The 128,937-nt window shown below is 41.9% G+C and overlaps 3 protein-coding genes across 3 annotated transcripts; all 3 read left to right on the top strand.

Moving 5' to 3' along the window:
- Positions 1 to 31,220: 31,220 nt before the first annotated feature.
- On the top strand, positions 31,221 to 65,406 carry mtx1b (metaxin 1b). The gene is made up of 8 exons (XM_029663292.2): positions 31,221 to 31,328; positions 41,503 to 41,572; positions 43,051 to 43,136; positions 52,344 to 52,436; positions 59,051 to 59,233; positions 59,958 to 60,034; positions 60,145 to 60,302; positions 64,733 to 65,406. The coding sequence occupies exons 1-8, from the start codon at positions 31,248 to 31,250 to the stop codon at positions 64,954 to 64,956; spliced, it is 972 nt and encodes a 323-aa protein (XP_029519152.1). The 5' UTR covers positions 31,221 to 31,247; the 3' UTR covers positions 64,957 to 65,406.
- Positions 65,407 to 67,272: 1,866 nt separating this feature from the next.
- LOC115131512 (thrombospondin-3b-like) lies at positions 67,273 to 101,132 on the top strand. The gene is made up of 23 exons (XM_029663291.2): positions 67,273 to 67,610; positions 71,056 to 71,262; positions 72,290 to 72,543; positions 76,779 to 76,881; positions 84,227 to 84,253; positions 84,398 to 84,480; positions 86,958 to 87,009; positions 87,657 to 87,805; positions 88,070 to 88,210; positions 88,514 to 88,588; positions 88,747 to 88,899; positions 89,577 to 89,687; positions 89,794 to 89,901; positions 90,451 to 90,610; positions 91,002 to 91,120; positions 91,208 to 91,260; positions 91,498 to 91,691; positions 94,616 to 94,794; positions 94,885 to 94,933; positions 95,110 to 95,306; positions 95,531 to 95,703; positions 99,054 to 99,193; positions 99,294 to 101,132. Exons 1-23 carry the CDS (start codon positions 67,526 to 67,528, stop codon positions 99,347 to 99,349), a joined length of 2,868 nt encoding a protein of 955 aa, XP_029519151.2. The 5' UTR covers positions 67,273 to 67,525; the 3' UTR covers positions 99,350 to 101,132.
- Positions 101,133 to 111,648: 10,516 nt separating this feature from the next.
- On the top strand, positions 111,649 to 116,741 carry LOC115131511 (thioredoxin-interacting protein-like). The gene is made up of 6 exons (XM_029663290.2): positions 111,649 to 112,118; positions 112,688 to 112,763; positions 112,867 to 113,014; positions 114,793 to 115,152; positions 115,445 to 115,747; positions 115,864 to 116,741. Exons 1-6 carry the CDS (start codon positions 111,863 to 111,865, stop codon positions 115,909 to 115,911), a joined length of 1,191 nt encoding a protein of 396 aa, XP_029519150.2. The 5' UTR covers positions 111,649 to 111,862; the 3' UTR covers positions 115,912 to 116,741.
- The last annotated feature ends 12,196 nt before the right edge of the window (positions 116,742 to 128,937 follow it).

The following is a 128,937-nucleotide window of genomic DNA, read 5'->3' as shown; positions in this document are numbered from 1 at the left end:
CTCTGTTTGTCTGTTGTCAGTAAGTTTTGTTTGTCAAGTGTACCAGCGTTTCCCCCCTTGCTCCTGTCTGTTTTTTTTTCTCCCATTTCTCTCCCCAATTTCGTGGTGTCCAATTGTTGTAGTAGCTACTATCTTGTCTCATCGCTACAACTCCTGTACGGGCTCGGGAGAGACAAAGGTTGAAAGTCATGCGTCCTCCGATATACAACCCAACCTAGCCGCACTGCTTCTTAACACAGCGCGCATCCAACCCGGAAGCCAGCCGCACCAATGTGTCGGAGGAAACACCGTGCACCTGGCAACCTTGGTTAGCGCGCACTGCGCCCGGCCCGCCACAGGAGTCGCTGGTGAGACAAGGACATCCCTACCGACCAAGCCCTCCCTATCCCGGACTAGGCCAATTGTGCGTCGCCCCATGGACCTCCCGGTCGCGGCCGGTTACGACAGAGCCTGGGCGCGAACTCCAGGGACGGCATGAGAGAGCCCCAGTAAGCCAGTGACTCAGCCCCTGTAATAGGGTTAGAGGCAGAGAATCCCAGTGGAAAGAGGGGAACCGGCCAGGCAGAGACAGCAAGGGTGGTTCGTTGCTCCAGAGCCTTTCCGTTCACTTTCCCACTCCTGGGCCAGACTACACTCAATCATATGACCCACTGAAGAGATGAGTCTTCAGTAAAGACTTAAAGGTTGAGACCGAGTTTGCGTCTCTGACATGGGTAGGCAGACCGTTCCATAAAAATGGAGCTCTATAGGAGAAAGCCCTGCCTCCAGCTGTTTGCTTAGAAATTCTAGGGACAATTAGGAGGCCTGCGTCTTGTGACCGTAACGTACGTGTAGGTATGTACGGCAGGACCAAATCAGAGAGATAGGTAGGAGCAAGCCCATGTAATGCTTTGTAGGTTAGCAGTAAAACCTTGAAATCAGCCCTTGCTTTGAAAGGAAGCCAGTGTAGAGAGGCTAGCACTGGAGTAATATGATCAAATTTTTTGGTTCTAGTCAGGATTCTAGCAGCCGTATTTAGCACTAACCGAAGTTTATTTAGTGCTTTATCCGGGTAGCCGGAAAATAGAGCATTGCAGTAGTCTAACCTAGAAGTGACAAAAGCATGGATTAATTTTTCTGCGTCATTTTTGGACAGAAAGTTTCTGATTTTTGCAATGTTACGTAGATGGAAAAAAGCTGTCCTCGAAATGGTCTTGATATGTTCTTCAAAAGAGAGATCAGGGTCCAGAGTAACGCTGAGGTCCTTCACAGTTTTATTTGAGACGATTGTACAACCATTAAGATTAATTGTCAGATTCAACAGAAGATCTCTTTGTTTCTTGGGACCTAGAACAAGCATCTCTGTTTTGTCCGAGTTTAATAGTAGAAAGTTTGCAGCCATCCACTTCCTTATGTCTGAAACACATGCTTCTAGCGAGGGCAATTTTGGGGCTTCACCATGTTTCATTGAAATGTACAGCTGTGTGTCATCCGCATAGCAGTGAAAGTTTACATTATGTTTTCGAATAACATCCCCAAGAGGTAAAATATATAGTGAAAACAATAGTGGTCCTAAAACGGAACCTTGAGGAACACCGAAATTTACAGTTGATTTGTCAGAGGACAAACCATTCACAGAGACAAACTGATATCTTTCCGACAGATAAGATCTAAACCAGGCCAGAACATGTCCGTGTAGACCAATTTGGGTTTCCAATCTCTCCAAAAGAATGTGGTGATCGATGGTATCAAAAGCAGCACTAAGGTCTAGGAGCACGAGGACAGATGCAGAGCCTCGGTCCGATGCCATTAAAATGTCATTTACCACCTTCACAAGTGCCGTCTCAGTGCTATGATGGGGTCTAAAACCAGACTGAAGCATTTCGTATGTTTGTCTTCAGGAAGGCAGTGAGTTGCTGCGCAACAGCCCTCTCTAAAACTTTTGAGAGGAATGGAAGATTCGATATATATTTAAACTGATATAATCACATTTGACAATTGATGTTATACAAGCGATGTTACACAAGCCTCGAAAGTTATAATGATGTTTAGGGTATGGGGAGGAGTAAAAAATTGTTGAAGGCTGTGAGCTCTAAAACAACAGAAACCCGTGATTGTGGGTGGCCTGTGTGATCCATAGAAGGGTTTCATTCCATTTCTAGTTCCACATGTTCCTAACAACACAGTCACGAATAAGGAATGCACATAAAAGTTAAATATTGAAGAATCCTGAATGATTGGGCCAAAATAGGCATATCAAGTTTTGTATGTGCGTTCGTAGTTGGTAACTTTGCTGTTTGTAACGTGTATGGAACAAAAAATGGAATAGAAATATATTAGATGGATTATACGGTTCTGGTTGAGGGTTTTTATAAGGTTTCCTCAAAACCATCTGATTTCAATCACACTGGGAGCATGTACAACAGGAAGAGCTCAGCTTAACACACCTGATTATTTGTGTAAAGCTTAGAAGGATTATGGCCTGAAAGACTGTTTTATTCTGTAGACTGTACTTTCCCAATCGTGTATTGACTCTGTACTTTACAACTCATAATGCACCAGCACAATGTGGATTTGGTGTTCATGGTTGTAAAGGAGGATTTTAACAGGTTTATTATATTTATGTACAGTATATATATATATCCTTCAAATTCCGGATATATACAGTATATACACCTATAATACCAACTGGGTTTGAACCTCGTTTTGAATGTCTGCAATCCAACAGACGGTTAGCCTGCTGAGCTAAAGCATTAAGTACATATTTGGTTTTCATATATTTTATTTGAGTAAAAATAAATACATTGCAAGACAAAACAAAACATGCCACAATGTTTAATAAAGCATTTATCTTAATTTAATATTTAATAATGATTAAAAATAAATACTAAGCACAGGTTTTCAGATCTCAGCCAGGTTCATCATGCAAAGATAGTTCATGTTTCAAAGTACTTCATCAAACCACCTCCACGACACTTGCATCTTTCAGTGAGATGGATGGAGAGATATATAATTTTCTTGGAGCATCGTGTCATTCCCACATTACTCATATACCACACATGCTAAACAACCTGTCTGCTTACATAATGTTAATGGTATTTGCATTGGGTTCAAATAAATATGAAATTGCCATTTAAAAGGCGTATCCTTCCTTTAAGGGTGGGGTGTTTAGATTACATGGACAGAGGGAAGTGGTTGAATGCATTTTCATTAATGAATCTACTTTGTACCAGCCCACATCCTATTTCTGTAAATCAATAAAGCCTAAACCAAATTTCATGTAAATCAAAGGATATTTGGGATTGCATGCATTTTGAATGACTTCAGATTAGATTACTTGAAGCATGTAGTTATTTCTACATTAAACTACTTTTAAGGTAGAAAAATGGCAACTTTGATGTTGGAGTGAACTGTCACTTTAATGAGGACACTTCAATGAAGTCTTCCATTAAACTGTATATAACATGATGTGATACAAACTCAATACACAGAAATCAAGGACACAAATGATGTGTAGTGCTCAACTCCCAAAACTAACTTAAGATCTGTGCATGTAACTTGAGTTTTTGCAAATCTTCCATTGACATCAATGGGATCTCAAGTCAAGTTAGGATTCATTTCCATTTTGCAAGTTATCACATTATTAGTGTAAACTCCCTATTCAAATATCTGACCAATTAAGGAATGCACTCTGATTTTTACATATATTTTTTTAACAATAATCTTTAACATTATACAGCTGAACAGTTACATAAGATGCAAAGCAAAACTTCTGAGATGTTTGTACCAATATTGTTTTGTACCAATGGACAAGTCAGAATATAATAAAAATGCTGGTTGTCTTGATAACAGGGTCAAAGATGATGACGTCATATAGAGTAATACAAATACTAGCAAGGTTGCCCAATATTTATGCACAAACAAAAGTGTAATAAATAAAAAAGTATGAAACCATTCATTCCAATCATTTTCATTCTTAAAATATAACATACTAAATTCCTGATGAACTATACATATCTACAGGGGCTGTGATTTGATTTTGCTTGTAGCTCATCCTTATCTGCTCTTGTTCTGTTGACCAGAGTTTGCCTGAAAAAAAAAAAAAGATTATCATTAATATCTGTCATATCAGATAGATTATTATTTTCTTGATCAAGCAAGAAAATAATTATATTGTTCAGGGGGGTTTGGCTTGACCAGACCTATTAATAAACATTCTCACCCATAGTATGGAACCAAGGCCCTACTGTTGATTTTCACAATAATTTAATTGCTTGTTCATGTCAATATTACATATTCTCATTGAACCCAATTTACTGGTCATTTACACTGAAACTGACAGGTTATTCAAACCACACACACAAGGTGGACAATCAGTCAATGTTTTTTTGCCATGTGTCAAAAATAATGACTCATTTCGATTGAGCCTCATATGGGAACAGATTGGCCAATGAATGACTCACAATGGGATGTGGGGAGAGGCAGCATTGTATAGGCTTCTTCCCATACAAGATATATCCATTACATTTAAGGATATTATGAATATGATTGGTATGCACTGGGCAGGGCCACTAGAATGCAGGTGTGAGTCAATCTGCCGTCTTTACTACCAAAGTAAGTACAGGGGTATCAATCACCAACAAAACAATGGTGCTGGGTGCCATTCACAGGAAGTATCCCTTATAAGCCTTTGTAAGAGTGACATATAGTGGCATAAAAGATTGTAGGGCGTTGCTGTGAATGGACAAACTGGGTACTGATCCAACATAATCTGATATCAAATAGGAAAGACCAACTGTTTTAAATGGACTCCTCTTTGGCCATAGCAGGCCAATTGGATGTCAACAAAACTAAACTACAGATTGCAAATTAGATTGAATGTGTTCTATCATTCCATCAATGTGCACGTGACACTCAACACAATGAAAACATATGTATTTCATTTTTGTGCTGCAAATTATTTGCATAAATTCCTGTAATGTGATTACCTGACTATGTCCTGTAACTCTCTCCGCTGTGTAGTGTATTTTAAATAGTTTAATGTATGTGTGTGCTCAGTTTGTGTGTAATCTGCTGCAATGTAAAAGCCATTGAAGAACAGTATTATGAGGTTGATTTGATATGTATTAATAACAACAGCAGCAAAGAGCAGAGCTGAATGCATTTGTTTGCATTATGCTTCTCCCCTATTGTTTGGATTATATGGCTGTGTACTGTGTGGCTTGGTTAAATTTGTTTAAGCTGAAAGGGCTCGCTCTACCCATTTGTCCCTGTGGTAAGCACTTGAGCCCGAAGTTTTCTGGCCCTTCCTTCTTTCTCAGTCCTTTCGATACTGCTCTTTGTGTTTTGCAAGTGTCTTGGAACATTATTCTTGATGCTATGATGACAACTGGGAAAAGCAATAGATTTGGACAATGGGATATGGATACTGTCAATAGGTGGAACCTGCAGACATCATTCAATCAAGTATCCATATGTACCTGAACTTGAATACGCAAAATGTGGCTGTCACAACTATCCTGAGCAATATGTTATTTGCATGTCACAGGTCAATGATGTTTTAAGCCATATTTTAGTGACATAAAATTCACAACCAATCTGGAAAGGTCTTAGATTGTGGGTCTGTTAACATCACCAATCAGGAGCTGAGTTGGATTTAGGTACCTGTTGGTATGTCACCTCCACATCTTCCTGCTCAGGGGTTCACTATGTACATGCCTGTTTTATTCTTCTTTCGGGGCTCATCCTGCTGAGAGATATAACTCAGTATCAGACAGATGCATTCATTTCAGAACTTCCTTTCAAAACAACCCTTCCTCTAATGTCTATTGTCAGATTATCCCATCCTCACTAAACGTATGCAAAAATGATGTAGGTGAAGTTCATGAAATCCATTCAGCATTGTTAGTCCAATACACTTAACACTCACAGTAATTCAAATATTTGGTTTAAAGTCTTTCACTCTGGCTTTTCAATTTGCAGCTTTTGCTGTGATGTGGTTTTGTAGAGGTATGCCACATTGTTTCCCCCACTATATGGTTCTTTCTATTTGTTGCTATTACAGATAACCACGGCTTTTGACATGAAGATGCACTTGAGTTCTTACATCCGGACACTAGAGTGCTTTAATAACAAACTTTACTCAGAGATAGCCCCAAAGGAAGACCGAAGGCCAAAAGGAAGGCCACTAAGATTAAAGAGGAAGCTGGATTGTAGATGATCAAAAGTATTATTGTTCCTATTCTTTTGTTGTTGATCATATTAAGTATCATCAAATGTACAGAGGGGGCCAGGCCAATTTGATTCATTTGTATTGTACAGTGGCTTGCGAAAGTATTCACCCCCCTTGGTATTTTTCCTATTTTGTTGCCTTACAACCTGGAATTAAAATGGATTTTTTTGGGGTGGTTCATATCATTTGATTCACATAACATGCACAACACTTTGAAGATGCAAAATCTTTTTTCTTGTGAAACAAACAAGAAATAAGACAAAAAAACAGAAAACTTGTGCATGCATAACTATTCACCACCCCAGAGTCAATACTTTGTAGAGTCACCTTTTGCAGCAATTACAGCTGCAAGTCTCTTGGGGTATGTCTCTATAAGGTTGGCACATCTAGCCACTGGGATGTTTGCCCATTCTTCAAGGCAAAACTGCTCCAGCTCATTCAAGTTGGATGGGTTCCATTGGTGTACAATAGTCTTTAAGTTATACCACAGATTCTTAATTGGATTGAGGTCTGGGATTAGACTATGCCATTCCAAGACATTTAAATGTTTCCCCTTAAACCACTCAAGTGTTGCTTTAGCCGTATGCTTAGACTCATTGTCCTGCTGGAAGGTGAAGGTGAACCTCCGTCCCAGTCTCAAATGAATGAATGAATCTCATGAAGACTAAAACAGGTTTCCCTCAAGAATTTCCCTGTATTGAGTGCCATCCATCATTCCTTCAATTCTGACCAGTTTCCCAGTCCCTGCAGAAGAAAAACCTCCCCACTGCATGATGCTGTCACCACCATGCTTCACTGTGGGGATGGTATTCTCGGGGTGATGAGAGGTGTTGTTTTTGCGCCAGACTTAGCGTTTTCCTTGATGGCCAAAAAGCTACATTTTATTTGTTGTTGAATTTTACCCCCTTTTCTCCCCAATTTCGTGGTATCCAATTGTTAGTAGTTACTATCTTGTCTCATCGCTACAACTCCCGTATGGGCTCGGGAAAGATGAAGGTCGAAAGCCATGCGTCCTCCGAAACACAACCCAACCAAGCCGCACTGCTTCTTAACACAGCGCGCATCCAACCCGGAAGCCAGCCGCACCAATGTGTCGGATGGAAACACAGTGCACCTGGCGACCTGGTTAGCGTGCACTGTGCCCGGCCCGCCACAGGAGTCGCTAGTGCGTGATGAGACAAGGATATCCCTACCGGCCAAACCTTCCCTAACCCGGACGACGCTAGGCCAATTGTGCGTCGCCCCATGGACCTCCCGGTCGAGGCCGGCTGCGACAGAGCTTGGGCTCGAACCCAGAGTCTCTGCCCTAGACCACTACGCCACCCGGCCTAAAAAGCTACATTTTAATCTCATCTGACCAGAGTACCTTCTTCCATATGTTTGGGGAGTCTCCCGCATGCCTTTTAGCGAACACCAAACGTGTTTGCTTATTTTTTTCTAAAGCAATGTCTTTTTTTCTGGACACTCTTCTGTTAAGCCCAGCTCTGTGAAGTGTACGGCTTAAAGTCGTCCTATGAACAGATACTCCAGTCTCCGCTGTGGAGCTTTGCAGCTCCTTCCGGGTTATCTTTGGTCTCTTTGTTGCCTCTCTGATTAATGCCTTCCTTGCCTGGTCTGTGAATTTTGGTGGGCAGCCATCTCTTGGCAGGTTTGTTGTTGTGCCATATTCGTTCAATTTTTTACTAATGGATTTAATGGTGCTCCGTGGGATGTTCAAAGTTTCTGATAGTTTTTTATAACCCTACGCTGATCTGTACTTTTCCACAACTTTGTCCCTGACCTGTTTGGAGAGCTTCTTGGTCTTCATGGTGCCGCTTGCTTCGTGGTGCCCAATGCTTAGTGGTGTTGCACACTCTGGTGCCTTTCAGAACAGGTGTATATATACTGAGATCATGTGACAGATCAGGTGACACTTAGATTGCACACAGGTGGACTTTATTTAACTAATTATGTGACTTCTGGAGGCAATTGGTTGCACCAGATCTTATTTAGGTGCTTCATAGCAAAAGGGGTGAATACATATGCACGCACCACTTTTCCATTTTACATTTTTTAGAATTGTTTGAAATAAGTCATTTTTTAAATTTCACTTCAACAATTTGGACTATTTTGTGTATGTCCATTACATGAAATCCAAATAAAAATCTATTTAAATTACAGGTTGCAATGCAACAAAATATGAAAAACGCCAAGGGGGATGAAAGGCATTGTATTGCAGTGCAAGGCACTGTATTGTACTAAATGTGGTATTAGTAATATTAGCTGCTGTAATATTCAACATTTCTAGCCCCAATGGCAGATAAAGTCTATGTTGAGGTAGACCACTATAAGTGCATGATTGGATGATCAGATTTCATGTTTAAAGGTATTCTTACAATGGTCTCAAAGGTCTTTCCATTGGGTTGCTCCGGCTGGTACTGGGGGCCATGGGAGACATGTCCGGGGAAAGAGCCGATGTTGGGGGTGCTCTTTTTGTCATCTTTTGACCTTTTACAGCACCAACGCACCACCTGTTGAGAGAGCAACATATAAGAAAGCTATCAGACATTGCGGAAAACTGTTTTCGTTAAAGTATCACAAAATATTTTTTTCCAAATGGACACAAAATACCATGCAGGTTACTCACCATCATGATGAAGATGATTATGAGGAGTAGCAGGATGACAGCGGCTAACACCAACAGAGCAATGGCCCATCCCGGTACCCAGTCTCTGAAACCACCACCATTACCCCCGGAAGCAACGTTGGCAGTTGTGCTAGATTTAGTTGTGGTGCTTGACTGAGGCCTGGTGGAAGGCTTCAGGGGACGTTTCGTAGAACCGCCAGATGGGGAGGTGATTGATCTCTTACTGGTTTTTGCTGAGTCCACCCTCCCAGGTGAAGTACTGGCACCATGACTTGTGGTTGGTGGAAAAGTTGTATTGGTCCTGTTGTTTCCTCCTGAGCCATCGGTTATCACTGAAGATAAAGTAGATGTAGCACTGGGTGTACTGCGTGCACTATCGTTTCTCATCCCACTGCCTATAGTGGTAGAGACGGTTGCAACGCCAATTGGACCTTCTTTGGTTTTGTCAAATGAGGGATCTTTCGTACTGGTAGCCAATGGAGTGGTTGTTGGCTGTTTAGTAGTAGTGGTTGTTGGCTGTTTAGTAGTCGTGGTTGTTGGCTGTTTAGTAGTAGTGGTTGTTGGCTGTTTAGTAGTAGTGGTTGTTGGCTGTTTAGTAGTAGTGGTTGTTGGCTGTTTAGTAGTAGTGGTTGTTGGCTGTTTAGTAGTAGTGGTTGTTGGCTGTTTAGTAGTAGTGGTTGTTGGCTGATTAGTAGTAGTGGTTGTTGGCTGATTAGTAGTAGTGGTTGTTGGCTGGTAAGTAGTAGTGGTTGTTGGCTGATTAGTAGTAGTGGTTGTTGGCTGTTTAGTAGTAGTGGTTGTTGGCTGTTTAGTAGTAGTGGTTGTTGGCTGTTTAGTAGTAGTGGTTGTTGGCTGTTTAGTAGTAGTGGTTGTTGGCTGGTTAGTAGTAGTGGTTGTTGGCTGTTTAGTAGTAGTGGTTGTTGGCTGTTTAGTAGTAGTGGTTGTTGGCTGGTTAGTAGTAGTGGTTGTTGGCTGTTTAGTAGTAGTGGTTGTTGGCTGATTAGTAGTAGTGGTTGTTGGCTGGTAAGTAGTAGTGGTTGTTGGCTGTTTAGTAGTAGTGGTTGTTGGCTGTTTAGTAGTAGTGGTTGTTGGCTGTTTAGTAGTAGTGGTTGTTGGCTGTTTAGTAGTAGTGGTTGTTGGCTGTTTAGTAGTAGTGGTTGTTGGCTGTTTAGTAGTAGTGGTTGTTGGCTGTTTAGTAGTAGTGGTTGTTGGCTGGTTAGTAGTAGTGGTTGTTGGCTGTTTAGTAGTAGTGGTTGTTGGCTGGTTAGTAGTAGTGGTTGTAGACATGGGAGTCGTATTTGTTATGATTTTAGCAGGTGTGGTGGGGATAGTTATGTTTGGAACCACGGCTGGTACTGGTGTTGCTTGAACTGAACAGAGAAAAGAGGAACTCACTCAGGTAAAACATTCAATCAGAGTAATGAATCAATAAATATGACATTATGTAAAAATACAATTGGTATATTTGTATGTCTTACATTCGGTATAATTTGAATTTATCTGGAGAACGGCAGAAGGATTGTCTTTGATATGTTTCAGGAAGAGATACTTGACCACCCATTGATTGATACCCTCTGTGTAGAAAACTATGGTAGCGTTTGCTATCACTGATCCATGACTGTGAAAGATAAGATTCAGAAAATTAAGAAAGTTAAAGATAATACAGTATAATAACAAATCCAACACCCAACCTTGATCAGGTGGATTGCGGGCATTAAACACGGCTTGCAAACCAGAATATCATAAGTTTGGCCCTGCGTGAGGCACAGCCATTTTCAATGTTTTTATTTTGTTTCAAAGTTTGATATGTCTCTACCCTAACCCACCAAAACTTAACATTAAGGATATTGCGTCATTGAAGCTATAATTTCTACGAGATTATGTAGTTTAGACGAGACATGTCATTCCAAGTCATAATTTAACGTTTCTATCTAAGTCAAGGACAGATATAAATACAGTGTTTATACTTTAGTGACACATCCTCTTAAAAGCAGATTGAGGATCCAGGTGACTCAGCCAAGCTTACTGTACCTGAAAGTCATTGTTGCAATGCCCTCATAAACGGATCCTGTTGAGCACGTACGACACCCATAGACTTCAGCAAGCTGCAAAATACTACATTAGTCCACCATTTCCATCATTGTCATGAGACCATCCCTTTCAGAGATCATTCCTGCTGTGATAATTGCTGTAAGTAAGTAAGTCAGCCTTGGACAAGGCCAGAACAGCCCATAGGTCCTTGCTGTGGTATAGTGGTATTGTTTATTCAAGGCATGGTTCTCAAGCTTACCAATTGGTTGACCTCGTCATACATTTTCTTGTAGTCCTTAGAATTTGGACTCAACAGGGAGTCATTGAAGACACGATTGATGATCTCCAAGCAGATCTGGAAGGCCATTTTTGCTGTGGGGGTGGTGCTCATACCCGCTGGGGTGACTGAACGGGGCACTCGAAAGAAGCTGGCAGACAGGGCACCTGTGAGAAGCAAAAAGATACACCTTACTCAAGTGGATAAATTAAGGCTAAAGTGTAAGGTGGACAAACTTTCATCTTGGGAGTCAGAGGATATTTGAGGGAGCCTAAAGTGCTAACAGATAGATGTCAAGTCTTAATTTGAGCCAGTTTGCTACAGCAAGAAAATAATCCTGCAGCAACAGGAAATGTGAATTATTAAATGTATTACAATTAAATGGACACTTCTTGTTGGGGTTGATACATTTTATGTGAGGGCAAATCAATTAGATCAATTACACACTTTTAGAAGCCTTTTAAAATCTTGAAGACATGACAAGTTTGCATTTCCTGCTGTGTATGTAACTGTTATGATTTTTGTATTGTCAATTTGTTGTCTACTGTATTTAAACGCCACTTAAAATGTGTACATGATAATGCAATAAAATTGACTTGTGGAGACAATAAAGTCAGGAAAGTAAAGTGCAGGAACATTCTCAGCAGCAAAAGAGATTAAGATCCTACATCTGTACACACACATAGAGTTAGCTGTTGGCTGTACAGTTTAAGATTAAATAAAATTGTATTTTTACTTACTTTACCAGTTGTCCGTGCGGTTGGTCCTTTTGTAGGTAGGAATGTGAGACAACATATCCACAGGAAAGTATAATTACATCAGCTTGTCAAAGAGCTGGTAGTGCTTTCAGATTTCGATCACCTGACGCATGCGGAGAACCATGTAAACACGTTCTTGGGAAGTATGCATAGGTCTCTTGCATGTATTGTCATCTTGTGCACATGCTTCAGGTGATATAAATCTGAACGCATTACCTGCACATTCAAAAGTAGGATGGAATTATACTTTTCTGGGGATACTGTATATTGTATCACATTCCTACCTGTAAAAGGACACGTACAGCCCGTAAAGTAAGATGTAATTTTATTTAACATTCAGGCCTGTAGAGGTCATAAAAGGAAACTTTCCTATCCAAACACTCATTTATGCCCGACATAGAATTCAATGTGTACCGGATTACTCTATCCTCATTACTCTTTAGTTTAGATGACTATATTTGCATCAGACATCAATTGAAGAACAATACCCCTCTCAAAAGTGTTTGCACTTAGATTGACTTTGCTAATTAGTTGTTGTGGGATGATCAACTCATGGAGATCTGAGTGTAGAGAACATTCGAGCGATTCCATCACTGTCATTAATATGCAAGGCATTTAGGGTTGGGACTAAGACTACAGTATACAAGGACCATTGTCCTTTTAGCTCAAATGAACCAAACCAAAGTAGATTGAATTGAATTATGGATATATTTCAAAATAATTGTATTTTCAAGTAACAGAAAGTAGGGCATCTTTTCCCACTTAAAATCAGTCAAATATACCTGAATCAACACCAAGACAATCACCGGTCAATTTTTTTGTAGGGGTTGATACATTTTATGTTAGGGCAAGTCAAGTGTGACATTTTTCCAACTTCAAGCTACAGAAACATTTCTCCTTCCTTTTTCCACAAAGCAACAATAATGTTGTATTTACTTAACTGAATGAGTTTTCTTACCTGCGATGGCAAATACGAAAATGCATTGTGTAGTCCTCAAAAGGTTAGTCGAAGGTCGTACCATCTTGATGATTAAAATCAGGCTATTTAAACAAATTCAACCAAATATGTTATACAGATGATTTAACTTCTCAAGTATGGACTTTTCAATGATGAGTGGAATTTGTCATCTGCAGGGTGAGGTACCAGTCTTTTATATGGGTTAACCTAACTCAATTGCCACGTGGGTCTGAGGCTGGGCCGTGATAAAACTGAGTGAGAGGTGAATCATACTCAACTCTGTTTGCTTCTGTGATTCTTGAGCGATAGCATCAAGGCACATTTGTTTGACCTGTACACACAATACACTGAAATGGATCAGAAAAAAATTATATCTATATTTGTCCTGACACTTGTGTAAATCGTTGGCTGGGCTGCAATTTATTTAACAATTATTTGATCTGGGAGTCATACTGAGACCAAGGTGTCATTTACAGATGAGCCCTGAATTACATAAATGACTGAGAATACACACTTTAAAACATAAATTCAAAATGCAAGCAGGAACAAAAACATGGTCGTAAAAAACAAACACATTCATCAGTAAAAAGGTCCTCAATCAGCTTTCTGAATTACCCTAGAGGCACCAGAACATCACTTTTAACAACATTTTGAAGATTGTTCCACAAATAAGGTGCAACAAAAACTAAAAGCTGATTTACCTAACTCAGTAGAGACCAAAGTAATTCCCAGTTAGACATCCCTGAGACTGGGTGTGGTAACTCGTATGTCTAAAGTTTAATAAGGATGTTAGGTAGAGTGAGACCTTTTGAAAAAGGGCTTTATACACGAAAACATAGTTTGTATCAACCTACGTGACATCAAAGAGGGCTAACCAACTTTCTGGTAGAGAATGCAGTGATGAGTACAAAAATTGTCGCCCGTAATAAAGCGCTTTAATGAAGTGGCAGCTGCGTTCAAATAGAGGATGTTGTCATAGTCTAGGACCAATAAACTCAAATAATTAGGGGTTCAACAAGGGTTCTTCTAAGATCCTCAAAGTTCTTCAAGAATCTAAGGGTTCTTGGTACTGAAAATTGCCACCAAAAGGTTCTTCCAAGAACCCCATAGGAGATGGGGTTCATCGACCACCCTCCTTAGTCTTGCAGGAACCTAACTGCCCAAATGAATCATTTGAATTTGAATTTGGAACGATAGCTGGTGCAGGCACTTAACTGAAACATTTTAAGATCTCCTCAATTTAAGGTAAGGTTTGTCCCTTGTGTTATCTACATTGATGTTGTTTTATAATACCATCTATACATATTTGTGCAAATCTTTCTAAAACAGAAAATGGACACAATTCAATGGATATCAATCAAGAAAGAGGTAAGAATATATAGGCTATAAGCATATGTTGAAGGCTAGCCGTATTGGGTGCAGAACTACTCACTTTGTGTCTGTGTCTGCAGGTATGCAGACAAGGGGGCACACAAAGGTATGTCAATTGGTATTGGTATGTTAAGCAGATCACTTGTACCATCCTCCTCCCTTACATCTTCAATGAAAATTCCATAGGCCTCTACATTCTGGACAAGGTATGAGTATGAAAAGCATTATATAAAAAAACAAAATCATTCACATTTACCACAAAAAAAACAAGTTATGAATACTGTTGTGTGCATGTTTTGTTAATCATCTTTATAATTACTATTTTTTGGGATTCTCAGACTTCACCCTCCTTACACCTCTGATGAATATAACAGGAAACCTGTTAGATCACCATGCACTGCAAAATCATTCTGGCTGTGGATACGTAGAACGTCAACACATTAACATCAACACGCAAGAGGGTATTCCCATTGCATTTGGGGCTCTGCTGGGAGTTTACCTCATATTTGCTTTGCCTCTAAAAGCATAATAATCACTGACAACTAAAATATTTTGTCATTGTTATTATGCATGTTATTATTATTATTATTATTAATAGTAATACTAGGGTTCTTCCTCGAGGATCCATTCAAATCGGTTCTTTGAAGATCTTCAAAGAACTTATAGGGGTTCCCAATGTGAAGAAACCCTAAATGATACTCCAATAACCTTTTATTTTTAGAGTGTAGGAACTTCGACTGAATAATCTGCTTTCAACTATTTAGCGGCAGGACCTATTTCTATAGAAGAGCTCAGCTTCTTAACAAACTCCTCAATATCGTTATTAAAATTCATCTATCCAGATGCCCAGATATTTGTAAGCAGGGACACAATCAATATGGACACAATTTTTAAACCAGTTACATGCAGCCTGGTCTAGGCCAATTGAGGAAAGCCTCTGAATTAGCAATGCTTTAATATCTTTGGTTATGATGCGGCTCTTTTATATTGAACTTACACCTCTTGATAACTCCATTTCAAATGTTGTCATTGATTAGGATCTGTTTATACACAAACAAAACATCACCTTGACGTTAGTTTTTGCCTAACCTATTCTTATAATTGTGCTTCAAAGGGGAAGGGAGTTGTGTGGCAAAGGAGGACACCAAGAAAGTTGACGTATGTAGCTTGTCACCAGCGTGTAAAATTGCTTTTTAATCCATCTATAATAGGTTGTATTTGCTGTCGCAAAGCCTTGGAGCCTTTGCTTACTGTTATTAGGTCCTTGTATCCACCCAAATGACTTGTCATGTTGGAACGATTTACACACTGTTGCGTAATGGCAAACCCTGTGGGATGCAATTCATCAACCAGAAAATAAAACTATGAATAAGACCAGGGTTGGGGAGTAACTGATTACAAAAAAACTGTAACTGTAATCAGTTACCTGCAAAAATATGGTAATCAGATTACAGATACTTTAGAAACAATGGATGATTACTCATTGGATTACTTTTAATTTCAGAATGGATGTTTCCAAAATGTTTTGATTATGACACTTTTCTGTTTTCTCAATGACATTCAATTCACCATTGAAAAAAAGGCTCAAGTTTAAGTTTGTTACACCTGAGCGAGTCTAGCCACAAGTCAGAGACCACTATGATGAAATGCCAAATGCGTTTGATGGATTATTTTTGTCTAGACTATGATTGAGCTGAGTGATTGACTATCCAACACAACACTAATAATCAACAACACAAGTGAGGTACAGTACCTGTAATCTTGAATTTTCTTCCATGGTCACAAAATGTTTCAAGGCTGGGATTGTATTAACCAATGTATGACCAAATGAACATCATATTACTCACAGGCTAGTAAGACATTGGGTGCAGACTATCTGTTGATTTTCAACTATAAAAAACTGTTTCCATTCTAGCTGCCCGCAATCTATTGGCTATCTGTATGCAGTTAGTGCCGCCCAGTGGAAGAATGTGATTAATATCTTACCTAACTTGTCTGCTATATACAGTACCTATACCATGGTCCTTGAAGAGCCTCTACAGGGTTCTCAGTGTCCATGTTTTAAAAAAAAAATTATCTCGCTTACCACAGACGTTGTATTTTGATGCAATTTTTGATGCAAGAACCGCGTAAAGGTTGGGTTTAGGTAACAATAAATGAAATACATTTAAAAAAGACTGAAACCAAACACTCCACATCATGCCTAGGTTTTGTATGGGGGTCAGGATGATATTACTAAGCTTATTGTATCATGACTCAAGATATGACCCAGATGCAGACACGGGAGGCGGATAGTACAGTTCTCAGATGATTTATTAGAAACACGGGGCAGGCATAGGTCAGGTCGAGTGCCGGCAGAGGTTCGTGATCAGGTCAGAGTCAGGCAGGTTCAGGACGGCAAGCAGGCTCGGGGTCAGGGCAGGCAGAATGGGCAGAACCGGAAAAAAATAGGAAACAGAATTAGAGAAACAGAAAGGTGGGAAAGAATGCTGGTAAGACCTGACAAGACAAGATGAACTGCCTACAGACAAACAGAGAACACAGGTATAAATACACAGGGGACAATGGGAAGATGGGCGACACCTGGAGGGGGTGTAGAGACAAGGACGAAGACAGGTGAAACCACAGAGGTGTGTGTGTGTGTGTGTGTGTGTGTGTGTGTGTGTGTGTGTGTGTGTGTGTGTGTGTGTGTGTGTGTGTGTGTGTGTATACCAGGCTGCGTGCCTGTGTGCATAACTGCGTGGGTGTGTGTGCATGCATAAAAACATGAATGTTCCTAGTTTTCTCATGCTCCTCCTCTGAAGGGGTGTCCCTCCATCCCCCTCAAGTACCCTCAACATATCACCACATGGAGTTTGTTTGGACATATTAAACTATTTTTAAAGCATGGCAAGCATTGTCAGCTTTTAAAAATAATAAGAGCACCATGAATTAAAAACATTGTTGCTACGGTCATTTTTTTGGAATACCAAAAAAAGTACCCCATTCCAGAGAAGTCTTTAAGTAGCAGCACATCCCAATTCTAGTAAAGGTCTCACTTTTGTCATATTTATATGAACACAGCAGTATCAGTAGAATGACCAGTAAAACACAGGTGGCCACAAGACCCACAACTGGGACTGATGAACACGATCCAAAAGCTGGGACTGATGAGACTTTAAGGACCGCAAAACATCAGACCAATACCCAAAGAAAAATGTATATGAAATAGAGAATAAATATAATTTATTGAAGTGGACACATTGCTGTAGATAAAATATAGAATAAATATCTTGACAACCGACTGGCAAAGGCTGCACCTCCAAACCTGCTTGTTAACACTAACATCACAAATCTTAGACTATCAAAGACATTATGAAAAGATAACAAGTGGTCAAATAGGTTCTCTCACCTCCAACTGTCACCCAGCTCTCTAGTTATTCTCCTTCATTAGACATACACTTATAGGAGCTTTCACCTGCCTGATTATGCCACTATGGGGATAGTTAAATTCTCCGTTGGTCTCATTCTTGATGCGTAATCCGTCTTTGTAGTACTCAGTCCTGATATCTAAATCCACAGCGCATAGTAGTAGATTTTCCCTCCGTCTCCCGGATCGCAGCAAAAACATATTTACACTGTAAATCGGCATGCATTAATCAACATCACTGTAGACGTCATAGACAGACATCACACACAATTGAACAATTTCGTTTAAGCTTGTGTCTCATAATGCATTGAACTCTACAATTACAATTTTCATGGAGTACAACAGTCATACCATGCAATGTGATGTTGACAGCAGTACTGTACTCTCCTGTTCCAGATTCACGCCAGTATTACTCCACTGTCCCCTTCAAGTGTGTAGCTGATAGTACATGTGGACCCTGTTACTCTCCCCTTGTTATGGTCAGACAGACATTGACAGGTATCCTCTGTCTGTACCTTTTTAGTCTCCATCCAGTAGCGTTCCCCTTCTCCTCAGAGCTCAATGTGAGAGATTTCCATGCAAAATGCTGGGTTTTGTTGGGACTAAAGGAGGATGCATATCTAATACAAAGACATACTTGGTCAGAGTTTCAACTGAGATACAGTAGTGTGAGATAGACAAGCAGGCAGGCAGACAGACAGAGCCATAGACGCTTACCTCCTGACCAGAGAAACTGAAGTTCGCTATTTGCCTCTCCCAGCTACACACACATACCCTCCTTTGTGAGTAGAACCAGCAGGGATAAGAGTGTAGAATCTCCCTGCATTCCCATTACTTATGTCATATAAGGGCTCAAGAGGTTATTCTTTTCTGTAGGGAACAATCTTGTTCCAGAAGAATCTCCAGCCTGTAGATAACTCTTTAACCCCACAGCTCAGTCACTGAGTCTCCAGGGTTTGAACCTCTGTCAGTAATTTTGGCAGGACTGATTCTGTACTAGGGCGCTGTACTGGACATCCTGTCCTTATACCACTTATACTCCCAGTCTCTTACATCTAATAATGACTATCTCTCCACCGAATATCTGGGTCCAGTCAGACTACAAGGTCACAACAGCATTGGGTCTGTCTGTTCGAACACAACACACACAATTATCTCAGTTTTACAATTCTGAATATATTAATCGATACTCATGACAAAAAGCTTGAGGTTACATTAAGAACCGTAAATGGATCATGTGTAGACAATACAATTAAGTAAAATGCATCGTCCATTCATGTTTTGGTAAAAAATATAGTTTATTTCAGATTCACCATTAATATTTATCTGGATTGGATCACTGTACAGGGTGTAGTAGGCAGGGTCCTCACTCCCAGCTCTGCACCAGTACTGCCCTCCATCTGAGACACTGACTCGGTTGTGTAGGAGTATCCAGCGATAGTAACTGGGTCAGAGCCTTGGCTGTGTCTGTACCAGTAGATTGTCCACCCAGAAGACTCGACTGTACAGGTCAGTGTCACTGTATCGCCTGTGAATACTGCCCTTTGGCCGGACTTCAGTGTGGCTGTCGGACGATTATCTTTTGGAATTAAGGAAAGGGTGTTATGCAACAGGAAAACATCTCTCGAATCTGCTGCCTGATATGTCCTCTTGAGTAACTGATCAAAATTCAGTGAGGCAGAATAACCTACTGACACATAACATGTCTATGATTGACTCAACATTGACTCCATGTCCAACTGTATGACAAAAAGTCACACACAAGAGAGTAACTCACCATTTATTGTCCGAGTAAACACGTCACTTGGTTATGAAGATGTGGGTCTAGAGAATCTGTTCCCTTCACACCAGTACTGACCCTGGTCAGATACAGAAGCTATACTAATGGAACACTATTCTTACCTCTGTCTTTGAACCACTGATAGCTCCAGTCACTGTGAGATCACACAGTACAGGTCAGAGTGACTGTCTCTTGGATCTTTAGTCAGTGAAGCCTTGGGCAGAGCTGTTGAGACATATCACAGATTAGACACATACATGATCTTAACTGGGTACATGCAATTTAAAATGAGTCTTTAAGAGAAGATAAATGTTTTGCTCAGAATGAGTACTGTGGCGGTAATGACATTTTGTCAGCTGGTGATTGTCAAGCAAATAACTGCCTGTCTCATGGTAATTGACCGTTTATTAACATCAACACATTTAGCATCTCCTGGCTCCCCTGCTGAGCCTACAAGCCACTGATGCAGAACTTTGGAACATCTACAGTCTAATAAATCAGAATAGCATGTTAGAACCTGATATGGCTATGCCATATGGCTGAGGGCTAGACTAATTCATTTAGCAGACAAGATTTGCTTAGAATTCCGTGGCATTGGCCTCCCGAGTGGTACAGCGGTCTAACGCACTGCATCGCAGTGCTTGAGGCGTCACACAAAGGTACAAACACATGAGACACACACAAAGGTACAGACACATGCATACGCACACATTGTGATACTGTTGTATGGTGTTATTGAACATTTTGTGTTGAGGATGTGGTGGTCTAGGGATGTTATAAGATGTACTGTTTTATCTTTAGCTCATTCAGAACAAACATAGTTCACTGTTTTATCTTTTGTCTTATATGTAATGTCGATGCTTTGGTGTGCTTGAAACCCAGGAAGAATAGCTGCTGTCTTGGCAGCAGCTAATAGGGATCCCTAATGAATAAAAATAAAAATACTACAGACCCGGGTTTGATCTCAGGCTGTGTCACACCTGGCCGTGCCTGGGAGTCCCATAAGGCGGCGCACAATTGGCCCAGCGTCGTCTGGGTTAGGGGAGGGTTTGGCCAGGGGGGATTTACTTGGATCATCGCAGTCTAGTGACTCCTTGTGACAGGCCGGACGCCTGCATGCTGACACCGGTCGTCAGTTGAATGGTGTTTCCTCCGACACATTGGTATAGCTGGCTTCCGGGTTAAGCGGGCGGGTGTTTAGGAGAGTGGTTTAGCGGGAGAAAAAGGGGGTAAAAAAAATAATATTCCGTGGCATTACTTTTTATATTTTTTTTATTGAAATATTTGTTATTGAACACACACAAGAATGGTATGTAGGTACTCCGTAGAAAAGACAATTCTTATATAAACATAAAAGAGCAGACAGATACAAAAATAATAAATAATTCATAATAAGATATACAGAACAGGGACAGGTAAACAGAAATAGGGCAGATGTCATCCCCCATATCCATCCTTTCATCAACACCCCCTTCATCATCCCCCCTTTAATCTACCCTTGGGCGGCAAGCGCATGCCGGGTAGATTAAATATCACAAGGAAGGGTGCATGAAAATGTACAAATTCACAGCGCCAAATGGTCCAAATAAGAGAGGAGAGGTTGCCAGATTTTATAACATTTTGATAATTTATTGCTCAGAATATATCCAATTATTTCCAAGTGTAGCGTGTTTGCCAAATCTCTGAGCCATAAGTTGGTAGATGGAACTTCCTTCCTTTTCCAAAACAACAACATACATTTTATTGCCAAAATGAGACTGAGAGTTTAGTTGTTTTTGGAGGTTGGTTAATCTGTTTAGGGTTTCTGACACTCCCACGATGATCAGAAGCAGGTCTGAGTCGATTGAAGTCTCCAGAACTTCAGGGATCCTAAAAATTCCATACCAATAACCATGCAAGTTAGAGCGCTTCTGCCCGAAGTCGATGCCTCTCTTTGTTCGGGCGGTGCTCGGCGGTCGACGTCACCGGTCTTCTAGCCATCGCCGATCCATTTTTCATTTTCCATTTGTCTTGTCTTGTTTTCCAAACTCCCTCATTATGTGTTGTGTATTTAACCCTCTGTTTCCCCCATGTCTTTATGTGGTATTGTTTATTCTGTTTCATGTAATGTGCACGTTAGTCTGTTGCGCTGGGTATATTAACCCAAATTGTTATTTCGTGTTTATTTTGCCGTGTGCTTTTGGTTCGCCTAAATAAAAGGCTCCGTTGGCTACCCAATATCTGCTCTCCTGCACCTGACTCCCTTACAGCCATTTACACATACCTGACACATAGGGCAAAGCAGTGGAGTAGTGTACACTCCTCAGCATGACATGTATCACACATAGGGGAGGTATCAGGAAATATCCTATTCAGCTTAGTTTTTGAATAGTGTAATCTGTGTAATACCTTGAATTGTGTGAGACGATGTCTGGAGTTAATGGAGCAGGTGTGGATCTACTCCATATACTATCTTCCCAGTCTGCTACAGAAATATCAGTGCCTAGCTCTTCCTACCAATTTGCCTTAATGGTATCTGTAGAAGGTGTGCTGACAGATTTAACAGGGTCTTATAGTCAAGATATCAGTTTGCCTGTGGTGGGACAGATTTTTATGCATCCATCAAACATCGAAGGTTTAGCATTTCCAAATGTAGCAAGATGTTTTCTAACATAGTCTCTAATCTGTAGGTATCTGAAAAAGTTACTTCTGGGAAGATTATAGGTTTCCCTCAGCAAATCAAAGGAGGCAAAGGTCCCTTCCATATATAGATCCCTTATGGTATTGATGCCTAGTTCTCACCATTGCTCAAAGGTGTTGTCAAAGTAAGAGGGGGCAAAGGAGGGATTCCTCACAAAAGGGAGCAGGAATGATATTGGATTAAGGTAAAAAAAAGAAGTGCGTCATCCAGCTGAAACGTAACAGCACGGAGTTTATCAGCCCAATAATAAAATATAACATTTGGGAGAGACAGTCTGGCTTCCATCTTGGATTTACAGAGGTGTTTTTTACCTATCCTGTGTGTTTTTAGAATCCCAGATGAATGGATTGATAATTGAATCCAGTTGTTTATGAAAGGATGTAGGTATGAATACCGGGATGTTCTGGTATAGCTAAAGCAGTTGTATGAGGAAGACCATTTTAATGGAATTAATTCTTCAGAGCAGGGAAATTCGGAGAGTTCTCCAAAATGGTATGTTTGCCTTGAGTTTTTGCATCAGATTGGGGAAATTCTCTTTAAATGGAGAGGAGTATTGTTTGGTAACTACAATTCCTAGAACGGTACATTAATTTAAATTGTAGAAGTTCTAACCAAGAGGGGTTTTGCAACCACATGGGAATTAATTTGTTCTTGTTCCAATTAATTCTATATCCCGAGAAGGTACCAAACAGGTTAATAAAATCAAGAATAGATTGGGCTTCAGTTACAGACAGAAGAATGCCATCTGCGTATAGAGAAATCTTGTACAGAGTATCTTTAGTATTATAGCCGTGTATTGGTGTGTGAGATCTGATCGCTTGAGCGAGAGGTTCAATGGCTAGACCAAAAAGCTGAGACGACAGAGCACAACCCTGCCTTGTCCCTCTATAAGGGTTAAGGTCCCTCTATAGGGGCGACAATGATTGGTTAGTGAGTATTCTTGCACAGGGGTTCCCATATAGAAGCTGGATCCATTTTATGAACCCATCTCCAATATTACATTTCTGTAGGACCTTAAATAGACAGGACCACTCAATTTGGTCAGAGGCCTTTCGGTGTCCAGCGATATAACGGCAAAGTCCACGTTCGGTAACCTCTGAAAATACATAATGTTGAAGAGGCGCCTGAGATTCCATAATTAGTTTCTGTTAGGGATAAAGTTGGTCTGATCTGAATTAACCAATTTGCCCACTAAAGTGCTAAGCCTGTTAGCCAGAGTTTTTGCTAAGCTCTTTTGGTCTGTATTGAGGAGAGATATTGGTCTGTATGACCCTACTTCTTACAGATCTTTACCCTTTTTCTGTATAACTGTAATAAACGCCTCATCCAAAGTAGGTAGGTGGGAGAGCTCCATCCTCATTGGCCTGAACAAACAGTTTGTGAGAGAGAGAATGTTACTGAATGTTTTATAGAATTCACCAGGGAATCCATATTTTATTTCATTTTATTAATTAATTTTATTGTATTTAACCTTTATTTAAGTAGGCAAGTTAGGTAAGAATAAATCCTTATTTACAATGGCGGCCTACTAAAAGGCAAAAGGCCTCCTGCACTGACGGGGGATTAAAAATAAAAATAAATTAAATGAAAATATTGGAAAAAACACATATGTGAAAGACAACACAACACTACATAAAGAGAGGCCTAAGACAACAACTTAGCATGGCTGCAACACGTGACAACACAGCAAGGTAGCAACACAACATGACAACAACATGGTAGCAACACAACACAACATGGCAGCAGTACAGGGTACAAACATTATTGGGCACAGACAACAGCACAAAGGGCAAGAAGGTAGATACAACAATACATCACGCAAAGCAGCCACAAGTGTCAGAAAGAGTGTCCGTGATTGAGTCTTTGAATTAAGAGATTGAGATAAAACTGTATAGTTTGATTGTTTGTTGCAGCTTGTTCCAGTCGCTAGCTGCAGCGAACTGAAAAGACGAGCAACCCAGGGATGTGTGTGCTTTGGGGACCTTTAACAGAATGTGACTGGCAGAACGGGTGCTATATGTGGAGGATGAGGGATGCAGTAGATATCTCAGATAGGGGGAGTGAGGCCTAAGAGGGTTTTATAAATAAGCATCAGCCAGTGGGTCTTGATGACGGGTATACAGAGATGACCAGTTTACAGAACAGTATAGAGTGCAGTGATGTGTCCTATAAGGTGCATTGGTGGCAAATCTGATGGCCAAATGGTAAAGAACATCTAGCCTCTCGAGAGCACACTTACCTGCCGATCTATAAATTACGTCTCCGTAATCTATCATGGGTAGGATGGTCATCTGAATAAGGGTTAGTTTGGCAGCTGGGAGGAAAGAGGAGCGATTACAATAGAGGAAACCAAGTCTAGATTTAACTTTAGCCTGTAGCTTTGATATGTGCTGTGAGACGGACAGTGTAGCATCTAGCCATACTACCAAGTACTTGTATGAGGTGACTACCTCAAGCTCTAAACCCTCAGAGGTAGTAATCACACTTGTTGGGAGAGGGGTAAACTTCTTAGCAAACCACATGACTTTTGTTTTGTGGGTGTTCAGAACAAGGTTAAGGGCAGAGAAAGCTTGTTGGACACTAAGAAAGCTTTGTTGTAGAGCGAGGCCCGTGGTCTTGCCACTCTTTAGAGATGTAATTGTTTCTCTAATTTCTCAGAGAGATATTTTCTCATTCAGGAAGTTAGAATCTTCCTGGTTCAAGGCAAGGAGATTACAGTCCTCCAATTTTTTTGGGTTGCATAATTAAGGGGTTAGAATCTGCTTTAGATGTATATAGAGTCTCGTAAAACTGATGGAATCTGTCATTGATTCATTGATGTCCTTGGGGAAAGAGAGTAATTCCCCAGTTTCAGATTTAACTTTGTGAATCATTTGGTCACTCACTTTTTTAAAGTTGTCTGGCAAGTCATTTGTGCGGTTTGTCACTAAACTCAAAATATTTTTGCTTGGAATAGAGAAAAGATTTTGCAATATATTCAAATTTTAAAGAGGTTATTTATTTTGTTTCTCCATAGATGGATGACTAGCATTCTCCCAATCCAGTAAGTGAATTTGTTCCTCAAATTCTACACATTTTTCTCTGCTTTACCTTCTTCTGGCAGCCTTAAGATGATACAGCCTCCCACAATACTGCTGGGGAAGTCTCTGTGTTGTTGTTGGTATCAAAGGAAAATGTAATTTGGTCTTTAAGATGCTCACAGAATATCGGTTCTGTGAGGAGCTGACTTTTCAACCTCCAGACACTCTCGCTTGATACGATGTCACCCAATCTCAGGGAAGAGGTGAGTGAACTGTGGTCAGAGATGATAATATCATGATACCTCACATTACAGGTATCCGGGAGTAATTTAGCATAAACCAAAAAGTAGTCAATACGTGTATAAACATTTTGAACATGAGAATAAAAGGACTATTCCCTACACGTAGGGTTGGAGATCCTCCAAATATCAGATAAGTTCGATTTTTTTATGTAGGTATTCAAAAATGTGTTTGAATAGGGGGCAGGGGTATGCCGGGTAGAGGATCTATCCAAATATTGGTCTTGCACACAGTTAAGGTCCCCTCCAATAACCAGGTTAGTATAGGAGATAGCTGGAATTAGGACAATGACTCTTTTGAAAAAGGTGGGGTTATCAATTTTTGGCCCATAGATATTCAGTAGAGTTACAGAAGTAGAATGGATCTCTCCTATTGCGATCACATTGCGACCTTCTTTATCCGCAATAGGGGTTTTATGTACAGTAGAAAGGGAATGATTTTCTGTACCAGAATTGCTTTGCCTCTCGTTTTGGCGGAGAAGCTAGAATGATACACTTGACCCACCCACCAACATCTAAGTCTGCTATGAGAATTGTTTTTCAGATGGGTTTCTTGCAAAAATATAATATCAGACGAGAGTGATTTCAAGTGGGCTAGGACCTTGCCTCTCTTGACTGGTTCATTTAAACCCTTGACATTCCAGGAAATAAATGTAAGCCCCGCCCTCCTCTCGTTTATTGTTCCTATGGTGACCTGCATAACATGCAACTCAATAAAAAGGTATGAAAGCCCACCAAACCATTAAGAGCAACATATGTAGCACTTACACTGACCCCTCCCCCAGAAAGCACCCTTACTAGCAACCCTGTCCCCCAACATTTACCCTCCCCTCAACCAACCTTGAACAAGCATATACAAATAGGAAACAAATTATTACAAATTTAAATAAGAACACACTGTCTGGCTGATGCCAAAAATTCACGGCGTGACCTCAAACGAGAACAAAAATAAAATCCCAAATATACAGTATGTTCACCACTCACTATCCTAGAACTTCTACTAACATATGAACTGAGGAGGCTCCCGCAAATCAAGTGTTAATTTAGCATCTATTAAACCAAAACAAAAAAAGTTGCAACGTAAATGTATTACGCACTTAAGCTCCATCCTGGATTGACTCCATGAGATAAGCAAGATGTAACAGCTCAAGGTTATATTGCTGAGCAATGCAGATCTAAACATAAACCATCAGAAACTGATACAGACAGCAGTACATTTACATATTGTGGGTTGGGAAATCGGAACAAGGATCTTGCTTAATTAAAGGTACCCCCCAATCCAAAAAATAGAAAGAGAAAATGTATAAATAGAAATTACATATATATCGAATAAATATCTACACTAAATTAAAATATATATATACACATGCATAATAACAAAACGATGAGAAAAAATAAAGTACAAATACTAATTATATGTACACACACATTTATATATATACTGTACATACATACATACATACACAAACACCACAGGAGGCTGGTGGTAACCTAATTGGGGAGAACGGCCCGCGGAAATGATCGGAGCGGAACCAGCGGAACGGCACAAAACACAAACACGATTTCCAGGTATCTGATGCTACCCCATCTACCCTGCCCCAACCATCACCCCCTGCAAAACAAAAAGGTATGATAATGATAATAAGTAAGAATTGATAAATAAATAAATAATGAAACAAAACTAAAAAATGGAGGAATATAAGGACACTCGTCCGAAAGTGTCAATAATCAAACCTGGCATGCTAATCAAACAGGCATTGCTCTAAAATTCAACAACAGGTCAGTCGTCGAGTCCATGAGCAGACCATAACACGCAATGACAAGGCCCTCTAACCCGTACTAACCCGTACTAGTGTGTATTACACTTATCTACGTCCAAAACCGAGTAGAGACAAATCTTCTTACCAGAAGGAGGGGTAATTCTAAGTCTGGCAGGGAAAAGCAAGGCTGTGCGAAGATGGAGTTTGTAGAGTTTGGTCATGACATCACTGTAGGCGGAGCGCTGCTTGCCACATCGGGCGTGTAATCATCATAGACACGGAAGGGGTGTCCTTTATGTTACAGGTTACCCCTCATTCAACTTGTCCTTCTGTGCGAGAAATAAATATTCCAAACATACTCTGGGACAGTTGTAGGATGCGGTAGATCCCAAATTAATACAACCGCTGGCATCAAAAAACATTTTAAAAGCAATGAGGCTGATGCAACAGATCAGAACGCTTAGCTTAAAATGTTGGTAAAATATTAGGATATTTCCTCACATTATAGGCTATAATCGTGAATGTTCCAAAATGCAATCAGTTAGCTGAAAACACTGTTCTCAAAAGTGACCGTAAATGAGATTGTCCACGTAATTATTTATTATAAAGATGCATTTTTATGGTGAAAATTATCTTCCCCAAACTTGAAACTCACACGCTGCCTATGTATGCCAGTTATGGCTCTCGCTGATCCTCAACACATGTGCCACACAAGGGTGCGTGCTCAGCCCCCTCCTGTACTCCCTGTTCACCAATGACTGTGTGGCCAAGCACGTCTGCGACTCAATCATCAAGTTTGCAGACAACACAACAGTAGTAGGCCTGATTACAATCTGACAATCTGAAATGTCCACCCACACAGACAGTGTGGTGAAGAAGGCACAACAGCACCTTTTTGGGCGGGCGACCTGCATCTAACAGAAACTCTTGTTTGCGTTGCAAAACTTCTTCAGAGTAAACAGTTTCCGTTGCAAAGTTTTGCAACAGATTAAATGTTTTGCAACAGAATCCGACTAATGAACACACCCCTGGTGGTTTAATAGGCTACATCTCACGTATTGTTTGCCAATTAAGGTCCCCTAGGAAACATGGACCAAAACTATGGTTCTTACACTCTCACATGTATTGACACATCTCTGTAGTCTGGATCTATTTTTACAAGTATCATAAATTAAGTATATTTTTAGTTCAAGAAACATGTATCCTGTCCTCTCCAGAGATGGAAGAGGAAGCGAAACATTCCATTCTCTTATTTTTTCTGTTTCAATGGAAGTCAATGAACTAAGTCAACCAGACCAGGCTGCTGTCACATCTGTGTCAATGGGAGAACCACCACCTTAATTAGACAGGAACTGATCATTCTTTCCATGAATGGCATGAAGCGAGATGGTGGTTGGAAGAACGCGCTTGTTTGAAATGGAAAAGCGTTGCGGTAGCTTTTGATGAAGAACAACATCAAGACGAAGCAGCTGCTTTATTAGTGGGATGCATTGTTGAGCGCTACATCTCGAGGGGTTCGTGCTGATTGTACGGAGTTTGTGACAGCCAGTTAAATGGCGTCTCTTGAGAAGGCAAGAACAAGATGTATGTCAGGAGAAGTGCAGTATTATCATAAGGAGACGTATACTTGGAATACAGAGGAGGAATGGAGGGAAAAAGAGAGCGAGGGAGAGGGAGGAAGAGTGTGAGCATGAGTCGGTTAAAAATGGTGGGGAAAAAAGTAGATAGTTTGTTATAAAGAAGAATGGTAGAAAGTGTAAGCAGAATGAGCTGAAGACAGGAGGAGAAATGGAGGTGAATGAGGTCAAAGTATTGGAGATGGTAGGCTTGGTGAAGTTCTCAGAGCATGAGGCTTGCACTGAGGGCCAGGATAGAGATGAGTCTGTGACAGTAGAAGTGAAGTTTTTGGAAAAGTGGACCCTTGCCTTTTGGCTGATCCATTTGTGGTTTCAGGGTGGGTGAAAACAGAGTTGGGTGCTGTGGAATCGGTGAAGGTAACCAGAAGTGGTCTTGTGATAATTGTTTGTGTTGCTGCTGGTCAGAGGGAGAGGCGTTCCACATTAAACGAATGGGGGCAAGAAATGTGAATTGTTTTGCTCTCAAGAAAAGGGTGCCATTGCAAGGAGTGATTACCGGGGTAACAGTAAATGTAAAAGTTGACCAACTGAAGGGGAAGATTCCCGGTGTTTGGGATGCTCGTCATTTGGTGCAACAGACAGGGTGGCGTGAGTGGGGAAACAGAAGAGTCATTGTCTGTTCTTATGAGTTTTGATGTTGAGACTTTGCCCGACAAAGTGATGCTAGGATATATCATTTATTCAGCTTTTGTGCCGAATAAATTATGTTGTTACAGTTGTCAAGCTTCTGGGCATGTGGCGGCAGTGTGTAGGAGGGAGGTTCCTAGGACCATGCCTCAGGACTACCTGGCAGGATGACTCCTTGCTGTCCCCAGTCCACCTGGCCATGCTGCTGCTCCAGTTTCAACTGTTCTGCCTGCGGCTATGGAACCCTGACCTGTTCACCGGACGTGCTACCTGTCCCAGACCTGCTGTTTTCAACTCTCTAGAGACAGCAGGAGCGGTAGAGATACTCTTAATGATCGGCTATGAAAAGCCAACTGACATTTACTCCTGAGGGGCTGACTTGTTGCACCCTCGACAACTACTGTGATTATTATTATTTGACCATGCTGGTCATTTATGAACATTTGAACATCTTGCCAGAAGAGGACTGGCCACCCCTCATAGCCTGGTTCCTCTCTAGGTTTCTCCCTAGGTTTTGGCCTTTCTAGGGAGTTTTTCCTAGCCACCGTGCTTCTACACCTGCATTGCTTGCTCTTTGGGTTTTTAGGCTGGGTTTCTGTACATCACTTTGAGATATCAGCTGATGTAAGAAGGGCAATATAAATACATTTGATTTGATTTTATCATAGGTGTGAGAAGTGTGCAGAAGGGCATGAGATAAGTGAATGTGTAGCATAGGGGAAAGTAGTGGTATGTGTTAATTGTAGGGGTGCCCATGGGGCTGGGGATCAGAAATGTCCCGTGTGAGAGAGGCAGGTTGAGGTTTCCAGGGTTAGAGTAGTGCAGAAGTTGTCATATGGTGAGGCAGTGAAGAAAGGAGAGGTAGATGGGTAAAGTGGGCAGGATCATTAGAGGAGTGGTGTGAGTAGTAGATCTTTACCAGTACATGTGGATTGGCCAACAAGTGATATATGTTTCAGTGAGATTGGATTTTTAGCATTTATAGCAATGGTTATCAACTATACAGCAGGGATGGAACATAAGTTGCAGAAAATTGAGGTTGTGGTGGCAGCTGCAGAGAAGTAATTGGGTGTGTTAAGTGGTGGTGTCGCAGCCTTTCAGGTTGTTGGCCTGAGGTAGGACTAAATAGATTTAAATAGGGTAGGGTGGTGTTATTTGTTATAAAAATAAATACAAATATGAGTGTGGTGTTAGATGTTAGGGTATGTGTTTATTTATTTATTCAAGCAAAGTGTACGGGGTTGTACTCCAGTCTAGTAGGTGGCGGTAATGCAACATTTATTGGATGCCAACCGCCATTAAATCTCATCGGAGAATAATATTTTTTTTCATTGGTAAACAGCCTCAGTGAATTACCGGTATCTTCATGTATTCACCATCTTTGTCCTCCCTTCTTGTGTCTTCATCAAATAGCTCATTGTTATATCTGTTCCTTCATTCAACGTTGCTAGGGAAGTCCTGAGATTGTTGTCAGTGGTTACAGTGGCGCGAACGCCTTGATCACACCGACAGTGTTTAGGGTTTTGGTACCCCAGAAGTACATTCATTTCCAATGGAACGCTGCGTGTTCCTTGCAGCATTGCGTTGCAGAAGCAGTGCGTTCTGTGTGGATTTATCGAACGTATGCATCAAATTGTATGCACAGAAGGCTTGACCGAAATGGTAGTAGAATGTGAATGTTGAACACATCCATCCATATTGGACACATCCAGATGATGCTGCGTACGATTTTGCACAATGACACTGTCGATGTTATCGAGGCGTTCGCAGCTTAGCTTCCGAGTGAAGGGTTAACAAATTAAGATGGCTGCCCCCTTGGAGTTGTACTGCTGGAAAGGCGATTGGGGTTTACCCTCAGTTGATACAGACTGTCTAACCGTTTTGGTAAGAAATACAATAGGTGATTACAATACGTAAATTATTATTCACCGTTACTGTCGTCGCATAAATAATTTCCCTTCAACACAAGGCAACAGTGGGTGAGGACTGAGGTGACCTAGCTAGCTAGCTAACGGTTAGCTCCGCTTTGATGAATGACTTGAATGCACACTCATGTTAGCTAGCTAACTAACTACATCATGTGTTATTGACAACATGACATGCATTGATCCAACAATCCTAGGCTGGTCAATGATCGTCACGTTTCCATTATGTTAGCTCAGTTATAACATTTAGCTCAAATCCAGTAAAACATGCTCTTATTATTTAGCCAGGTAACGTTAACTAGTTGGATATGCAACTTGGTCAGGGAACAGCCAATTTCAGGTTTCTGGTTGCTTGCTTTTGACAAGTCAAGTGTGACATGACTTAAACGGCCTACTGTACTACTCTGTTGGAATATTGTGTTGAGAATTTCTAGTGCTGAATTTGATGACAATTTGAACTAGCTACATGTCTTGGTATTAGCTAAAGCCAAGGATCGAGTAATGGCCTAAATTGTCAAAGGTTATGTTAAACGCTTTCCATTCTGTTTTGCTCAACTCTCTTTGCTCAGACACCAATTTCATAATTTGCCCCTGGAAAAAAAATAGTTGGGCCTAAAATAAATGTCATTTATAGTGTCATTTTTTAAATTCTTAAAGTGACTAATAAGTGGCCACTGCAATGTCCAGTTCACAATACGCATTCATTTGTGATGTGAAACATTTACATTATTTACAATGGCAATAATCTTTAGTTTAGAGTTAGTTTAATATACTACTTCTAACTAAACATACAATTCGCCAGCAGCATACCACCCTGCATTAGGGGCGGCAGGGTAGCCTAGTGGTTAGAGCGTTGGACTAGTAACCAAAAGGTTGCAAGTTCAAATCTCGAGCTGACAAAGTACAAATCTGTCGTTCTGCCCCTGAACAGGCAGTTAACCCACTGTTCCTAGGCCGTCATTGAAAATAAGAATTTGTTCTTAACTGACTTGCCTAGTTAAATAAAGGTAAAATATCAACGGTGCCATCTTTCGGATGGGATGTTCAACGGGTGTCCTGACGGGTGTTAAATTCCAAATTTGGCCACCTAATAATCCCCAGTTTACAATTGGCTCATTCATCCCCCTCCTGTAACTATTCCCCAGGTTGTTTCTGCAAATGAGAATGTGTTCTCATACACCCAAATATTTGTGGACAGATTAAACACTATTTCATGACTTTAATTCCTAGATGGTGTTTGAGATCTTTGACTGTAAGAAAAAGTGTCAATAATTTAACCAATTTTAGCCTGATGTTTTCTTTGTATTTGGCATAGGGTAATTAATATGGAGGCTCATTCCTCCAGTGAACATCGGAGGTCTGGTAACATAGAGATCCTATTACATTATTATAATTCCTCATTCTATGGCAGACTTCATTTAACTAACACACAATTGATGCTGATGTCATTGTGAATGGTGGCGACTGGAAAGGGACCGGCTCTCACTTTAGCCCCCTTTTGTTGGTGTTATAGGGACTTGCTTTGAACCCTGGCTAGCCTGTTATTACTTGTCTTGGTTTTAATTTACCCAGCATGGATTATCTCACTGTCCAGTGCAGCTGTCTAAACAGCATGCAGCCATCATCATCACCACCACCACCCAACTAGCGGGGTTCTAAGAAACTAGAGAAAAGCCAAGAAAGGGGAAGAAAACATAAATAAGCACACACTCTTCCCCTTGTATAATTTACAAAAAATGGTGTTTCCTTTGGAAAGATGCCCTGTTACCCCCTCCCCACACCCGCTGCTGACAGGTCTATAAAATCGAGCATTGACTAAAATACAGTAGAATATAATACAGTATATACATAAGAGATGAGTAAAGCCGTATGTAAGCGTTATTTAAACATTTATTAAAGTGACTTGTGTTCCATTATTAGTAGCCAGTGATTCCAAGTCTATGTATACAGGGCAGCAGCCTCTAAGGTGCAGGGTTGCGTAACCGGGTGGAAGCCAGCTAGTGATGGCTATTTAACCATCTGATGGCCTTGAGATAGAAGCTGTTTTTTAGGCTCTCGGTCCAAGCTTTGATGGACCTGTACTGACCTCTCTGTGGAAGAACTTGACTGGCCCGCATAGAACCCTGACCTCAACCCCAACAAATACCTTTGGGATGAATTGGATCAATGTCTGCGAGCCAGGCCTAATCGCTCCCCACATCAGTGCCCGACCTCATTAATGCTCTTGTGGCTGAATGGAAGCAAGTCCTCACAGCAATGTTCCACCATCTAGTGGAAAGCCTTCCCAGAAGTGTGTAGGCTGTTGTAGTAGCAAATGTGGGAACCAACTCCATATTAATGCCCATGGTTTTGGGATAAGATTTTTGAGAAGGTGTACCTTTGGTCATGTAGTGTAAGTTCCAACAAAATATGTGTAGACATGATTGGGAGCCACAAGGACATTTCCTGCTGCCTGACAAAGGTCTCTGTCAATTACTGTGGCTCCCTCCTTTGTCTGTATTTTTAGGGGATCTGAAACCCAATGCTTGTCGAGCTTTCTCAATTTACATGATTTGCACTGCACAATACTACCACGCTCTTACTTTAAAGCTCCAATGCCGCCTATACAGCATAAACCATAGACTACATCATCTCTCTCCCCATCTCCGGCAGGTGTTGGTTTTAAATACTGTTGATTATGCCATGTTAATGAACAATGTTCATTCCACAGCGTCTGTTTAACGACTTAGGCATACTAGGATAGTGATCTAGACCTTAGTGTTTCTTTCGTTTCCCTCGAGCCAGACTCACTTCAGCTGGCAAACCCAAATAGCTTTTTTTCCTGAAGGAAATGGGATTTAAATGCGTCTGGCAAATCCCACAGTGGGAAGGAAAGACTCCCACTATTTTTCCTGTGGCAGGGAAAAATGTAATGATTTTCATTCTCATCTGCAACAAAGTGGGGTCTCCATTTACTAAACCCATACCCGAGGGGGATGAGGGTAGGGTTATGGTTTCTAACATATGGTACAATGTCCTGAACCCTCTCTTATTATAACTACAGTCACACACAGAGGCCATATGCGAGGGGTAAAGGTGATTTTCTTGTATACACATCCGAGTATTAAGGTTGTCTTCATTCTGAGAGCTTAAAGTGGTCTAATAGCCATTTCACAAGCCGGGATGAACTGTTCTGTGCTGACCTGGTTACGCATTGGTTAGTTGCTTGAACCATGCTAGAAATTACGATCTAGGGTCAAAGACATATCCAAGCCAGACCAGCACAGTTCGGGTCAGCACGATAATGCCTAAAGGGTAGGCTATGATAATTGAGCTACTCAAAGAGAGATGAGAGCTCTATAGGCCCAAACTGTCTACATTCAGACATAAGGGAATCTACTGTTTAGTTACTGTGCTGAGAAAGTGATGTTTGGACTTCATCACACTCAGATTGAGGGAGGGAGGAATGTTCTGCTTAGCTGCTCTAAAGCTGCACAGCAGTCACTGTGGGGTTGGAGGCTACTTGGCAGTGTTATATGATCTGCCATGACAAGGCAGACAGGGCTTTATTTTGTCAGGCCACAGAATTCATCTCTTTCACTTAAGATATTTTCCTAAGTCATGGGCCGTTTTCTAAAGCTGTGTCAGTGCTGTCCTGCTATGTGAACCCACACATACTGGGCACAAAACACATCATGGTATTAAGAACCATTGTTTGACAGCATGCATTCACAGTATCAACATCCAGGCCAGTTGACCTAATTTGACTTTCTTAGCTACATATTTTTTTTACTTAACAATAAAGGTGTCTTGGTCAGGTGTAGGGTTGCAATTGACCTACAATCCACAGGTTTTCTAGAAATCCCGGATTCTGGATTTTGCACTTATTCCCTCCTGATTCCAGGATATTCCTAACCAGTATTTATGGAAAAACTGGGAATTCTGGGAAAGTCATTGATTTTGTTATTATTATCCAGGGATAGCCAACATCTAATGTTGGCACATTTTCGTGGTATAGCCTACTCTACGCTAGATCCTTGCAGGAACTCAATTCTTCAGCAGTCTAGCTTATTTGTAAACTCAGCAAAAAAAGAAATGTCCTCTCACTGTCAACTGCATTTTATTTTCAGAAAACTTAACATGTGTAAATATTTGTATGAACATCACAAGTTTCAACAACGGAGACAAACTGAACAAGTTCCACAGACATATGACTAACATAAATGGAATAATGTGTCCCTGAACAAATCAAATCAAAATCAAATCAAATCAAATTTATTTATATAGCCCTTCGTACATCAGCTGATATCTCAAAGTGCTGTACAGAAACCCAGCCTAAAACCCCAAACAGCAAACAATGCAGGTGTAAAAGCACGTCAAAGCCAAAAGTAACAGTCAGTATCTGGTGTGGCCACCAGCTGCATTAAGTACTGCAGTGCATCTCCTCTTCATGGACTGCACCAGATTTGCCAGTTCTTGCTGTGAGATGTTACCCCACTCTTCCACCAAGGCACCTGCAAGTTCCCGGACATTTCTGGGGGGAATGGCCCTAGCCCTCCCCTCCGATCCAACAGGTCCCAGACGTGCTCAATGGGATTGAGATCCGGGCTGGCCATGGCAGAACACTGACATTCCTGTCTTGCAGGAAATCACGCACAGAATGAGCAGTATGGCTGGTGGCATTATCATGCTGGAGGGTCATGTCAAGATGAGCCTGCAGGAAGGGTACCACATGAGGGAGTAGGACGCACAGCGTTGAGATTGCCTGTAATGACAACAAGCTCAGTCCGATGATGCTGTGACACACTGCCCCAAACCATGACGGACCCTCCACCTCCAAATCGATCCCGCTCCAGAGTACAGGCCTCGGTGTAACGCTCATTCCTTTGACGATATATGCAAATCCAACCATCAGCCCTGGTGAGAAAAAAACGTGACTCGTCAGTGAAGAGCACTTTTTGCCAGTCCTGTCTGGTCCAGTGACGGTGGGTTTGTGCCCATAGACAACGTTGTTGCTGGTGATGTCTAATGAGGACCTGCCTTACAACAGGCCTACAAGCCCTCAGTCCAGCCTCTCTCAGCCTATTGCGGACAGTCTGAGCACTGGTGGAGGGATTTTGCATTCCTTGTGTAACTCGGGCAGGTGTTGTTGCCATCCTGTACATGTCCCGCAGGTGTGATGTTCGGATGTACCAATCCTGTGCAAGTGTTGTTACACGTGGTCTGCCACTGCGAGGACGAGCAGCTGTCTGTCCTGTCTCCCTGTAGCGTTGTCTTAGGCGTCTCACACTACGGACATTGCAATTTATTGCCCTGGCCACATCTGCAGTCCTCATGCCTCCTTGCAGCATGCCTAAGGCACGTTCACGCAGATGAGCAGGGACCCTGGGCATCTTTCTTTTGATGTTTTTCAGAGTCAGTAGAAAGGCCTCTTTAGTGTCCTAAGTTTTGTTTATGGTTCATTGAACAAGCATGGGAAACAGTGTTTAAACCCTTTACAATGAAGATCTGTGAAGTTATTTGGATTTTTACTAATTATCTTTGAAAGACGGTCCTGAAAAAGGTATGTTTCTTTTTTGCTGAGTTTAGTTCAGGCCCTCGTTTTAAACATTTCCAGGATGGATTTCAAAATGAATGTGATAGCTGGGCCAAGTTTAGGCTGTAGCATACTTGGCTTGTATATCCTTGTAAATTTCATTCAGTGTTTGTTTAGGGTACTGTAGGTTTTTATTGCTCTATGTGAAATAGGCTATGCATTCCTCTCCATCCCTATGGACACCCCAAAATGAAGATGATTTATAGAGCGCTCCGAGCGCCACAGAGTACCTCAATCCTCAGTGAAATTTGCCAACAGTTCCGCGGTTGAGGGTATCTGCGTTTTATGTTTTTTAACTGCGGTTTCCTAGGGGTTTCAGAAAATGGGGGGTTTGAACCTCAGGAAGACTACTTAGGGGCTCGTCACCCCTCCTCTCCTTTCTTTTACTTTCCCCTCCTACCACCACCACCCAGATAGATTTTAAGTTAATCCCTGTAAGGGTGACTACTTTTAGCCTACTTTATGCCAAAGCGATGATCGACGTCTTTGTTTTCAATTAAACCCAGCTAGTTTGAGTCTAGTGAATATTGAATGTATCCCCCCTCAACTTTCAAGAGGCCTAGCCTACATGTAGACCTAATTTAGGGAGTGCAGGTTGGTTGTTTCATTTTGTTGGCCTGACGTCCTCAGGGTTTAACTTAAAGTTGAGGTAAATAGAAATATTTGGACACTTGCCCTGTCAGCATAATGCAAGTAATGTGCCCTTAAGGGTTTCGGAGTGCTGTAAGCTCTACCTCGTAAAGGTAGGATAATCCTGGATATCAAATCAAATTTTATTGCGCCGAATACAACAGGTGTAGATCTTACAGTGAAACGCTTACTTACGAGCCCTAACCAACAATGCAGTTTAACATTTTTAAAGTACCTAAAAAAAAGAAAGAATAATAAGCAAAACTAACAATAATTGAAGGAGCAGCAGTAAAATAACAATAAAGAGGCTATATACAGGGGGTACCGGTACAGAGTCAATGTACCTGTTATTCGAGGTAATTGAGGTAATATGTACATGTAGGTAGAGTTAAAGTAACTGCATAGATAATAACAGAGAATAGCAGCAGTGTAAAATAGGGGGGGCAATGCAAATAATCTGGGTAGCCATTTGATTAGATGTTCAGGAGTCTTATGGCTTGGGGGTAGAAGCTGTTTAGAAGCCTTTTGGACCTAGACTTGGCGCTCTGGTACTGCTCGCCAGTCTATAACTAGGGTGGCTGGAGTCTTTGACAATTTTTAGGGCCTTCCTCTGACACTGCCTGGTATAGAGGTCCTGGATGGCAGGAAGCTTGGCCCCAGTGATGTACTGGGCCGTTCGCAGTAGTGCCTTGCGGTCGGAGGCTGAGCAGTTGCCATACCAGGCAGTGATGCAACCAGTCAGGATACTCTAGTTCAGCTGTAGAACATTTTGAGGATCCATGCCAAATCTTTTCAGTCTCCTGAAGGGGAATAGGTTTTGTCGTGCCCTCAAACCATGTTAGTTTGTTGGTGATGTGGACGCCAAGGAACTTAAAGCTCTCAACCTGCTCCACTACAGCCCCGTCGATGAAAATGGGGGTGTGCTCGGCCCTCCTTTTCCTGTAGTCCACAATCATCTCCTTTGTCTTGATCACGTTGAGGGAGAGGTGGTTGTCTTGGTGCCACACGGGCAGGTCTCTGACCTCCTCCCTATATGCGGTCTCGTCGTTGTCGGTGATCAGGCCTACCACTGTTGTGTCATCAGCAAACCTGATGATGGTGTTGGGAGTCGGGCCTGCCCGTGCAGTCATGAGTGAACATGGAGTACAGGGGGGGGACTGAGCACACACCCCTGAGGGGCCCCCGTGTTGAGGATCAACGTGGTGGATATGTTGTTACCTACACTTACCACCTGGGGGCGGCCCATCAGGAAGTTCAGGATCCAGTTGCAGAGGGAGGTGTGTAGTCCCAGGGTCCTTAGCTTATTGATGAGCTTTGAGGGCACTATGGTGTTGAAAGCTGGGCTGTAGTCAATTAATAGCATTCTCACATAGGTGTTCCTTTTGTCCAGGTGGGAAAGGGCAGTGTGGAGTAGAGGTCGACCGATTATTGGAGGACCAAAAAAAGACGATACCGATAAATCGGCCGATTTAAATTATTTAAAAAAAAATGTATATTTTATTTGTAATAATGACAATTACAACAATAGTGAGTGAACACTTATTTTAACTTAATATAATACATCAATAAAATCAATTTAGCCTCAAATAAATAATGAAACATGTTCATTTTGGTTTAAATAATGCAAAAACAAAGTGTTGGAGAAGAAAGTAAAAGATCAATCTGTGCCATGTAAGAAAGCTAACGTTTAAGTTCCTTGCGCAGAACATGAGAACATATGAAAGCTGGTGGTTCCTTTTAACATGAGTCTTCAATATTCCCAGGTCAGAAGTTTTAGGTTGTAGTTATAATAGGAATTATCTGACTATTTCTCTCTATACGATTTGTATTTCATATACCTTTGACTTTTGGATGTTCTTATAGGCACTTTAGTATTGCCAGTGTAATAGTATAGCTTCCATCCCTCTCCTCGCCCCTACCTGGGCTCGAACCAGGAACACATCGACAACAGCCACCCTCGAAGCAGCGTTACCCATCGCTCCACAAAAGCCGCGGCCCTTGCAGAGCAAGGGGAACAACTACTCCAAGTCTCAGAGCGAGTGACGTTTGAAACACTATTAGCGCGCACCCCGCTTACTAGCTAGCCATTTCACACCGGTTACACCAGCCTAATCTCGGGAGTTGATAGGCTTAAAGTCATAAACAGCTCAATGCTTGAAGCATTGCGAAGAGCTGCTGGCAAAATTCACTAAGGTGCTGTTTGAATGAATGCTTACGAGCCTGCTGGTGCCTACCACCGCTCAGTCAGACTGCTCTATCAAATATCAAGTCATAGACTTAATTATAGACATAATAACACACAGAAAAACGAGCCTTAGTTTACGGATTCGACCATATTAATAACCTATCATTTAGAAAACAAAACGTTTATTCTTTCAGTGAAATACATAACCGTTCCGTATTTTATCTAAACAGATGGCATCCCTAAGTCTAAATATTGCTGTTACGTTGCACAACCTTCAATGTTATGTCATAATTACGTAAAATTCTGGCAAATTAGTTCGCAATGAGCCAGGCGACCCAAACTGTTGCATATACCCTGACTCTGCGTGCAATGAACGCAAGAGAAGTGACACAATTTCACCTGGTTAATATTGCCTGGTAACCTTTCTTTTAGCTAAATATGCAGGTTTAAAAATATATACTTCTGTATATTGATTTTAAGAAAGGAATTGATGTTTATGGTTAGGTACACGTTGGAGCAACGACAGTCCTTTTTTGCAAATGTGCACCGCATCGATTATATGCAACGCAGGACACGGTTAGATAAACTAGTAATATCATCAACCATGTTTAGTTAACTAATGATTATGATTGATTGATTGATTGTTTTTTATAAGATAAGTTTAATGCTAGCTAGCAACTTACCTTGGGTTCTTACTGCATTCACGTAACAGGCAAGCTCCCCGTGAGGCAGGTGGTTAGAGCGTTGGACTAGTTAACCGTAAGGTTGCAAGATTGAATCCCTGAGCTGACAAGGTAAAAATCTGTCATTCTGCCCCTGAACAAGGCAGTTAACCCACCGTTCCTAGGCCGTCATTGAAAATAAGAATGTGTTCTTAACTGACTTACCTAGTTAAATATAGGTGTAAAAAAAAAAAGTTATTGTTTTGAAAACTTGAAATCGGCCCTAATTATTCGGCCATTCCGATTAATCGGTCGACCTCTAGTGTGGAGTGCAATAGAGATTTCATCATCTGTGGATCTTTTAGGGAGGTATGCAAATTGAGTGGGTCTAGTGTTTCTGGGATGATGGTGTTGATGTGAGCCATGACCAGCCTTTCAAAGCACTTCATGGCTACAGACATGATTGCTACGGGTCGGTAGTCATTTAGGCAGGTTACCTTAGTGTTCTTGGGCACAGGGACTATAGTGGTCTGCTTGAAACATGTTGGTATTACAGACTCCGACAGGGGAGTTTAAAAATGTCAGAATATTCTTGCCTTTTGAGTTTTCCTAACGAGATCTCTTGGTCTTTGAAGGAGTCGTTGTGTTATTTAAACATTCACTGAATTTTCAAGAAGGTAATGAGCTTTGTAATCTGGTATTTTGGCCGGAAAAGAGTCATGCACCTCTCTTCAGTTCCAAAGACATGTAATTTCTTCAGTGCGATCTGGAAGAAGTGTTCTTGCTTGAATAGTTTCTCTGTGGTGAAAGAGGCATCTCGCTGTCCTAAAGTATAAGGCACCAAAGTAATCCATAAGACTCCATTACTGTGGTCCTGTATGGCAGAGTTGATAGAGCATGGGGCTTGCACAGCCAGGGTTCTGGGTTTGATTCCCGGGGCCACCAATATGTAAAATGTATGCACGCGTTACTGTAACTTGCTTTGGATAAAAGCTTCTACTAAATGGCATTTATTATATTGAGTCATAAACTTTATTGGAAACTGTTTGCTCATCTGTTTCTCTGTCTTTCTTTCTCTCAGGCCTATGCCAAGTTTGCTGGTGCTCCACTCAAAGTCCACAAGATCACCAACCCCTGGAGAAGCCCCACAGGTAATTCCAACCCAGAGCACTGCTATGTTCTGTTCTCACTATCGTAAAAATCGATACATATTGAAAAATTATTTTGGATGATATTATATTGATATTTTGACTTCAAGTATCAATTTGAAATGTTGTATTTTTTTGCTAGGTAGCTTGGCTAGCGCCAGTCGGCAGTACCTGCGCTAAAACTCCAGTATTTTCATCTTCTTTTAAATACGTTTTCAGCACTTTTATTTCCATGACTGATCAAAAGTCATTTTCTTATGCTGTCTCGTCTCTCTTCAGCAGACACACACTGAGTGTCCAAAACATTAGGAACACCTGCTCTTTCCATGACATAGACTGGACCAGATGAATCCAAGTGAAAGCTTATTAATGTCACTTGTTAAGTCCCCTTCAATCAGTCTAGATGAAGGGGAGGAGACAGGTTAAAGACAGATTTTTAAGCCTTGAGACAATTGAGACAGGGATTGTGTATGTGTGCCATTCAGAGGGTGAATGGGCAAGACAAAGCTTGAAATGTCTTTCAACAGGGTATGGTAGAAGGTGCCAGCTACACCGGTTTTAATGTGTCAATAACTGCAATGCTGCTGTTTTTCACACTCAACAGTATCATGTGAGTATCAAGAATGGTCCACCACCCAAAGGACATCCAGCCAACATGGCACAACTGTGGGAAGCATTGGAGTCAACATGGGCCAACATCCCTGTGGAATGCTTTCGATACCGTTTAGAATTGAGACTGTTCTGAGGGCAAAAGGGTGTGCATGTAAATATTATGAAGGTGTTTCTAATGTTTTGTACACAGTGTATAGTGAGCAATATGTTTGGAACATCAAATCGCAATCGAATCACAATACATATAGAATAGGGAGAATTGCAATTCTTATCTTATCAGCATCTAAGCATTTTGATATCGTAATGAGGTCCCTGGCAATTCCCAGCCCTAGTACTCACCATGCCTTTTTTGGAATGAACTCACTGAACTCAGTACAGGCTCACACATCACACAACTCCCATAGCGTTACTTTACCGTCTGCGTTCACTCACCCTTAGGAATGAAGAAAGCAATGGTTTGATATATGAGAACAGGAAGCTCTTACTTTCCCCCTCTTCTCACTGGAGTAGAACAGGGGTCACAGGTCGTGTGGTAACAGTCAAAAGGTCAGCGAGCAGCTGACGTTCTCATATCTCTCAGTACCACCTTCTTTGTATGCCAGCCCAGTTTTGCTGCACCCTCCTGGCTTCCTCACACCACAGGGGGTTCAGACGACTCTGAGGTCTTTATGGTTACTGTCTGGATCGTTGTTTTTTGCATTCCCGCTATCCATTTCAGAAGATCGCTATATCATTTTAATGTGTTTCCTGAGATGTTAAACACTTTTCCACGCGTTGTGAGTGAGGTCTGATAATCTGCGCAGAGCGATTGCAATAAAGACTACCTTGATTGCGCCCTTTCGGCTGACTGCTCTGGTCCCTCGTTTCAGGTACCTTGCCGGCACTGAAGACCGCGGAGGAAAGTACTCGTAGTCTTTCCAAACCCAGTAATATCATCATTCACCTTAGAAAACAGGTGAGTCCTATTCCTACAATGTCTCTTCCTCTTCCCACAGGGGAGATGAATGGTAAGCAGTTGAAAGACAACCTCCCCCTCCACCCCCATCCTTTTGGAGAGGGAACAGGTGGGTAATGATGCTCTGCCAAATTATGAGCTGTTCTATAGGAAACGTGTGTTAATGTAACACTAAAAGGTTGAGACATTCTTAGTAACAAACAGGTGAGTGACATCCGGAGCCATTTGTAGATATCGTCATAGTCAGGAACTGATTTCCAATGTGTACTGCTTTTGGCCTCAAGGTATATTCCCTTGCTTATAAATTCAAGGCACAAATTAGTTTCACAAGTGTTTTCTTGAGCTCCAGTAACAACATGGTAATCTCTACAAGACCTCCACATCTATAGTTGGGTTGGGCACTAGTTATTTTGTTGGTGCGTTCAAGTTAAATCGTCAGTACTTTTAAAGTGGAGGTTCACACACTCGGATTTAAAGTTTACGTTAAACATTTTTTTATTTGATATAACCATTTAACCAACCATATTAAGAAGTATGGTTAAGAAACTTAAAAAAGGCACTCTTTTGCATAAGTGCAAGGGGTCTTTCTCGTCTACCAAACTGATACAACTGGTATGCAAAAGGAAGACCGTAGGCAAAACTTGAGGTCCTTAAATATATTGCTGTCCAGGGACAGTGAGTCTTGGGGGTGGAGATGAACTGGTTATGAGTTGTTGCATTGACCTTTATTGGTAGAATGTCTTGGCATAGTGATTTACTAGGCTTAATTGAGTGTTTTAGGCTGGGTTGTGAGCCTCTGGTGTAGAAATCTTGGCCATAAACTCTGCATAGATGGAAGGGGTCTCTCGTCAAGTCACCAGAGGGGTATACTACAAATCAGGATGAATAAATTAGCCAGCTAACTTGCCTTAATATTCTAAAATAACCTTTTATCATTTAGAAAGATAAGCTTGAAATGGACATGGTCTAATTGACTACAACAACCAAAAACACATCTAAGTTTAGCTTTCAGAAATCAATCAATAGTTGTTTCTGGTTGTTTATCAAATGAGTTGGCTAACTCAATGATCCTACTTTGTAGTATACCCCACAGGTTGAGCAACAGATGATTTGTTTAGCAGTGTTGTGGTAAACCATATTGCTTCGACCTTACAGATTGAGGGGTTAGGGCCAATGGCAACAGTCTTATTGGGGTCCGACACATAACAAAAAATACATTACAAACAAAAACCTTTATTTACATACATTTAAAAACATTAACATCAAATGTTATTGGTCACATAAACATGGTTAGCAGATGTAGCCCTTGGTTCACTCCAGACTTGTCTGCCCTCGACCAGGACAGAAACATCCTGTGGCGTACTGCATTAGCATCGAATAGCCCCCGCGATATGCAACTTTTCAGGGAAGTTAGGAACCAATACACAGTCAGTTAGGAAAGCAACGGCTAGCTTTTTCAAACAGAAATGTGCATCCTGTAGCACAAATTCCCAAAAGTTTTGTGACACTGTAAAGTCCATGGAGAATAAGAGCACCTCCTCCCAGCTACCCACAGCACTCAGGCTAGGAAACACTGTCACCACCGATAAATCCACGATAATTGAGAATTTCAATCAACATTTTTTCTACGGCTGGCCATGCTTCCCACCAGGCTATCCCAACCCCGGCCAACAGCTCTGCACCCCCCACTGCAAATTTAATGCATGCTCTTCAACCGATCGCTGCCCGCCTGCCCGACAAGCATCACTACTCTGGACGCTTCTGACTTAGAATATGTGGACAACTACAAATACCTAGGTGTCTGGTTAGACTGGACATTCTCGTTCCAGACTCACATTAAGTATCTCCAATCTGAAATCGGCATCCTATTTCACAACAAAGCCTCCTTCACTCATGCTGCCAAACATACCCTTGTAAAACTGACTATCCTACCGATCCTTGCCTTCGGCAATGACATTTACAAAATAGCCTCCAACACTCTACTCAGCAAATTGGATGTAGTCTATCACAGTGCCATTTGTTTTGTCGCCAAAGCCCCATATACTACCCTCCACTGCGACCTGTATGCTCTCATTGGCTGGCCCTCGCTTCATATTCGTCGCCAAACTCACTGGCGCCAGGTCATCTATAAGTATTTGCTAGGTAAAGCCCTGCCTTATCTCAGCTTACTGGTCACCATAGCAACACCCAACTACCTCATCCCCATATTGTTATTTATTTTTGCTCTTTTGCACCCCAGTATCCCTACTTGCACATCAACTTCTGCACATCTATAACTCTAGTGTTAATGCTAAATTGTAATTATTTCACCACTATGGCCTATTTATTGCCTTACCTCCCTAATCTTACTACATTTGCACACACTGTATATATATTTTTCTATTGTGTATGTTTGTTTGTGTAACCCTGTTGTGGTTTTTGTCGAAATGTTTGCTTTATCTTGGCCAGGTCGCAGTTGTAAATTAGAACTTGTTCTCAACTGGCCTACCTGGTTAAATAAATGTGGAAAAAATAATGATATTTTTTTAATGTTAATGCAAGTGTAGCAAAATGCTTTGTGCTTCTAGTTCCGACAGTGCAGTAATATCTAACAAGTAATCTAACAATTCCCCAAAAACTACAGTTGAAGTCAGAAGTTTACATACACCTTAGTCAAGTACATTTAAACTCAGTTTTTCAGAATTCCTGGCATTTAATCCTAGTAAAAATCCCTGTTTTAGGTCAGTTAGGATCACCACTTTATTTTAAGAATGTGAAATGTCAGAATAATAGTAGAGAGAGTGATTTATTTCAGCTTTTATTTATTTCATCACATTCCCAGTGGGTCAGAAGTTTACATATACTCAATTAGTATTTGGTAGCATTGCCTTTAAATTGTTTACTTGTGTCAAATGTTTTGGGTAGCCTTCCACAAGCTTCTCACAATAAGTTGGGTGAATTTTGCCCCATTCTTCCTGACAGAGCTGGTGTAACCGAGTCAGGTTTGTAGGCCTCCTGACTCACACACACTTTTTCAGTTTGGCCACACATTTTCTATAGGATTGAGGTCAGGGATTTGTGGTCAGGCCACTCTAATACCTTGATTTGTTGTCCTTAAGCCATTTTGCCACAACTTTGGAAGTATGCTTGGGGTCATTGTCCATTTGGAAGACCCATTTGCAACCAAGCTTTAACTTCCTGACTGATGCCTTGAGATGTTGCTTCAATATATCCACATAATTTTCTTTCCTCATGATGCCATCTATTTTGTGAAGTGCACCAGCCTCTCCTGCAGCAAAGCACCCCCACAACATGATACTGCCACCCCCGTGCTTCATGGTTGGGATGGTGTTCTTCGGCTTGCAAGCCTCCCCCTTTTTCCTCCAAACATAACAATGGTCATTATGGTCAAACAGTTCTATTTTTGTTTCATCAGACCAGAGGACATTACTCCAAAAGGTACGATATTTGTCCCCATGTGCAGGTGCAAACCGCAGTCTGGCTTTTTTTTATGGTGGTTTTGGAGCAGTGGCTTCTTCCTTGCTGCACAGCCTTTCAGGTTATGTCAATATAGGACTCATTTTACTGTGGATATAGATACTTTTGTACCTTTTTCCTCCAGCATCTTCACAAGGTCCTTTACTGTTGTTCTGGGATTGATTAGCACTTTTTGCACCAATGTACGTTCATCTCTAGGAGACAGAACACGTCTCCTTCCTGAGCGGTATGAAGGCTGCGTGGTCCCATCGTGTTTATACTTGCGTACTATTACTTGTACAGATGAGCCAAAACTAGTTTGTTAACAAGAAATTTGTGGAGTGGTTGAAAATGAGTTTTAATGACTCCAACCTAAGTGTATGTAAACATCCGACTTCAACTGTACCTAATACACACAAATCTAAAAGGGTGAATGAGAATATGTACATATAAGTGTATGGGTGAGCGATGGTCGAGCGGCAAGGTAAGGTGCAATAGGTGGTATAAAATACAGTATATACATGTGAAATGAGTAATAAGATATGTAACCATTATTAAAGTGACATTGTTTAAAGTGACTAGTGTAGTGTGCGTGTGTATTTGCATCAGTTACACATACGTCAGTTCATATACACAAGAAGTAGGTCACATGCTATATTTGTATAAAAAAAAATAGCATTTAACTTATATTGTACATAATATTGCTGCTACCGTCTCTTATGACCAAAAATAACTTCTGGCCATCAGAACAGCGATTACTCACCTCGAACTGGAAGAAGCTTTTTCCTTTAACGAGTCCGACGTGAAGGATATACTGCTTTCTCGGTAACAGGCCCAAATCTCTGTCATTTGCATGAAGAAAAGATGGAGAAAAAGGGGATCAGAGGTCAGACTGCCTTCTGAGAATTCGTAGGCGAGCGAGTAAACTCCCACTGCCATCCATTCTATTTGCCAACGCGCAATCATTGGAAAATGAAATCGATGACCTACGATCAAGATGATCCTACCAACAGGACATTAACTGTAATATCTTATGTTTCACCGAGTCGTGGCTGAATGACGACACAGATAATATAGAGCTGGCGGTATTTTCCACCCACAGGCAGGACAGAGAGGCTACGTCTGGTAAGACGAGGGGTGTGTGTATTTGTCAATAACAGTTTGTTCGCAATGTCTTGAGGTATTGCTCGCCTGAGGTAGAGTACCTTATAAGCTGTAGACCATACTATCTACTATCTATTATTCGTGTCTATTTACCAACACAAACCGATGCTGGCACTAAGACCGCACTCAACCAACTCTATTTAAGGCCATAAGCAAACAAGAAAATGCTCATCCAGAAGCGGCACTCCTAGTGGCCAGGGACATAAATCAATTTTACCTAATTTCTACCAACATGTCACATGTGCAACCAGAGGGAAAAAGCTCTAGACCACCTTTAATCCACACACAGAGATGCATACAAAGCTCTCCCCCACCCTCCATTTGGAAACTCTGACCACAATTATATCCTCCTGATTCCTGCTTACAAGCAAAAACTAAAGCAGGAAGTAGCAGTGACTCACTCAATACAGAAGTGGTCAGATGATGCGAATGCTACGCTACAGGACTGTTTTTCTAGCACAGACTGGAATATGTTCCGTGATTCATCCAATGGAATTGAGGAGTATACCACCTCAGTCATCGGCTTTATCAATAAGTGCATTGACAACGACGTTCCCACAGTGACCGTACGTACATATCCCAACCAGAAGCCATGGATTTACTTTGATCTAAAGGCTAGAGCTGCCGCTTTCAAGGAAGTGGACACTAATCCGGACACTTATAAGAAATCCCGCTGTGCCCTCAGATGAACCATCAAACAAGCAAAGCGTCAGTACAGGATTAAGAGACTGTACATAGTCTATCGGTAAATAGCCCACCCATTTTTACCTACCTCATCCCCATACTGTTTTTATTTATTTACTTTTCTGCTCTTTTGCACACCAATATCTCTACCTGTACATGACCATCTGATCATTTATCACTCCAGTGTTAATCTGCAAAATTGTAATTATTCGCCTACCTCCTCATGCCTTTTGCACACAATGTATATAGACTCTCTTTTTTTTCTACTGTGTTATTGACTTGTTAATTGTTTACTCCATGTGTAACTCTGTGTTGTCTGTTCACACTGCTATGCTTTATCTTGGCCAGGTCGCAGTTGCAAATGATAACTTTTTCTCAACTAGCCTACCTGGTTAAATAAAGGTGAAAAAAAAAAAAGATTGAATCCTACTACACCAGCTCTGATGCTCGTTGGATGTGGCAGGGGTGAAAACTATTACAGACCACAAAGGGAAACCCAGATGTGAGCTGCCCAGTGACGTGAGCCTACCAAACGAGCTAAAGGCCTTTTATGGACCCGAGGCAAGCAACACTGACGCATGCATAAGAGCACCAGCTGTTCTGGACGACTGTGTGATAAAGCTCTCGGTAGCCAATGTGAGCAAGACCTTTTAAACAGGTAAAAATTCACAAAGCCGCGGAGCCAGACAGATTACCAGGACGTGTACTCAAAGCACGCCCAGACTAACTGGCAAGTGTCTTCACTTACATTTTAATCCTCTCCCTGACCGAGTCTGTAATACCTACATGTTTCAAGCAGACCACCATAGTCCCTGTGCCCAAGGAACCAAAGGTAACCTGCCTAAATTATTACCGCCCCGTAGCACTCACGTCGGTCGCCATGTAGTGCTTTGAAAGGCTGGTCATGGCTCACATCAACAGCATCCTCCCGGATTCCCTAGACCCTCTCCAATTCGCATACCGCCCCAACAGATCCACAGATGACGCAATCTCAATCGCATTCCACACTGCCCTTTCCCACCTGGACAAAAGGAAGAAATATGTGAGAATGCTGTTCATTGACTACAGCTCGGCGTTCAACACCATAGTGCCCACAAAGCTCATCACTAAGCTAAGGACCCTGGGACTAAACAGCTCCCTCTGCAACTGGATCCTGAACTTCCTGACGGGCCGCCCTCAGGTGGTAAGTGTAGGCAACAACACATACGCCACGCTGATCCTCAGCACTGGGGCCCCTCAGGGATGTGTAGTTCCCTCCTGTACACCCTGTTCACCCATGATTGCGGGGCCAAACACGACTCCAACACCATCATTAAGTTTGCTGATGACACAACAGTGGTAGGCCTGATCACCAACAACGATGAGACAACAGCCTCGCCCTCAATGTGAGCAAGACAAAGGAGCTGATCGTGGACTACAGTAAAAGGCGGTCCGAACAGGCCCCCATTAACATCGACGGGACTGTAGTGGAGCAGGTTGAGAGCTTCAAGTTCCTTGGTGTCCACATCACCAACAAACTATCATGGTCCAAACACACCAAGACAGTCATGAAGAGGGCACGACAACACCTTTTCCCCTTCTGGAGACTGAAAATATTTGGCATGGGTCCCCAGATCCTCAAAAAGTTCTACATCTGCACCATCGTGAGCATCCTGACCAGTTGCATCACCACCTGGTGTGGCAACTGCTCGTCATCTGACCGTAAGGCGCTACAGAGGGTAGTGCGTACGACCCAGTACATCTCTGGGGCCAAGCTTCCTGCCATCCAGGACTTATATACTACTAGGTGGTGTCAGAGGAAGGCCCAAAAAATTGTCAGACTTCAGTTACCCAAGTCATAGACTGTTTTCTCTGCTACCGCACGGCAAGCAGTACCGGAGCGCCAAGTCTAGAACCAAAAGGCTCCTTAACAGCTTCGACCCCCATGCCATAAGACTGCTGAACAGTTAATCAAATGGCCACCAGACTATTTACATTGTGCCAAAAGGTGTTGCTTTATTTGTTTTTTTGAAACCAGGTCTGCTGTTCACTTGCACTGTATGAGAAAGAAGGGAGTTCCATGCTATCATGGCTCTGTATCATACTGTATGTTTCCTTGTAAATTGACTATGTAAACAATGTCTCTTTATAAAAACAAGAAGCGATGCAGTTAGTATTTCCTCAACTATTAGCTAAGAGATTGATATTTGCACTCTGATTACAATGAAGAGCAAAACTTGCCATTCTGTTCTAGGCCAGCTGCAGCCTTCTTTGCAGCACTTCTGACTGGACAATAATCAAGATGAGATACAACTAGAGCCTGCAGGACTTGCTTTGTGGAGTGTGGTGTCAAAAAGCAGAGCATCTCTTAATGACAGACAGACCTCTCCCCATCTTTACAACCATTGAATCAATATGTTTTGACCATGACGGTTTACAATCTATGGTTACTTTAGTCTCCTCAACTTGCTCAACAGCCACACCATTCACTACCAGATTCAGCTGAGGTATATAACGGTTTTGTACTACTTGTGGTCAATTTGCAGTCTACAAAATATTTGTAATTAAGTTCCGGCCCTCTGACCATCCGCTCAATAAAAAATTGGCCCGGCGGTTTAATCTAGTTGAAGATCCCTTTTCTACAGTATTAGTACAAATGTGATCAATACATGTGGATGATATAGTTCCTGTAGTGTTTGTAAACACCCTGGTAGGTTGATTTAATAACCTGAACCAGATTACAGGCACTGGTTACAGTTAGAAGCTTCCGCTTGATGAAAACCAATCAATATTCAGGTCCCCAAGAAAGTAGACCTGTTTACATCACATACAATATCAAGCATTTCACACACATTATATAGATACTGATTGTTAGCACTTGGTGACCTACAGTATAGTAACTCCCTGAAATAATAGGGGTTTGATGAGGCAGGTGAACCTACAACCACAACACTTCAATAACACTTGACATTAGATTTTCTCTAAGCATTACAGGGAAATGGCTCTCAACTTTGTGTGTATATATATATATATATATGCAATAATTAAGATTTCACTGAGTTTCAGTTCATATAAGGAAATCAGTCAATTGAAATAAATAAATTAGGCCCAAATCTACGGATTTCACTGGGCAGGGGTGCAGCCATGGTTGGGCCTGAGAGGGAATAGGCCCACCCACTGGGGAGCCAGTCCTAGCCAATCACAATGATTTTTTCCCACAAAAGGGCTTTATTACAGACAGAAATACTCTTCAGTTTCATCAGCTGTCCGGGTGGCTGATCTCAAGAGGATGTGGAGGTCCTCGGCTGGCGTGGTTACATGTGGTCTGCGGTTTTTAGTCCGGTTGGACGTAATGCCAAAATATCAAAAATGATGTTGGAGGTGGCTTATGGCAACCGCTCTGGTGGATTTTCTGCAGTCAGCATTCCAATTGAACATTCCCCCAACTTGAATAATCTGTGGCATTGTGTTGTGTGACAAAGCTGCACATTTTAGAGTGGTCTTTTATTGTCTCTAGCACAAGGTGCACCTGTGTAATGATCATGCTTTTTAATCAGCTTCTTGATATACCACACCTGTCAGGTGGATGGATTATCTTGGCAAAGGAGAAATGCTAACTAACAGGGATGTAAACAAATGTGCACAAAATTAGATAAATAAGTATTTTGTGCGTATGGAACATTTCAGGGTTCTTTCATTTCAGCTCATGAAACATGAGACCAACACTTTACATGTTGCGTTTCTGTTTTGGTTCAGTATAGATTCCTCTCTGTGCTTTGTAAAGGCCTTTTCACTGGAACTTTTGCTATGACTGTCTTTTTACCTGGTGAATTCTATTGACTATTTTGTAACGGCATCCATACTCTCATCTAGGACCTGATTTCCCATATCTAAACTAAATGACTGACCGTCCTTGTCTTTCAGAAATACAACGCTGACTATGACCTCTCAGCCAAGGAAGGGGCGGACACTCTGGCCTTTGTGTCACTACTGGAGGAGAAACTGCTGCCCGCATTGGTGAGATAACGTCTACATGTGGAGAGGGCGAGGGAAGGCCAGAGGAAAGAGATGACAGTTTGTTTTTCTCTCTTCACATACTGTAGAACATAGAAAAAGAAAGGGAAAGTGAGATGAGAAAAGGGGTAAAGGGTGGATATGGTTTAGCAGATCAGGGTAAAACAGGGGCATGGGGTCAACACACACACACACACACACATAACCATATCCACATCTTAACATTCCCATTATTGCCTTTCTATGGTGGTTGATGATGATCCAAACATTATCAAAGGTCTCGGCTCTTTCAGTCTGTGTCAGGGGGAGGAGTTGGAGTTACCCCTGTGGATTCAGGAAAATAAATTCTTTCTGACACCATACCCAAACCGGGCGCGTGTGTTCGTCCACCCGCCATCGTGTGCAAATTGATTTTGTCCCCCCACACCAAACGCGATCACGACACGCATGTTGAAATATCAAAAACTCTGAACCAATTATATTAATTTGGAGACAGGTCGAAAAGCATGAAACATTTATGGCAATTTAGCTAGCTTGCAGTTGCTAGCTAATTTGTCCCGGGATATAAACGTTGAGTTGCTATTTTACCTGAAATGCACAAGGTCCTCTACTCCGACAATTAATCCACACATAAAACAGTCAACCAAATCGTTTCTAGTCATCGCTCCTCCTTCCAGGCCTTTTCTTCTTTGGACTTTATATGGCGATTGGCATCTAACTTTCATAGTATTACCACGACGACGACCGACCTTAATTTGTCTTTCAATCAACCATGTGGGTATAACCAATGAGGAGATGGCACGTGGGTATCTGCGTCTATAAACCAATGAGGAGATGGAAGAGGCAGAACTTGCACCACGCTCATCGTCACAAATAGAACTAACTTCTATTTTAGCGCCTGGCAACGCATACGCTCGTTGGCGTGCGCGAGCAGTGTGGGTGCAATGATTTGAATAACATGTATGTGTACATTTATTTTGTGACGCGAGCTGTGTGGTCAGCATGTGACCCACTCCTAATCAATGTCACCTTTTTTAAATGCTTTCGCCTGGCATGACCTTCAGTGGGCAAGGTTAAATGCCAGGTATTGGTAATGCAATTGCTCTCTTAATATTACAAGAAAAGTAAGTTATTGTGAAATATGCTTTAGAACTGTGAAATAATAGATTTCTACTCAGCTTAATGTTGAAGGGAAAGTAGGCATTCATCGTCAAAGCTTTTGAAGCTTAATTGAGCATTGATTAGCAGCGATAGTACCCAGCTCTATGGTAATGTACCAATTTTCATTCTAGCATACCACTTAGTGTGCAGCAATGTATTGGGCATGCATTCTTATCAGTAGGCTAATATGGACATTGGAACATGGCTCAGGGACAGTGATTGAGCAAGACAGGCTTGCCTGTGTTTACTGTTTGGGCCCTGCGGAGAATCCTGTTTACTGTGCCCAACCTGTGCTGCATTTCCTGTATAAAAGTGTCTGGCTTCCTGTGTAAATTTTTTTATCCTGAAACAGTCGACAGAAGTTGTCTCCTGAGGGGAAGGAGATGAGACTCTTCCGCTTGTTTCCAGACGCAAGTATGTTTGACCATACCTGGGGTGACCCCTTGCATCTGCACTGAGCCCCTGGGAATAGAGCAGCAGTGTAGCCTTACTATTAGGAAAATGGCACCCCAAGATGGTCAGGTTAAATACCATTGTGCCCCTGGTTAAATCGCATGAATTAGGTCATCAAACATCCAGTTTTCAAAATTGGAGTCCTAGCCATTGATACTGTTTTCAACAATAGGATCAACTGTTTCCCATATTGGAAAGTCAGGGTGGTCCTGTCCTATTCATTCTGTCTGGTATTGGGAGTTGACCTTTTGATAACCTATGGTGTTGACAGGGTAGGAACTAGTGTGGAACACGCACGTTTCTCCACCTTGAAAAGATCACAGGTGTGTTTTGAAAAAAGTTGCATTTGATCTTCATTGTTGTGTGTTGGCTCTATAACGTGCCTTTGATCATTTGTTGTAGTTGCTCTAGCAGTACTTTATGGTCGCAATCTATGGTACCTGCCTCTTCTGTTCTCCTCCTCCTCCATCCATTTACAGTGCCTTCAGAAAGTATTCATACCCCCTTGACTTATTCCACATTTTGTTGTTACAGCCTGAATTCAAAATGGATAAAAAAAATAATAAATCTACCCACAGTACCCCATATCATGACAATGAAAACAACATGTTTTTAGAAACGTTTGCGAATGTATTGAAAATGAAATGCACTAAATGACCAAAAGTATGTGGACACCTGCTTATTGAACATCCTCATTTGAAAATCATGGGCATTAATATGGAGTAGGTGCCCCTTTTTGCTACTATAACAGCCTCCACTCTTCTGGGAAGGCTTTCCACTAGATGTTGGAACATTGCTGCAGGGACTTGCATCCATTCAGCCACAAGCATTAGTGAGGTCGGGCACTGATGTTGTGCGATTAGGCCTGGCACGCAGTTGGCGTTCCAATTAATCCCAAATATGTTTGACAAACCATTTCTGCATGGACATGGCTTTGTGCACAGGGCCTTCCCTAAACTGTTGCCACAAATCACAGAATCGTCTAGAATGTCATTGTATGCTGTAGCTTTAAGATTTCCCTTCACTGGTCTTCAGGGGCCTATCACAAACCATGAAAAACAACAGACCATCTCCTGGCATCCGTTAAACCCAGATTCGACCGTCGGACTGCCAGATGGTGAAGCGTTATTCATCACTCCAGAGAACGTGTTTCCACTGCTCCAGAGTCCAATGGCAGAGAGCTTTACACCACTCCAGCCAACGCTTGGCATTGCACATGGTGATCTTAGGCTTGTGTGTGTCTGTTCGGCCATGGAAACCCATTTCATAAAGCTTCCAACCAATAGTTATTGTACTGATGTTGTTTCCAGAGGCAGTTTCGAACTCGGTAGAGAGTGTTTCAACTAGAGGTCGACCGATTATGATTTTTCAACGCCGATACCGATTATTGGAGGACCAAAAAAAGCAGATTAATCGGCTGATTTTTAAAAAACATTTTTTTTTATTTGTAATAATGACAATTACAACAATACTGAATGAACAATTATTTTAACTTAATATAATACATCAATAAAATGAATTTAGCCTCAAATAGATAATGCAACATGTTCAATTTGGTTTAAATAATGCAAAAACAAAGTGTTGAAAGTAAAAGTGCAATATTTGCTATGTAAGAAAGCTAACGTTTAAGTTCCTTGCTCAGAACATGAGAACATATGAAAGCTGGTGGTTCCTTTTAACATGAGACTTTAATATTCCAAGGTAAGAGGTTTTAGGTTGTAGTTATTATAGGAATTATAGGACTATTTCTCTCTCTACGATTTGTATTTCATATACCTTTGACTATTGGATGTTCTTATAGGCACTTTAGTAATGCCAGTGTAACAGTATAGCTTCCATCCCTCTCCTCGCTCTTACCTGGGCTCGAACCAGGAACACATCGACAACAGCCACCCTCGAAGCAGCGTTACCCATGCAGAGCAAGGGGAACAACCACTCCCAAGTCTCAGCGCGAGTGACGATTGAAACGCTATTAGCACGCACTCCGCTAACTAGCTAGCCATTTCACATCGGTTACACCAGCCTCATCTCGGGAGTTGATAGGCTTGAAGTCATAAACAGCGCAATGCTTGAAGCACAGCGAAGAGCTGCTGGCAAAACGCACAAAAGTGCTGTTTGAATGAATGCTTACGAGCCTGCTGCTGCCTACCATCGCTCAGACAGACTGCTCTATCAAATATCAAATCATAGACATAATTATAATATAATAACACACAGAAATACGAGCCTTTGGTCATTAATATGGTCGAATCCGGAAACTATAATTTCGAAAACAAAACGTTTATTATTTCAGTGAAATGCGGAACCGTTCCGTATTTGATCTAACGGGCGGCATCCATAAGTCTAAATATTCCTGTTACATTGCACAACCTTCAATGTTATGTCATAATTACGTAAAATTCTGGCAAATTAGTTCGCAATGAGCCAGGCGACCCAAACTATCAAATCAAATCAAATCAAATTTTATTTGTCACATACACATGGTTAGCAGATGTTAATGCGAGTGTAGCGAAATGCTTGTGCTTCTAGTTCCGACAATGCAGTGATAACCAACAAGTAATCTAACTAACAATTCCAAAACTACTGTCTTATACACAGTGTAAGGGGATAAGGAATATGTACATAAGGATATATGAATGAGTGATGGTAACTGTTGCATATACCCTGACTCTGCGTGCAATGAACGCAAGAGAAGTGACACAATTTCACCTGTTTAATATTGCCTGCTAACCTTTCTTTTAGCTAAATATGCAGGTTTAAAAATATATACTTCTGTGTATTGATTTTAAGAAAGGCATTGATGTTTATGGTTAGGTACATGTTGGACAACAACAGTCCTTTTTCGCGAATGTGCAACGCATCGATTATATGCAACGCAGGACACGCTAGATAAACTAGTAATATCATCAACCATGTTTAGTTAACTAATGATTATGATTGATTGATGTTTTTTTAATAATTTAAGTTTAATGCTAGCTAGCAACTTACCTTGGCTTCTTACTGCATTCGCGTAACAGGCAGACTCCTCGTTAGAGCGTTGGACTAGTTAACCGTAAGGTTGCAAGATTGAATCCCTGAGCTGACAAGGTAAAAATCGGTCTTTCTGCCCCTGAACAAGGCAGTTAACCCACCGTTCCTAGGCTGTCATTGAAAATAAGAATGTGTTCTTAACTGACTTGCCTCGTTAAATAAAGTTGTAAAAAAACTTTTTTTAAATCGCCGTCCAAAAATACCAATTTCCGATTGTTATGAAAACTTGAAATCGGCCCTAATTAATCGGCCAATCCGATTAATCGGCCAACCTCTAGTTTCAACCAAGGATAGACAAGTTTTATTCGCTCATTCTGTGAGCTTGTGTGGCCTACCACTTCGTGGCTGAGCTGTTGATGCTCCTAGATGTTTCCACTTCACAATAACAGCACTTATAGTTGACTGGGGAGCTCTAGCAGGGAAGAAATTTGACCAACTGACTTGTGGGAAAGGTGGCATCTTATGACATCTTTAGATCTTTAGTAAAGGCCATTCTACTGCCTATGTTTGTCTATGGAGATTGCATGGCGGTGTGCTCAGTTTTATAGACCTGTCAGCAACAGGTGTGGCTGAAATAACCAAATCCATTACTTTAAAGGGTATGTATGTCCACATACTTTTGTATATATAGTGTGTCTCCTTTTACATGAATATTCACACTCCTGAGTCAATACATGTTACACCTTTGGCAGTGATACACCTTTTGGCAGTGATTAAAGCTGTAAGTCTCTACGAGCTTTGCACACCTGAGTTCTACAACATTTGCCCATTTTTATTATATGCTAAATTCTTTAAGTTCTATCAAATTGGTTGTTGATCATTGTTAGACAACCATTTTCAAGTCTTGCAATAGATTCAAGCAGATTTAAGTCAAAACTGTAACTCAACCACTTGGGAACATTCACTGTCTTCTTGGTAAGCAACTCCAGTGTAGTTTTGGCCTTGTGTTTTAGGTTATTGTACTGCTGAAAGGTGAGTTCATCTCCGAGTGTCTGGTGGATAGCAGACTTAACCAGGTTTTACTCAAGGATTTTGCCTGTGCTTAGCTCCATTCCATTTCTTTTTTTTATCCTGAAAAACTCCCCGGTCCTTAAAGATTACAAGCATAACCATAACATGATCCAGCCACCACTATGCTTGAAAATATGGAAAGTGGTCATCAGCAATGTGTCTTATTGGATTTGCCCCAAACATAACACTTTGTGCTTTGACAATTTTTTTTGCAGTATTACTTTAGTCCCTTTATGAAAACAGGATGCATGTTTTGAGATATTTGTTTTCTGTACAGGCTTCCTCCTTTTCACTCAATCAATTAGGTTAGTATTGTGGAGTAACTACAATGTCACAGCCATTAAACTGTGGTAGGAAGGATGCCTGTATCTTTGTAGAGACTGGGTGTATTGATACACCATCCAAACTGTAATAAATAACTTCACCATGCTCAAAGGGATATTCAATGTTTGCTTTTTTTATTTGTACCCATCTACCAATGGGTGCCCTTCTTTGTGAGGCATTGGAAAACCTTCCTGGTCTTTGTGGTTGAATCTGTGTTTGAAATTCACTGCTCAACTGAGGGATGATAATTATATGTGTGGGTTACAGAGATGAGGTAGTCATTCACAAATCATGTTAAAAACTATTATTGCACATAGTGACTCCATGCAACTTATTATGTGACTTGTTAAGCACTTGTTTACTCCTGAACTTATTTAGGCTTGCCGTAACAAAGGGGTTGAATACTTATTGACTCGAGACGTTTCAGCTTTTCATTGTTAATTCATTTGTTAAAATGTTGTTGTTTTTTTAAACTGATTTCACTTTGACATTAGGGGCTATTGTGTGTAGGCCAGTAACAAAACATCTCAATTTTAAATTCAGGCTATAAAAAAAAGTCCAGGGGTATGAATACTTTCTGAAGGCACTGTATGTGTCTGTCCCTGCCTTTCTCTGTCTCTCTCCATCTCCCTCCTCAGATCTACACACAGTGGGTGGACTCAAAAAACTATGTGGACGTGACGCGGCGCTGGTACGCTGAGAACATCCCCTTCCCACTCAACTTCCTGCTGCCCAACCGCATTCACAACCAGCAACTGGAAAGGCTGAGGCTGGTGAGGGGAGACCCCACACTGGAGCCTGGGGAGCAGCTGGAGAAGGAGGTGAGGAGGAATGGTTGAGGGTGAGAAAGACATATTATGGAAGAAGATAAGAGCGTGTGAATTGACACAATGGGATTCTGCAAATGGGCAGGTAGCAGGTGGAGGGATGAGATAGAAGGTGAAGAAGAGGTTGATGCAGAAGAGAGGAACATAGAGTTTACAAAGAGTTTATTCAGACGGTGAGAATGAAGAGATGGAGGGGAGTGATGAAAGAGGGTCTTGAGAAGGAGGTGAAAAACGAGTATCACCACAGGGCATAAATTAGGGGTTATACAGTCAAGTCTATGGAAGGACTATTATCATTAAAATGGCAGCTAGCTATTACTAGAGAGAGGCCCTTGAATTGGCTCTTTGGTACACTGACATGGAGAGGGTAGTTCATAGTAATCCCAAAAAGCCAAAACAGTCTGTGTTTTCACAACACATGGTAATTGGGTCAGGCGGTTTATCTCCATGGTAAAGGGGGTATTGTTTTTTTATGCTATACTTTATTGACTCTAACTCTGGATGGGCAAATCTGGTCCTTGGCAGAGTTGCCCATCTCTGGTTTAACTGTACACATAACAATGTTCTGGCTTCGTTGAAGGATGGTTCGTAAATAAGCCCCATGGGCACTTGCTCGCTGACTACCTTTTTCATGAATGCAGATACAGCTGATCAGGCTGTGAATGCCTCTGTGTGTCCATGCTGATGGTTGTCTTGGGGCTTTTCATCTTCTCCACAGCTCTACCATGATGCGCTAGAGTGCATGACCCTGCTCTCTCAACGGCTGGGCTCACACAAGTTCTTCTTCGGGGATTCGTAAGTGGCTGCTGTGTGCAAACTGCAAACAAATTGCATGTATAACATGTTTGCCACACGGTCTTTCATATGAGTGTGTGTATACTGTCATTTGTGGATTGTCTCCACAGCCCATCCTCTTTGGATGCCTATGTGTTTGGTCACCTAGCCCCCCTGCTGAAGGTGAAGCTGCCCAATGGGAAACTCCAGCAACACCTCAACTCCCTGGACAACCTGCGGCACTACTGCACCAACATCCTCATCCTCTATTTCCCCTCAGAGGGCGGAGGTAAGTTCCCTGGAGTATTATTTTACATCTCCGGTCCTCGAGCAGTACCCCCAACCGTACACACATTTGTTGTAGCACAGGACAAACACACCTGATTTCAAATAGTCAAGTGGATGATTGGTTGACTGGTTGATTCAGGTGTGCTTGTCCGTGGCTACATCAAAAAAAGTTGTACTGTTTGGGATACTCGAGAACCAGAGTTTAAGAATGCTGATCTTGAGTGCCTACATTTACATTTACATTTACATTTAAGTCATTTAGCAGACATTTAAGTCATATCCAGAGCGACTTACAAATTGGTGCATTCACCTTATGACATCCAGTGGAACAGAAGTGCATCTAAATCTTTTAAGGGGGGGGGGTGAGAGGGATTACTTTATCCTATCCTAGGTATTCCTTAAAGAGGTGGGGTTTCAGGTGTCTCCGGAAGGTGGTGATTGACTCCGCTGTCCTGGCGTCGTGAGGGAGTTTGTTCCACCATTGGGGGGCCAGAGCAGCGAACAGTTTTGACTGGGCTGAGCGGGAACTGTACTTCCTCAGTGGTAGGGAGGCGAGCAGGCCAGAGGTGGATGAACGCAGTGCCCTTGTTTGGGTGTAGGGCCTGATCAGAGCCTGGAGGTACTGAGGTGCCGTTCCCCTCACAGCTCCGTAGGCAAGCACCATGGTCTTGTAGTGGATGCGAGCTTCAACTGGAAGCCAGTGGAGGGAGCGGAGGAGCGGGGTGACGTGAGAGAACTTGGGAAGGTTGAACACCAGACGGGCTGCGGCATTCTGGATGAGTTGTAGGGGTTTAATGGCACAGGCAGGGAGCCCAGCCAACAGCGAGTTGCAGTAATCCAGACGGGAGATGACAAGTGCCTGGATTAGGACCTGCGCCGCTTCCTGTGTGAGGCAGGGTCGTACTCTGCGGATGTTGTAGAGCATGAACCTACAGGAACGGGCCACCGCCTTGATGTTAGTTGAGAACGACAGGGTGTTGTCCAGGATCACGCCAAGGTTCTTAGCGTTCTGGGAGGAGGACACAATGGAGTTGTCAACCGTGATGGCGAGATCATGGAACGGGCAGTCCTTCCCCGGGAGGAAGAGCAGCTCCGTCTTGCCGAGGTTCAGCTTGAGGTGGTGATCCGTCATCCACACTGATATGTCTGCCAGACATGCAGAGATGCGATTCGCCACCTGGTCATCAGAAGGGGAAAGGAGAAGATTAATTGTGTGTCGTCTGCATAGCAATGATAGGAGAGACTATGTGAGGTTATGACAGAGCCAAGTGACTTGGTGTATAGCGAGAATAGGAGAGGGCCTAGAACAGAGCCCTGGGGGACACCAGTGGTGAGAGCACGTGGTGTGGAGACGGATTCTCGCCACGCCACCTGGTAGGAGCGACCTGTCAGGTAGGACGCAATCCAAGCGTGGGCCGCGCCGGAGATGCCCAACTCGGAGAGGGTGGAGAGGAGGATCTGATGGTTCACAGTATCGAAGGCAGCCGATAGGTCTAGAAGGATGAGAGCAGAGGAGAGAGAGTTAGCTTTAGCAGTGCGGAGCGCCTCCGTGATACAGAGAAGAGCAGTCTCAGTTGAATGACTAGTCTTGAAACCTGACTGATTTGGATCAAGAAGGTCATTCTGAGAGAGATAGCGGGAGAGCTGGCCAAGGACGGCACGTTCAAGAGTTTTGGAGAGAAAAGAAAGAAGGGATACTGGTCTGTAGTTGTTGACATCGGAGGGATCGAGTGTAGGTTTTTTCAGAAGGGGTGCAACTCTCGCTCTCTTGAAGACGGAAGGGACGTAGCCAGCGGTCAGGGATGAGTTGATGAGCGAGGTGAGGTAAGGGAGAAGGTCTCCGGAAATGGTCTGGAGAAGAGAGGAGGGGATAGGGTCAAGCGGGCAGGTTGTTGGGCGGCCGGCCGTCACAAGACGCGAGATTTCATCTGGAGAGAGAGGGAGAAAGAGGTCAGAGCGCAGGGTAGGGCAGTGTGAGCAGAACCAGCGGTGTCGTTTGACTTAGCAAACGAGGATCGGATGTCGTCGACCTTCTTTTCAAAATGGTTGACGAAGTCATCTGCAGAGAGGGAGGAGGAGGGGGAGGAGGATTCAGGAGGGAGGAGAAGGTTGCAAAGAGCTTCCTAGGGTTAGAGGCAGATGCTTGGAATTTAGAGTGGTAGAAAGTGGCTTTAGCAGCAGAGAGAGAAGAGGAAAATGTAGAGAGGAGGGAGTGAAAGGATGTCAGGTCCGCAGGGAGGCGAGTTTTCCTCCATTTCCGCTCGGCTGCCCGGAGCCCTGTTCTGTGAGCTCGCAATGAGTCGTCGAGCCACGGAGCGGGAGGGGAGGACCGAGCCGGCCTGGAGGATAGGGGACATAGAGAGTCAAAGGATGCAGAAAGGGGGAGGAGAGGAGGGTTGAGGAGGCAGAATCAGGAGATAGGTTGGAGAAGGTTTGAGCAGAGGGAAGAGATGATAGGATGGAAGAGGAGAGAGTAGCGGGGGAGAGAGAGCGAAGGTTGGGACGGCGCGATACCATCCGAGTAGGGGCAGTGTGGGAAGTGTTGGATGAGAGCGAGAGGGAAAAGGATACAAGGTAGTGGTCGGAGACTTGGAGGGAGTTGCAATGAGGTTAGTGGAAGAACAGCATCTAGTAAAGATGAGGTCGAGCGTATTGCCTGCCTTGTGAGTAGGGGGGGGAAGGTGAGAGGGTGAGGTCAAAAGAGGAGAGGAGTGGAAAGAAGGAGGCAGAGAGGAATGAGTCAAAGGTAGACGTGGGGAGGTTAAAGTCGCCCAGAACTGTGAGAGGTGAGCCGTCCTCAGGAAAGAAGCTTATCAAGGCATCAAGCTCATTGATGAACTCTCCGAGGGAACCTGGAGGGCGATAAATGATAAGGATGTTAAGCTTGAAAGGGCTGGTAACTGTGACAGCATGGAATTCAAAGGAGGCGATAGACAGATGGGTAAGGGGAGAGATGAGAGAGATGAGGATCCCGGTGCCACCACCCCGCTGACCAGAAGCTCTCGGGGTGTGCGAGAACACGTGGGCAGACGAAGAGAGAGCAGTAGGAGTAGCAGTGTTGTCTGTGGTGATCCATGTTTCCGTCAGTGCCAAGAAGTCGAGGGACTGGAGGGAGGCATAGGCTGAGATGAACTCTGCCTTGTTGGCCGCAGATCGGCAGTTCCAGAGGCTACCGGAGACCTGGAACTCCACGTGGGTTGTGCGCGCTGGGACCACCAGATTAGGGTGGCCGCGGCCACGCGGTGTGGAGCGTTTGTATGGTCTGTGCAGAGAGGAGAGAACAGGGATAGACAGACACATAGTTGACAGGCTACACAAGAGGCTACGCTAATGCAAAGGAGATTGGAATGACAAGTGGACTACACGTCTCGAGTGTTCAGAAAGTTAAGCTTACGTAGCAAGAATCTTATTGATTAAAATGATACAGTACTGCTGAAGTAGGCTAGCTGGCAGAGGCTGCGTTGTTGACTATGTAGGCTAGCTGGCATTGGCTGCGTTGTTGACACTACACTAATCAAGTCGTTCCGTTGAGTGTAATAGTTTCTACTGTGCTGCTATTCGGGGCTAGCTGGCTAGCTAGCAGTGTTGATTACGTTACGTTGCGTTAAAAGAACGACAATAGCTGGCTAGCTAACCTAGGAAATCGCTCTAGACTACACAATTATCTTTGATACAAAGACGGCTATGTAGCTAGCTATGTAGTTAGCTACGATCAAACAAATCAAGCCGTTGTACTGTAATGAAATGAAATGAAAAATGTGATACTACCTGTGGAGCGAGCGAAATGCGACCCGGATTGTTGAGTGCAGAAGTTTTGTTCGGTAGACGTTGGCTAGCTGTTGGCTAGCTAGCAGAGTCTCCTACGTTAAGGGACGACAAATAGCTGGCTAGCTAACCTCGGTAAATTAAGATAATCACTCTAAAACTACACACTCTAAACTACACAATTATCTTGGATACGAAGACAGCAAAGACAACTATGTAGCTAGCTAACACTACACTAATCAAGTCGTTCAGTTGAGTGTAATAGTTGTGCTGCTAATCGGTAGACGGTGGACTAGCTAACGGTGGACGTTAGCTAGCTGGCTAGCTGCAGGGCAGTGTAGACTGCGTTAGGACGACGAAATACGATAATTACGCAATTATCTATGATACAAAGACGGCTATGTAGCTAGCTAAGAAGAAATTGCTAAGATTAGACAAATCAAACCGTTGTACTATAATGAAATGTAATACTACCTGCGGACCGAGTGCAGATGCGACCGCTCGCTCCAACCCGGAAGTGGTCTAGCAGTCTGATACTCAATTCCAAAACACTGAAAACTCTAACTGTATTGAGCATCTATTGCTAAAATGTTAGATCCACTGTGTGCAGAGACTTCATGCTTTCTGCTCTTGGACTCTCATCCTGTTTTTTCTTCTCTGTTTTAGAGCCACCCATTCGCAAGGTGTCAGTCCATTCGGACAGTAGTGACTTTGACAGCGAGCCCCATAAACGACGCAAGCAAATCCTGTCGGTCCTGTTCGCCATGGGCTCGATGCTGGGCTACGCCATTTTGATGGGGATCGTCAGCATCCAACACATCCGACCGCAGGCAGCGCTAGTGGGACCCCGCCACATCGAAGAAGGAGGCGAGGAAGAGGAAGAGGAATGAGCAGTACTGTCTCGGTGTAGGACCAGGTAGAAGGAGATGTTGTGAGGGGAAAATGGACGTTCTCTGACTTATTCTGTGCATATTGACGGAGAATAGATGGACAGGAATTACGTTCCTCAAACATCTCAATCTCCCACAATGCACGATAATCCTCTGTCAGTTCAGACCACTTCTAGGCATCCACAAACATGCCTAGTTATGCAGTCTCTGTTTTTGGTGCTTGATTTTTGTTTTCTCGACATCCCAGGAAGGCATACCTTTTCTTGTCTCAGAATCTTCAAGAACGCTTTAATTTAATTCAAGAATGGTATGCCTTTTCTTTTTTCAGGTTTCTTTCTTTCAGGTAGAGGTTATGAGGGTTGAGCCACTTTCTGAAATGTTTTGTCAGGTTTCACTTACATAAACAGAATTTTGACTTGATTTCAGGTCATTAAAAGTAAAAATGCTGAACCATCTGTCACAAGGTGTTTGTTGTATGTTTTCCAACATTCCAGTTTCTCCAAGTTTCAAATATGTTACCCTACCCCTAAAATCACAATGGAAAACATAGAATTATACAGTACAGCAGATATATTAACTGGAAGTTGTTATTTAAATTGCTTGATCTTTCCAAGAAGGGGAAGGAGACAGACTTTAGTTTAACACAGAGAAGGTTTCTGTCACAACAGAAAAAAAAACATTTATACACGGAACAAAAATATAAACGCAACATGAAACAATTTCTAAGATTTTACTGAGTTACAGTTCATTTAAGGAAATCAGTCAATTTAAATAAATGGATTATCCCCTAATCTATGGATTTCAAATGACTGGGAAGGGGCACAACCATGGGTGGGCCTGGGATGGCATAGCCCAGCCAATCAGAATTTTGTTCTTCCCCACAAAAGAGCTTCATTACAGACAGCTGATGAAACTGTGGGTTTGCAAAACCGAAGAATTTCTGCACAAACTGTCAGAAACCATCTCAGGGAAGCTCATCTGCGTGCTCGTCGTTCTCATCAGGGTCTTGACCTGACTGCAGTCCAGTGTCGAAACCGACTTCAGCAGGCAAATGCTCACCTTTGATGGCCTATGGAGAAGTGGATCCCGGTTTCAACTGTACTGGGCAGATAGTATGACGTTGTGTGGGCGAGCGGTTTGCTGATGTCAACGTCATGTACCAGGTACCCCATGGTGGCAGTGGGGTTATGGTATGGGCAGGCTAATCTATGGACAACGAACACAATTGCATTTTCTCAATGGCAATTTGAATGCACAGAAATACAGTGATGAGATCCTTTAGGACCATTTTTTTTTTAAAGGTATCTGTGACCAACATATATCTGTATTCCCAGTCATGTGAAATCTATAGATTTAGGTCCTAGTGAATTCATTTGAATTGACTGATTTCCTCATATGAACTGTAACTGTAAAATCTTTGAAATTGTTGCATGTTGTGTTTTATATTTTTGTTACAAATTTTCTCCACTTTGTGGAGACAATACATACCTATCTGAATGTTATGTTATGTTACACCCTCCTAAACACGCCCTGGTTCTTATGCTGAGGTTGAACTGAAGCATATAAACAGTGAAATAGATACAGTACACTCAATAATATGCTGAAAAATGGCTCCAACTGACATTGTTTGTGTTCTATGAGCTACACTTCAGGCAACTACTACAAGGAGGGAGATATTATTTTCACCATATGTTTTGTCTCCACATTCATCATTTGACCTGTGTGTTGTCATTGTGTACATTGTAGGCCAAAACATTGCCAATGAGACACAGCATATGGATGAAATCACACTAAGTGTACTTTAGTTTAAACAGTCTCAGTAATCAATCTACAACCACATTATTTCAGAAAATAAAACTATAAATTGAAGGCAAAAGCCCAGAGCCATGACATAATCTCATCTTTTTGAACCAAAAAACAAGTTTTCATAAATACATAAGATAATTCTCAAAGCTTCTGGCAGGCCATTCCAAATGTTGTCAAGGGTAAAGTTTGGTAATTTGGACCTGGTCTAGTAGGATTGTCAATTAGATCCTGTGGGATGCTTTTTTATAAAAATTGTGCTTTTGTTAAATGAATATCCGGTATTTACCAGCTCTTAAGCAAATCGTATGTATGCACACAAATGAAACGGAATCAATGCACCATAATTAAACATTAGTTGTGTGATTGCAATTCATGTACAGTAAGAAGTGATATTTGTTTTCATTTCGTTTGAATACTTTTCAGATTATCAGTATGCAAATTGGAGACAGGGAGCGCACAGAGGCAATTGCCCTGTTCACTGTGTGTAGTAGCACGCAGACCAGCTCATGTTTCTCATTTGGGAGATGGAGAAAGTGTTCGGTGCAGCACACCCCAAGCTGCGCGGATCACGAGCGAGACCCGCTGACCTGCCTGGCTGTGCGAGCCTAAACTCCTTGACAACTCCACCCGCGCTGGTCAGCGTGCCGGTCGAGGAGTGTTCTTCACACACTCCCACTCACGTTTCGTTACTTCCGTGTAGTCACAGTTGAAAAGTTATACATTCGATTATTTAGGTAACGTTTATAAACCTTGTGCCTTGAGGATGGATATGGTGAGGTTTGTGCTAAATTTGCTGCTTGCGAGCGCGGCGGTTCTCTTGGGCTTGACCAGGGCTTCAGAAATGCAAGGTAATTAAAACAATAACGCATGATTTGACAAAATAGTATTCTGATGTTAGTTTTAATTGTATTGTAAGTGAAGCCACTGCATCGTTCAGTGGCTGTATGCCACAACCTATATGTAAAAAGTTTCATGATTATTATGGTAATTCCTATCAAATTCACTTTCGCGGTGTTGAGGCATTCTGATTAGGCTATGTTCAATTTAAACACTATAGACTCAAGTGTATTAAAAATAGACCAAATAGACACTTATGTGGCAAACGCGAAATGTGTGCTCTTGTGGAATGCTTGCCATCGCCCACGACCTCTTCAACATTTGAGGTCATGCAAATTGAAGGACTTTTTTGTTGTTGCGTGTTGTGCCGAAAATCTCCCCCCGGCCAGAATCACCCCCTTCTATTTTCCTTAAATTTGTGGCTGCGTATTACATCATCTCTATCATTACATTGCAATGCCATCAGAATAATAAATAGCATATTAAGCATACATTTGCTTTATAAAGAGCTCCTAAACTTGAAACGGTAAGCATCTCTAGCCTACTATTTTCCTTCTTAATTCTGCATACAATGGCTGCCGTCTCTATACAATATAGATGACCAGATGTCCTGCTAAATGCAGTTTAAGATAAAAATAAGATTCAACCAGTGAAACAATGAACACTCACTGATGGGTCCGCCTCCCACTAGAAGGTGTTTGCTGAACCGTATGGTGCAATGGGGCCAAGCAGATGATGGGCATCAATACGTTTTCACAGGGACATGCCCACAACCGATGGTGCAGCGGTTGAATGGCTGTCAGCTCAAGGTGTGGGCATGTCAACTATGACTTAGGGAGAGCGAGAAAGAGATATTCTAATTACACCTGTCCATCACACTGATTACTAATGGTTACTGGCCCATACAACAGTCCAACAGAAGGATCACCTCACAAATTCTTAACCCCTGGGGTCATTGCTGCCCTGCCTTTTCATTCACTAGGGCTGCTTTAAGTGGGACTGAACATTCAGAATGGTGCAGATAGAAATGGTATAGACTGGACTCACTCGTCACCTATACAATTGGGAATCTGTTCTATACGGTGCATTTCTATCTGCAGTGGTAAGTGTTCTGGTCTACTGAACAAGCCCATCCCAAGTTTACAAGTGATTTAATAGTGTTCTGAAAGTTGCGGATAGAGTAAAGAAGAGGGTGTCCGGAAGGAGACCTTTCGGATTCGATCAAACAGTGGAGGCAGATTTTTTTTTAAGAGAATAATTTTTGTTAGGGTTGATATCAAATGCAGAGAGCCTTGTTTTTGCAAGCCAGGACCGACTCGCGGGACTTCCAATGATGTTGAGCTCTAAACCCAATCAATTCTTGCAGCTTTGACTTTCAGCCATGTGTCAGAGTGAATCTGAAGTGAGAGAGAATGGGAGAAGACTGAAGGGAGAATGAGTGTGAGATGATAAGGACTTGGAGGAAGATCATCAAAGAAAATAAAAAGGAGACCAAGTAGAACTAACCAACAAGCAACGCAGCAGTTAAGATGGGGAGGAGACCAAGTAGAACTAACCAACAAGCAACGCAGCAGTTAAGATGGGGAGGAGACCAAGGTAGAGAGTGAGAACAATTGATTGAAAACAAAGGTGACCAACAAGAGGAGTTAGCATTGTGTGACAATGGAATAAGATGCCATGGAATGCCTGGGGTGCTGATGTGACCAACTGGGTTCGAACCAATCATTTATATATACACTATATGACTGACAGGGGGCGCTGTTTTCAAGCCTCCAACATGGCACTCCACCACCACTGTAAAAAAAAAAACATTTTGGAAGCTATACAAATGCATTTATTCATGTCTACATTTATTTTAGCTAGATTTATTATATTACATACATCTTAATGCATACTTTTGAATGATATGTGAGCTAAACATAAAATAAATCCTTAAAGTACAATTTTTTGCTATTCGTTATGTTACTGCCCCCACTACCACAAAACAATACTGAAATACATGTAATTTTGTTCTTGAAACATTTAAATGAAATACTGTAGAATTCCATTCATTCCTTTCGAGGACTGCTTCTTCTGAGGAGTGCCAATATTGCCAACCGGTTGCTTCAAATCCTCTCATTGGCCAATACATAGCATCAGCAATCCTGGGTTTATATACATTATTGGTTTGAACCCGGGTCTCCTGCACACCACAATACTGTATTAACCCGCTAAGCTAAAGCCTAAGGTTCATTACTAACTGGTGATTTGGTAAACCATGAAGAGATGAGTACTGTAACTGCCTGACACATGAAGGTTTTAGCTGAGTTAGCTAATCTTCTGGCGTGCAAGAGAACTGGGTCCGAACGCAGTTGTTCACACATTAGGTCCAGGTCTATATTCAACATAATTCAGACTGAACAAATCCTGGGCTTGTATTATAAGGGGGGGGGGGATATACAGAGACGGGCGTCTGCAAGGGGAGAATTGGTGGTTAGAGGCATGTCTTTGGCTTTAGTCAGATTGCTGAATGGGCAGCCACTAGGGAGGCACGAGAACGATTAGAGAGAGGCTGGAATGTCTAATCCGATACGTCTGTCATCTTTCTCTCTCACTCACTCACCTGGACGAGAGCTCAAGCAAAACGCTCATAGGATAAATTAACTCTTATCTAGGCCTTGAACATACTTGTTACAACAGTTGAGAATGTTACACGTGACATTTTTTGTTGTCTGCGTTCTGTTGCTGCACACAATTGCAACTCATGATGGTTACAAGCATTTTAAGACTTTTCCTGTCATCTGCACCCCATGTTTTTCTCCCTGCAGTATTTCCAACCTCTCAAAGGGTTTCCAATATCTTCATAGACAAATATAAGAAACCTTTTTTTTTTAAGCAAAGGAGCATAATGTATATTGCAGCCCCACGCCAGTTGCCATTGCCAACCATGGCCAATAATTTACCATTATAACACCACCGAAATTCACCATAAATGGAGAGACGTCTCATAAGGAAAAGATTCCAGCAGCACCCAGTTTAATGACAGACATAAATTCTGCCACCAACAGTGACAGCAAAGGCTGGTCTTTTCAGTGACAGTGTTTATTTTGTGTCAGGGGCGACGGAACAGAAAGAAGACAAGGCGTTGAGTTTGTGTCTGGCTTATAAATTCTCAAAAAACCCTCCAACGTGGCAGTAAACGCAAAAAGGATGAATCCCCCATTTGTCTATTCATTCATATTTTCTCTTTCACTCTTACTCCATCCGATATCTCCTTTTTTGTGTCCTCTGTTTGGCCTTCTTTCTTTTGTGTATGCCTATTTTCTCTCTATTGCAATATCCCTCTTTCTCTTCCTTCTCCATCACTATCCATCCCTCCTCCTCTTCACACCCGACACATGTGCACACTTTAAGGAGGCATTTCCAAAGTATTCCAACTGGACCGATGTAATTCACCACCACCCCTCCATCTTTCAGTGATTGACATGCTGGAGCTGCACGATGCCAGGCAGAGTGCGTCCGCGGTGGGGAAGATGTCGGGGGCTCTGGGCTTCGTGTCGGACCTTTACCTGGTGTCAACTCTTCGTCTGCCGCCCAAACTGGGAGGAGTGCTGTTGGGAGTCTACAACAAAGGCGACAACAGGAAGTACCTGGAGGTGGCCCTCATGGGCAAGGTCAACAAAGGTAGGGTGTACTGTCAGTAGAGGGGATAGGGAGGGAAGTGTGGTAGATAGATATTTTGGTGTAGCCTAAATTGATTCTCTTCATGGCCTATAACTAAGACACAATCATCCAATCCCAATAGTGGGATTCCCCAATCGACCCCTAGCCCCTACACCCATACATCTAAGATAGTTGCAAAACAATTAACAATATGTATGTTGTTTTTTCATATGGAGCTCTCGTTCTACAAACTCTTCTACAGTATGTAGGCTAGCTTCAATGATGCTCAGGGTTGCCTGATCTCTATGTTCTGGGTACATGCAGTACATTTTAAGAGAAGGGATTAAGAGATGCTAGAACGAGGAGCGGAACCGGAACGAGGATCTCCACCTTCTCTCTTTGCTAAATTACAGGCAAGTTAATCTCGGTTACCTAGAAGTAAAATTCTCCCCTGAAAGTGTGTAATTTCCTGTTTTACTTTCTGGGGGAATGCCGTTAACAATTGTGATTAGTCTTCTCTCTCGCAAATGGTAACTCTTGGCTAAACACCTCCCTTCCGCTAATTTCACTTGTGTTTATCTTGGGCAAAAACGTTTTTTATTGTATTTGTATGAATTGTTATCATACAGCCGATTCTGACTTTGTGGCTGTGGAATCTAGTGGAAAGTACACAGGCTTGAAAATCACCCTACCAGTTTAAGCACCGACTTCATCCAATCCTGATTTGTTCAAATAATCAACGTCTAAAACTCCAAACCAGGAACTACTAGATTATTGCCGTTTCATCTTTTCACGAGAATCTGTCCAAGAGAGATTGCGGGTTATGGACTGAATGTCCCCTTCCCTTCTGTAATTTGAAAAATGCTAACACCTATGAAATTGTGATTTGTCCAAATAACCAGTGATGAAAAATCCAAACACAGGAACTACTGCTGCTCGTTATCCAACGCATCCCATTCCTTCCCGACGGATTCTATGGTACCAGTTATGTTTACGTAGATCTGTCTACAAGAGATGACCTGATCTTAGAATCCTCTCTGTTTCTCAGTTCTGGTGCGCTACGTACGCGAGGATGGTAAACTACACACTGTGAACCTCCAGAACCCCGGCCTCTCCGATGGACGCACCCTGTCACTCATCCTCCGTGTGGGTGGGCTCCAACGAAACCACCTCCACATGGAACTCTATGTCAACTGCCGATTGGCTGACTCAGCACAGGTCCTGCCATCCATGGTCCAGCTCCCAGCCGAGGCAGAGTCTGTGGAGATACGCAACGGGCAGAAGGCCTATGCCAGGCTACAGGTGATGAAACACAACTTTAATAAGTTCCGAACAGACCTAGACTGAAGTTAAAGGTAGACTTAGCAATACACAGTGGGGCATCCTGCTTACAGAAATCAACAACAACATTTAAATCTGCCCTATGGCTTCCACAATTGACTCTCCCCAATGTGGGCACGTGTGCCTCAAGCGAGTGCAACAATTGGGAAGAGCTCATATTTTTTGTATAGCAGAAGGTGGCAGGGCAGCAAAATGATGATGTCATATTGCTTAGTCTACCTCTATTTATTAGGAGCACATTTTAGAGCATGCTCTCAGACTCAAAGTCTCTAATCATACTTCCTAACTCAACCATTTGTACTACATTACTTGTATGTAGTTGGCAGGAGTCTGGCAGATTAGCTTTTATAAGACCAAAGCAATTAAGCCATACAGTACATGAAACACAAAGCCAGCCTGACCACAATGGATTCCTCATTTTAATAGTGTTGCTCATTTATGGTTGATTTACATGCCTAATCTTCTATCCACAACTGCCATCTATGCCACTTAACCAAATTACCTAGATTTTGCATGGCTAATAAGATGTGGTTAGTTATGAAATAAAATGTTATTTTATTAGTCACATGTGACCAAAACAACAGGTACAGTGAAACCTTACAGTGAAATTCTTACTTAGGAGCCAACAATGCAGTTAAAAAAAATATGGATAAGAATAAGAGATAAAAGTAACAAGTAATTAAAGAGCAACAGTAAAATAACAATAGCGAGATTATTTACAGGGGGGTTACCGATACAGAGTCAATGTGCGAGGGCACAGGTTAGTTGATGTAGTATGTACATGTAGGTAGGCACTCCGGTACTGCTTGCCGTGCGGTAGCAGAGAGAACAGTTTATGACTAGGGTGGCTGGAGTCTTTGACATTTTTTTAGGGCCTTCCTCTGACACTGCCTGGTATAGAGGTCCTGGATGGCAGGAAGCTTGACCACAGTGATGTACTGGGCCGTTCGCACTACCCTCTGAAGTGCCTTGCGGTCGGAGCCCGAGCAGTTGCCATACCAGGCAGTGATGCAACCAGTCAGGATGCTCTCGATGGTGCAGTTGTAGAACCTTTTGAGGATCTGAGGACCCATGCCAAATATGTTCAGTCTCCTGAGGGGGAATAGGTTTTGTGCCCTTTCACTACTGTCTTGGTGTGCTTGGACCATGTTAGTTTGTTGGCGATGTGGACACCAATGAACTTGAAGCTCTCAACCTGCTCCACTGCAGCCCCGTCGATGAGAATGGGGGCGTGCTCGGTCCTCCTTTTCCTGTAGACCACAATCATCTCGTTTGTCTTGATCACGTTGAGAGGGGTTGCTTCTACACCTGCATTGCTTGCTGTTTGGGGTTTTAGGCTGGGTTTCTGTACAGCACTTTGAGATATCAGCTGATGTACGAAGGGCTATATAAATAAATTTGATTTGATTTGATTTGTTGTCCTGGCACCACATGCCAGGTCTCTGACCTCCTCCCTATAGGCTGTCTCGTCATAGTCCGTGATCAGGCCTACCACTGTTGTGTCATCTGCAAATTGAATGATGGTGTTGGAGTCGTGCCTGGCCGTGCAGTCATGAGTGAACACAGAGTAGAGGAGGGGACTGAGCACGCACCCCTGTGGGGCCCCCATGTTGAGGATCAACGTGGCGGATGTGTTGTTACCTACACTTACCACCTGGGGGCGGCCTGTCAGGAAGTCCAGGATCCAGTTGCAGAGGGAGGTGTTTAGTCCTAGGGTCCTTAGCTTATTGATGAGCTTTGAGGGCACTATAGTGTTGAACGCTGAGCAGTAGTCAATGAAAAGCATTCTCACATAGGTGTTCCTTTTGTCCAGTTGAGAAAGAGCAGTGTGGAGTGCAATAGTGATTGCATAATCTGTGGATCCGTTGGGGCGGTATGCAAATTGGTGTGGGTATAGGGTTTCTGGGATGATGGTGTTGTAGTGAGCCATGACCAGCCTTTCAAAGCACTTCATGGCTACAGACGTGAGTGCTACGGGTCGGTAGTCATTTAGGCAGGTTACCTTAGTGTTCTTGGGCACAGGGACTATGGTGGTCTGCTTAAAGCATGTTGGTATTACAGACTCAGACAAGGAGAGGTTGAAAATGTCAGCGAAGATACTTGCCAGTTGGTCAGTGCATGCTCGTAGTACCCATCCTGGTAATCCGTCTGGCCCTGCGGCCTTGTGAATGTTGACCTGTTTAAAGGTCTTATTCACATCGGCTGTGGAGAGTGTGATCACACAGTCTTCCAGAACAGCTGGTGCTCTCATGCATGTTTCAGTATTATTTGCCTCGAAGCGAGCATAGAAGTAGTTTAGCTCGTCTGGTAGGCTCGTTACACTGGGCAGCATCTCGGCTGTGCTTCCTTTTGTAGTCTGTAATGGTTTGCAAGCCATGCCACATCTGACGAACGTCAGAGCTGGTTTAGTATGACTCGATCTTAGACCTGTATTGACTCTTTGCCTGTTTGATGGTTCATCGGAGGGCATAGCGGGATATCTTGTAAGGTTCAGGGTTAGAGTCCAGCTCCTTGAAAGCGGCAGCTCTAGGCTTTAGCTCAGTGCAGATGCTGCCTGTAATCCATGGCTTCTGGTTGGGGTATGCACATACGTAAATTGAGTGAACTGTCAAATGTCTACTATTTTATAAGTAACTTTTCATCAAATAAATGGAATAACATGGACTAGAGCTGTACATCCTATCTATCAGCTACATTTTTATGGCTCATGCTGAGGCTTATATGGAGAACTCTGTAGTTATCTGTAACTCTGTGGTGCTGTTTGCATGTGTGACTATCTGACTGATAGATGCCACACTCCCTGTCAGGATGGATGAAAGAGAGAACAGGAAGGAGGGGGGATTGTAGAAGGAAATATCTAAAATGAGAGGGCACACTGCAGCTATTGTTCCTAGTTTGTATCTCTTATCTTGAATGGACCGCTCAGGTGATATGCATGCAGATGTACACGGGTACTGACCAGGGTCATGTTCACTAGGCTTAAAACAGAAGGAAACGGTCAGAAGGGGAGTGAAACTGGGAGGTACTATCAGAATTTGTCCAATAAGAAACACGTGTTTCGCTTTCCGTTGCACAACATTTTGATTATTTTTTGCTACGGTGTGCCCCAATGAACACAACCCAGAGCATGTGCCTCAATATGTCTAAGTAAGACTGGGGGTCAATGTTCCCTCTAATTGTTTTCGCACTGAGCAAATTTCAGGTCTACTGAGCGCAAACTTGAATGTTGTGAATATTCTGTGCAACTTCCTGCATGCGTTTACTGTGAACACTGAGATTGTACCCACTTTAAGTTACAGAATTTAACAGTGATCATAATGTAGGCCTACCAGAGTGGCCTACCATGAAAAACAATATTATTTACATGGAAATAGCAGTTCTAGCATTCAGCCTACAGTAGCAGCCAATGTTTGGTATTCAATGTAGAATTACATTCCATGAGACTTTTTCAAAATCCATGCAGGGCTTGACATTAACCAGTTTATCCACTTGTCCTTCAGACAAGGAAGTGCCAGAAAATGTTGTTGTGTTGTGTTTGATGCAAGAAACCACTTTACAAAATAAAATGCATTATTATTCCCATACCATTATTATTGTTACAATGAATCAGACACAAATGTATGGTATCCTCTGCCTATTGGCTACTTATTAGCTTATTCAAGCCTGTCTCAAAATATAACACTGCCCCTTTAAAACATAAAAAAGCTCTTTACCTGACTTGTTTTTCAAAGATGCTGACCAGAAATTAGCCATAACTCAATAACTAGCAAAGGAGATGAATAAATGTGCACACGCTTTGATCTCAAAACAAGTGAATCTACTCGCAACCGCTCATGCTTGTCACGTTGCATTGAAAGTGGCAAATATTACATTGATTTTATGAAACATTTTGAGTGGAGGGAAACGTTGATTGTGTTAACTAACAGGGATTTTTTTTTTGTACTTCTATGCACGAGCTGGTATTTCTTTAGAGCAGCAGTCCTGGGGGAGCTGCAGTCCCAGAGGAGTTGTAGGGAACATTGCATGTTGTCAGTTGCATAACATAGCCCTAGGCCTAGACATTCATTTAAAAGTGACAGTTTACTCCGAATACAAATTAGCATGATTTTCCACCTACCATGCCCCTTTGTGTGTGTGAGAGAGTTAATTAATTTAACTTGATTTAACTGTACTGTGCTTGTGTGTGCGTGTTTCAGGGCTCAGTGGACTCTTTGAAACTGGCTTTGGGTGGCTCTATAGCCAAAGCAGGAGTCCTTACCGACTGTCCGTTTCAGGGAGATACACATTTTCAGAATTCAGGTAAAATCTTTGTATACAACCATAAACACATGCAAACGATCCTCATACTAATTTATTACACTGAGTATACAAAACATTAAGAAAAGCTGCTCTTTCTATGACATAGACTGACCAGGTGAATCCAGGTGAATATTATGATCCCTTATTGATGTCACCTGTTTAAGTCTACTTAAATCAGTGTAGATGAAGGGGACGAGACAACTAGGGCTGTTATGGGGACCGTATGACCGCCACAATGGCAGTCACGAGTCATGAAGGCAGTCACATTCCACTTGTAATTAGGCTTCTCCAAGCTCTGATGCTGCTGATGGTCATTAGTAGCCTACCAAACTTGCTAACTGCCTGGTACTCAACTCAGCACTCAATTGTCCCTCTAATCACTCTGACATAAATGCAAATATACAGTACCAGCCAAAAGTTTGGACACACCTACTCAATCAAGGGGTTTCTTTATTTGACTATTTTTTACATTGTAGAATAATAGTGAAGACATCGAAACTATGAAAGAACACATATGGAATCATGTAGTAACCAAAAAAGTGTTAAACAAATCACGGACGTGAAAATACCGCCCCCTAGCCTTAATGGACATTAGACCAGTGGAAATCTGTCATTTGGTCTGATGAGTCCAAATCTGAGACTTTTGGTTTCAACCGCTGTGTCTTTGTGAGACGCCGAGTAGGTGAACGCATGTGTATTTCCCACCGTGAAGCTTGGAGGAGGAGGTGTGATGGAGTGGTGGTGCTTTGCTGGTGACACTGTCAGTGATTTATTTAGAATTCAAGGCACACTTAACCAGCATGGCTACCACAGCATTCTGCAGCTTTACACTATACCATCTGGTTTGCGCTTAGTGGGACTATCGTTTATTTTCAACAGACAATGACGCAACACACCGCCAGGTTGTGTAAGGGCTATTTGACCAAGAAGGAGAGTGATTGAGTGCTGCATCAGATGACCTGGCCTCCACAATCACCTGACCTCAACCCAATTTAGATGGTTTGGGATGAGTTGGACCGCAGAGTGAAGGAAAAGCAGCCAACAAGTGCCCAGCATATGTGGAAAGTCCAGGTGAAGCTGTTTGAGAGAATGCCAAGAGTGTGCAAAGCTGTCATCAAGGCAAAGGGTGGCTACTATAAAAAGTATATTTTGATTTGTTTAACCCTTTTTTGGTTACTACATGATTCCATATGTGTTATTTCATAGTTTCAATGTCTTTACTAATATTGTACAATGTAGAAAATAGTAAAAATAAAGAAAAACCATTGAATGAGTAGAGGTGTCCAAACTTTTTCTATAGGCTACCACATTTCCATAGACTCTGCAATTGCGTGAGAAAACAGAGTGATGGCCTCTTATTAAAATGAGGGTGATTCCATCAGCGTTCTATAGATTAGGTATACTATATTTACAACTTTTCTAATATTAAGAAAATGGATTCTCTTTACAACAGGAGTATAGCCTACCTAGCTGGCATGAAAATAAACTACAGGAAAAGCATCCTCCATTCGCTATTTAAGTGCATAGATGACATGTATTGTTTTTGCCTTGCCCCTGTTTCGAGACAGGTGCATGATAATGGTCCATTCTAAATCAAAACAAATTATACACATATTATTTAGTATATGTAAAGACAAGACTAAATCAAGAATAGTCTGATGGGTGACAATATTACTTGTGAATTATATACTCAGCAAAAAAGAGACGTCACATTTTCAGGACCCTCTTTCAAAGATAATTTGTAAAAATCCAAATAACTTCACAGATCTTCATTGTAAAGGGTTTAAACACTGTTTCCCATGCTTGTTCAATGATCCATAAACAATTAATGAACATGCACCTGTGGAACGGTCGGTAAGACACTAACAGCTTACAGACGGTAGGCAAATAAGGTCACAGTTATGAAAACGTAGGACACTAAGGAGGCAATTTTACTGACTCTGAAAAACACCAAAAGAAAGATGCCCAGGGTCCCTGCTCATCTCCGTGAACGTGTCTTAGGCATGCTGCAAGGAGACATGAGGACTGCAGATGTGACCAGGGCAATAAATTGCAATGTCGGTACTGTGAGACACCTAAGACAGCGCTACAGGGAGACAGGACAGACAGCTGATTGTCCTCGCAGTGGCAGACCACGTGTAACAACATCTGCACAGGATCGGAACATCCGAACATCACACCTGCGGGACAGGTACAGGATGGCAACAACAGCTGCCCGAGTTACACCAGGAATGCACAATCCCTCCATCAGTGCTCAGACTCTCTGCAATAGGCTGAGAGAGACTGGACTGAGGGCTTGTAGGCCTGTTGTAAGGCAGGTCCTCACCAGACATCACCGGCAACAACGTCGCCTATGGGTACAAACCCACTGTCGCTAGACCGGACAGGACTGGCAAAAAGTGTTCTTCACAGTTTTGTCTCACCTGGGGTGATGGTCAGATTTGCGTTTATCATCGAAGGAATGAGCGGTACACCGAGGCCTGTACTCTGGAGCGGGATCGATTTGGAGGTGGAGGGTCCGTCATGGTCGGGGCGGTGTGTCACAGCATCATCGGACTGAGCTTGTTGTCATTGTAGGCAATCTGAACGCTGTGCTTTACAGGGAAGACATCCTCCTCCCCTTCCTCCCCCATGTCATCCTGACATGACCCTCCAGCATGTCAATGCCACAAACCATGCTGCTCGTTCTGTGTGTGACTTCCAGCAAGACAATAATGTCAGTGTTCTGTCGTGGCCAGCGAAGAGCCCAGATCTCAATCCCATTGAACAAGTCTGAGACCTGTTGGATAGGAGAGAGAGGGCTAGTGCCATTCTCCCCAGAAATGTCTGGGAACTTGCAGGTGCCTTGGTGGAAGAGTGGGGTAACATCTCACAGCAAGAACTGGCAAATCTGGTGCAGTCCATGAGGAGGAGATGCACTGCAGTACTTAATGCAGCTGGTGGCCCCACCAGGTATTGACTGTTACTTTTGATTTTGACCCCCCCCCCCTTTTTTCAGGGACACATTATTCAATTTATGTTAGTCACATGTCTGTGGAACTTGTTCAGTTTGTCTCAGTTGTTGAATCTTGTTATGTCCATACAAATATTTACACACTTTAAGTTTGCTGAAAATAAATGCAGTTGACAGTGAGAGGGATGTTTCTTTTTTTGCTGAGGTTATTATCTCTTGTGAATGATGACCATCATAAGGCAAGAAAGAAGACATACCTTTTTTTGTGACTTTTTAGTCGCACAACTCATGTAGCCTAGCCCATAGGCCTATACGTTTTGGTAAGGTTTGTATCACAACTAAAGTGGCCAAATAACCTCTTAAAATTAAGCACATTAATTCACTTTGCAACAGGTGTAGAGCCTAACTGGCATACATACGCAGTGCGTGAGTTTGAAGTTTTGGGTAGATAATTTTCACCATAAAAATGCACCTCTATAATAAAAGCATTACATGCATAATCCTTTGTGCGGTCACTTTTGATAATGGTGTTTTCCCATTAATGGAACATTTGCGCTTATCGCCTACTGCCGTGTGCGCATGGCTGCGCTTATAATGTGAAGAAATAGCCTAATAGTTTATCAACATTTTAAGCTAAACATTCTTATCTGTTGCGTAAGCCTCATTGCTTAAAAAAGGGGTTTGGATGCTAGTGGTTGTATTAATGTGTGATCTATCGCATCCCACAACTGTCCCAGACTATGTTTGTAACATTTATTTCTCGCACAGAATAGGTCAGCATTTGTACCATGGAGGATAGTAGACTGACATAGGCTAGTGCTTTTGCTGTTTGTTAGGCCTACTCACCTAGTTGGCTGACAAATGAAATGTGGACCGTTCAATATCTTCAGTATGCGCCTCAGAATTGGATAAAGACACAAGCAGTTGCATCCCTGATGTATCGGTCTTCACTTGCAGCCTGTGAGAAAGACCTGATCACGTGATAGAGAGCCTGTCACGTTGGTAACAATGATTCGGGAGACAGGCGCAGGAATGCGTAATAGGGTTTTTAATACGCCCCCAAGTTATGGCGTGCCATGTGAGGGCACGGGGACGAAGACCAAACAAACACATATACAACACACAGGGTTGAAACCCAAACAAAAGAGCGAGGAATACCTCGAAAATATATACACACGCACAAGCCCAAAACACACAGCACAGGTACTCACACGCACCAACGAACATTATAATAATAATCGACAGCCCAATGGAAACCAAAGGGCACACTTATACAGTTGAAGTCTGAACTTTACATACACTGTAGCCAAATACATTTAAACTCAGTTTTTCACAATTCCTGACATTTAATCATAGTAAAAATTCCCTGTCTTAGGTCAGTTAGGATCACCACTTTATTTTAAGAATGTGAAATGTCAGAATAATAGTAGAGATAATGATTTATTTCAGCTTTTATTTATTTCATCACATTCCCAGTGGGTCAGAAGTTTACATACACTCAATTAGTATTTGGTAGCGTTGCTTTTAAATTGTTTAACTTGGGTCAAACGTTTCAGGTAGACTTCCACCACCTTCCCACAATAGAGCTGGTGTAACTGAGTCAGGTTTGTAGGTCTCCTTGCTCGCACATGCTTTTTCAGTTCTGCCCACACATTTTCTATGGGATTGAGGTCAGGGCTTTGTGATGGCCACTACAATACCTTGACTTTGTTGTCCTTAAGCCATTTTGCCAAAACTTTGGAAGCATGCTTGAGGTCATTGTCCATTCAGAAGACCCATTTGCGACCAAGCTTTAACTTCCTGACTGACATCTTGAGATGTTGCTTCAATATATCTACATAATTTTCTTTCCTCATGATGCCATCTATTTTGTGAAGTGCACCAGTCTCTCCTGCATCAAAGCACCCCCACAACATGATACTGCCACCCCCGTGCTTCACGGTTGGGATGGTGTTCTTCGGCTTGCAAGCCTCCCCCTTTTTCCTCCAAACATAACGATGGTCATTATGGCCAAACAGTTCTATTTTTGTTTCATCAGACCAGAGGACATTTTTCCAAAATGTGCAGTTGCAAACCGTAGTCTGGATTTTTTATGGCGGTTTTGGAGCAGTTGCTTCTTCCTTGCTGAGTGGCCTTTCAGGTTATGTCGATATAGGACTAGTTTTACTGTGGATATTGATACTTTTGTACCTGTTTCCTCCAGCATCTTCACAAGGTCCTTGCTGGGATTGATTTGCACTTTTCGCACCAAAGTACGTTCATTTCTAGGAGACAGAACGCGTCTCCTTCCTGAGCGATATGATGGCTGCGTGGTCCCATGGTGTTTATACTTGCGTACTATTGTTTGTACAGATGAACGTGGTACCTTCAGGGGTTTGGAAATTGCTCCCAGGGATGAACCAGACTTGTGGAGACTACAATTGTTTTTCTGAGATCTTGGCTGATTTCTTTAGATTTTTCCATGATGAAAAGCAAAGAGGCACTGAGTTTGAAGGTAGGCCTTGAAATACATCCACAGGTACACCTCCAATTGACTTAAATTATGTCAATTAGCCTATCATAAAGCCATGACATTATTTTCTGGAATTTTCCAAGCTGTTTGAAGGCACAGTCAACTTAGTGTATGTAAACTTCTGACCCACTGGAATTGTGATACAGTGAATTATAAGTTAAATAATCTGTCTGTAAACAATTATTGTAAAAATTACTTGTGTCATGCACAATGTAGATGTTCTAACCGACTTGCCAAAACTATAGTTTGTTAACAAGTAATTTGTGGAGTGGTTGAAAAACGAGTTTTAATGACTCCAACCTAAGTGTATGTAAACTTCCAACTTCAACTGTACAAGTACTAATCAGTGGGAATAGGGGACAGGTGTGATTAATGAAAGTTCTGAGGGATCCGTGACAGAGCCATGTGAGTGAGAGGTGCTTTGGAGCAAGCAGCACACAGCACACAGGGAGAAGGAATTATAATTTATGATATTCAGCCCAACAGCCACTGGCCACAAAAGGCATGGATATTTTGGGGGGAAATTACGGCCACACAAAGCGGATGCTACTGGGAAATTCAAGGCATTATCAAGGCATTTGTCAAATTGTGAATGAGAGACTGATGAAAAACATATTGAGCTCATGCCTTTCATTCAACTTTTTTTCAAATAATCATTAGAGTCGTGTCATGCAGCCTTAGAATGTATTAAAAATCAAAACATATAGACAAGCCTTTGTATCATAACTAAAGTTACATTAATAACTCTAAATTAAGCATATAGGAGTACCTGTGTCTTTGTTAACCGCTCAACACAGAATAGCTGCATGTGCACACTCCCTCAAATCATTTACAGAAAGACCCTTTCTAATTTATGCTAGAAAATACTAGAAAATATTGCCCGTGAATTCTAAGCGAATCTTGTCTGCTAAAATGAACTAGTGTAGCCCACAGCCATTTGGCATAGCCAGATCAGTACCTAACATAAGGACAACTCAGAGTATTATATTCTGTTCTTCTGAAATAGACTACATTTTCTTCATATCATGTTTCTTTAGACCTGTCTAAAATAAATCATGGATTTATTGTGAAGGTGTAGGCTATATTGCATGGGTTTATTATACTTTTTAAATGTAGATGTTCCAAAGGTCTGCATCAGTGGCTTGTAGGCTATGTGTGGAAGCCAGAAGATGCTAAATGTGTTTGTTAATTAACGGTCAGTTACCGTGAGACCGGCAGTTATTTGCTTGACAATCACCAGCTGACGAAATTTGTGATCGCCACAACCCTAGGTGCAACTCAGTATTAGGAGGTTGTTCCTAATGTTTGGTAAACCCCCGTGTATAATGTTATATTCACTTTAGTCATAGAGACTCAGACCTAGGAGTAACATCACTAGATCTGGGATTAATGACATTGTCTTGGTAACAAAAAAACTACATTTTGTGTCTGGGGGTTTACGCTACGGCAACTTGCGGATAAGACAGTGATGTAGGAAAGCCAGATGTCCCAACTCTGCCTTTTCCTCTGTGCCAAACTGACATTTATTATGTATAGACATGTAAGCCAGAATATTGGTACATTGTGGGAGGAAACCTGTCTGTCTATAGAGAGTGTTCACTTTGATATCTGCTGATATATATTTCCATCCACTTGTTCCTCCTACCCATATGTCACATTAGGTATTTGGTCAGCAGAAGCTCATCTCAGTAATGTATTCTTATCACTTTAACCCACTCTAGTGGTGAGCCCACGTAACTAACATATAATTGTCATGTTGGTTGTCCTTTTTCCATCTCTGTTTACATGTACTAGTTCATGTCTGTGAAAGGCATTGTTAGAAATAGTATATTAAAATGAGTAGTGTGTTATGATTAAAGTGGACTTTCTTGTCTCCATAGTTAGCGCCGATGTCAATGCCATTCTGGGTGAGTATCAATCAGAAACACTGGTTTATCAACTTCCCCCTACCCAAATGCTACCTAACAATTATAGTTACCAGTATAATGCTATAATTTACTTTAATGGTTTCCTTGTGCTTATGTTCTAATGCTTGGACATCACTGTGTCAGGTGACCACACCAAGGCTTTGATTGGCCAGCTGATCATCTTCAACCAGATTCTTGGCGAACTCCGAGAGGACATCAGGGAACAGGTAAGAGATGGAGAGAGAATGAGAGGGGGAAGAGGCCCAGGGGGAATGAAAGAGAGAGAGGGGAAAAGGCGGGGGGTGATTGGATAAGAGGCACAGGGACTGAGGGTGAGAGGGGACTAAAAGAGAGAGATGAAAGAGAGAGGAAACAAGCAGAAATGTACAGGTTCGTCAATTGTGTGCTCACATAAACAAGAACGTAACTGCTTGAGAGATGGCAGTGTTCTATAGCACAAGTTTTCAAGCTTTTCTTGCCCAGGGACGACCTCCCAGGAAAACCAAACAGGGACTCCCATTATATGTCATGTCTTATCATCAGGCAAGGAGCAGTTATCATATTTTAAAATGAATAGATTTGCTAGATAGTTTTTCATTATTTTGACCTCCACAGCCACATTATAGCCTATTATATTTGAGGATTCCTTTTCAAAGCCTATGTCAGATACTCCAGTGAGTGTAACTGGCTCCAATGAGTGTAATTTACTCAATATTAGGAGTTGAGAAATAAAGTTGACATCATTAGAAAGAAGATATTTCCCCCTTTTCTACTGTGGGTATACAATTCAAAATTAGTTCATTGTATTGTTACTAGCGATTTTCATTAAATAAACATTACACTTTCCACTTTAAAAATGTGCTGACTCCCTGTACCTCCCCCAGTTGAATACCCTTGTTCTATAGAGCAACTACAGTATACCACTGTTCTATAGAGCAACTACAGTATACGACTGTTCTATAGAGCAACTACAGTATACCACTGTTCTATAGAGCAACTACAGTATACCACTGTTCTATAGAGCAACTACAGTATACCACTGTTCTATAGAGCAACTACAGTATACCCCTGTTCTATAGAGCAACTACAGTATACCACTGTTCTATAGAGCAACTACAGTATACCACTGTTCTATAGAGCAACTACAGTATACCACTGTTCTATAGAGCAACTACAGTATACCACTGTTCTACAGAGCAACTACAGTATACTACTGTTCTATAGAGCAACTACAGTATACCACTGTTCTATAGAGCAACTGCAGTATACCACTGTTCTATAGAGCAACTACAGTATACCACTGTTCTATAGAGCAACTACAGTATACCACTGTTCTATAGAGCAACTACAGTATACTAATGTTCTATAGAGCAACTACAGTATACTACTGTTCTATAGAGCAACTACAGTATACTACTGTTCTATAGAGCAACTACAGTATACTACTGTTCTATAGAGCAACTACAGTATACTACTGTTCTATAGAGCAACTACAGTATACTACTGTTCAATAGAGCAACTACAGTATACTACTGTTCTATAGAGCAACTACATTATACCCCTGTTCTATAGAGCAACTACAGTATACTACATTTAGAGTTGAATACCGTAATTTCCGGACTATAAGCCGCTACTTTATTCCCACACTTTGAACCTCGCGGTTTATACAATGACGCGGCTAATTTATGGATTTTTCCCGCTTTCACAAGATTCATGCCGCCAAAAAACTGAGCACCGTCACATAATGTGACGTAAATCGAGTGCGCTCAAACTTCCCATCATTCTGATTACGGTAGTAATTTTGTCACCCTCATCATGGCAAAGACACGGAGAAATTCATATGATGCAGCTTTCAAGTTGAAGGCGATCGATCTGGCTGTTGGAAAAGGAAATAGAGCTGCTGCATGGGAGCTTGGCCTTAATGAGTCGATTATAAGACTTTGTAAACAGCAGCGTGAGGAACTGACTCAGTGCAAAAAGACAACAAACCTTTCAGAGGGAAGAAAAGCAGATGGCCCAAAGTATTTGCAGCCACTCGACATCAGTGTAAATCGTGCATTTAAGGTGGCGCTCCGTGTTCAGTAAGAGGCTTGGATGACAAGTGGGAGAAATCCTTCACTAAAACGGGCCGCATGCGAAGAGCAACTTATGGTCAAGTCTGCCAGTGGGTCCTGACAGCGTGGAGCATTGTCAAAAAATCCACTATCATCAACGGGTTTCGAAAGGCTGGACTGCTGCGTGTTGAAGGGGCATCATGAGCTCAGCGGGGTATTTGCCTCCGGATGAAAGTGACGAGAGCGACAATGAAAACGATCCAACATCGGATGAAGCAATTCTGAGGCTATTCAACTCCGACACCGAAGGAGATGACTTCAGTGGTTTCAGTGCACAGGAGGAGGAAGATAGTGACCAATGACTTTCTTGGTAGGCTACTGTTTTAATTTTTGTTACAAGCCGTGTTTCGTTAACGCCTATTTATTTTTGTTACAAGCCGTGTTTCGTTTAAAGGCTGTGTAAAGTTAATTTGTTTCAATGTACCGGTAGGCACCTGCGGCTTATAGACATGTGCGGCTTATTTATGTACAAAATACATATTTTTTAATAATTCAGTGGGTGCGGTTTATATTCAGGTGCGCTTAATAGTCCAGCAATTACGGTACATTAAACAGTTCTGGTGACTGCTGTATGTTTGTGGTCTTCACAGGTAAAGGAGATGTCCCTGATTAGGAACACTATCCTGGAGTGCCAAGTGTGTGGTGAGTGCATGAAGAGCAGTACCATACCATCAGGCTGGGCCTCCGTGTATAAAACAGAGGGGATTCATATAAAGAAAAGATAAACCAGATGAGATGAGAAGCACAGGAAATCAGAGCGAGAGAGAGATTGAAATATATGAAGTACTTTAGCTGTCTTTGATTGATCTTCCTTGGCGCAATGGAACCAATGGAAAAATTGCCCCTTTCAATTTAGCAAAAAATAGTTCCCCGCCACTGTTTCGGTAAAAAGCTGAGGAAAGGGGCTGGAGAAATGTAGCCACTCTCAAATTCATAGAAAGAGCTATTGATGCAAGGACTGACCATCCATGATACCAAAAATGATCGTTTTGAGGCTATACAGTGTGTGTTTACATTTAATTTCTTTACAAACATTGGAGTAAAACAAGCTTATATTTTGGGCTCTGATGGGATGTGACAGTTGAACTGAGCTCATTAAGCATTTATAAGTTATATTCTTCAAGAATCAATGGATACATATAATTAATTTCTAAGTATCAACTGCACATTGCCCGTTTAAGTGCAAACCCTGCCCATATGGCACTCTGTGCAAGCTCGAAGGCATGCTAAAAGATTTCAAATCCTATTTTGAACCCAGCTCTGGTATGCTCTATATCTTTGTTAACCAGGCTTCCACGAGACCCACTCTCGCTGCGAGCCCAACCCCTGCTATAAGGGCTTGGCCTGTACAGAGACCAGGGAGTACCCAGGGTACCGTTGTGGTGCCTGCCCAGACGGCATGACGGGGAATGGCACCCACTGCCAGGACATTGACGAGGTATTCTAAGGGTCTTATTTATATTTCTTTAGCACCACAAGATGATAGCACGATATGCTCCCATCATTTCTTAAACATTCTTGGTTGAGTTTCCCAAAAGCTTTGCAGCTAAGGTGGAACAATATTTCCCCAGACGACCCAGCTGCAGAGTAACAATTAGAAAGTTGATGTTTGGCGACCAATCGCTTTGAGGTGTGACAAAAACACAAATACACTGATATGTGTATGGTTACTTTCTGTCTCTCTCTCTCTATGTCTACTAAGTGTGCTCTAGCCCGGCCCTGTTTCTCGCCCGAGGGTTGCGTAAACACGGCAAAGGGCTTCACCTGTGAACCATGTCCCGTGGGCTTCTCCGGACCCCTCCTTAGCGGGCTTGGGGTGGAGTTTGCCAAGAGCCACAAGCAGGTCTGACCAACATTAGACCCCCTGACACACACACACTTTGTTTTCGTGAAACGTCAAGACTTTTTGGAGTGTAAAAATGTTTGACCATTAAAAATCCGATTTTCCCTAACCCTACACACATACATTAACATTGTGCACACACACATACACAGCGGGCACACACCACCACCACTATTGACACCTCTTCTCACCCACTGTATACATAGATGTGCACTGTGTCAAAGTGATTGCCACTATGGCCATCATAATAGGTGGTCTGATATGTTTTGTCCTTAAATTGAGGTGTTCTGTCTGTCTATGTAGAAGTGCAGAGATGTGGATGAGTGTGCTGTCCTCTACAAGGCCTGTGTGCCGAACTCTGTCTGCATCAACACAGAGGTCAGTAGTGGAAAGGGAGTCAGAGGTTGCGAGGTGAAATATTTTTATCACTTAAAAGAAATACATGATTTCCTTTCTGTGTCTTTCTCTCTGTCTCCCTCCTCGCTCCCCTTCTGTCTTACCCCAACTCCCTCCTCCATCTCGCCCTCCCACCAAAGGGCTCGTTCAGGTGTGGTCCGTGTAAGGAGAGCTTCGTAGGCAACCAGACGGTGGGCTGTTTCCTGCGGAGGTCCTGCGCCACGCTGGGCTTCAACCCCTGTGACGTCAACGCCCACTGTGTCATAAAGGGTGCTGCCAGGGTCTCCTGCGAGGTAAGACACGCATAGCACATCTCAATAGGCTAAAGACGCTTTTAAAAGGAAGTTGTTAAAGGGATAGTTCACCCAAATTACAAAATGACAAATTGGTTTCCAGCAATTCATGGTTAAGTTTCCCTGGCATTGTTTTCACATGCTAATGTTTTAGCATTTGTGGCACAAATCCCATTCATGTCATGGGACCGATATTATAATTTTTCGTGCATCGTGTCCAAATCCTCCAAAAGTATCTAAAATGGATTGTGAACCTCAACAACGTCCCTTATAGTTTAGTTGAACATGATGTGCGAAAAATGCTAATATCGGTCCCATGACTTGAGTAGGATTTGTGCCAGAAACGCTAAAATATTGAATGTGGAAACTAAACTAAACCAACGCATGGATTTCTGTCATACCTTGTCCCTATACTGCTTACGGGGTAAGGAAACCAATATGTAATTTTGTAATTTGGGTGAACTATCCCTTCAATGTCTTTTTAGCAACAAGAAAAAGATAACAACCAAAATATGACATTTTCCCCAAAATGTGTTGCCATGGAAAATAGGTCTTTATTTGGTTGTAACAGAGACCAGTTGGTTGTAATCTGGTTATACAGTATGACATCATTAAGAAATCCTGTTCCAATGTTTTACCACTTGGTACATTCTCTCTGAATATCTCTTCCCTTACAGTGTAATGTGGGCTGGGCAGGTAATGGGCATACATGTGGCCCAGACACAGACATTGATGGCTACCCCGACCAACCTCTCCCCTGCATAGACAATGACTATCACTGCCGAGCCGTAAGCTTGTTACACACACACACACACACACACACACACACACACACAAAACACTAACAAAATGTCTTACTTACCACAATCATCATGTGTTGTGTTCCCTATGCAGGACAACTGTGTGAACACGCCCAACTCTGGCCAGGAGGACGCAGACGGGGACGGTATAGGTGACCAGTGTGATGAGGATGCGGACGGAGACGGCATCAAGAACGTGGAGGTCAGTCTAGCCTTGTATCCAAGACAGTACATTATGAAGACAGGCTAAAACTGTTCCTCCAACAGAAATCCCCGATCACACTTGTAGGCGATGTCATGGTGACGTTGCCTAGCTAAGCGCACGCGTAGAAACGTGTCATCAGGTCTGACGGTCGTCTCATGCCAAACTGTGCATGTGCACGTCGTCAAATCAAAGGTACTCCTTCAATATAAAGTTTTTTTTGACAGAAAATGTGTCAGTTAGCCAGTTTCATGAGGTTGAAGTCATAACATGTTCAACTACTTGAGACATTGGCTCGAATCAAGGTTGTGCCTTTACATTTTCAGAAAATGAACAAGTAAGGAAGAATTTTTCACTTCTCTCTTTGACTCTTTAAACCATGGTCTGGTCTGTTTCTCAAGTGTTCCCGGAAATCTTGCGATGGTTGCGCCTCTGGGTTTATAAATTCCGTGCTTGTATTTTGTCAGTGGGGGATCATGTTCAGTAGGCAAAATGGAATCTCCCTGTTTCCACTTCACACCATTTAGTTTTTCCTCTTCGTTTTTCTAGGACAACTGCCGTCTGGTCCCCAACAAGGATCAACAGAACTCGGACACAGACTCGTATGGGGACACGTGTGACAACTGCCCCAACGTTCCCAACGGAAGCCAGAAGGACACAGATGGAAACGGGGCTGGAGACACCTGTGACAATGACATTGATGGGGATGGTAGGCTATGGATCGCTTAGGACAGGGCTATTCAATTACTGTCCCACAAGGACCAAAGTACTGCTGTTTTTTTTCCCCACCTGGTAGTTAATTGATTGGTTGATATTATTGATTATGTACCTTGTCTGATTTAGTTCATGAATAGAGGGAGAGAATGGAAGTGTTTGTTTCGCAAGTGTTTTGGCCCTCCAGGGCCAGTATTCACAAAGAATCTCAGAGTAGGAGTGCTGATATAGGATCACTTTTGCCTGTCAATCATAATAAATAAGAGTATATGAACAGGGAGGACTTAATCCTAGATCATCACCACTCTACTCTGAGACCCTTTGTGAATACCGGCCCAAAACCATAAATGAATCGCTCATCTTCCTCCTCCTTGTCCTCTCGCCAGGTATCCCAAACGTGCTGGACAACTGTCCCAAGGTGCCCAACCCTATGCAGACTGACCGTGACGGGGATCGAGTGGGGGACGCTTGTGACAGCTGCCCGGAAGTCAACGACCCCATGCAGGTCAGAGGTCAAGAATAACATTCTAGAGAGTTGAAATTAAACTATAGTTTACTGAGGAAATCTTTGAAACCTATTTTCTCCGTTCAGTCTGATACAGACAACGACCTGGTGGGAGATGTGTGTGACACCAACCAGGACATGTGAGTGCTCTTACTAGTTGTCTCGTTTAGGGGACTTCAGCAAAACATAAAGAAGCTATTTTGGAGCTGTTATCTGGTTATATAACCAGATGACAACCAGGCTGAACAAGGTAAAGCTGTATTTTTCTTGTCACTAACAAGATGTGTAAAAAACATAATTTTACAATAAGTATACAACCTGTCCATGATCTCCGGTTCTATACTTGAGCCTTCTTCTAATGTCCCAATCTTGTCCAGGGATGGGGACGGCCACCAGGATTCAAGGGACAACTGTCCAGACGTCCCTAACAGCTCCCAGCTGGATTCAGACAATGACGGCATCGGCAACGAATGCGACGATGACGATGACAACGATGGCATTCCAGATGCGAGACCTCCCGGGCCGGATAACTGTCGTCTCATCCCTAACCCCAGCCAGACAGACACTAATGGTATGGGAGGAGTTCCAGGGAAAGAAATTATTTGAAGCGCAGAGTTTTAACCCTTTGACACGTATGAACACGTGTGTGATCATTCTACAGTGGTCCCTGCAGCGTACGCTCAAACCGCTGTGATTAGAACACTTATTTAGAAGGTTACAGTTATGATTGACGCAACAGTCCGTGTTTGAGCTGGCCACATTAGTCGTAGTGTTAACTGAGGAAAGAGTGACCTAATACAAGCAGTGATATTTAGCTAACTCTCGGATGACAGAAACCATAATATAAATAAGGCTAATAGCATTTACAATTCATCACATCGCTGGTGACCACACCAGTGATCTAAATAATTGAGTAAAACCCTTTCTAAAAATCGAATAAAAGTCATCCGTGGTCTAACAGACGTTTCCGTGAATGCATTGTATGAGGTCAGCAAACATGGCGCCACACATACAGTTGAAGTCGGAAGTTTACATACACTAAGGTTGGAGTTATTAAAACTCGTTTTTCAACCACTCCACAAATTTCTTGTTAACAACCTATAGTTTTGGCAAGTCGGTTAGGACATCTACTTTGTGCATGGCACAAGTAATTTTTCCAACAATTGTTTACAGACAGATTATTTAACTTATAATTCACTGTATCACAATTCCAGTGGGTCAGAAGTTTACATTCACTAAGTTGACTGTGCCTTTAAACAGCTTGGAAAATTCCAGAAAATTATTTTATGGCTTTAGAAGCTTCTGATGGGCTAATTGACATAATTTGAGTCAATTGGAGGTATACCTGTGGATGTATTTCAAAGCCTACCTTCAAACTCAGTGCCTCTTTGTTTGACATCATGGGAAAATCAAAATAAATCAGCCAAGACCTCAGAAAGACAATTGTAGACCTCCACAAGTCCGGTTCATCCTTGGGAGCAATTTCCAAATGCCTGAAGGTACCACGTTCATCTGTACAAACAATAGTACGCAAGTATAAACACCATGGGACCACGCAGCCGTCATACCGCTCAGGAAGGAGACGCGTTCTGTCTTCTAGAGATGAATGTACTTTGGTGCGAAAAGTGCAAATCAATCCCAGAACAGCAGCAAAGGACCTTGTGAAGATACTGGAGGAAACAGGTACAAAAGTATCAATATCCACAGTAAAATGAGTCCTATATCGACATAACTTGAAAGGCCGCTCAGCTAGGAAGAAGCCACTGCTCCAAAACCGCCATAAAAAAGCCAGACTACAGTTTGCAACTCCCTTTGGGGACAAAGATCATACTTTTTGGAGAAATGTCCTCTGGTCTGATGAAACAAAAATAGAACTGTTTGGCCATAATGACCATTGTTATGTTTGGAGGAAAAAGGGGGAGGCTTGCAAGCCGAAGAACACCATCCCAACCATGAAGCACGGGGGTGGCAGTATCATGTTGTGGGGGTGCTTTGCTGCAGGAGAGGCTGGTGCACTTCACAAAATAGATGGCATCATGAGGAAAGAAAATGATGTAGATATATTGAAGCAACATCTCAAGACATCAGTCAGGAAGTTAAAGCTTAGTTGCAAATGGGTCTTCCAAATGGACAATGACCCCAAGCATATTTCCAAAGTTGTGGCAAAATGGCTTAAGGACAACAAAGTCAAGGTATTGGAGTGGCCACCACAAAGCCCTGACCTCAATCCCATAGACAATTTGTGGGCAGAACTGAAAAAGTGTGTGCGAGCAAGGAGGCCTACAAACCTGACTCAGTTACACCAGCTCTGTCAGGAGGAATGGGCCAAAATTCACCCAACTTATTGTGGGGAGCTTGTGGAAGGCTACCCAAAAAGTTTGACCCAAGTTAAACAATTTAAAGGCAATGCTACCAAATACTAATTGAGTGTATGCAAACTTCTGACCCACTGGGATTGTGATGAAAGAAATAAAAGCTGAAATAAATAATTCTCTCTACTATTATTCTGACATGTCACATTCTTAAAATAAAATGGTGATCCTAACTGATGAAGACAGGGATTTCTTACTAGGATTAAATGTCAGGAATTGTGAAAAACGTATTTGGCTAAGGTGTATGTAAACTTCCGACTTCAACTGTAGCTGGCAAATAGCTTAGCATTAGCTCATCATAATAATTACATCCTTCAAAAAAGTATTTTACGCACTTCATATGTGTCCATTATAATCTATGCAAGAATCGGAATGCATGATTTGTCACCAGTACTTGAAAACGTGAATAAAACAGTTAATACATTATGCTCCATACATACGGTGTTCTACATTAGAACCGACAACACGATATACAGAAACTATAATGATAGCGTAACAAGGCATTTACTTTGATAGGAATGTACACATGTCAAAGTTATTATTAGTAGTGAAGGAAGCTGGAAAATGTGCCAGGGAGGAAAAAGTTTGTGCTTGGGCTTTCATTGAAGAGAGAAGTATGTCCTGCTCAGTAAAGCCTCAAACGTAAATTGTCCGCAACAGTGAAATGGACTACTTATATGTGAATTGACTAGTTGAAACATAGCCTATAGATAATTAGCAGGCAGCGTGGCTTGGTTTGAATCACATTTTGGAACAGTGAGTAAGTATATTCTGACATCGCGTGCATAAAGAGACTCACACTGGGGCGACTGTTCGAGATAGTTGAAACTCACACGTGAGAAGGTGACCAGGATTTAAAGGCCCAATCTGTAACTTTTCAGACACACACAGAGGGGTAGCACATTTTACTGGAAATTCAAGTTAGAGTAGAATTTCGTATTCTGTTTTAAATGGTTTGGCATTTTATTGGACTGCTGGCAAACTACCACAGGCCACCTATGTTTGTCCTAACCTATACTGTATGTCATACTACAGTAACCTATTTCCGCTATACTCCCCTCCCCATCTGTGTTCTCTGAGTGGTGTATGTTTGTGTATTTTTGTGTCCCCCTTATCCAATCAGGAAATGGCATTGGTGACATGTGCGAGAATGACTTTGACAACGACTCCGTGATAGACTTGATTGACGTGTGTCCAGAGAGCGCTGAAGTCACAATGACCGATTTCAGAAACTATCAGACGGTCATCCTGGACCCGGAGGGCGATGTCCAAATCGAACCCAAGTGGATTGTGCTCAATCGGGTGACCATTTGGAATATTCCCATGTAGAAAACAAACATTATATTGAATGTACTTCAATTAATTTAGTATTGTTCTGAAATTAATTTTTAGGGTATGGAAATTGTTCAAACCATGAACAGTGAACCTGGTTTGGCCATAGGTAAGTCTGTAAACCTCCTTCTGCCACTCTGTGGTGTATCTTTCTGTCTGTCTTCCTCTGACCCCACCCCTCTTTATCCCACTTTCTGTCCCTTTTACGTGAAAATGTCTCAAAAAAAGAGCATGAAAAGTCAAGTATCTCGCTCTCTCTCTCTCCCTCAACCCGATCCCCACCAGGCTACACAGCCTTTAACGGGGTAGACTTTGAAGGGACATTCCACATCAACACGGCCACAGACGATGACTACGTGGGCTTCATCTTCGGTTACCAGGACTCGTCCAGCTTCTACGTGGTCATGTGGAAACAGACGGAGCAGACCTACTGGCAGTCGCTGCCTTTTAGGGCCATGGCCCAGCCAGCCCTGCAACTAAAGGTGGGGCACACAGTAAACTGCACCAGTTGACTTTAAAGGGACATTACACTCAAACATCAGAAGTTTGTCAGATGTTTTAGACCTTCAAAGTAGTCTTGTGTCAATAGGAGTCCACATCCCACGTCATCCAGTTGGGTAGTTCCAGCTACGTGCCTCAACTCCAAATGTAGTAGATATTAGATTACCCCAGCCACACACTTGACTTTACTCGCTTCTCTCTACAGGCAGTGAAGTCACGTACGGGTCCAGGCGAGTACCTCCGGAACGCCCTGTGGCACACGGGCGACACCCCGGGCGAGGTCACCCTGCTGTGGAAGGACCCCCGGAATGTGGGCTGGAGGGACAAGACATCGTACCGCTGGCACCTCAGCCACCGCCCGCAGATGGGCTACATCAAGTGAGCAAAACGTCAAAGGGCATTACAGCCACAAATGCTCTACTCCTAGTTGTATTCTTCTGCCAATGTATTATTTGTATTTAACCTTTATTTTAACAGGGAAAACATTTTGAGATCTAGAGACCTATAAATATACACATTTGACACAACCCAAAAAGTATATATACTGAACAAAAACATAAATGCAACATGCAACAATTTCAAAGAAGTCAGTCAATTGAAATAAATTCATTAGGCCCTAATCTATGGATTTCACATGACTGGGCAGGGGTGCAGCCAGGCCTACCCACTGGGTAGCCAGGCCCAGTCCATCAGAATGAGTTTTCCCCCACAAAAGGGCTTTATTACAGACAGAAATACTCCCCTCCCCCCCCCTTCCCCCCAGCAGACCTCATCTGAGAGAGAGCTCTCAGACGATCCCACAGTTGAAGAAGCCGGATGTGGAGGTCCTGGGCTGGCGTGGTTACGCGAGGTCTGCTGTTGTGAGGCTGGTTGGACGTACTGCCAAATTCTCTAAAATGACATTGGAGGCAGTTTATGGTATAGAAATTAACTATCTATTCTGTCAACAGCTCTGGTGGATTCCTGCAGTCAGCATGACAATTGCACGCTCCCTTAAAACTTGAAAAATCGGTGACATCGGTGGTATTGTGTTGTATGACAAAACTGCACATTTTAAGTGGCATTTTATTGTCTCCAGCACAAGGTGCACCTGGGTAATGATCATGCTGTTTAATCAGCTTATTGATATGCCACACATGTCAGATGGATTATCTTGGCAAAGGAGAAATGCTCACTAACAGGGATGTAAAAAAATTTGTGTACAAAATTTGAGAAAAATACGTTTTTTGTGCGCATGGAACATTTCTGGGATATTTTATTTCAGCTCATGAAACACGGGACCAACATTTAGTGTTTATATTTTTGTTCAGTGTGTATATATATATATATATATATATATATATATATATATATATATATATATATACAGTGGGGGCAAAAAGTATTTAGTCAGTCACCAATTAGGCAAGTTCTCCCACTTAAAAAGATGAGAGAGGCCTGTAATTTTCATCATAGGTACACTTCAACTATGACAGACAAAATGAGAAAAGAAAATCCAGAAAATCACATTGTAGGATTTTTAATGAATGTATTTGCAAATTATGGTGGAAAATAAGTATTTGTGTATTGTGTGTATTGTTAATAAAACTCACGGAGGATTAGTAAAGCTGTGCGAACATAATTGCAAAAGGGTTTTCTAATGACTAATTAGCCTTTTAAAATGATCAACTTGGATTAGCTAACACAACGTGCCATTGGAACAGAGGAATGATGGTTGCTGATAATAGGCCTCTGTACGCCTATGTAGATAATCCATTCAAAATCAGCCGTTTCCAGCTACAATAGTCATTGTCTCCCGTTTGATGCGGGAGAAAAAAAACGATTTAATCAATTTTGGAATAATGCTATAACGTAACAAAACGTGGAAAAAGTCAAGGGGTCTGAATACTTTCTGAATGGACTGTATACAGTCATGGCCAAAAGTTTTGAGAATGTCACAAATATTAATTTTCACAAAGTCTGTTGCCTCAGTTTGTATGATGGCAATTTGCATATACTCCAGACTGTTATGAAGAGTGATCAGATAAATTGCAATTACTTGCAAAGTCCCTCTTTGCCATGCAAATTAACCTAATCCCCCAAAAACATTTCCACTGCATTTCAGTCCTGTCACAAAAGGACCAGCTGACATCATGTCAGTGATTCTCTCGTTAACACAGGTGTGGGTGTTGACAAGGACAGGGCTGGAGATCACTTTGTCATGCTGATTGAGTTCAAATAACAGACTGGAAGCTTCAAAAGGAGGGTGGTGCTTGGAATCATTGTTCTTCCTCTGTCAACCATGGTTACCTGCAAGGAAACACATGCCGTCATCATTGCTTTGAACAAAAAGGGCTTCACAGGCAAGGATATTTGTGCCAGTAAAATTTCACCTAAATCAACCGGATCATCAAGAAATTCAAGGAGAGCAGTTCAATTGTTGTGAAGAAGGCTTCAGGGCGCCCAAGAAAGTCCAGCAAGCGCCAGGACCCTCTCCTAAAGTTGATTCAGTTGCGGGACCGGGGCACCACCAGGTACAGAGTTTGCTCAGGAATGGCAGCAGGCAGGCGTGAGTGCACCTGCACGCAAAGTGAGGTGAAGACTTTTGGAGGATGGCCTGGTGTAAAGAAGGGCAGCAAAGAAGCCACTTCTCTCCAGGAAAAACATCAGGGACAGATTGATATTCTGCAAGAGGTACAGGGATTGGACTGCTGAGGACTGGAGTAAAGTCATTTTCTCTGATGAATCCCCTTTCCGATTGTTTGGGGCATCCGGAAAAAGCTTGTCCAGAAAAGACAAGGTGAGCGCTACCATCAGTCCTGTGTCATATCAACAGTAAAGCATCCTGAGACCATTCATGTGTGGGGTTGCTTCTCAGCCAAGGCTCACTCACAATTTTGCCTAAGAACACAGCCATGAATAAAGAATGGTACCAACACATCCTCCGAGAGCAACTTCTCCCAACCATCCAGGAACAGTTTGGTGACGAACAATGCCTTTTCCAGCATGATGGAGCACCTTGCCATAAGGCAAAAGTGATAACTAAGTGGCTCGGAGAACAAAACATTGATATTTTGGGTCCATGGCCAGGAAACTCCCCAGACGTTAATCCCATTGAGAACTTGTGGTCAATCCTCAAGAGGCGGATGGACAAACAAAAACCCACAAATTCTTGCAAACTCCAAACATTGATTATGCAAGAATGGGCTGCCATCAGTCAGGATGTGGCCCAGAAGTTAATTGACAGCATGCCAGGGCGGATTGCAGAGGTCTTGAAAAACAAGGGTCAACACTGCAAATATTGACTCTTTGCATCAACTTCATGTAATTGTCAATAAAAGCCTTCGACGCTTATGAAATGCTTGTAATTATACTTCAGTATTCCATAGTAATATCTGACAAAAATAGCTAAAGACACTGAAGCAGCAAACTTTGTGGAAATTAATGTTTGTGTCATTCTCAACTTTTGGCCACGACTGTATATACATATACATACAGTAGCTCGGTGGAGGCCCTAGGAACATCAAGTTAACCAATCATGTGTAAAAGTTAGGCAACTCAGATATCTGTTATTCAACAGCAAATTTAGAGAAGATGGAAGGTTATTAAGTAGGGCCTTCCTCACTGTTTCCTTGAGCTGTTTACTGTATAGAGATAGATCTATAGCTCTTTATGGCTATACAGTATCTATATATAATTCAGATGATAGAGCGATCTGTACAGCTTTTCATTGTGTATATCTATGCCAGAGTGAGGCTGTATGAAGGCATGACATTGGTGGCAGACTCGGGCGTGCTGGTGGACACCTCAATGAGGGGCGGGAGGCTGGGCGTCTTCTGCTTCTCCCAGGAGCAAATCATCTGGTCCAACCTGGGCTATCGCTGCAACGGTATGTCAACCTTCTTGAATTGGAATTTAACCTCTTGAATTAATTCAATTGAAATTGTTATGGCTTCCTGGTTATAACCTTTCTTTCTTTTTCCCATCAGATACTGTACCAGAGGACTATGAGTTCTACCGCAAGCAGATCCACATCAGGGTGTGACTTTAAGCCTAGCACAGCATCTGTGCAGATACATTCCATCACCTGTGCCTTCGCTGTATCCTGTGTGTCTGTGTGCGCATATACATGCATACTTTTGTGTATTTTTAAGGTACATTTACTTTACAGTGGTGCTCTTTCTGTCTTTAACTCCACAGCAACCTTTCACCTGACTACAGGTTGGCCAAGTCAAGAGCTAAAGATTGATTGACAAAATAATAGTTTTTATTATTATTATATAAAATGACAAAATAATAGCTTTTATTATTATTATATAAAATGAAGAATGAAAGCTATACTGAACAAAAATGTTAAAGCAAAATGCAACCATTTGAAAGATTTTACTTAGTTACAGTTCATAGAAGGAAATAAGTCAATTTAAATATATAAATTAGGCCCTAATTTATGGATTTCACATTACTGGGCAATGAGCGCAGCCTGGCCCAGCCAATCAGAATGAGTTTTTCCCAACAAAAAGGCTTTATCACAGGACAGAAATACTCTTCATCTCCTCAGACAATCCTGCAGGTGAAGAAGCCAGATGTAGACATCTTGGGCTGGCATGGTTACACGTGGTCTGCGGTTGTGAGGCCGGTTGGACGTACTGCCAAATTCTCTAAAATTATGTTGGAGACGGTTTATAGTAGAGAAATTAACATGACATTCTCTGGGTAAAGCTCTGTTGAACATTTCTGGAGTCAGCATGCCAATTGCACACTCCCTCAAAACTTAAGACATCTGTGGCATTGTATTGTATGACAAAACAGAACATTTTAGAGTCCCCAGAACAAGATGCCCCTGTGTAATGAGCATGCTGTTTAATCAGCTTCTTAATATGCCACACCTATCAAGTGGATTAATTATATTGACAAAGGAGAAATGCTCACTAAAAGGGATGTAAACAAATGTGTGCACAATTTGAGAGAAATAAGCTTTTTGTGCATATGGAACATTTCTGGGATCTTTCTCATGAAACATGGGACCAACACTATACATTTACATTTTTGTTCAGTATACTTTTAAGAAATCAAGATTGTGAAATCCCAAGGTACAGGACGACACTGAGTGTACAAAACATTAGGAACACCTTCCTAATATTGAATCAGAAGAGCCTCAAGTCGTCGGGGCATGGACTCTACAAAGTATCGAAAGGGATGTGGCCCATGTTGACTCCAATGCTTCCCACAGTTATGTCAAGTTGGCTAGATGCCCTTTGGATGGTGGACCTTTCTTGATACACACGGAAACTGTTGAACGTGGAAAAACCCTGCAGCGTTGCAGATCTTGAATTGTTTGTCATGCCCACTCACCCTTTGAAGCGCTCTAATGTTTTGTACACTCAGTGTATGTGTAGAATGGAAAATTAAATGCATTGTTTTTTTTAGTAGTGAATATATGTTGGAAAAATGTAAAAGCCTAATCTTAGACTTAAACTGAGCATCATGAAGGTTTCAGACTCACACTTGTCATATTACACACCACTGCATCCACTGTTAAATTGTACAATATTTCTCATGATGAAGGGTTTAACACAAGGCTGAGTTTATAATGAATTCTATACTTGTTCTTTCTATGAGGATCATCGAAAACAAAGGTGTGTGTGTGTGTGTGTTATTTTTGCCAAATAAGGAAATAATGCTATGCATAGCTATTACAGATATGGAAGTAATTCAAGAGAAGTACTGTATATCTCACTGACTTTTGTGAAGAATGAGATAAGACAGACCTATGTGGAAGCCTGCGAGAAACACATTTCACAGTAATAAACATCCAAATCTCCATCCACCATCTTTTTACTGAGTCTGTTTGTATGTAACCCATAATATTTGATCTCACCAACCCAACATATACATAAGATTAATTGGCTACATTTACACAGGCAGCCTAATTCTGAGCCTTATTTTCACTAATTGGTATTTTGAGTTCGGTCCTCGGAAACAAGACACGCTGCTTCTTAACACACTGCTCGCTTAACCCAGAAGTCAGCCTTACCAATGTGTCGGAGAAAACAGGTCATGGCTAGAAGGCATCCGCTTTAGTCAAATTAACGTCAGATTTGACTGTTTGTAGCAAGTTATAAGAATTTATGCAACAGGTTACGATAATTAATGTAGAAGGTTAGGAGAATTAGGTTAAGGTTAGGAATAGGGTTAAGGTTAGCTAATATGCAAACTTTTGATCAAAGCTGGAATCCTTCAGCACATTGGTAAGGCTGACTTCCGGGGTTAAGCGAGCAGTGTGTTAAGAAGCTTAAGAAGCAGCACGGCTTGGCAGGTCACGTTTCAGAGGATGCGTGTCTCAACCTTCGCCTCGTTGCAGGGATGAGACAAGGTTGTAACTACCAATTGGATATCATGAAAATGGGGGCAAAAAACTAAGATGCATTGTGATCTGAATGTGATCAGATCCTCCTGCCCATCTTCGGAGGTAGTCAGGCACGCATTGTGTCTGGATATCTTACAAGTGTAGATGGCTCTGGACAGTGAATCCATTTAAATTATTATTCTGCCCTCTAAAATAATTTACAACTGGCACCACTGACTTAATGCATCAGCAGGCATGTGCGTCTTACAGGAGGGCCGGGAAATCTGGTCACAATGCATACACAGTGCATGGATAAAATACATTTTAACACCATGTGTAGACAAGTGTGAAAATGTGGGCACAAAAAGAATGAGGACAAGATCAGGACACAGGATTCATGTTATAACCAGGGGTGTATTCATTACGCAGACTCTGTTGCAAAACATTTCGTCTGTTGCAACTGAAACCATTTACTCCAAACAGAAAATGTTTTGAGATGAAAACGAGAATTTCTATTGAAAAAATTCAGGTAGGTCCCTCTCCGTTTCTTTCTTTTCAACCTAGCAACAGAAAGGTTGCTAGATCGAATCCCCGAGCTGACAAGGTAAACGTCTGTCGTTCTGCCCCTGAACAACGCAATTAATCCACTGTTCCTAGGCCGCCATTGTAAATAAGAATCTTAACTGACTTGCCTAGTAAAATTTTAAAAAGTCAGCGGTGTAAAATATAAATATCACTTGTTATAATTCATAGTTTAATTACCTCCAAAAACAATGCAACTATCATTGATGTTGATGCTATCCATCTGGTCAGTCAGTCTGGCTGAAATCGCTCACTAAAAATCTATTTTAATGCAGCTTTATATTCACATTTGGGAAAATGCAAGGTATGTTTGGAAATGTTTTGTTTTGGTCTCTAGCGTGCTTCATTCACCCAGGGAACAACCGTGGGCGTGGATAAAAAGACGCGGCAGGCGTTTACATAGAAAATAACTATAGCAGCACACGTTGACCTCTAGATGGAGCAATGTGATCACAGTTTTAGTGGTGACAGGGGAAACATTAACTTTCTCTGCACTTCTGATTCACGCTCCAGACATTCAAATTCAAACACCAGTCAAATGAAGCAGATGATTTGGTGAAATTTGACCAATTTCGACCGTTGACTACCCAGCTAGCACACTACCCAGATAGTCAGGTAGGTCCCCACCACGTCTTGCCAGTTAGCAAACATTCTCCATACAACATTTTCCCGATGTATCATGTGTACAACATCGGCGAGATGTATGTGTGCTATCTGGGTATAATATATGTCATGACATCTAATCTAATGTCTACGGAAAAAATGGTAACACTTGAAGTCTTGATAACTTTGCAGCATTTAAATAAAGTCACAGAAAAAAGTAAGGAATGTAGGTAAACGCCCAGGTATACGTTTTATAACTTAAGAATATATAACTATTTGGAACTCTGTAATGTGGCTCATATTCAGTCATAGGTCAAACGTACAGTATGAGTATTACCTATGAATCCAGCGTTTAAACATTGACATTGCTTGAGTCAGTTGTTTTCCTGCTTCCAAGAAAGCACCTGGCATCATAAACATCCGCCGCAAAAGCAACAGCAGTCGACCTCTCTTCAAACTTTATTCATACATTATGTAATTGGCACAAAGCCAGCTGTCGTTTTGTAATGGATATTACAAGCAATTTCAGGAATGAGCTATGTGTGTGACCCATTATTCTGAGATTGTTTACCAAATGTGTCTTCAACCCCAAATTAGTTTGTCTCATGTTTGGTAGTTTACGGAATATTTTATTCATGCTATGGTTTCTCACTAGAGGGCGCTTTTCTCATTGCAAAACAGCAATATCACCCACGCGAAGCTACAGAGTAACAGTTTGGATTAGAATTCCATTACACTTCCGTTTCCATATCCTGGTGCATGTCTCATACTGTATGAATTGATGAAGGACTAGGGTATATTAGTAACACTTTTCTTAAAGCCGAATGGTATAATACTTTATTAAATCAAATTGTATTTGTCACATGAGCCGAATCCAACAGGTGTAGTAGACCTTACAGTGAAATACTTATTTACAAGCCCTTAACCATCGATGCAGTTTTAAGAAAAATAAGTGCTAAGTATAGATACGAAAAAATTAAAATAACAAATAGTTAAAGAGCAGCAGTAATGTAGCGTTGGGAGCGTTGGACTAGCAACTGGAAGATTGCAAGTTCAAAAACCCGAGATGACAAGGTACAAATATGCCGTTCTGCCCCTGAACAGGCAGTTAACCCACTGTTCCTAGGCCGTCATTGAAAATAAGAATTTGTTCTTAACTGATTTGCCTAGCTAAATAAAGGTAAAATAAAAATGTACGGGCCGGGCCACAGGTTAGAAAATGTAATTGAGGTAATATGTAAATGTATGTTAAAGTGACTATGCATAGATAATAAACAGAGTTTACCAGCAGAAATAGTCTGGGGAGCCGTTTCATTAGCTGCATTATTTCCTTTTCAAACAACCGAAAGTGAGCAGTTGTCATCTGAATAAAGGGTAAAGGCCATTCTTGAACATGGAGTGAGACATTCCTATCAATTTAATAGAGAACCAGTTTGGATTTAAGTATAACTTTTGTATGAGTATAAGCTAATGCTTTAATATTTAATCATTTCTGCCCTCCAAAATCATATTCGTTATATAAATAGGCCCTTTTAATTTTGTCGGGCTTGCCATTCCAAATAAAATGTAAAATTTTTGTTCATATAATTTAAAAAGTAGTTCACTAGGTGTAGGCAAAACAATAAGCAAATAGGTAAACTGTGATATGACTAAAGAGTTCATCAGGGTGATTTTTCCACAAATAGGCTGGTATTTTCCTTTCCATGGTAGCAAGATCTTATCTATTTTTGCTAACTTTCTATAAAAATGTATTGGAGTGAGATTATTTCTTTCTTTTGGGATTTGTATTCTGAGTATGTCCACATTCCCGTCAGACCATTTTATGGTAAACTACACGGTAATGTACACATTAGCATTTTTTTTAAACGTAATATAAGGTTAGCAAAAGTATCTAGATCCTCTATGAGGCCGTGGAGGGATTCTAATTGTGGTTTTAAAAGAAAACATGATTCATCAGCGTACAATGACACCTTTGTTCTTTCTAATCCCTTAATATTATTGTTGGATCTAATCTTAACAGCTAACATTTCGATGGCAATAATAAATAGATATGCCGATAGTGGACAACCTTGTTTTACTCCTCGAGACAGTTAAAAATGTTCTGAGATGTGGCCAATATTTACTATTTTACACCTGGTTACTATATATAACTTTAACCCATTTTATAAGAGATTCCCCAAAATTGAAATATTCTAGGCATTTTTATATAAACTCCAAATGTACTTTATCAAAAGCCTTTTCAAAATCAGCTATGAAAACCAGGCCTGATGTTCCCGATATTTCATAGTATTCTATTGTTTCCAGTACTTGTCTTATATTATCTCCAATGTATCGTCCATGTAAAGAAAACTGTCTGATTAGGATGAATAATATCTGACAATACTTTTTAAATTCTATGCGCCAAGCATTTAGCTAGGGTTTTTGCATCACAACACTGAAGTGTAAGAGGCCTCCATTTTTTTAAATGGACTGGATCTTTATATATACCACTTGGGTCCTGTTTCAGTAATAATGATATCAGAACTTCTTGTTGCGTGTCCGATAATCTACCATTTATATAGAAGTGCTTAAAACATGCTAATAATGGTCCTCTGAGTATATCAAAAAAAGTTTGGTATACTTCCACTGGTATGCCATCCAGCCCTGGAGTGTTCCCCAGCCTTAAAGGCTTTAATTGCATCAAGAAGTTCCTCCTCTGTAATATGGTCTTCACATGAGTCTTTCTGTTCAGATGTTAATTTTACATTGTTACTAAGACAAAAATCCATACAATTAGCTTTGGTTAGTGGAGATGGAGGAGACTGAAATGAAAATATAATTCGGTGAATCATGCGTGACTCCATCATTTGTAACAAGTTTCAATACATTATTTTTGGTAGCATTTCTATATTGAAGATTGAAAAAGAAGTTGGTGCATTTTCCCCCATATTCCATCCAGTTTGCTTTATTTCTTTAATATATTACACTGGATCTTTCTTGATTAAGTTCATCCATTTCTTTTTGATTTTCCTATAACTTATTCTCTGCCTCTATGGTACACTTTTTATTGCTATCTGACTGCACTGTTAGCCCTTCAATTTCCTTTGTTAATATGGACTCTTTTGATCTAAATTGAGTTTGTTTTATAGATGAGTACTGAATTGCATGGCCTCTAAAGGCACATTTAAAAGTGTCCCATACAATAAGGGGATCTGCAGTACCTATGTTATGTCTGAAAAAGTCTGTTATAAATTCTTCTGTCCTAGTTATAAACAATTTATCATCTAGTAGGCTTTGATTAAATTTCCAATATCCTTGCCCACGTGGACATTCTGTAAGAGTAATATATATATGCCAATTATGTGATGATCCGACCACATTCTGTCCCCTATCAACACCTATCAACACTTTTTTGGTGCCAGAGAGAATGACATAAGAAAGTAATCAAGACGACTAGCTTGATTAAGCTTCCTCCATGTATATCTCACTAGGTCAGGGTATTTAAGCCTCCATATATCCACTAATTCCAATATATCCATGACATTCATGATTTTCTTAAGTGCCTGAGGGTGATAGTTTGTAGTGCGATTTCCTTTACGGTCCATAGAGGTATTTAAGACCATATTAAAATCTCCCACCATAATAATAGAGTCTAGTGTTGCTTATAGAGTTGATCAATTCGTATATATATTTTCTAAGAAGCTTGGATCATCATTATTAGACCGTATAGGTTAATAAGCCATATCTGTTTATTGTCCAATAACATATTTAAAATAATCCATCTACCTTGATGATCTGTTTGGACAATTTGCACAATTGGATCAAAATGACTGTTAATTAATTCCAATTTCTTTGAATTTCTTTGACCATGGGAGAAATATATTTCGTCCCCCCATTCATTTTTCCACAAAACTTAATCTAAAATTGTTGAATGAGTTTCCTGTAAACAATAGAAATTATATCCTTTCTCTTTTAGCCAGGTAAATGACCATCTTTTGTTATTATCTGCTAAGCCATTACAATCATTTCCATAATGAGACACAACTTTAAATTCTATTTATCAAAATATATGTTTGTAAACATACCATTCAAAAGTAACATAATTATTGAGTGTCTATATAGCTGTATCATGATATTTGCATTGCTACTAAGTAAACCTCCCAATTGGTCCCCACTATTCCACCCACTAAAAGCCCTCCTCATCCCGAGTTGGGTTGTCATCCCATAGCCCTGAAGAGACTGGGATCCATCCTTCGAAAAGAGCACACAGTGCCACTCACAGAACAGAAGTACATCAATTGCCAAATGCATTTCCATCGCCCTCACCTCGATTTGTATTATATATAGCCATCAAAAAAAAAAATATATATATAGAAAAAAATCCTGTTTATCTTATTTTCCATAATTAGCTATTAATATTTGTAGTAATGTAGGCAATTTATGCAAAGGATTTTACCTCTCACCAGTCTCGCCATTACCAAAATGACATTATTGCAAGCCATTATTATATTAGCAAACAATTATTGTGAATCATCCTGTATTATTCCTAACATATTTTACTCCCTCGCAACAGTTGTGGCATACACACATATACCCACACACTCATACACACTCAACCCCTTTCCCTCACACAACCATAGGCTCACATTTTCAACAGTTGCACCATGCCAGAGCCCAACTCAAGAAAGGTCTTGATTTACGAATGCATATACAGTTGCAGCTGTATGAGAAGGCCTGCAAGACTGCAAAAAATGGACAGAAATGGGGAGATTTTATTAACCATTGTCACGTCCTAGATGTACCCCTTTCCCCTGAAACACCCACAACACGGTCCCCCGTATTGACCATATTCCCAAGCACCTCCATGCAGTCAGACTATTGATTTTGTGCCACCAGGGCCACAATAATATACCCCCTCATGATAGTTTGTTGGTGATGTGGACACCAAGGAACTTGAAACTCTCACCCTGCTCCACTACAGTCCCGTCATTAAGAATGGGGGCGTGCTCGTTCCGCCCACAATCATCTCCTTTGTCTTTATCACGTTGAGGGAGAGGTTGTTATATATAACTTTTTATAAACATGTATGAGCCTTCATGATGTGTTATTATAAGGGTTATATAATATGTCTCTCTATGTATAATTTTTTGAACTGACTCAAAATGGCTGATATTTAGTTAGGATCATTACATGTGGGATAATGATAAGACATAGGATCTACATGCTAAAAAGAAGACAGTTGTTGAGAAAGCTTTCCTGTGACCCAAGGTTGCAGGGTCTTCAGTCCTTGTCATGGTTGAAAAGAACCCAAAGCCATTAAGCGTGTGTGTGTGCATGCATGCGTGCGTGCTCCTGCATGCATGCATGTAGGCCTATGCTGAAGCCCCAGGGGCTTACAGTATATATTATATATGTAGTATATATTTTGTCTTTTTATTTTACTGCAACCACCAATCACAGGAGGATTCAAGAGCCTGCTCGCAATGAGAGTAGACTGCTTGCTGCTGCCACTCTGCTAATCATCATATGGGGGGTGGAGAGAAGGTAGGAGACACACATGGGTAACTGGCATAATAAATAAATGTGATTGGTCAATTGTGTGAGTCAGGGGCTGGGCCCAAGAGGCAAAAGAATAAACAAATAAAAAATGAGGTTATTTTGTTTTATTGTAATATTTTTTTTATCCAACCACAGGAGCCTGCTCTCAATGTTCAAAATACACCAGAGAGCATAATTGAGTTACAGAGGATCAATAGTTCATTAAAAAATACTGTGGATTAAGTTTTATCACAAGCACATACAGGTATCTGACAAAAAATAAAGGAAACTCCAACACAAAGAGTCTTAAAAGGGTGTTGGGCCACCACGAGCTGCCAGAACAGCCTCAATGCGCCTTGGCAATAAATTCTACAAGTGGACCTTAACCATGCCAGGAAAATGTATCCTTTATTTTGGCAGTTACCAGAATGCCTACCTTTGGGAAGGCCACAGTTTGGGCAGCGTGCACCAAATATGCAGTGGTGTAAAGTACTTAAATAAAAATACTTTAAAGTACTACTTAAGTAGTTTTTTGGGGGTATCTGTACTTTACTATTTATATTTTGACAGCTTTTACTTCACTACATTGTTAAATAAAGTGATGTACTTTTTACTCCATACATTTTCCCTGACACCCAAACGTACTCGTTGTAGCAATATTGATGTATTATTGAAACACTCGTTACATTTTGAATGCTTAGCAGGACAAAAAAAGTTAAATTCATGCATTTATCAAGAGAACATCCCTGGTCATCTCTACTACCTCTGATCTGGCAACTCACTAAACACAACTGCTTTGTTTCTGAATGATGTCTGACTGTTTGAGTGTGCCCCTGGCTATCCGTAAACAATTGTGCAGTCTGGTTTGCTTAATAAAAGGAATTTTAAATAATTTATACTTTTACTTTTGATGCTTAAGTACATTTTTGCAATTACATTTACTTTTGATACTTAAAAATATTTAAACCCAAATACTTTTACTATAGTAGAATTTTACTGGGTGACTTTCACTTTTACTTGAGTCATTTCCTATTAAGGTATCTTTACAAGTATAACCGTGGGTACTTTTCCCACCACTGCAAATATGCCTTGTGGTCATGGACATATACCCCATAGAAGGGACTTGTAACCTCTTACTCTGGCAATTTGAATGTTAAACTCATGGGCCCTAGCAATGTATGCCAGTCCTGACTTGAATGGGAACAGCCATGTATGGATTATATTTAGGGCTGGTTTCAGAAACCGAAGGAAAAACGTAGTTTGGAAAGAAAATGCACACAGCTGAAAAGAGAGTACTTATCTGTCTGTAGAACCGTTAGAAACATTTTTTTTGCTAACAGCATCTTGAGATAGGTAACAACAGTACGCTACTGCCACTACGAGCGCATTGGCCACCAACGATCCATGAGTAGCCTAGCTATGGCTAACACCTTCATCATTAGGTGAGTCAGTGTGCCACTTGAAATTGTATTTAGTAGCCTACTGTAGCCTATGATATACACTGAGTATACAATACATTAAGAACATATGTTCTTTCCATGACATAGACTGAACAGGTGAAAGCCATAGACCCTTTTCAGATGTGCGCGACTCTAGGCGGCGGTAAGAAAGCCATCGCCAACTGCCCTCCTTTCAATATAGCATAGATGTACGTTTTTATTACTTCTAAATAAAATGACTGTTGGGTTATCATACGCTTATAATGATGTTTTGATTATTGCTTGAACAGTCGCTAAGATTATATTTGCTTGTGATCTTTGCATAAATAACTATTTTGGATGCAGCAGTTGTTAGCTAAAATGCTAACGTCATTGATATAGGATAGGCTGTCACGTTAACTAATTTAATACCAAAAGCTAGCCAAAGAGACATTTTACTGGTTGAAGTTGAAGTGTTTTTTAAAAGTATAATGCAGTTGATTTGCGATGATGACACAGAAATTCTATAACAAATTTCATCCCAGTTAAATTATAATCCAAAAGTAGTGTGAAATGCACTCATATGCAACATGTAAATAGAGGCTGTTTTTGCTGGCGGTCTATAATAACTCCCTCTTGTTCTGGCACCCGCTATCAATTTGCGTACCGGCTTTTGTCAAGAACTGCAACGGCGCAGTGTTTTCCACGCTAAAGTTTCCTGTGTGTATCATGAATGATCCACCACCCAAAGAACATCTAGCAAATTTTATACATCTGTGGGAAGCATTGGAATCAACATGGGCCGAAATCTCGGTGGAGTGCTTCGATACCTTTTAGAGTCCATGCCCTGACGAATTCAATACCAATTGATCTCAGTTTGTCAGTCAAGAGTTGCCACTCATTTATGTAATTTGTCTGTTATTAAAAAATATTCAGCTATTCTCTTCCGTCATGTAAATTACGTAGAATTGCATGAAAAAAAACAAAGCCATGGGGCCAATGATTTCTTAATTACAAGGTCTACAGCCTATGCTGGGAACTATAGAGTCCATATGTTAGTTATCAATATGTCGTTTTGGATGTTGATTTGATAATAGCAGTGGATGTACACTGAACATCACCCATCATAAATCTCGTTAAAATGCAGATCTGGCTACTTTTTCTAAATTGGTTTCACGGAATAACAAACCTGAGGAAAATCTATGTAGTTCATTTGGATCATTTTGGGGGATGGTTGTAAGTTTTATGTTGTGTGCAGTGACATGTCTGACTGTGAAGCTAATTTTTATTTACCTTTATTTAACCAGGCAAGTCAGTTAAAATCACGGTGTGCTTCCTTGAAAGCCTACTGAAGGCATGGCCAAGCCTATGTAGAAATATGACCAAAAGGTTTTACAAAAATATTCCAAAGAAAGCTTGTCCTCAAACAACTCTGTCAAATTGTTTTCCCAACACGACTGACAATAGTTAGAGCCATAACACTCATTTATCCACTACCAGGATGGAAAATGTAAATCGATGGGGCTGTAAAATGCAAAATCACGTTATAGATTTGAGGGCAAATTAATTATCTTATTCCTGTCCCGGGCTTGTGAAGTGAATTTCTTTCTCCAGACAAGCGTCTAGTCTAGCCACTCCTCCGCATCCGTTACAACTGCTGAGCACTCGCGCTCTCTTCTCAGCCACGAGGTGTCCACGCGCAGTTCCCGGGTGGTGATTGGTTAAAGACGACACAAGCATATTTTTCAACCAATGACAGTGATGTGCATGCGCTGAGCCATATTGTGCATTCTGCTTCCACATGCTCAGCTGAGGTGATCGACAACCCTGGTGAATCACTGGCTGGTCTCCACATATAAAAGCTGCGCCTTCTTGGTTTATAGCTCACACTGTTAACATGAGAGAAGGTAACTTTTGAGTTTAGTCGTACGCTATAAAGCAAGCATTTTGCGCTGCATCCCAATCGTAGACCTCTGAACCTCGCCCAATCATATTGACAGTCTAATTGAACAACAAAACTTCGAATTGGAATAGCTCTGAACTTCTTGCAGTTCAAATATTCTTCGACTTGGATATCGATTAAATAGCGAACATGGTTGTTATATCAAAGAGAGTGAAGACCTTCGAGGTTATTTTCAGCGATCCTAGCAAGACTTTTTACTGCAGTGGAGACAAAGTAGCCGGGAAGATCCTGGTGGAAGTAGCTGAGGTGACGAGAGTCTCGGCTATGAAAGTGCTCGGAGTTGGATGCGCAAAAGTGGAATATGCCAAAGGAAAGCAGAAATGCCGAGAGGAGAATGAGTACTTGAGATACGAAGAGGTTGTTCAACTTGATGACCAGCCAGCTGGTAAGATCCTCATATAAACTTTCCAAGCAATCAACATGATAACTTGTTTTCAAGTGTAGCCATGTGGATGCCCGTTTAGCTGGTGCTGCTGTCGATGATGATTAACTTGCTAGCTAAGGTTAGTGACTCAAATCATTTTCGTGATTATGACATACATTTCAAATGTCACTGTAAGGGTTGAATTACATATTAATGTGAAATAACGTTATTAGATTCGTTTACCGAACTGTTATTTAGACTGAAAGTGTCCCCTACTTATGAGGAGTCATTGATTTAGAGTTGAATTTCATGGAATGAACAATGCAAACGATTTTGGCAGCATTAACTGAGCAGTGCATGGTCAGTCGATACAGGGAATCCCCTTATGAGGTGTCAAGCATTTAGTATCTATGTTTCACCGTACTTGGCAGAGTGGCATTGTGTCCTTGGCAAACCCCCAACAAGGCTTGGCAGGAAGTTAACATAGCTGATAGTCTAAAGTAAAAATAAAATAAACCAACCTTTTGCCTGATTAGTGGAATTGGCAAGATAAATCACCTTTATTAAATGGCTTTCTTTTTCATTTTCAGATCATGATGGCTCAGTTATCCTTAGACCTGGCAACAAGTATGAGTACATGTTTGGATTTGAGCTCCCCCAGCAAGGGTATGTCTCTGCATTGGCCTGTATTATTTTATTGTCAATATAATACATCTTCCTCTCTGAGTCTGTGGCTCTGTCTTATCTTTACCTTTTTGTTTCCCCAAAGGCAGATTGTGTCTTCCTACAAGGGCAAGTTTGGCTATGTCCAATACTACGTCAAGGCCTTTATGGAGAGACCTGCTCAGCCTGCCCTGGAGTGCAAGAAACACTTTGAGGTGGAGGAGCCCCTGGATGTGAACACACCAGATCTGTTGGTGAGTTCATCTCACTTACCGCAGCCTGAACTGCAAAAGTAGAAATAGCTGAGTTGCACGCTAACTTGCCACTTGGATGTCTGAAAAGAAACTCTTATTTTAATAGGATTTCTGATACACAACATATGACATTTTGAAAGCATTATTATTTCCGCTAGCGACCCCCCCCCCAACATTCAGCTGAAAAGGCAGCGCGGGATATTCAAAAAGTCCAATACAGCAAATTAAAGATAATCATCTTGTTAACCTAACCATCGTGTCCGATTTTTAAAATGTTTTACAGCGAAAACACAACATATATTTGTTAGATCACCACCAAATCCAAAAAAACACACAGCCATTTATTTTCCCAGCCAAAGATGGTCACAAATGCAGAAATAGAGACAAAATGAATCACTAACCTTTGATAATCTTCATCAGATGACACTCATAGGACATCATGTTACACAATACATTTATGTTTTGTTCGATAATGTGCATATTTATATCCACAAATCTCGGTTTACATAGGCGCCATGTTCAGAAATGCCTCCAAAATATCCGGAGTAATTACAGAGAGCCACGTCATATAACAGAAATACTCATCATAAACTTTGATGAAAGATACATGTTTTACATATGATTAAAGATACACTTGTTCTTAATGCAACCGCTGTGTCAGATTTTTTTAAACTTTATGGAAAAAGCATACCATGCAATAATCTGAGACGGCGCTCAGAGGTACACAATATTTCTCTGCCATGTTGGAGTCAACAGAAATTACATCATAAATATTCCCTTACCTTTGATCTTTCATCAGAATGCAGTGCCAGGAATCCTAGTTCCGCAATAAATCGTTGTTTTGTTCGATAATGTCCAATACTAGTGTCCAATTAGCTACTTTTGCTAGCATGTTTAGTTCACATATCCAAAAGCTGGCGCCAGTCCAGGCGAACTCGGGACGAAAACTTCAAAGTTATATTCCAGGTCGAATAAACTGGTAAAATTAAGTAGAGAATCAATCTTCAGGATGTTGTTATCATATATATCCAATAACGTTCCAACCGGAGCATTCGTTTTTGTCTAGTAATGGAACGCATGGCGATATCATGAGAAATGCACCTGACCAGGACCTGGCACTCTGCCAGACCACTGACTCAAATAGCTGCCATCCGGTCCCACATCACACTAGAGGCTTCAGTCAGTAGAACGTGGAAGGCGTAGGAAGTGCGAACAGATCTATATCTTACTGGGATGTGAATAGGCGATGAGTTGAAAATCAACCAGCCCCAGAATTTCCACTTCCTGTTTGGAAGTTCGCCTGCCATATGAGTTCTGTTATACTCACAGACATAATTCAAACAGTTTTAGAAACTTCAGTGTTTTCTATCCAATAGTACTAATATGTATATATTAGCATCTGGGACAGTAGGAGGCAGTTCACTATGGGCACGCAATTCATCCAAAGTGAACATGCTGCCCCCTATCCCTAGAAAGTTAAGAGTGAGCAGTCTGTATCGCAGACTTTCCCCTTGCACTATAATTTCAAATGTGGGATTAGTCAGGTCCTGATGTAAAGCTTCAGGTCGGGCAGCTCTGTCATATGCTGCGCATCTGCCTTGTAAAGCCTTAAAGCATGGACAGATTTGTTCCTAGAAGTCTTCAAATTGTTAAGTTAACTTGGCATTTATGTGGACATGAAGGAAGAGCGATATTGAATTGGAGCTCTAAAAAACATGGTTAAACATCTGTTCAAGTGAGCCCCTGTGAAACCACTATTTTTCTTGCCCTCTCTTCAGTCCCCTACAGGTGGCATGAAGGAGAAGAAGGTCACCTGCATGTTCATTCCTGATGGCCAGGTATCCCTGAATGCCAAGATTGACCGCAAGGGGTTCTGTGAGGGTGAAGACATCTGCATCTGCGCCAAGTTTGAGAACACCTGCTCACGGATTGTGGTCCCCAAGGCGGCCATCATCTCCAAGCACACCTACCAGGCCAATGGCAGGACCAAGGTCTTCCGGCAGAAGCTCTCCTCTGTGCGCGGCAACCACATCATCTCCGGCATGTGCGACGCCTGGCAGGGAAAGACCATCCGGGTGCCCAAGATCAAGCCCTCTATGCTGGGCTGCAACATCATCCGTGTAGAGTACGCCCTCATGGTGAGCATCTTGATCCCCTCCAACTAGCAAAATAGCAGAGTGCTAATGGCTTTGGTGGTAAGCAGCCGTTTCGAGTAGCAAAGAACTTTCATTGGGGAAATTAAGTGTATTGATCAACCTTCAAACTAACGCATCATAGACATGCTTGTAATACTATGGTCATTACTGTAAATCCGCCAGATCCCTTCAGTTGGATAAGGGGATTAGCCAAGTGACTGCACTAATTTAGACATGCAGCCTTTTGAAATGGCCACTCGGCAAGTCTGGTTTCTAATGTTATCCCGACCTCCAGATCTACATGCACATCCCAGGCAGCGAAAAGCTGATCCTGGAGCTGCCGCTGGTCATCGGCACAGCCGGCCTGGGAAGCCGCACCAACAGCATGAGCAGCACAGATGGCTCGGTCAGCAACGCCTCAGCCAGCTGGGTGTCCCTGCGCATGCCTTCTGCTCCCCCCAGCTACTGTGACGTCACCCGTGACTGCCGCCTGGACCAGCCCCTCACGCCCCTTCTGAATGACTACGATGGTGACGACAGCCCCATCTTCATGCACGCCTCTGCGTTCCAGTTCCCGAACCTGCCTGCCTACTCTGAGGTGAGTGGCTCGAAAATAAATGCAGAGTGATTAAGTGATATCTCCATGATGGCACTAGTTGAAGGGTGATCGAATTGATGAGCAGGTGATCTAACAAAGCGTCTCGTATGTTTCAGGTTGATGAGGAGTTCAGTGGCAACGCTCACATGCTGCAGGTCTGCTGAACTACCTTGTAGCTTCCAGAACTCTGGTCCACTGCATAAGGGCCACTTTCGGCACTTAGCTCAATTGAGTAGAAGAGCCTAACTACTTATGGAGAAGTGTTGGACAGACTTTGAGAAGTGCTGTGGCGGATATCGGAGCTGGCCCTGCATCGAGAAAGGAAGAGGATGTGAAGGGCAAGAAGCTTAAGAGTTCTTGTGCCTGCGCTGTCGGCAATCTTTGCTGCGCCATCTAAGCTGATCTTGTTCTGTTGCTGTTCCGGTTTCTGAACGTGCCACTGCAGACCTTGTGGTTTGCGATGTCTTGTCCATTAGTTTCCCACCGGGGCCGATCACACGTTGACAAGTCCCCAACTGATTATGAATAAGCTCTTTGCTTGTTGGGTGTCCGTCCTTCATAGTGTGTAGTCAATTCTTATAATTCCTGTATTTCATGAAAATTGGGATTTCATCTGAGCAACCATATTTTGTTTATTTCTAAAATGAAAGTAAGCAATTTTATTATGGCGTTTGTTTGACAGACTGATGTTAAGAGAATATTTGTTGCTTTTGATAATTGCGACATGTTGAGAGATATATATTCTCCCAAGACAATCGTGCCGAGTCCATATATTTTTCTGTACCAGTGTTTTTGAAAATGTTAATTCTATTGCTCTGTAACTGCCTACAGGAGATCTCCTGGTTTAGATTTGTTTCTGTTGAGAGAAAAAAAATGTTTGAGTGTCCAAAACAAACTTCAATATATTATGGCAATGGCTCAAATAGTTTCTTATTCCAAATGAGGGCTGTGAGACCCTATGGGTTAGTATCTATTAATAAAAAGTTGTAATTAATTTGTCTTGTGGTACAAATCTTAATGTGCATGACGACAACCTACAATCATTACGGTTTAGCCAAGTGTTAATGTTACCAGGCCACAATTGCTTATAGAGATGAAAGGGAATTTTAATTAAAAGCCTAGGGTGGGATTCAATCTGTATTGCAGAAAAATCCTTGTTATAGCTCAATTTTAATGGCAATGTTCCAGCATTCGCAGTAAACTCATGTCGGCGCAATGGGAATTTTTTTAATGCAGATCTGCGATATGGATTGAGTTCTGCCCTTAGTATTTACACAATGGTTCTGAAACCTTCGGTTTCACCAAATTCCATTTTATAACGAGTCGTACTGACTTTATTTTTATTGAACTTGTGTAACTACAGCTTCACGACTATTGGAGGTAGCACCTTTTCAGAACTAAAATCGGGTACAATTTTTCAAGAGACCCACAATAACGAGAGCAAATGTACTTGAACCGGGATTCAATCTGATTGCGCTTTGCAATGCATGTTTTAAAGGCAACGTTACCCCATTCACAGTAAATGCTGCATGTGGCGCCTCAATCGGAAATGGCCGAAAAATGACACATTGTGCAAATCCACAATTGATTTCAATCCCTGTCCTTGCCCATAAAAACTTCCCCTACCAACTGAACAAGGATAAACACAATTCTTAGGAAACATTCCATGAAATAGGTCAAGACAAACCGAAATACTCACTGTTTACCTAGCTAGAAAAGATACCTGAAAGGCATTTCAAATGAGAGTGGAGCGAATGCAGGCTTAGTTTAGTTGTGCTATGCATGGTGTATACACTATTGGGTTTGTGACCTCTTGTCTTTGGGAAGCTTGTACTTTTATCCTTTCAAGTTACCTCCATGTCTAGTGATCCCAATTATGTTTTGTAAATAGAGGGAGATTAAAAGAACACCTGTCCCCAGGTTTTTACCATTTCACCTTATAATACTAAACTCAGCAAAAAAAGAAATGTCCTCTCACTGTCAACTGCATTTATTTTCAGCAAACTTAACGTGTAAATATTTGTATGAACATAAGATTCAACAACTGAGACATAAACTGAACAAGTTCCGCAGACATGTGACTAACAGAAATTGAATAATGTGTCCCTGAACAAAGGGGGGGTCAAAATCAAAAGTAACAGTCAGTATCTGGTGTGGCCACCAGCTGCATTAAGTACTGCAGTGCATCTCCTCCTCATGGACCGCCAGTTCTTGCTGTGAGATTGTTACCCCGCAAGTTCCCGGACATTTCCGGGGGGAATGTCCCTAGCCCTCACCCTCCGATCCAATAGGTCCTAGACATGCTCAATGGGATTGAGATCTGGGCTCTTCGCTGGCCATGGCAGAACACTGACATTCCTGTCTTGCAGGAAATAACGCACAGAACGAGCAGTATGGCTGGTGGCATTGTCATGCTGGAGGGTCATCTCAAGATGAGCCTGCAGGAAGGGTACCACATGAGGGAGGAGGATGTCTTCTCTGTAACGCACAGCGTTGAGATTGCCTGCAATGACAACAAGCTCAGTCCGATGATGCTGTGACACACCACCCCAGACCATGACGGACCCTCCACCTCCAAATTGACCCCGCTCCAGAATACGGGCCTCGGTGTAACACTCATTCCTTCGACGATAAACACGAATCTGACCATCACCCGTGGTGAGACAAAACCGCAACTCTTCAGAGGAGAGCACTTTTTGCCAGTCCTGTCTGGTCCAGCTACTGTGGGTTTGTGCCCATAGGTGACGTTGCCAGTGATGTCTGGTGAGGACCTTACAACAGGCCTACAAGCCCTCAGTCCAGCGTCTCTCATACTATTGCGGGCAGTCTGAGCACTGATGGAACTCGGGCTGTTGTTTTTGCCATCATGTACCTGTCCCGCAGGTGTGATGTTCGGATGTACAGATCCTGTGCAGGTGTTGTTACATGTGGTCTGCCACTGCAAGGACGATCAGCTCTCCGTCCTGTCTCCCTGTTGCGCTGTCTTAGGTGTCTCAAAGTACGGACATTGAAATGAATTGCCCTGGCCACATCTGCATGCCTCCTTGCAGCATGCATAAGGCACGTTCACGCAGATGAGCAGGGACCCTGGGCATCTTTCTTTTGGTGTTTTTCAGGGTCCGTAGAAAGGTCTCTTTAGTGTCCTAAGTTTTCATAACTGTGACCTTAATTGCCTACCGTCTGTAAGCTGTTAGTGTCTTAACGGCCGTTCCACAGGTGCATGTTCATTAATTGTTTATGGTTTATTGAACAAGCATGGGAAACAGTGTTTAAACCCTTTACAATGAAGATCTGTGAAGTTATTTGGATTTCTACGAATTATCTTTGAAAGACAGGGTCCTGAAAAAAGGATTTCTTTTTTTGCTGAGTTTATGTCAAAAATGAGATGTTTTCTCCTTTTTGTCTGTCTAGCGTGGGAATCCAAAGTCATGTAATTTTGCCTATATTACCTGAATGCGATGGTTATCCTACAAGCCTGTGAAAATTTGGTAATTTGGCCTTTTAATGCTTGATTGAGGGAGACAGGCAGATATGGAGTTTGGAGAGGACTCCTTAATTGTTTGTGCCCTTGTCTAGTTAGTGATGGATTCAGTCACGACTGAGAAGCATGAACAGGTGTCATTTTTCCTAAGCATATTCTCTTTTATTTCGGTGCTGACGTGCCTGAGTGCTCCTGTGGGTAGAGCGATAAGGGCCGTCGCTTATCTTCTGTCCAGCAGCTCCACCCCCTCTCTTCTCTGACTTAACCTCTGAAGCCTATGCTTCAATTTCACTTTCTGTCTGAACATATAGGGTTGATCCTAAGTTGAGATCCGCAAGGCCTGACTCTTCAAACGTCATAGGGTCACATGACCTGGGGAAACCTTAACAAATGTGTTTCCTGGGCCCATCCCTCGTATCCATTCAGGATCCCCTCACGTTTGTGGACACATGGCCTCACAGCTCTGTGAGGTCACACCGACTAGTAGAAGAAGTGCCCATCCTCATGCCGTGCCATGCTTTTCCGTTGCCATTTTGCCAACATCTGCACTAATGTACATGGGCAAACTGTTTGGTTTGGCCATATGTCATGGGTGGGTAGTTTTATGTACAGGTGTACACAACTTCCCTGTGGTCAAAGGATGAGGGTGGCATAGGACAGATTTGGAAAAAAAACTGTAATGTCCACCTTCTTCTGGAAACATTCCCAAAGTTAATGGTTGACCAAAGGAGTAGCAGATGGCGAACTGAAATGGTTGAAACCCACCCACGCATATTGGTTAATGGCTGTTTCCCTTGAGATTGTTCCACTCCATTGAGTCACCATTACTTGCCCATTCTGAACTTAATGAGTGGGTATGGCTAATGTGGTGGCTGTGGAAGAAATATCAACAGCAGATAACAGAGCTACCCACATGAAAAAATACTAAAGGAAATGTTATAAATAATATATTATTCACTGTAGTATTATACATATATATATTATATATATTATACACTGTAGTGTTTTTGCGGACTAATATTGTAGTATTTACAGTCAAAGCTGCAATATGTAACTTTTTGGGTGACCTGACCAAATTCACTTAGAAATATGAGTTATAGATCTGTCATTATAATTGCAAGCAAGTTTAAGAAGTGGTGGATCTGTTCTGTGTGTTTTTGCGAACTGTAGTGTTTTTGCAGACATTACTGTAGTACTTACTACAGAGCTTTTGGGGGATAATACTGTAGTATTTACTATCATATTCTACAGTATAGTACAACATTATATAGTAAGTACTACACATGATCGAGGGACACTACAGTGTGTAGTATAGTGTTCTACAGTATACTACAGTTTACTGTATAATTCTATATTAAACTATAGTATTTTTTAATGTGGGGATGATGTGCAGAGGGCATGGCTCCCTAAAGATGAGAAGTGGTGAGGGGCTGCATAGATAACTCAGCTGACCAGAATGGACACAGATAACAAACATTAAAAGACATAACATCAGCATTTCATTTAAATTACCTGGCAACAGCTCCCGTGGACATTCTTGCAGTCAGCATGCCAATTGCAAGCTCCCTCAAAACTTGAGACATCTGTGGAATTGTGTTGTGACACAAAACTGCACGTTTTAGAGTATCCTTTTATTGTCCCCACAATGATAATGATGTTTAATCATCTTCTTGATATGCCACACCTCTCAGGTGGATGGGTTATCTTGGCAAAGGAGAAATGCTCACTAACAGGGATGTAATCAAATTTGTGCACTAAATGTGAGAGAAATACGCTTTTTGTCCATATGTAACATTTCTGGGATCTTTTATTTCAGCTCATGAAACATGGGACAAACACTTTACATGTTGCATTTACAGTATATCTTTTTTTCAGTGTAGATTACTCGATTATATTCTCAAAATGAAAACGGTTGTGTATAACACCAATGCTGTATGCTCAAACAGGTTGTAGCACACAGCTGTTAATAATATGTATGTGTGATCATTAGATGGCACTTTTTTTGTTGGCATTCTTCTTAAAACTGCATTGTTGTTTAAGGGCTTGTAAGTAAGCATTTTACTGTAAGGTCTATCTATATATATCTATTTGATTTGATTTTGAGTGAGGAATATGGGTGCTTTTCCCAGGAAATGCAGAGCATGTTGCCAGCTGTGTACATGCAATGTCCCTGTGTCTGGCTTCCTAGGTTGAAAAGCTGCTGGGGATAGTTCAATTGTTCAAAGTCTTCAACAACAACACTGTTTCACTGATAAAATGTAAAAAATGTACACTTTCTAATGATATTTAATGCTTTGTAGCATTTTGCTTCCCTTGAAATAAAGCCTCTCCGACAAAGCATATTTTTCTCGATCAAGGCACCAAAGCATTAGCATTGAACTCCTGCAGAGTTACAAATCAGTCAGAGTATTCACCCTATCCCCAGCAGCTTTTCAAACTATGAAGCCAGACACAGGGACATTGCATGAACACAGCTGGTAACATGCTCGGCATGTCCTGAGAAATGCAAGGCATTTCACCCATATTCCCCACTCAAAATCAAATCAAATTTGATGTAGACAGGTGTAGACCTTACAGTGAAATACCCACCAAGGAAGTAACAAATAATTAAAGGGTAAAATAACAATGGCGAGGCTATATACAAGGGATACTGGTACAGAGTCAATGTGCACGGGCACCAGTTAGTCAAGGTAATATGTACATGTAGGTAGAGTTATTAAAGTGACTATGCATAGATCATAACAGAGAGTAGCAGCAGCGTAAAAGAGGGGGGGGGTGCAATGCTAATAGTCTGGGTAGCCATTTGATTAGATGTACAGGAGTCTTATGGCTTGGGGTAGAAGCTTTTTAGAAGCCTCTTGGACCTAGACTTGGTGCTCCGGTACTGCTTGCCATGCAGTAGCAGAGAGAACAGTCTATGACTAGGGTGGCTGGAGTCTTTGAACATTTTTAGGGCCATCTTCTGACACCGCATGGTATAGAGGTCTTGAATGGCAGGAAGCTTGGCCCCAGTGATGTACTGGGCCGTACACACTACCCTCTGTAATGCCTTGCGGTTGGAGGCCGAGCAGTTGCCATAACAGGCAGTGATGCAACCCGTCAGGATGCTCTCGATGGTGCAGCTGTAGAACCTTTTGAGGATCTGAGGACCCATGGCAAATCTTTTCAGTCTCCTGAGGGGGAATAGGTTTTGTCGTGACCTCTTCATGACTGTCTTGGTGTGCTTGTTAGTTTGTTGGTGATGTGGACGCCAAGGAACTTGAAGCTCTCAACCTGCTCCACTACAGCTCTGTCGATGAGAATGGGGGCATGCTCGGTCCTCCTTTTCCTGTAGTCCACAATCATCTCCTTTGTCTTGATCACGTTAAGGGAGAGGTTGTTGTCCTTGCACCACACGGTCAGTCTCTTACCTCCTCCCTATAGGCTGTCTCGTCGTTGTTGGTGGTCAGGCCTACCACTGTTGTGTCATGGGCAAACTTAATGATGGCGTTGGAGTCGTGCCTGGCCGTGCAGTCATGAGTGAACAGGGATTACAGGAGGGGACTGACTGAGCACGCACCCCTGAGGCGCCCCCGTGTTGAGGATCAGCGTGGCGGATGTGTTGTTACCTACCCTTACCACCTTGGGGTGGCCCATCAACAAGTCCATGATCCAGTTGCAGAGGGAGGTGTTTAGTCTCATGGTCCTTAGCTTAGTGATGCGCTTTGAGGGCACTATGGTGTTGAACGCTGAGCTGTAGTCAATGAATAGCATTCTCACATATGTGTTCCTTTTGTCCATGTGTGAAAGGGCAGTGTGGAGTGCAATAGAGATTGCATCATCTGTGGATCTGTTGGGGCGGTATGCAAATTAGAGTGGGTCTAGTGTTTCTGGGATGATGGTGTTGATGTGAGCCATGGCCAGCCTTTCAAAGCACTTCATGGCTACAGACGTGAGCTCTACGGGTCGGTAGTCATTTAGGCAGGTTACCTCAGTGTTCTTGGGCACAGGGACTATGGTGGTCTACTTGAAACATGTTGGTTATACAGACTTGGTCAGGGAGAGGTTGAGAATATCAGTGAAGCCACTTGCCAGTTGGTCAGCACATGCTCACAGTACACAGAGCGTGATCACACAGTTGTCCGGAACAGCTGGTGCTCTCATGCATGTTTCAGTGTTATTTGCCTCAAAGCGAGCATAGAAGTAGTTTAGCTCGTCTGGTAGCTCTCGGCTGTGCTTCCCTTTGTAGTCTGTAATGATTTGCAAGCCCTGTCACATCCGACGAGCGTCAGAGCCAGTGTAGTATGATTCAATCTTAGTCCGGTATTGACGCTTTGCCTGTTTGGTGGTTCATCGGAGGGCATAGCATGATTTCTTATAAGCTTCCGGGTTAGAGTCCACCTCCTTGAAAGCGGCATCTCTAGCCTTTAGCTCAGTGTGGATGTTGCCTGTAATCCATGGCTTCTGGTTGGGATATGTATGTACTGTGTCACTGTGGGGACGACGTCATTGATGCACTTATTGATAAAGCCAATGACTGATGTGGTGTACTCCTCAATGACATCAGAGGAATCCCGGAACATATTCCAGTCTGTGCTAGCAAAACAGTCCTGTAGCTTAGCACCTGCTTCATCTGAACACTTTTTTATTGATCTAGTCACTGGTGCTTCCTGATTGAATTTTTACTTGTACGCAGGAATCAGGAGGATAGAATTATGGTCAGATTTGCCAAATGGAGGGCGAGTGAGAGATTTGTAAGCGTCTCTGTGTTTGGAGCAAAGGTGGTTCAGAGATTTTTCCCCTCTGGTTGCATATTTAACATGCTGATAGACATTTGGTAAAAGGGATTTAAGTTTCCCTGCATTTAAGTCCCCAGCTAGTAGGAGCGCTGCCTCTGGGTGAGCGTTTTCTTGTTTGCTTATGGCAGAATGTAGCTCATTCAATGCTGTCTTAGTGCCAGCCTCTGACTGTGGTGTTACAGTGCCTTGCGAAAGTATTCGGCCCCCTTGAACTTTGCGACCTTTTGCCACATTTCAGGCTTCAAACATAAAGATATAAAACTGTATTTTTTTGTGAAGACTCAACAACAAGTGGGACACAATCATGAAGTGGAACGACATTTATTGGATATTTCAAACTTTTTTAACAAATCAAAAACTGAAAAATTGGGCGTGCAAAATTATTCAGCCCCTTTACTTTCAGTGCAGCAAACTCTCTCCAGAAGTTCAGTGAGGATCTCTGAATGATCCAATGTTGACCTAAATGACTAATGATGATAAATACAATCCACCTGTGTGTAATCAAGTCTCCGTATAAATGCACCTGCACTGTGATAGTCTCAGAGGTCCGTTAAAAGTGCAGAGAGCATCATGAAGAACAAGGAACACACCAGGCAGGTCCGAGATACTGTTGTGAAGAAGTTTAAAGCCGGATTTGGATACAAAAATATTTCCCAAGCTTTAAACATCCCAATGAGCACTGTGCAAGCGATAATATTGAAATAGAAGGAGTATCAGACCACTGCAAATCTACCAAGACCTGGCCGTCCCTCTAAACTTTCAGCTCATACAAGGAGAAGACTGATCAGAGATGCAGCCAAGAGGCCCATGATCACTCTGGATGAACTGCAGAGATCTACAGCTGAAGTGGGTGACTCTGTCCATAGGACAACAATCAGTCGTATATTGCACAAATCTGGCCTTTATGGAAGAGTGGCAAGAAGAAAGCCATTTCTTAAAGATATCCATAAAAAGTGTTGTTTAAAGTTTGCCACAAGCCACCTGGGAGACACACCAAACATGTGGAAGAAGGTGCTCTGGTCAGATGAAACCAAAATTGAAATTTTTGGCAACAATGCAAAACGTTATGTTTGGCGTAAAAGCAACACAGCTCATCACCCTGAACACACCATCCCCACTGTCAAACATGGTGGTAGCAGCATCATGGTTTGGGAATGCTTTTCTTCAGCAGGGACAGGGAAGATGGTTAAAATTGATGGGAAGATGGATGGAGCCAAATACAGGACCATTCTGGAAGAAAACCTGATGGAGTCTGCAAAAGACCTGAGACTGGGACGGAGATTTGTCTTCCAACAAGACAATGATCCAAAATATAAAGCAAAATCTACAATGGAATGGTTAAAAAATAAACATATCCAGGTGTTAGAATGGCCAAGTCAAAGTCCAGACCTGAATCCAATCGAGAATCTGTGGAAAGAACTGAAAACTGCTGTTCACAAATGCTCTCCATCCAACCTCACTGAGCTCGAGCTGTTTTGCAAGGAGGAATGGGAAAAAATGTCAGTCTCTTGATGTGCAAAACTGATAGAGACATACCCCAAGCGACTTACAGCTGTAATCGCAGCAAAAGGTGGCGCTACAAAGTATTAACTTAAGGGGGCTGAATAATTTTGCACGCCCAATTTTTCAGTTTTTGATTTGTTAAAAAAGTTTGAAATATCCAATAAATGTCGTTCCACTTCATGATTGTGTCCCACTTGTTGATTCTTCACAAAAAATACAGTTTTATATCTTTATGTTTGAAGCCTGAAATGTGGCAAAAGGTTGCAAAGTTCAAGGGGGCTGAATACTTTCGCAAGGCACTGTATGTAAACAGCTACGAAAAATCCAGATGAAAACTCTCTAGGTAGATCGTGTGGTCAGCTTATCATGAGATACTCTACCTCAGGTGAGCAATAGCTCAAGACTTCCTTAGATATCGTGCACCAACTGTTATTTACAAAAATACATAGTCTGTCGCCCCTTGTCTTACCAGACGCCACTGTTCTAGCCTGCCATATATATTGATATATATATATATTGAATATTGATTGTTCAGCCACGACTCCGTGAAGCATAAAATATTACAGTTTTGAATGTCCCGTTGTAGTTTAATCTTCCGTATAGGTCATCTATTTTATTGTCCAAAGATTGGACGTTTGCTAGCAAACTTCAAGGGAAGCCAGTTTGGATTTGGCTTCACACCAATCACATCACATCTATAAGCCAAACGTCATTGACAGAAAAAAAACAATTGCAACTCAATATAAAGAAGGTGTTCCTAATGTTTTGTATACTCAGTGTTTATGTAAGCAATTAAATAACACACAAAATAGACTTCAGAGTCCCTGGACTTAATGCAATGAATCCCTTTGAAAATGGCGTACTGTATGTGGCATCGATATGAGTCAGAAACAGTTAATCTAGAGTCAAAATTGACTATAAAGTGTAAATATTCTAGTTTTGGTCATAAAGTCAGTATTGTCTAAAACAGAGTTTTGTACATCCGTGCGTCACAATGGGTAAATGAAGGTTGGATTTTGATTTCACGTTGTCCATTTTCCCACTAACATGGGGTGAACAGCTGTGGTGATTGCTCTCTATCCAATAGCATAGATGGGTTGGTTGTTTAGCAACAAAACCGACGCATGCACAACTATGGGGCAAAACAGACGGGGTTGGCTTAGATTGTTGACAACATGTAAACTATATTTAGTCTCCAATGTTTATTGAAAACATAAATACACTTGCACAATGAGCACTTGCTGTCTCTCAAATACATCGTTACAGTTGTTGGTTAGCTAGCTAGCGAATTTCAGCCATATTAGCGTTTACATGAAATCAGTAAAAATACCTCAAAACAAGACATGCTATCAAGAACAAGATGAAACGAGCCAATTAAGATTCCCCACATGGCAGTTTCTTGTCATTGTTGCTAGCTATCTGGCCATCCAAAATCAAAACAACACATGGACTTCTGCCCAATTGAAGCGTGCACATTGTTTTCGTGACGTTGTCAGCTAACCCATCTATAGACATTGAGACAGACCTGCCCAGTAGTTCCGATTTTGTTTACATAAGACCACACAACACTTGCGAAATACTGCACCAAACACTATAGTTAGATGTAAAATTGCGCAACTAAAATATTTTTTGTAGTTTGGGTACAACAGAAGGCAATTTAAACACAGCCTGATTCTGAGTATTTTATAATTGCAGTGTAGAAGAGAGATTGGTCTGTAACCCAACTATTCAACTACTACCCCCACAACCCACCCCCAGAGCCAGTGTTATGAAAACAAGTACCATCTTTTGACAGCTATATACTGTATATCTCTGTAGCTGACTGACCACCACCAGAGCTGTCAGCAGCCCCTGTTTATCTCACAATCAATTGGCTGACCAGTGATCCAGTGTTATGTAATGGGGGATACCATCCACATGTACAGTGCATTCGGAAAGTATTCAGGCCCCTTGACTTTTTCCACATTTTGTTACGTTACAGCCTTATTCTAAAACGTATTAAATTGTTTGTTTCCCTCATCAACCTTCAAATCTACACAGAATACCCCATAAATACAAAGCAAAAACAGGTTTTTAGAAACGTTTGCAAATTTATTCAAAATAAAACCTGAAATATCACATTTACATATGTATTCAGACCCTTTACTCAGTACTTTGTTGAAGCACCTTTGTCAGATATATGGGTATGACACTACAAGCTTGGCACATCTGTATTTGGGGAATTTCTCCCATTTTTCTCTGTAGATCCTCTCAAGCTTTGTCAGGTTGGATGGGGAGGGTCGTTGCATAGCTATTTTCAGGTCTCTCCAGAGATGTTCGATAGGGTTCAAGTCCGGGCTCTGGCTGGGCCACTCAAGGACATTCAGAGACTCCTGCGTTGTCTTGGCTGTGTGCTTAGGGTCGTTGTCCTGTTGAAAGGTGAAATTTCACCCCAGTCTGAGGTCCTGAGCGTTCTGGTGCAGGTTTTCATCAAGGATCTCTCTGTACCTTTGTTCATCTTTCCCTCAATCTTGACTAGTCTTTTTGTCCCTGCTGTTGAAAAACATCCCCACAGCATGATGCCTCCACCACGTTTCACTGTAGGGATGGTGCCAGGTTTCCTCCAGACGTGACGTTTGGCATTCAGGCCAAAGAGTTCATTCTTGGTTTCATCAGACCAGAGAATCTTGTTTCTCATGGCCTGAGAGTCTTCAGGTGCCTTTTGGCAAACTCCAAGCGGGCTGTCATGTGCCTCTTATTGAGGAGTGGCTTCCATCTGGCCACTCTACCATAAAGGCCTGTGTAACGAGTGCGCCGAGAGTTGGGAAGCAAATACAGGGAGTGAGTGTTTTAATAAATAAACAAAATGATAAACACGAAACACAAACAACACACCAACATGAAACATAGTCAATAACACCTGAGGAAAGAACCAAGGGGAGTGATAGATATTGGGAAATTAATCAAGGAGGTGATGGAGTCCAGGTGAGTGTCATGAGGCGCTGGTGCACTTGACGATGGTGACAGGTGTGCGGGATAATCAGCAGCCTGATGACCTAGAGGCCGGGAAGGCAGTATATGTGACCGCCTGATTGGTGGAGTGCTGTAGAGATGGTTTTCCTTCTGGAAGGTTTCCCCCATCTCCACAAAGGAACTCTAGAGCTCTGTCAGAGTGACCATCATGTTCATGGTCACCTCCCTGACCAAGGCCCTTCTCCCCCGATTGCTCAGTTTGGCCGGGTGGCCAGCTCTAGGAAGAGTCTTGGTGGTTCCAAACTACTTCCATTTAAGAATGATGGAAGCCACTGTGTTCTTGGTGACCTTCAATGCTGCAGACTTTTTTTTGGTACCCTTCTGCAGATCTGTGCCTGAACACAATCTTCTTTCAAAGCGCTATGGACAATTCCTTCGACCTCATGGCTTGGTTTTTGCTCTGACATGCACTGTCA

This window comes from Oncorhynchus nerka, linkage group LG7, assembly GCF_034236695.1.
Source record: "Oncorhynchus nerka isolate Pitt River linkage group LG7, Oner_Uvic_2.0, whole genome shotgun sequence".
NCBI lineage: Eukaryota > Metazoa > Chordata > Actinopteri > Salmoniformes > Salmonidae > Oncorhynchus > Oncorhynchus nerka.
The sequence above is the reverse complement of the archived record's forward strand: the minus strand, read 5'-3'. Positions and strand labels throughout refer to the sequence as shown.

Excerpts from the sequence above, each read along its gene's own strand:
- LOC115131511 (XM_029663290.2), top strand. The coding sequence starts at position 111,863 with ATGGTTGTTATATCAAAGAGAGTGAAGACCTTCGAGGTTATTTTCAGC. Across the intron at positions 112,119-112,687 it reads ACTTGATGACCAGCCAGCTG|ATCATGATGGCTCAGTTATC; the intron begins GTAAGATCCTCA and ends TTTCATTTTCAG. Across the intron at positions 115,153-115,444 it reads GTGTAGAGTACGCCCTCATG|ATCTACATGCACATCCCAGG; the intron begins GTGAGCATCTTG and ends CCCGACCTCCAG.
- LOC115131512 (XM_029663291.2), top strand. The coding sequence starts at position 67,526 with ATGGATATGGTGAGGTTTGTGCTAAATTTGCTGCTTGCGAGCGCGGCG. Across the intron at positions 91,261-91,497 it reads TGTGACACCAACCAGGACAT|GGATGGGGACGGCCACCAGG; the intron begins GTGAGTGCTCTT and ends AATCTTGTCCAG. Across the intron at positions 99,194-99,293 it reads CCTGGGCTATCGCTGCAACG|ATACTGTACCAGAGGACTAT; the intron begins GTATGTCAACCT and ends TTTTCCCATCAG.
- mtx1b (XM_029663292.2), top strand. The coding sequence starts at position 31,248 with ATGGCTGCCCCCTTGGAGTTGTACTGCTGGAAAGGCGATTGGGGTTTA. Across the intron at positions 52,437-59,050 it reads AGAAACTGCTGCCCGCATTG|ATCTACACACAGTGGGTGGA; the intron begins GTGAGATAACGT and ends CTCCCTCCTCAG. Across the intron at positions 59,234-59,957 it reads GGGAGCAGCTGGAGAAGGAG|CTCTACCATGATGCGCTAGA; the intron begins GTGAGGAGGAAT and ends TCTTCTCCACAG.